This window comes from Notamacropus eugenii, chromosome 1 (assembly GCF_028372415.1).
Source record: "Notamacropus eugenii isolate mMacEug1 chromosome 1, mMacEug1.pri_v2, whole genome shotgun sequence".
NCBI classification, from domain to species: Eukaryota; Metazoa; Chordata; class Mammalia; order Diprotodontia; family Macropodidae; genus Notamacropus; species Notamacropus eugenii.
In genome coordinates, this window is record NC_092872.1 from 103,759,728 (window position 1) to 103,890,185 (window position 130,458).

At 37.4% G+C, this 130,458-nt stretch overlaps 1 protein-coding gene and 1 long non-coding RNA gene across 2 annotated transcripts; both read left to right on the plus strand.

Moving 5' to 3' along the window:
• The first annotated feature begins 8,159 nt into the window (after positions 1-8,159).
• Positions 8,160-88,139, plus strand: SMC5 (structural maintenance of chromosomes 5). The gene is made up of 24 exons (XM_072611378.1): positions 8,160-10,326; positions 30,415-30,556; positions 34,646-34,698; positions 37,005-37,167; positions 40,370-40,504; positions 44,521-44,661; positions 46,036-46,197; positions 47,759-47,830; positions 52,026-52,281; positions 53,334-53,488; positions 55,448-55,561; positions 61,842-61,936; positions 62,098-62,230; positions 64,979-65,152; positions 66,226-66,395; positions 67,302-67,425; positions 67,907-68,029; positions 71,092-71,217; positions 74,672-74,767; positions 75,171-75,275; positions 75,517-75,636; positions 77,436-77,615; positions 77,695-77,790; positions 85,667-88,139. Exons 1-24 carry the CDS (start codon positions 10,148-10,150, stop codon positions 85,808-85,810), a joined length of 3,258 nt encoding a protein of 1,085 aa, XP_072467479.1. The 5' UTR covers positions 8,160-10,147; the 3' UTR covers positions 85,811-88,139.
• A 7,432-nt stretch (positions 88,140-95,571) lies between these two features.
• On the plus strand, positions 95,572-120,162 carry LOC140505429 (uncharacterized). The gene is made up of 3 exons (XR_011967496.1): positions 95,572-98,621; positions 104,133-104,157; positions 104,375-120,162. It is a non-coding gene; the product is annotated as an uncharacterized lncRNA (long non-coding RNA).
• Positions 120,163-130,458: the final 10,296 nt, after the last annotated feature.

A 130,458-nucleotide genomic window follows, 5' to 3' on the forward strand; every position in this document is an offset into this window, starting at 1 on the left:
CTTAAAATATTGCTGTTATTTTATACACAGAATGTTTCACTTTGCAACAGCCCATGCAAGTTTTTACAGATTGTTCTTGGAACATTTTGTTCATCATTTCTTACAGTACAAAAGTATTCCATCATAATCACATACCACAATTTGTTCATCCATTCCCCAATTGATGGGTATCTCCTCAATGTCTAATTCTTTGCCCCCAGAAATGAACAGCTATAAATATTTTTTACATATAGGTCCTTTTTATTTTTGTTTTTTATCTCTTTTAGGGCACAGACCTAGTAGTGGTATTGCTATATCAAAGCGTATGCATGGTTTTATAGCACTCTGGGCATAGTTCCAAATTGCGCTACAGAATGCTACAGAATTGCATCAGTTCACAATTCCACCAAAAACGCATAAATGTCTCATTTTTCCCACATCCACTCCAACATTTGTCATTTACCTTTTTTTTTTATTTTTTATTTTTTTTATTTAACTTTTAACATTTATTTTCACAACATTTTGGGTTACAAATTTTCTCCCCTTTCATCCCCTCCCCCCCCCCCAAACCCAAGCATTCTAATTGCCCCTGTGACCAATCTGCTCTCTCTTCTATCCTCCCTCTCTGCCCTTGTCCCCGTCTTCTCTTTTGTCCTGTAGGGCCAGATAGCTTTCTTGACCCCTTAACCTGTATTTCTTATTTCCCAGTGGTAAGAACATTACATTTGATCCTAACACTTTGAGTTCCAACTTCTTTAGCTCCCTCCCTCCCCACCCCTTCCCTTTGGAAGGCAAGCAATTCAATATAGGCCAAATCTGTGTAGTTTTGCAAAAGATTTCCATACTAGTTGTGTTGTATAGGACTAATTATATTTCCCTCCATCCTATCCTGTCCCCCATTACTTCTATTCTCTTATGATCCTTTCCCTCCCCATGAGTGTCGACCTCGGGTTGCATTCTCCTCCCCATGCCCTCCCCTCCATCCTCCCCCCCACCCTGCTTGTCCATGAGATGTGATTCATTTCTATTTGTGTTACTCCTGTCTATTATAATAGTTTTATATATAATTGGACTAAGATTAGAAATCACTTGTATGGGATATAGGGAATAGCAGTCTTGCTTTGGATATTGAAGTAGATTGCTAATAATATAGATCGGGCCTCCAAGGAAAATCTTGACCCCAATGAAGCTGCAAGTGTGATTTTGGATTATTCAGCTAATACAAATCCCTTTGCTTGTGCCCCTGTCCCCCACTCTCCTGTATTATGAGATAGGTTTTCCTATCAAAATGAGTGTGCATTTTATTCTTTCCTTTAGTGGAATGTGATGAAAGTAGACCTCATGTTTTTCTCTTGCCTCCCCTCTTTATCCCTCCACTAATAAGTCTTTTGCTTGCCTCTTTTATGAGAGATAATTTGCCCCATTCAACTTCTCCCTTTCTCCTCTCAATATTTCTCTCTCACTGCTTGATTTCATTTTTTTTTTTAAGATATGATCCCATCCTCTTCAATTCACTCTGTGCACTCTGTCTCTATGTATGTGTGCGTGTGTGCATGTGTGTGTGTGTACTCCCACCCAGTACCCAGATACTGAAATGTTTCAAGAGTTACAAATATTGTCTTTCCATGTAGGAATGTAAACAGTTCAACTTTAGTAAGTCCCTTATGACTTCGCTTTGCTGTTCACCTTTTCATGGTTCTCTTCATTCTTGTGTTAGAAAGTCAAATTTTCTTTTCAGCTCTGGTCTTTTCATCAAGAAAATTTGAAAATCCTTTATTTCATTGAAAGACCATTTTTTCTCCTGAAGTATTATACTCAGTTTTGCTGGGTAGGTGATTCTTGGTTTTAGTCCTAGTTCCTTTGACTTCTGGAATATCCTATTCCATTCCCTTCGATCCCTTAATGTAGAGGGTGCTAGATCTTGTGTTATCCTGATTGTATTTCCACAATACTTGAATTGTTTCTTTCTAGCTGCTTGCAATATTTTCTCTTTCACCTGGGAACTCTGGAATTTGGCCACAATGTTCCTAGGAGTTTCTCTTTTTGGATCTCTTTCATGCGGTGTTCTGCGGATTCCTTGAATATTTATTTTGCCCTCTGGTTCTAGAATCTCAGGGCAGTTTTCCTTGATAATTTCATGGAAGATGATGTCTAGGCTCTTCTCTTGATCATGGTTTTCAGGTAGTCCCAGAATTTTTACATTGTCTCTCCTGATTCTATTTTCCAGGTCAGTTGCTTTTCCAATAAGATATTTCACATTATCTTCCATTTTTCGAATCTTCACTCTATGTTCTGTGATATCTGTCTTTCTCATAAAGTCCTTAGCGTCCATCTGTAACGTTCCAGTTTTGAAAGATCTATTTTCTTCAGTGAGCTTTTGAATCTCCTTTTCCATTTGGCTAATTCTGCTTTTGAAAGCATTCTTCTCCTCACTGGCCTTTTGAGCCTCTTTTGCCAATTGAGTTAGGCTAGTTTTCAAGGTGTTAATTTCTTCAACATTTTTTTGGTTCTCCTTTAGCAGGGAGCTGATCTGCTTTTCATGCTTCTCTTTCATCCCTCTCATTTCTCTTCCCAGTTTTTCCTCCACCTCTCTAACTTGATTTTCAAAATTCTTTTTGAGCTCTTCCATGGCCTGAGCCCATTGGGTGGGCTGGGACACAGAATCCTTGATTTTTGTGTCTTTGCCTGATGGTAAGCATTGTTCTTCCTCGTCAGAAAGGAAGGGAGGAGGTGTCTTTTCTCCGAGAAAGTACCCTTCAATAGTTTTATTTCTTTTCCCTTTTCTGGGCATTCTCCCCAGCCAGTGGCTTGTCCTCTGAATATTCTCCTCACACCCACCTCGCCTCCTGGTCCTCCCAGGCAGCATTTGGGGACTGAGATTCAAATGCTGCTTCCCGCCTTAGGGCTTTTGGCGGGGGCAGGGCTGCTATTCAGTGTGAGAATTAAGTTCAGATGGTCAAGTCGGGGCAGGGCCGCCTCTCAGGCCCAGTTCCCTCAGGGGGTTTATGCACAGACCTTCCACAATGGATCCAGGCTCCCGCCCGCTTGGGGAGCCCCTGTCTGCAGCCGCCTCTCAGCTTCTATCTCCCGGGGGGGGCCGAGCCATGGGGGCACCCCACTCCCCTCTCGACCCGCCAAAGAGACTCTCTCACCGACCCTCGTCACCTGTGGGTGGGGGGGCTTGTGCCGCCGCTGGAGATCCCGTCCCTAAAGCCTGCTCGGATCTGTACCTCTTGGAGCCGTGGCCGCCGCAGGTCCGTGCTGGGCTCCGCGTCTGCAGCGCAACGGACCTTTTGCGAGAGGTTTGCAGGTCCCTCTGTGGGTGGAGGGACCCTCGTGGCCGCAGGATATCTCGTCCCCATAGCCTGTTCGGATCTTTTCCTCACGGTGTCGCGGCCGCTGCAGGGCTGCACTCAGCTCCCAGTCCTGGCGCCCAGTCCACAGCGCGAAGGACCCCCCGCGAGAGGTTTGCAGGTCTCTCCGGAACAAAAATCTCCCTTGCTCCAATATTCCGTGGCATCTGGGTGCAGAATTCACCGTGAGTTGTTCCCCTCTAGCCGTTCTGTGGGTTGTGGGTTCGGAGCTATGTTTATGTGCGTCTTTCTACTCCGCCATCTTGGCCGTCATTTACCTTTTCTGTCCTATCAGCCAACCTAATGGGCTCAGAGTGGAGCTCAGCCCAGCCTTGGCTGTACAGCATGGCAAGTATAGGAATGGAGCAGGCTGTGGGGTGCAGGATCACAGGCAGCAACTGTAGTTTCCAGATTTCTCAACCCACAAAAGCCAAAGACAGCTTCAAAGGTCAGTCAGAAAGCTCTTTCACCTGGGTGAGAGGAGACCATGGGTCTGGTTCAAGCTCTGACCCCAGGGCGGTGGCAGACACTGTGGCAGCAGCATTTATTTTTGGAGCCCTCCACCTAAAGACCCTGGGGGAATCAAGGGGCTGATCTGGATCTCAGTCCTGAGCGGTGGTCCTAGGGTGAGGAAGAGCATGGTGGAGCTGGTGGAATCTCTGGAGGGGAAATCCTACTCACAGATCCTGGGCAAAAAGGAGTACCTGTGGTTGCTCATAGAAAGAAAGCTCACAGACCAGGAGAGGAGTAAACTCCTCTCCCTTGATTGTGCCACCTTGGAGGAACTGAGACCTTACAGGTCCCTAGAGTATACCCTCCAGTTGACAAAGGACTCAAAAGTCAAGTAACTGGATGGGAAAATGCCCCAAAATGGAAAAAATAATAAGACTATAAAAGGTTAATTTCCTGGTGAACAGGTACTTTCTTCCATCCTTTCAGATGAAGAAGAACAAAGCATACCATCAGAGGAAGACATAAAAGTCAAGACTTCTACATTCAAAACCTCCAAAAAAATATGCAATAATCATAGGCCATGGAAGAGCTCAAAAAGGATTTTGAAAATCAAGTAAGAGAGGTGGAGGAAAAATTAGGAATTTAAATGAGAGTGATGCAAGAAAATCATGAAAAATGAATCAACAGCTTTCTAAAAGAGACCCTAAAAAATGCTGAAGAAAATAACACCTTTAAAAATACTTACCCAAATGGCAAAAGAGGTCCAAAAACTCAATGAGGAGAATGCTTTAAAAAGCAGAATCAGTCAAATGGAAAAGGAGGTTCGAAAGCTCACTGAAGAAAATAATTCTTTAAAAAGTAGAATGGAGCAGATGGAAGCTAATGACTTTATGAGAAACCAAGAAATTATCAAACAAAATCAAAAGAATGAAAAAATAGAAGATAATGTGAAATATTTCATTGGAAAAACAACTGACCTGGAAAATAGATACAGAAGAAACAATTTAAAAATTCTGGGACTACCTGAAAGCCATGATCAAAAAAACAGCCTAGACAATATTTTTCATGAAATTACCAAGGAAAACTGCCCTGGTATTCTAGAACCAGAGGGTAAAATAAATATTGAAAGAATCCACCAATCGTCCCTTGAAAGAGATCGCAAAAGGAAAACTTCTAGGAATTTTGTACCCAAATTCCAGAGTTCCCAGGTCAAGGAGAAAATATTGCAAGCATCCAGAAGGAAACAATTTGAGTATTGTGGAAATACAATCAGGATAACACAAGATGTAGCAGCTTCTATATTAAGGGATCGAAGGACATGGAGTATGATATTCCAGAAGTCAAAGGAAGTAGGATTAAAACCAAGAATCACTCACTTAGCAAAACTGAGTATAATACTTCAAGGAGAAAATCGTCATTCAATGAAATAGAAGACTTTCAAGTACTCATGATGAAAAGACCAGAGCTGAATAGAAAATTTGACTTGCAAACACAAGAATCAAGAGAAGCATGAAAAGGTAAACAAGAAAGAGAAATCAAAAGGGACTTACTAAAGTTGAGCGGTTACATTCCTACATGGAAAGATAATATTTGTAACTCTTGAGACTTTTCTCAGTATTTGGGTAGTTGGAGGGTTGAGTTGAATAGGAAGGAATGATATCTAGAAAAATAAAATTAAGGGGTGAGAGAGGAATGTATTGGGAGGAGAAAGGGAGAAATGGAATGGGACAAATTATCTCTCCTAAAAAAGGCAAGAAAAAGCTTTTTCAGTGGATAAAAGGAGGGAGGTGAGAGGGAAAAAGTGAAGCTTATTCTTACCACATCTGGCTTAATACTCAAGTTGGTATGAAAATCTATCTTACATGACAAGAAAGTAGGGGAGAAGGGGAGAAGTGGGGTTTGTGTGGGTGATGATAGAAGGGAGGGCAAAAGGGAGGAGGGGGTAATTAGAAGTAAACACTTGGGGAGGGAAGGTAAAAAGAGAGAATAGAATAAATGGGGGGCAGGATAGGATGGAGGGAAATATAGCCTTTCATAGCATGACTATTATGGAAGTCTTTTGCATAACTATACAAGTGTAGCCTATGTGGAATTGCTTGACTTCTCAGTGAGGATGGGTGGGGAGCGAGGAAGGGAGAGAAGTTGAAACTCACAGTTTTAGGCACGAATGTTGAAAACTGTTTTTGCATGCAACTGGGAAATAAGAAATACAGGTAATGGGGTACAGAAATCTATCTTGTCCTACAAGAAAATAGAGAAGATGAGGATAAGGGAAGGGAGGGGTGTTTTGGAAGGGAGAGTAGATTAGGGGGAGGGGTAATCAGAATGTATGGTGTTTTGGGGTGGGGGGAGGGGAGAGATGGTGAGAAAATTTGGAACTGAAAATCTTGTGGAAATGAACGTTGAAAATTAAAAATAAATAAATTTTTAAAAAAAGAATGCTTGAAAGTCCTCTGTCTCATTGAAAATCCTCTATGTCAATGAAGGATTATACTCGTTTTGCTAGATAGGTGATTTAGTTGTAATTCAACCTCCTTTGCCCCTTGGAATATCATATTTCAAGGTTTCTAATCTTTTAATGAAAAAGCTGCTAAATCTTGTGTTATCTTGACTGTGGTACCACAATACTTGAATTCCTTCTTTGTGGCTGCTTACAACATTTTCTCCTTGAACTCTCGAATCTGGCTATAATACTCATAGCAGTTTTCATTTGGGAATCTCAGGAAGTAATCAGTGAATTCTGTCAATTTCTATTTTGGTCTCTGGTTCTGGAACATCAGGGCAGATTTCCTTAACAATTTCTTGAGAGATGATGCCTATACGGTTTTTTTGATCATGGCTTTCAAGTAATTCAATAATTTAAAAATTATCTCTCCTGCATCTATTTTCCATGTCAGTTGTTTTTCTAATGTGATATTTTGCATTTTCTTCTATTTTTTCATTCTTTTGGTTTTGTTTGTTTCTTGATTTCTCATAAAGTTATTAGCTTCCATTTGTTCCATTCCATTTTTTTAAGGAATTATTTTCTTCAGTGAGCTTTTGGACCTCCTTTTCCATTTGGCCAGTTCTCCTTTTTCAGGCATTCTTCTCCTTACTGGCTTTTGTACCTCTTTTATCATTTGGCCTAGTCAGTTTTTTAAGGTGTTATTTTCTTCAGGACTTTTTTGCATCTCCTTTACCAAGCTACTGACTTGTTTCTCATGATTTTCCTTTATCACCCTCTTTTCTCTTCCCAATTTTTCCTCTTCTTCTCTTACTTGATTTTCAAAATCCTTTTTGAGCTCTTCCATGGCCTGAGATCAATTTATATTTTTCTTGGAGGTTTTGGATGGAGGAGGTTTGACTTTGTTGTCTTCTTCTGTCTTGATCTTCCTTGTCACCATAGTAACTTTCTACAGTCAGAGGTTTTTTCCATTCTTTGCTCCTATTCTCAGCCTATTACTTGACTTTTAACTCTCTGTTAAGGTAGGGCTCTGGTTCCCAGGGTGCAGGGTGCATTGTCCCAAGCTTCAGGGTTTTTTCCAGCTATTTTCAGAGATACTTCTAGGGACCTGTAAGTTGTCAGTTCTTCCAAGGTGCTATAATCTAAGGAGAGATGTTTACTACTCTCTTGGCCTGTGCTCTTATCTGTGAGTAACCACAAGCACTCTTTTCTGCCCTAGAACTGTGAGGAGTTTCCCCTCCACTGTAGCTGCAAGCTCTGCTATGTTAATGCTCCTCACTTTGGGACTCCCACATAAGACTTCAATCTGGATCTGAATATGGGTAAAGCAATGAGCTCTGCTGCCTTAGTGCTTGCAAAAAGACCCCTATAACCTCCTTCTGATCAGTTCTTTGATCTCCCTTACCTTATTTGGACTGAGAGCTCTGGAAGCAGCTGCTGCTGATTCAGTCATTCCCAAGGCCTGTTCCTGGTTTTCTGGGGCCTATCCTGTGCTGGCACAGCCTGCACTGGACTGCACTCATCTGTTACCCTGGTGCAATAGATCTTTCCTGCTGACTTTCCAAGTTGTTGCGTGCTGAAAATTTCTTTCATCTTTTTGCTGGTTGTGCTGCTCTAGAATTTGTCTAGAGACATTGTTTAAAGGTATTTGGAGGGGTTTGGGAGAGAGCTCAGGTGAATCCCTGACTTTTCTCCTCCATCTTGGCTCTGGTTCCAGGTAGTACTTTTCTTTGACACAACCTCCGCTACTAAGGATACACTGGACATCCAAGACCTGCTGCTTTTACATGTCCTTAAGGATAGGGTGCAGCTTGTGGCCTCCAGGAGGGGTCACAGCACATACTGAGCCCAAATACATTTAGTATAGTTCTACTTCAAAATGTGTAACATATATTCATACCAGAAACACAATGAGACTGGTAAAATAAAATAAAAATGATTATAATTTACCCTAAAGAGCAAGCAAAAGGAATTAGTACAGTTTTTCTTAATGTATAAGTTAAAGATTGTAATCAAAATGGAGAAGCATGATAGCATGTGGCATGATACAGAACTCTTTCATTTGTCTTTTGCTTGATCTTCCCACTAACTGAAGGTGTCCCCAAGGGTCTGTTCTAGGCCTTCTCTTTTCTCTCTGCATTTAAGCTTGGTGAAACTCATCAGCTCTCATGGGTTCAATTTTCATCTCCATGCAGATGATTCTCGGATCAATGCACCTAGCTCTGGTCTCTCTCTTGGCTCTATGCCCACATCACTAATTGCCTATTACACATTTTGAACTGAATGTACTACAGGGATCTCAAACTCAGTATGTCCCGAACTCATTACCTTTCTCCACAAGTGCACCCCTCTTCTAAACTTTCCTATCATTGTTGAGGGCACTATGCTCCTTTCAGTCACCCAAGACTACAATGTCAGCGTAAACACTTTTAACAAACATCTGCTTGGGTTTATTTTTTTTTTTATTGACAAGCTGTTCTTTAAAATTAGGTCATGATTTTTTTAAACTGACTTGTGATTCTCCTAAGAAACTACTGCCAATCTAGATGTGCACTTACTAAGTATGTTTCATGTCTGGGAGTTGGTAGGGGGCACTGGGAGGTTTTATGGCTTTGGGGGGCTGGGGGAAGTCCCATAGTCCATGTGCCACTGTTGCCAATCTGGACTAGTTTTTGTGACTCTGTTTATCACTGTATCAGGCTGTCTCACCAATTTATTTATTTTGTTACTAATGTCTCCAATGTGAAGAGAATTACGATTTTCATATTAACCAATGTGACGTGTGTAATGAATATACTAATAATGTGGATTTTCCAGAATGGCCTCTTCTGACTTGCAAGTGAGAAGCTCACAGGGCAGCTTGGTTCTCACAATCGATCCACTCTCGTGCCTATGTCCCTCCAGTGAACAGGCTGGTGCCCCACACCCGCCCTGCCTCACTCATAACAAAGCCGCTTGGCCAGTCTGTCATCACTTCCCTGATGGCAGCGAGGGGAGGACACACGCAATCAGCGCTTCATCCCAGTCGTTCAGAAACATTTAGCCATGTAGATGACGTATGTGATGGGCTCCTTTCTGAGCGAGTCCAAGCGTTGGCTTCTGAAGGTCTCCGCTGGAACCTGACGTCATCATCTTCTCCACAATCTGCGGTTCCCTGGGGTCTGACCCTTGACGGTTCCCTTTGGGCTTTTCTGGGCCCACATTTCGGACGTTTCCGTTTCCTTCTCCAACTCATCTTAACTGATGAAGACCCGAGGCCACCAGGCCCAGTGACTTTGCCCAGGGCCCCCCCGCTAAGGACGTCCGACTCCAGGTCCAGCGGCCGCTTCAGCACCCTCACCACGGCCAGAACACACGATGACCTTCGGGGTGCCTCGGGACGCGGCGTAATGGGAAAAAAGGCGAAGGGCAGGAGGCAAGGCTGGGCCCAGGCCCTCCCCCCCCCATGGCACGGCCTCTCTTCCCTCCTGTCAGTCACAAGAAAAGGGGCGGGAAGAAATGCTGGAAGCCCCGCCTCTGCGCGCGAAAAACCCACGCCCCCAAACACACACGGACACACTCGGCCCACCCCCAGTTCCTTTTACCCCTTCTCCTTCCTCTCCGCATTCTCTCCGTCGCCGCCGCCTCTATTCGTCCTCTGAGTGTGACGTAAGCGACGAGCGGATCCATTTCCGTTGAAACTGAAAGTTTGCCTCCCGAGGGCGGGGCCGGGGACCGGAAGCGGCGAAGGGAGAAAAGGCCTGGGCCGGAGAGCCGCGCAGGCGCAGGCGCGGGAGCCCGAACCCCGGCGCGCGCTTTTTCTGCGCGGGAGTCGCGACCCAAATTTTCCTCTTTTCTTCTCCTTTTTCTCCGTCGGTTCCTCCTTCCCTTCGTCCTGGAGGGGGCGGAGGCTGGGGCCGGGGCGGTCGAGCCTGCGGCGATGGCGACCACGGGCAAGAGGAAGGCGGACTCGGACTTGGGTCGCCCCAAGAAGACGGCTCCGGATCGCGAGGAGGCTCGATGGGGGCCGAGGGGCAGCTTCCTGCCCCCGCCTTCGCGGGCGATGCTGTCGGGGTTCGTGGAGGGCTCCATCGTCCGCATCACCATGGAGAACTTCCTGTGAGTGAGGCCGGGTGGGATCGCGAGGCCGGGGCCTGCCCTCCCCTTCTCCCGGCCCATCCCCGTCCTCTCTTTCCTCCTTCCCCTACCGTCCCCTCCTACCTCCCCACCCCCCAGCCTCCCGATCGATCCCCATCCCCGTCTTGGGGCCGATCGTGGGTCACGGACCCAAGCCCTTTGACAGTCTGAGTAACGTCCTTAGATAATGGGGGCAAATGCTCCGTTTCATTCCGTAAAAATACAGATTTCCCCCAAGCCCTGAAGCACCTCCGTAGACCCCTCCAGGTTAAGAAGCCTTGATTTCACACGATGCCCCCTTTTTACAGGGAGCCGGGAGGGCAGTAGTTCTGTCCCAGGCCCTTTGTCAGGAGTCCCGTTTATTACGTGTTCTGTATCTTCGGGCATAAGCTTTGTTTGCCTTGGACCCCCTTCAGCTCCAAAGTTGAAAATCGCACCTCTTAAACCTGCCCGCCGCTTCCAGGGTTTCTCTCGATCCCACTTTGGGGGGGCCTCTGGACTCGTTTTACTTTGGTTTGGGAAAGGTCCTTGTTTTTATACCTGAAGCGCAGACTCTGGAGGGTCTTTTCTTTGAGTTCCTCCTTGATAGCTTTTTCCTACCTGTAACGCCGAATGGGTCTGGGATGACAGGCCGGATTTTTTTCATGTTTGCCTCCTGAAGGAGTCGAGCTTTTGGGAGGACACAGGCTGCCTACGTTTACCCAGCGCTTGGAGTCTTTTGCTGATTTTATATGACAAGATATTTCAGTTAAATTCAACAGAAGTCAGTTCCCAAGTTTATTTTCCAGGCTAGGAAGTGTCTACATTTGCTAGGATTCGTACTAGCTTCCGACATTTGCGTGGGACTGTTTCACAAAATGCCTTAGAGATATATGTGTGTGTGGTTTTTTTATATGGGTGTGTATGTTTATGTATTTATATGTGTGTATATTCACATGTATGTATATAAATGTGTAGTGTGTGTACATAGACATGTACGTGTATATCACACACAGACGTCTCATTTGATCCAACGTTATTGTGAAGATATGTCTCTTAACAAAAAATATAGTAATGGATTAAACCTTTTTTTCCTTTTAGTTGAATTTTTATTTGCACATGAATTGTTTTAGGCCCTGTCTTTTGCATTTGGACTTCATTTGTGTGGTAATTATAGTTTTTTTTTCTACTTCATAGATCATTTGGATTGTAAGATGGAACTTCTCATTTTATGGATGAGAAAACTGAGGTAGATTGAGAAAAAGTGGCTTGTCTAGGATCACGCAGGACAAGAGCTCAGGTTTTCTCATCCCAGTCCAATATTTGGTCAGTCAGTAAACTTTTTTTAAGGACCTATTATGTAGCAGGCACTGTACCAAGTGCTGAGGATACAAAGAAAGGTAAAAGACCACACTTGCTCTCAAGAAGCTTACAATCTGATGGGGGAAGACAACGTGCAAACAGCTGTACAAACAGGCTACATGAAGGATGAACTGGAAATAATCAGCAGGGATTAGGAAAGGCTTCTTATAAAAGATGGGGCTCAAACTGGGGCTTGAAGGGAGCTAAGAGGAAAAAATGTGGAGAGAACATCCAGACATGGGGACAGCCCTGGAGTCAGGAAATGGCCTGTCATATTCTAGGAAGGTCAAGGTGTCCATTGTGTGGATTTCAGTGTGTGTGGCAGGTGAAAGGAGTGTAAGGTATAAAAGAAAACTGGAAAGGAAAGTGGGGCAGGTTTTGGATGGCATTGAACACAAAATAGAGGCTTTTACATTTGACCCCAGGTGTGACAAGGAACCACTAGAGCTTAGTGAGAAGGGTATGAAGTGGTCTGCCCTTCACTTGAGGAAGATTACTTTGGCAGTTGAGTCGAGGATGGACTAGAGTGGAAAGAGACTTGTGGAAGGAAAATTGACCAGCAGGCTAGTAGTGCAACAGTACAGATGGACCTCCACCAAGGTGGTGGCAGTGTTGGAGGAAACAAGCAAATATATGTACACACAAGAGTAAAATCAGCAGATATTAGCAATAGATTGGATGTGGGGAAACGAGAGAAGTCTAAGATCACACCTCAGTTTTGAACAGGTGGATGAATAGGAGAAAAACCAGAGAGAGTCTTGTCACAAATAGAAGAGAGTGCCAAAGAGAAGAGAAGGATGAAAGGTGAAGAAAAATAAGGAGCAAGAAGAGGCCATTAGGTATGGCAGTTAAGAGATCATTGGTAACTTTGGAGAAAGGTTTTGGTTGAATGATGACATGGGAAGCCAGACTGTAGATTATTTAATGGAATGAAGTGAGAAGCATCAAATATTGGAAATTCAGGGAAGATTTGTATGAAATGCAGGTGAAATAAGTAGAAACAACCATTTACAGAATAACAACTGTAATTTTTTTATTAGTATTTTTTAGCATTCATTTTTACAAAATTTTGAGTTCCTAATTTTGTCCTTCCCTTCTTCCTAAAACAGTAATTTGATATAGGTTATATATGTGCAGTCATGTAAAATTAATTCCATATTAATCACATTTGTGAAAGAAGAAACAGATCAAAAGTGGTTATACTACACCCACTTACCCACCAGAAAGATCCAGTTGGGGATAGTAGCCTCAGGTGCAACTGGGGATGTGGAAGGCTGTGGAAGCATAAGGAAAGAAGAGAAGAAAATTTTGAAAAACCATTTGTACATGTTCCATCTATTGTATAACAGAGTTACAATCATAGTGATTACATTATTTTCCAAAAATACACACAAAATTTAAGTTATAACTGGTCTTGTCCACAGACAAGTCTTAACAAGCAAGTGTTGGCAGACTAGCATGTGCCAGGAAGTCTGGCATGCAAAGGCAGGAATATATGTATGCAATGACTGTCATTTTTATGTGTCATTTTAAAAAAAATTATATATTTTTTAAATGATACAAATTTCCAAAAAAACATTAAAGGGTTTTAAGAAAGTAGATTTTGGCAAGGAGGTGGCACAGAATTTTTTTTAAAGGGGGCAGTAGGCTAAATAAGTTTGGGAATCTCAGGTTTAAGGAAAAAAATCTAGCATGTAAACCCCAAGATATCTTGCAAAGTTTCAGCTATCAAAATTTACATTCCTTTGGGGCAGAGCCACCTGCAAGTAAAAGCTTTTTTCTTTTCCTTTTCTAGCTTTCTCTCCCTTCCTTCCTTTGTTCCTTCCCTTCCCTCTGTCCACATAGGATATCATATCCTTACCTTCAGGAACTGCTAATGGAATATGTAAATAAGTATCGTACTCCTTACCCTTAAGGGGCTTAGAATCTAGTAGGGAAGATAACATATGTAGTCATAACTATAATACAAAATAAAATTTGAGAATGAATGAGAGGTACAAAAAATGTGACATGAACTCAAAAGATCATTTCTACATGAAGGAGTCGGGAGAGATTATATAAAGGAGATAGCATTTGAGCTAATCAAAAGCAGGACTTCGGAAGGTTTCTTCCCAGGCCCTCCGTAGTCTGATATCTCCTGATTGCCTCCAGCTGTTTCCAGTCCTTGACCAGTCACCCCAGTCCCATTGAGGTCCTCGTTGGACTTCTCAAGACCCTCCCTAAACTACCAGACCACCCCCAGATCCCTCCTATAGTCTTTTCTGTATTTAAGGTCCATCTTGCCTCCATGAAGGCGCTCAGATTTAATCCAGCTCAGACTCTTTCTAGCCGAGACTCCATCTGGCCCACTTGTGAATACAAGCACCACAAATGCTTGCGTTCCCCAAGAGTCAACCCAGCATGACAAATCTTCAGTAAACTTTGGCTTTAAGAAGACTTGAGTCGGATTCATTCGAGGACCCAGACTGTTGGTATGTTGGGGTCCCCAGCACCCCTGAACCTCATCAATCTCAAATTTGATTGAGCTATTAGCTATATTAAATGAAGTAACATGATTTTTTTTTTCCTCTTCTTAAAATACTTCCTCACACCCTCACTACTTACTGAAACCATCTGCAATCAAAACTCTTATTTTTCCAAGACTCTCAATCCCATTACTCAAGACTATCCAGGCTTCCTCTGCATTTTAACTATAACTGTCTGCTCTGGAATCCCCCTTCCAGCTTAAATCTACCATTATATGGCAAACATCAGCATATTCACTGCTTGTTTATAACCAAATATTAAGTTTCAAATTATCAGATTTCTATCACATCCTTTTAAAACCCCAATCTATAAATAACAAACACTAAATTTAAAAATCATGTAACAACTACATTAGATTAATGTTGCATCTAACATATACCCATCCTTATGTTAAGCACTGTACAATCATAAATGCCAAATAACAATATCTTTCTGCTTAATCCTGATAGGAAGAGCATTCTCAGATGCTGCTTTGTATTTCCTTTTTTTCCTTAAGTAAAAGAAAACTTCCCTAGAAGGACCACATGGCTGGCCATTTTCAGCTTTGAATAGCCTTTTCCCTTTTACTCTACTTCCTTAAAGAGCTGAAACGCCATCCTCTGACTCCCCTTTCCACCAGACAAGGAGCTTTCCCAATTAACTCAGACTGGGAGGGAGTTAACCCTAACCCTGGAGCACATGGTCTGAGCACATGGACAGAGTTGATGCTTCTAAAAGAAATCACTGAAATTCTAAAGTGAATTTGCAATTTTACACACATTGTCTGGTATCAGATATATTTACTTAATTTAATCATAAGGTATAGATTTTAGCTTTGAGATCTTATTAAATCAAAACTCAGCTTTTCACTTCAGACTGCCTTCTCTTTTACTCTGCTAATTTCCGTTACAAAAGAGATCCTCCTTTAGGTAAGGTAGGGAATGGTCTGTCACTTCCATGTCTGAGGAGAAAAAACTTTCCTAGATTCAAAAAAAGATTTTGAATCATATTAAAGAGCCTCCTTGCCCAGGCAAAAGGGCCTAAATAATTTAATACTGACAAAGTGTGACTTCCAAGCACGTGGCTTGGGAGCTTAATAACTAATAGTAATAATTACAAATCACGGTAAATAACTTTAAAATTTTTAAATGCAGTAACCTTCCATAACTTTGTCTATTGGTTTCCCAATCAAGCTAAACATTTTCTGAATTGGAATAGGGGAGAGAGTACAAGGTCCAAGCACATCCCACTCATATTCCTCCCTTTTATATTTCAAAGGAACCAAATACTCACCACCTCTTCCAGCTTCTTCGTTCCTTAAAAAGAAATCTTAGAGGTTAAGAGCCTAACAATTTCATTTAACAATTTAACTAATAGAGACACAATTTTTTTTTGTTGAATACTTTGCAAAGAGCCAAAATCTTTCTTTTCACATTCACAACCTGGCCAGTGTTCTAGCATGCAGAAAGAACAATTTTTTTTTAAGCAACTTCTTAAAAGTTTTCAAACTTTCTATTAACACCATTTTCAAGCCAAACAGTAAAGCCTTTTTTTTCCTTTTTCTCTCTCCCCAGCCCACTCACTCCTGAGCTGCATTTACAGTTTAACAAAACACTTCACAAACACACAGACAAACACAGGATAGAGCAATACAGATCCTCTCTTTTTAGGAAATAAACTAATTTTAGATTAGACTGGTCAAAATCCAATTATTCATCTCAATTTACTCTGACTGACTCCAAACCAATTCTAAGGATTAAATTCCTTCTTAATAAACTCACTCCAGCTTCTGGAACAACCACCTAGAGGTCCCAACACCAGATGGCTTAGGAAAATGCTGGTTGGTGGCTGTTGGGACTTCTACTTGGGCCCTAGTGACCACCATAGTTCTTTTGACCTGGGAGCAGATCGAATACTCCCAATATCCCCAGGTGCTCTCCTTCCCACCATGGCTCAAATTTCCAGGATTCTGTCCAAGTTATCTCTATTTGCTTAGTGCCAATAAAAAAACTTCCAGACAGGAAAAAGGGGCCAACAAAGAGTTTGCCACTCTGAACTCCCCTTCCTCAGTAAAAGACTGATCCAGAGTGGAAGTTCCTGGGTGACATTGTCTTTGCCTAGTATACTGACTTACGTGGTCCGCCAGCAAAGTTTTCTTGCTTCCTTCCTTCCTCTGAACTCCTGCCCGTGGTCTGAGGTTGCATACTTGGACTGGAGGAGATATAACTTACAGGGACTGTAAAAAAAAGCTTTTTACAGGAGCACTCATCCCGTAAATTTAATCTCACTTCCTCCAAGGCAGCAAGTTGAGTGCCCCTTGTTTGGGGGAGCTCCATGTTCGGAGCCATGTTTGTTAGAGACAAACTTGACACACAAAAAAAAGGTGTCAAGAAAACTTTATTTAAAATGGAGTTCAGAGTAGGGAAGGCCTACGTCCCTTCCCCTGAAGGAACGGGTAGCTTCCAGCATGGCCACCAGAAGGACTTCAACCAGGTCAGGATGAGGCAGGACTGTTATAGAATTCTGAACTTTGGATTTCCGGAGTTGCCATCCCCTGGCCATGTGACTTCATGTGTTCCTCTGATAGGATCTACCTCACACAACTCCTTGGGCCTGCACATTAGTTTCTACCTCTAACCTGTCCATGCTAGGTCACAACCCCCCATCAAAGTGTGGAAATAAAACTTGCTTCTTGTTTTCCCACAATTCCAGGCATTGGTTGGTTGTTGTCCTTCATCTTCAAAGAGGACCAAAATGACATCACCATGATAAAATGAAGTTTCAGTGTGTCCAGCTGTGGCTGATCAGACCACTACGAGCTTGGAATGCTCTGCCACAGGTTGGACACAGATAGTCCATGTGAATATTTGGGGTGGATATCCCAAATTTGCTCATCCTGCATTTACTTTTGTGCTGTCTCAATTCTGCTTTGATCATAGAGCACAGCACCCTTTCTGATGTGGGCACATCATGCTGGGCGGTCCTGTGCCAGTGTCTCCCATGTTGCACAGTCAAATCCACAGTTCTTGAGAGTGTTCTTGTATCGCTTCTTCTGTGATCACCTGACTCATGTGAATTCTCCATAAAATAGTCTTTTTGGCAAGCATACATTTTGCATTTAAACAATGTGGCCAGCCCATTGGAATTGCACCCTCTGAAGCATAGTTTGAATGCTTGGCAGTTCAGCTTGAGCAAGGCCTTCAGTGTCTGTTACCTTATCCTGCCACGTGATCCTCAGAATCTTCCTAAGACAGTTCAAATGGAAGCAATTCAGTTTCTTGGCATGACACTGGTAGACTGTCCATATTTCACAAGCATAACAATGAGGTCAGCACAACGGCTCTGTAGACCTTCAGTTTGGTAGTCAGACTCCCAAACTTTTCTTTGGAGCCTCCTAAACGTTGAGGTAGCTCTGGCAGTGCGTGCATCAACCTCATTGTCAATGTGTACATCCCTGGAAAGTACACTACCAAGGTAAGTGAGCTTATCCACAGCATTCAAAACTTCTCCATTTGTTGTAACCAATGGTTCCATGTACAGATGGTGTAGTGGTGGCTGATGGAGCACCTGTGTTTTCTTGGTGTTAATTATTAGGCCAAAATTAGCACAGGAAGCAGATAATTGATCCATACTTTGTTACATCTCAGCTTCAGAGGCTGCATTGAGTGCACAATCATCTGCAAATAGAAAATCATGTACCAACACTCCCTCCACTTTGGTCTTGGCTTGTAGCTTTTTCACATTGAAGAACTTGCCATCAGTACAATAGTTGACCTTGATGCCATGTTCATCCTCATTGAAAGCATTTGTCAGGATGGCTGAAAACATCATACCAAAAAGCATGGAAGCAAGCACACAGCACTGTTTTACTACATTGGTGACTAGGAAGGCATGAGAGCATTGTCCATTATCCAGAACCTGGGCAAATGTGCCAACATGAAATTGATGTACAATATTGATGAACTTCTCTGGGCAACCAAATTTTGACATAATTTTCCATAAGCCCTCACAACTAACAGTGTCAAAGGCCTTGGTCAGATCTACAAACATGTACAGACCTCTGTTCTGCTCCTGACATTTCTCCTGGAGTTGTCAAGCAGCAAACACCATATCGATAACCCCCCCAACTCACCAATGGGTTTGAGAATCCTTGGTTACCCTCAATATGGTTTGGCCTATCTGCTGAAATGGTTTACCAGGGTGTGGCTACTGCACATGCTGCAGCTTCTTGGAACCACAGGTGAGAGTTAGGTGGAACAGGTGGACACCAAAGGTGGAGAGAGCCCCAAAAAGGACTTGGTAGTTCATCACACCCAAGGTACTGGTCCTCCCTGAACACAGCCTATACCCCATTCTAGGCATTAGGATTGGTGCAAATAAAGGAATGGAAGGAAGAGAGTGGCATATATTGGAAAGTGTCAGCTGTTACAGTTTAGCTAGAGTGTTAGGTTTTAAGAAAAAGGTATAGTGTAAAGTAAATCAAAAAGATTGAATGAGGCCCAAATGTAGGGGACGCTGAATAACCAATTTAGTAGCCTGGATTTTATTCAAGTTGGATTTCATTCAGGAACAAGGACCATCAAAGTTTTTTTTTTTGTTTGTGTTTATTTGTAGCAGGAGAGTGGCATGACCAGAAAAATTAATTTCTTGGTAGTATTTAAAATGAATTATAGGAGATAACTCCTGCCTGGACAGGAATTGTTTCTACATCAATGGCAAGTAGTCATCCAACCTTTGCTTGAAAATCTCTTAACTCAGGAGCCCAACTCTCTGTCTATAAAGCCAACAATCTAAATGAAATGGATGAGAATTACAAAAATTTAAATTGACCAGAATAACAGAAGGGGAATTAAAATAACCCTATCTTAGAAAAAAAAAATGAAGAAACAAACCTATCACTTTGGAGATGATATGGTATATTCAGGTTGAGAACCCTAGAACATCAACTAAAAAGAACAGTTAACTTTAGCAAAGGGGCAGGGTATAAAGTAAAACCACATAAATCATTAGTATTTTTACATAGTACCAGCAAAATGCAGCAGTAAGAAATAGAGAAATTCTATTTGAAATAATCGTAGGCAGTATAAAATATTTGGGAGTGTACCTATCAAGACCCACACAGGAACTGTACAAACCCAATTATAAAGCAATCTTTACACAAATACAAATCTAAAGTATTGGAGAAATATTGATTGCTCATGAGTATATTGAGGCAATATTATAAAATTTACAGTAGTGCCTAAATTGATTTATTCAATACCATAGCATTGGATTGAAAAATTACTTTATAGAGCTAGAAAAAGTAATGACAGAAGGGTCAAGAATATAAAGGTAGTCAATGGGGAAAATGTGTAGGAAAAGGGTCTAGCAATGCCAGATCTCTAACTACATTACAAAGCAATAATCATCAATCAGTATCATTTGATACTAGATTAGAAATAGAGTGGTTGGTCAATGGAAATAAATTAGGTATGCAATCTACAGAAGCAAATGAGCACAGTGACCAATTTTTTGATAAGCTCAAGAATCTCAATTATTGGGGCAAGAACTCACTATCTGACAAAAACTGCTAGGAAAACTGGAAAGTTGTTTGGCAGAAACTGGACATAGAACATCTCATACCATATGCCAGGCTAAGGTCAAAATGAGTATGTGATTTAGACATAAAGGAAGGTATCCTAAGCAAATTAGGGGAGCATAGAAAAAATTACCCATCAGATCTGTGGTTAGAGGAAGAGTTTGTGACCAAGCAAGAGCAAGAGAGGTTCATGGGAGGTAAAATGGATCATTTTAATTACATAAAATTTAAAAGGCTTTGCACAAATAAAACCAGTACAGACAAAATTAGAAGAAAGGCAGGAAATGGAGGTGGGGAGGGGGAGGCTATAGCAAGTTTCTGTGATAAAGGTATCATTTCTCAAATAATAGTTGATAACTATTCAAAGAATATGAATAGGCAGTTTTCACAGGAAGAAAAGCTATCAATAATCATAGAAAAAATGCTCTAAATCATTAATAATTAGAGAAATATAAATTAAAACAACTCTTAGGTACCACTTCATACCCATCACATTGTCTAAAATGACAGAAAAGAAAAATGACAAATGCTAGAGGGAATGAGGAAAAATAGTTAAACTAAAGCACTATTGGCAGAGCTGCTACCCTTCTGGAGAACAGTTTGGAGCTATGCTGAAAGAGCTATGAAGCTGCACATACCCTTTGAACCAGCAGTACCACTAAGTTTTTCTGAATCTGTCACCTTCGACCTTTCTTACTGCACAATAATATTCCATCACTTTCGTACCTCTTAACTTGTTCAGCCATTCCCCACATAAAGCGCATCCTCTCAGTTTCTGATTCTTGGCCACCACACAAAGAGCTGCTTTAAATATTTTTGTACATGTAGGTCCTTTTCCATTTTTCTTTGATCTCCTTGGGGTATAGGCTTAGTCATGGTTCAAAGGGTATGTACTTATTCATGGACTCAGAGTACAAATTGAAACTTGTTTTTTTTTTCATTTATTTTTCTGCTTCCCCCACCTCCCCAGAACATGACTAATGCAGAAATATGTTTTTCCAGAAGAGAAAAAAAGGTCTCCAATGAGAGGAAAAACCCACCACCTTCAGAGAAAATGCATTCTACTTTTGAACAACTCTTATTATTAGGAAGTTTTTCCCTACCACTTTAACCCATTACCCATTGCTCTTAGTTCTGCTTTTTAAGGGCTAAGCAGAGTAAATCTTTATTTTATGTGACAGGCTTTTCAAATATTTGAAGACAACTGTCTTAAATCCCTCTAAGTCTTAAACATTTCCTTCACTTGATCCTTGTGTTACATGCCTTAAGTCTCTTTACCATTGTGTTCACTATTCTTCAAGGTTTCTGAACCAAACACAATACTATAGACATAGTCTGACCACAATACGGTAAAACAGGACTGTGAGTGGATGCATTTATTATGCACCTATTTTGTGCCAGGCACTATGTATTACAAATATAAAAAGTGAGACAATCCCTACTTTCTGGGAGCTTGATTTCTCATAGAAGAAGATGGTATGTGTGGGTATGTTAGAAGAATATTGTCCAGGAAGGGAGTTTTGGTCTTGAAAGTCAAAAGGAGGATGAGTTGTTTCATAAGGTTCAGCTGAACCATATTTCAAAATACTGGTTTCCTTTGTAATTGTGTATCATTTGTTTGGGACTTTTAAAAACATTATTCTGAAAAGGGATCCATAGGCTTCATCAAACTGTCAAAGGAATCCTTGACTTGAAAAAAGTTAAGAATCCCTGACATAGATAGTGCAAGATGTGGAAAACAGAATTGGAAGAAGGGTTTGGGTAAGGTGGAAGGTGAGTGTGATGTGTGCACTGTCAAGATGGCCTAGGTGGACTTCTAGGTGGGATATGAACATGAAGCATGCTTGGGATCGGAGGCCAGCCAAATATAATTGGTTAGGTAAATTTGAATTCTCAGTCATCATTCCAGATGATTGCTCAGAGATCACTGTAGATGGCAACTACAGCCGTGAAATTAAAGAGCTCTTGCTCTTTGGACCAAAAGCTGTGGCAGATCCGGACAGCATGCTAGAAAGTTGTTGTTTGATTTTTGTTCTCAAAGAGGACCATAATATTACAGAGGTGATGCCATGACATGCAGGTGAATTGGATTTAAGTGAAGGGACAGCTATACCAAGGCCTCCAGAGCCATTTAGGTCCCGTGGCCAGAGGTAGATCAGGACTTCTGGAGATAGCCCAAGGTTCAGTAGGGGACTTTGGCCTGTTCAAACTAAGGTCTTTAGCAGGTCTCATTTCTGTTCAAACTAAGGTCTTTAGCAGGTCTCAGTTTGACTGAGGCAACGCCCATTGGTGATTAAGTCTTAATAAGAAATGAGGCAGAGAATGTTTTCTTTACCTAATTTTTAAAAAACCAATTTGGGAGGGGAAGTTCCTCAGGGTTGCTGGCCAAAACAGAAACAGGTCAGAAACAATTGTTATTGTATTCACTCTGAGCCAGTCAGGGCCCAAACTCCAATCAAGTGGGGTTTGACCTGCGGACCTATTGTTGGCCATTCAGTGAAAGCCAGAGTGATTTGGGGTTTCAAAAACAAGTTTTCTGAGATTAAAATAAAATTTACATTCCCTTTGGGCAGAAAATCCACTGGTAGGGTGTGATACCTAAAAGTAGAGACTTCACCTTGCCCACAATGGTCCATATATAGTCTGTAGATTCCCAAAGTAGGCGATCCCACCCCTTTTGGGGGGAGGAGGGAGTAGTAATAGCCTTGAGTGCAACTGGGGGGCATTGAATAGAAATAAGGAGGTGGTGGAAGCATAAGGAAAGAAGAGAAGAAAATTTTGAAAAAATCATTTGTTCAAGATTCATCTGTTGTATAACATAGTTAAAGTAGCAGTGATTACATTATTTTCCAAATAAACACACAGAATGCAAGGTATAATTAATCAGTGGGCAAGTATGCCAACGGATCTTAAGCAGCTGTTGACAGGCAAGCATGTCAAGTGTGTCACAAATTGTCGGGAAGTCCAGCATGCAAAGGGCAGAATATATATGTGTAATGTAGTATTGCATCATCAAAATTTCAATGCAGGGAAGAAACCGCAAATTTGCAACAAATTATTAAATTTAAGATGCATCAACCATTGTGTTAAAGAAAGTAGATTTTCAGAGAGGCACTGAGTAATTTTTGTTTTGAAAAGGGGGTGATAGGCCAAATAAGTCTGGTAATCTCTGATATAGTCACATATGAGTATGAAAGTTGGATTGTAAGGAAAGCTGAGCCCCAAAGAATCTGACATTTTTGAACTGTGGTGCTGGAGAAGACTTTTAAGAGTCCCTTGGACTGCAAGGGGAGCAAATCAGTAAAAACTTAAGGAAATTCAGACTAATTCATTGGAAGATCAAATGCTGAAGCCAAAGCTTAAATACTTTGACCTCATAATGAGAAGACAGGCCTCACTGGAAAAGATTCTGATGTAGGGAAAGATTGAAGGCAAAAGGAAAAGGGGGTGACAGAGGACAGAGGATAGATAGTGACATAGCAACAAACATGAGTTTGAACAGACTTCAGGAAATAGTGGAGGATGGAAGGACCTGACTTGTTTGTGATCCATAGGGTTGATGCAGTTAAGGGTGCTAGGAACCCTGAAATGTCAGAGTACAGGACAGTGTTGCCTAGAACAAATTTATACACTCTTGCTGTCTCTTTAATCAAGTGGCAAAATTTATTGTATCTCTTAGATAAGCAGGCAAAGTTCCTAGGGAACCTGCAAGCTAAGAGTGATAGATATAAGCTAGGGCTTATATGGAAAAGGAACTGGGGAAAAAATGTCAAGGATGCTAACTGAATCTAGGGTCTTTAAAGGAATATGCAAAGGATTCAGGTGCCTTCAAAGAAGGCACCAGTGATCTCTGGATGGGAAAATTCAGGGAATCCACAGAGGTAGTTGTTGATACCAAACACTGAGGGAGAAGACAAGATGGTTTTGTTCACTTGTCAGTGACATGGTCCTTGGACATTTACCAGGCGGTCCTTGGACATTTACCAGGCGGTCCTTGGACATTTACCAGGCAGTCCTTGGGCCTGTTCTGATAGCAAAGGAATTACAGGGTTAGGCCCTGCATGTAGTTGCAGCAAAAAACGATTTTCTCACAGGGACTTTCAGAGAAGACTGAGTGGCTTCCAGAGACATGATCATAGGATTGGGGCTGGAGCACAAGCACCCCATCAGGGTCACGAAGAGTCAGACATAACTAAACAGCTGACAATAACAAGGGTTCCAGGGAGTGTGGGCATAGATTTGGAGGTCTGGTACAGAGAAAAGCAGGGCAGGGAAGTCAGGCAAATGTTGTAAAGTTGAAGATTTGGTCTGGAGTAAGCTAGATATAATGTGGACTGGGCTTCTCTTAATGAAACCTAAGTTAACATTAATCATACTATGAACTCTTGTTGTCCACCCCCCCATTTTTTCCCCACATTAACTTGTTTAGATATGTATCCAACATGTATGTACAAGATCTATACAATATAAATGGAATGTAATCTCAGAAGGAAAGCACCAGCAGTAGAGGCTAGAGCAAGAAAGGCCTCCTAAAGAAGATGGGATTTGAACTGAGTTTTAATGGAAGCCAAGAAGATTGGTCCCAAGGGTCACAGGTTGTTGGCTTTCTGTTTATTGATTGGGTTGGTATTCCCTTAATTCAGAACTCTGATCTCCCTATAAGTAAATCAATTAATCAAAACACATTAAGGATGCAAATACAAATGTTATAGGTCAAGGTACTAGTAAACTGGGGAGACCTGAGTTAACACCCCACCCTCCTATAGCATTGGCTGGTACTGTTGTGAGAAAGGAAGCAGTAGTGAAGCCCTGGGACACTTGGGGTTAACTTTATTTCCAGATAGATTGATCTGGGACCCAGTTCTAGGCCTTTTGAATAAAAATAAAAAAGGACACTTTTTAGGACTTTGGTGAGGAACCTGGAAAACCCAGGGAACCTCCATGTTAATTTCTTTTAACTTCCTTTTGAGAGATCTTTATGGGCTTTTTTTTCCTTTTCCTGAATTTCTTTTTAACCACTTTGAGAACTTCTTTGACTAGATCAAAGGTAATTGAGTATATTTTTACTAAATGTATTATTTGAACCCTTGGACTTTAATTGTTCTAGAGAACAATGTAACTACCAGGATGACCAAGAATGAAACAATCCCAGATCTCAGGAGAAAATAAGTATATCTGTACAGAGTAAACAAAGAGTTACTCCAAGTAATTAGGGAGCAAGGTCCCTAGTAGTTGATTGGATCTCAGAGGAGGTGGTGGTCCAGAACCTCTTAAGAAAGTTATTCTGAAAGACAGGGTGAAGGGGGAGTATATTGTAAGAATAGGCTGTGGACCTAGAAGGCTAGTTTGGACTGTGGGACATGGGAGGAATAAAGCACAATGAGGCTAGATTAAAAGGATTTAAAAACAAAACAAGTGAGCTTATATATTTTATCCTAGAGGCAATAGGGAGCCATTGAAGCTGTTTATTTGAGTAGTAGAATAGTAGAATGACATGAACTGTCTCATAGACTAGATTAAAAGGTGCCATTCTGTTCATTGAAGGCTTATGATCCTCTTAATTCAAAACAGATCCCTTGGAAAGGGATTCATTTAGCAAAGCTTAGAATGTAGGAGATATCATACTGTTTCACCCTTAGGAGGTATGAGACTGATTTTCCTAACGGACAGGTCTGACCATTTCATTACACAGAGCAATAAACGCAAGTGTTTTCCTATTACCTCTGGAATCAATTGTAACTCCTCTGTTTGGCATATAAAGCCCTTTCCAACCTGGCCTCAGCCTTTCTTCCCAGTTTATTTCATAGTACTACTCTCACATTGTGGCCCACCCAAACTGACCTTTCCGTTCCTTGTACATATGTGGCCATCCATCTTCCCCTGCTGTTCCTTTGCCCCAGCTGTCCCTCTATTTTGGATTGCACTTTTTTCTCACTGTTCTCAGCGTTGTCCTCACAAAGTTAGGCACCTACTACATACTTGTTGATGGATTGATTGAGCAACCTGGGATAACTCTAAGCTTGTAAACAGACTTGACCACTAATAGCAAGGGCTTTAAGATAAGGTTTTCTAGGTCATTCTCACTTGATGTTGTTGATCAGGAAAACAGGTAGCAAAGTGGCACAGTGGATAGAGTGCGAGGCCTGGAGTCAGAAAGACCTGAGTTCAAATTTGGCCACAGACACCCATTAGCTGTGTGACCCCTAGACAAGGCACTTAACCTCTGCCTGCCTCAGTTTTCTCCCCCAGAAAACAGGGTAGCACCCATCTCCCAGGGCTATTGTGAGAATCAAATCAGGTAATATTTGCAAATTGCTTAGCCCAGTGGCTGGCACATTAATAAGTGCTTAATAAATTGTTCCCTTCTGTTCTTCTCTCTCCTTCTCTTTGGCCTGGCTCTTTTTCTGGAGGAAAATGACTATACTTATTCTCCCATCCTGAAGTTTCCCCATGCCCCAGCCCTACAATCCACACATAGAAAGTACCCTTTAGCTCCACAACCTCCCTCTGATTGAATGATGACTCCATGTTTAGAGCCTCCATTTAGACTGATTCTTTTACCAACGCCCCTCGATGAATACACCTTTGTGTCTCTTCTCTATTTCAGTTTCCTTTTTATCTGTTGTCTTCTCCCATTTGGATATAAACTGTTTGAAGGCAAGAACTATCTTTCTACTTGTATGTATATTCCCAGTACTTAGCTCATAGTAAGTCTTTTAAAAATGCTGGTTGACTACCCTTAGATACATTTTTTATTTACATTAGAAGGTATGGAGGGCTGTACAGCTACTCTGTATAGAAGGTTGACTGCTCTTCTGGTAGACACAAAGATAGACTTTATCTTTCTTTTTCTGTTTTACCCACTCTCTCTACTGGGAGTTGAGAAATTAGTACGGCCTAGTGTTAAGGTAGATCCAACTAAGCTCCAAAGAGATACATTTCCACCCTTCCTCCCTTCCCCCACTCCAGAAATTAGTGTGTCGTGCTTTTAGGATTATTGTTAAGAATTGCATTAAGAAATAATTTTTTATTTATAGCAGCACTTTTTGTAGTGGCCAAAAACTGGAAATCAAGGGGATGCCCATCAATTGGGGAATGGCTGAATAAATTATGGTATATGAATATAGTGGAATACTATTGCGCCATAAGAAATGATGAACAAGAAGACTTCAGAGAGGCCTGGAAGGACTTATATGATCTGATGCTGAGTGAAAGGAGCAGAAGCAGGAGAACTTTGTGCACAGCAACAACCACAGTGTGCGAGAGTTTTTTCTGGTAGACTTGGAACTTCGTAACAACGCAAGAACTTAAAAAAAAAAAATTTCCCAATGGTCTTCTAAGGCAAAATGCCTTCCACACTCAGAGAAAGAACTGTTGAATTCATTCCCAGAATGTAGCAGATCATTTGTGTGCATGTGTGTGTATTATGTTTTGATTTGTTATTTGATTTCTTCCATTTATTTTAGTTCGTCTACACAGCATGACTATAGTGAAAATGTATTCAAGAGGAAAGTATGTGTAGATCCTATAGAGAATTGTATGCCGTCTTGGAGAGGGAGGGGAGTAGTGGGGGGATAGGTAGGGGGGGGAAAATCTAAGTTTTATGGTAGTGATTGTAGAACATTAAAAATTAAAAAAAATAAAAAATAAATTAAAAAATTTGTTATGAAAAAATAATTTTTAATAGATTTTGATCTTTATACTAAGCTAGGAATTTCCCCTAGTAGTCTCTCTGCTTGATAGATCTCAAACTGTACTGCATTTGCTTGTTTCTTATTGCTCTAAGATTTTATCCCTTATAATCCGTGTGCCTGATAGTTCACATTAAATATTTCTTTATCATAGAATTTCATCTTAGCCTTCATCTTAATGCAATCCATACTTGAAAAAGAATATTTGCTACAACATACCCAACAAGTGATTAGCCATTATTTGCTTAACTACTTCCAGTGAGGGGAAGACCAACTACCTCCCAGAACAGTCCATTTCACTTTTGGATAGTTCTCATTGTTAGTAAGTTTCCCTTACATCAAGCCTAAGATTTTCTTTATGCAGGTTCCACACTTTACTCCTAGTTCTGCCCACTTGCTTGCTAGTAAAATTATATCTTTCTATGTGGAGTTAAGTCTCTAGACATTCTGCTGACTAGTGCCTAGGAAATCCCAAGAGTACTAGCCCCTGACAGATTTGGGGTACAAAACAAAACTTCCAACTATGCTTCTCTATTCTGTTATCTAGGTCACATAAGCATGTCTTATTAATACTATATAATGCTATTCTGTATCCCACTCCCTAGACTCTTACCTAATTTCTTTTGAAAAAAAAAATCCAAATTCTTTTTTGGATTCCAAGAGAAAAGTTCCAAAGAACTGTTAAGCTTTTTTGTCTTTGTACCTTTGTACAGACTATTGTTAGAGACACACAACACTAATAAGGTATCAAGGAAAATATTTTGCAGCTGAGTTCAGAGGAATTGAACACCTTTGGCCAAAAGTGGGCTCAAATCCCTCCCCCCCTTCCCCCGCCAGGAAGGAAGAGCACTGAATACAGAAGCGAAATGAGCTATCAACTGTTAGTTCAAGTCATATCCTCTTACCAGGAGACAGATTGATCCATTCTCCATTAGGTCACCATCTTCTCTGCATGCCTATTACATAACCATCTTTGGTGTGATCCCACCTCTCAAACAAGCTTTAACATAGGACCCATGATCAGAAAATGGAGGGATAATTTTATGTGGGGTGGTGCTTCTTATATGCATAAGGTTTATTAAGCAAGTACAGTGAAGAAAAGCTTTCTCCAGGTTATTCTAGGTCATTTTTCCTGACTGGCTCAGGCTGGTTTCAGGCCTGGACCTTCTTATCAAAAATTTTGTGACTTTCTGAAGGCCGTCATCTGTCTCCTGATTGGTTGAGTCTACCTGCAGCCTGCTGGCTTTCTTAATACTCAGTGACTTCATCAACTAATAACTTCTGTGGAAACTTAACTTTTTGCTGTCTATCACACTATTTCTTAGGCTTTTACCTCTTCTGTTGGAGCCTCATGGAATCTCTAGCTCAACTTTAAAACCATCTCCCATTTGAAGTTTTCCTGATTCTTCATTAGCTACTAGTGCCTCTCATTTCCTACCCTGCCTCCATTGCCTGTTTATACTTATATGTGTACATATTCAATAGAATATAATCTCCTTGAGGTGAGACTGGTTTGAGTTTTTTTATTCATCTTTGTATTCCCATTGATCAAAACGGTAGCTGACATAGTCACTTAATAAATGGTAATTGATTAATTGGTTTATTCCAATCATGGGACTCATCTCACCAAGTCTTATTGATAACTAAGCATTTAAATTAATTTCCCTCTATGTTATCTGACTTAGTGTATATAAAACACCACTACTAGTGGGTGAAAACACTACCTATTGGTGGATGAAAATACTACCTACTGGCACCCCTAAGGTCTCCACTTCCTGACTAAGACTTTGTGGTTTTTAACAATCATCATTTGTGTTTGTCCTACCTAATGGGTAGGAATCATGAGTGTGGAAGCATATTAAAAATTTTCTTTTTAGTTTTTCTAACAATATTAAGAAATAGTTCTCTAAGACTTTCCAAAATCCTTGTGGAATGTTGGGTGAGAGGTAAAGGACGTGTTTTTAGGGAAATGGATGAAGGTGATAAATAGTAATTAACTGAGGTTATATCATTGCCTTTCTCTTCTAACTGTGGTGATTGGTACTGGGAACAACCTTCTCTATTTACAGAGAATTAAGATATCAGTGGAAATGGAGGAATTTCCTTTGTTTAACTCCTGGACTGAGAGGAATGGGCCTGGAGAAATCCAACTGTGGCTTGATTTAATGCATTTTAGGGCATTATTGTGTTCGTCCTTCGTTGACGAAGAAGATCATGCCATCAGAGAAGTGACATGGCTTGCACTTGACTTTGTTTTGAGTGAGGGAAGGCTATGCAGGTCACCAGCCTCACTTCTCCTCCAGAACCATCTGAATCCAGTGACCTGATATTCCTCAGGATGATTGGAGATGACCCAGGATGCACTGGGAGACCTTGGACCTTTTAGGCCAAGGTCTTTGCAGGTATTCACTTAGGGTAAAGCAATGCCCATTCATTGAATAGGCCTGTTTAAGAACCCGGTGAGTAGATGCAGCTGGCTGAATGGTGACCCAGCTAGCTGGGTAACTCACCTCCTCCTCTCCTGTCTGCCTCCCCCTCACCTTCCTTCTTTTCTCCAAAGGAAGGTAAATTTGGACGGCCAAAAGATGCTTAGTTGACTTGGGTTTTACTGACTCCTTTCCTTTCCTATTCCGTCCTAAATCCTTAAACCTACTGCACTCAGAAACTGGGACTCCAATGGGCCTGTACCTAAGGGCTCCTCTGGACCCTCCTAGCTTTAGAGTGATTATCAATAGTAACTGTTGCTGTTTACTACCCAGCCTGATGTCTTTCTTTTTCTTGACCTCATTAAAGGGGCCATGCCCTCGATACTTCTTCAATAGCAATGAAGTCAAGTGCAAGTCATGTCATCATTTCTCTGATGGCCTGGTCTTCTTCAGCAATGAAGGACGAATACAATTAGGGCATTATCCCCTGGTTTATCTGTTTTGTAATTTTACCTACATTTTCTTTCAGAGCCTATGATACCTGTGAAGTAATCCCAGGACCCAACCTGAATATGATAGTTGGAGCTAATGGAACAGGGAAATCCGCTATAGTTTGTGCCATTTGTCTTGGATTGGCAGGTAAACCATCTTTTATAGGCCGAGGAGATAAGGTAAGTAAAATTCCTTATTCAGTGTCATTTGCTTGAACAGATTCTGAGTTGTTTGATGCCATGTCTGAATTCCTTGATTCCACAAGCCCATTTTTATTTGAGTACAGAGGTCAAGGAAGAAAAGAAGTTGGAGGAAAGGGAATGTGAGGCGAAATGTTTTGCTTACTTTTTTTAAAAAGAAAGTCAGGAGACCTTCCCACTGCTTTTTGGTAGACCTAATTTAAAAACTTTCATACTTCATTTTTCTAAATTAAATGATTTAGGAAAAACTTTAAAGTACTGAATGTTTTACATGTAGTTATAAAGGACTGATACTTCCAAAATTATAATAACAACATTATCAAAGCTATGTTACATTGTATTTGTTGAGGCTTAGCATCAGGTGAAGATTTATAAGATTTAAAAGCAATGTCTCTAATGTTTGTGTGTGATAGATGGATTATTAATACTTCATGCTGTAAATTTTCCTGTTTAGCCTCTAACTCTGTTCCTACAACAGTGTAGTCTCTCCCACAGGAAGCTTAAAAACTTATCATTTAGATATGAATGAATGAAAAAACATTGATTTAGCAATACTGTGTACCAAGAACTATGCTAAATTCTAGGGTTACAAATACAAAAACAAAATGCACATTGGGAAGTGGTGGCCAGGACGGGGAAAGGTACAGGATGGTGAGTGATGCCTTAGAGGGGTAGATTGACATATTCAATCCAACAGTAATGGCACAATTGATTCGCTCATAGTTTGTGGTTTCTGAACTAGAGGGAGGTGCAGGGAGTTGTCCAGGCTGTGAAGGACTTGACCTGGGAGGAGTGTGAAGGGAAGCATGGCTTTGACTTTCCTAAAGACACTTGTGGGAGCCCAGGGCATGGTCTGGGGTGAGTCCAAGGGAGTTGGGCAGAAGGTTATAGAGGGAAGGTGGAGTGCTTTTCAATATGGAATATCTGACTAGGCTGTCAAAATTCCCTAGCACTGATATAATTGCATAAAGGAGGCACTGCAACAGAATATAGCATTTCCACTGCACATGCTATTACACTGGATTCTTGTGTGCCCTTTGGGGCTGCAAACTGTAGTCCTCATATACACAGAGGTTTGCAAATATTCTATTTCTCTTTAAAATCACTTTTACTCTCAAATAATCCTTCTGGGGCTCCAAGCCTCTGATCATGGTATTTCATGCACCATGATTTTCATAACACATTTTGTTTGTTTTTTCTGACACATGGAGTGTTTGCACTGAATCTTAGCACTTACTCCTATCTACAACTTATATTTTATATCTCCTTATACACACATGAAAACTTGTGTCAGCAATTTATCTTAAGAAAAATAGATCCATAGGTAGGGTGCATAGGGGGCGGGGTCGAGTCTGAAAATGTATTTGTTCAAATAGCTGTCCTGGGTTACACCTGCTTGAGATTTGCAGATTTATTAAGAGGCATTGAGATGTATTCTTGATGCATGTGTCTGGAACTAATGGGAGAAACTAAGCCTAGAGTGCATGTAAAGTTGTTTATAGAAGAGTTAGTGCTGGGATTCAATGCAAAGTCAATGTATTTATAAAGAACATTACCTCCTAACTGCAAAATCTGTTGACATATTCTCTCCCCATTCTTTTTTTCAACCTTTCTTCAGCATTTAACATGATTTACCAACCTTCTCTGGATACTCTTTTTTTTCCCAACTGGGTTTTCATGACACTGTTGTCCCTTGGGTTTTTTTTCTGTCTGTTTGCTCAGTCTCCTTTGTGAATCATCATCCATATCACACCTACAAAGTGAATGTACACCAAGACTGTCCTGGGCCCCTCTTCTCTTTTCTTACTACATTTTCTCAAAGAGCTCATCAGATGCTGCCAAGTTTAATTATCTCTATGAAGTCGATTCTTAGATCTATATATCCTTGTCTCCTAAGCTCCAGTTTTACGTCATCAACTGCCCATTGGACATTTCCAACTTGATGTTTAATAAAACATCTCAGACTCAATATTGCCAAAACAGAACTCATGGTTTTTTCCCCAAATCCACCCTACCTTCTGAACATCCCTATTTTTGTAGAGAGCACCTCCATCCTTGGCAGGTACTTAGGTTCACAATCTCTGTTGTCATCCTTTATTCCTCACTCCTCATTCTCCCTCACTTCATATATCTAATTAGTTGTCAGGACTAATTGTTTTTATCTCCACAATATCTCTTGAATTCATTCCTCACACATGCATTTTCATCATCTCCTGCCTGGACTATTGTAGCAGTCTTCTAATTGCTCTCTCTGCCTCAAATCTCTCCTTTCCAACCTGTTCACACAGCTGCCAAAGTGAATTCTTAAAGCACAGGTCTTCATGTCATCCCTCTGCTTAATGCCAATGGTTCCCTGTTACCTATAGGAAAGATACAATTTCTTCTCTGTGGTATTTAAAGCCCTTTACAACCTGACCCCAACCTACATTTCTAACTTCATGCTTTATTCCCTTCTGGCGCTTTGCTGTCTAGTCAGACTAACCTTCTTGCTGCTTCTGATCCCACACTCTCATTTCCCATTCACCTGCTTTTGTTTTGACTGTGGCCTCCTCTGCATTCTCTTCTTACCTCTGTCACTTAAATCTATACCTTCCTTCAAGGTTCACCTAAATTGCCGTGTTCTCCATGAAGCCTTTCTTGATCCCCTCAGCTGTTAATGCCTTCCCTATTAAAGTTACATTTGTATTTATTTTGTAAATATGTACAAATGTACAAGTTATTCCAGAGAATAAGTTCCTTAAGAACAGAAATTGTTTCATTTTTGTTTCTATCCCTGTTCCTAGCACAATGATAAGCACTTAATAAATGTTTGTTGATTCTATAGAAGAATCATTTTTGTGAAGGAATTTCAAAAACATGGAGTCCTACTGGAATTATTCAAGCAACAAAAAAGGACATTTGAAAGAAACAGTTCTTTAATGTTACTGTGCTGACACACAGTTAAGTAACTAAAATGTATCTACTTGCCATAATGAGATATAAAACTAGCACTTGTTTATTTAAAGGATGAAGGGCTACATATTTATCAGTAGATAGCTAAACTGCTCAATGGTAGGCAATTATGATTTATATAGAGATAGCTTACAGACAATTAGTGGAGGGAGGGTTGCATAGTGATAGTTTATTATAGCTTTTTTTGGTCATAACATAGAACGTATGCTTTTCAGTAGCTTTTTCTCATGTGTTTTCCCTCTACAGTATACCTGGTGTGCGCATGCATGTGTGTGTGTGTACACACCTCATGTGCCTCTCTATTACAATTGCACCCAGCCTCTTGGACTTTTGCAATAGCCTGCTAACAAGGCAACCAGTGTCTACTCAGTTTTGCCCCAGTCAGTCAGTTTGTGCTATAGTTTGAGACTGAGAAACCTAGCATATAAAGCTCTACAATCAGGTGTCATTCTCCCTTTCTGGCTTTGTCCTCTAATAATCCTCTTCCTCTAGAGTCTCTAATCCCACCTCATTTGACCATTTAAAGGTTAGTTGCTTCCCCATCTCCTTACCTTTTCTTGTGCTGTTGTCTGCCTGAATTGCTTTCCCTACTCTTTCTGCCTGTTGAATTTTTACCTTGTTCATTAAAACCCCAATCAAATCCCATCTCCTTTAGGAAACTTTCCCTGCCTCTCTTATTCCCCTCTCCCTCAAGTCAATAATAATCTCCTCTTCCCCCTTAGTTCTCATTTAGCACCTGCTTGTACCTCTCTTAATCGTTTATTTTGTACAGTACTATTTATGTATATGTGATAGGTCCCTTTTCTAGACTGTAAGCACCACAGTGTTGTCCTATTTAAATTACTTCCAAACTATGTGTTTTGTGCACTCTACCATTATAATGAACTAAAGGTATCATTTGGGAAAAAGTAGTGGTAGTACCTAGAATTTTAGTATTATAATTTTACACAGTTAAGGGAGTGTGTATGTATGTGTTGTGTACAATAAAGGATCAAATATGGTTACCTGATAAACATAGATATTTAGTAATGCCTATACTGAATGTCTGCTATCTAGCAAGTTAAATAATTTTCCAAAAATGCACTCACTGATTTTGCTTTTTCTTGTGTTCTGTAGGTTGGCTTTTATGTGAAGCAAGGGTGTGCCAAAGGCTCAGTTGAAATTGAACTGTGAGTGTTGAAAATGCTCAAGCTAAACAATATTTAGCCTCTTTATTTTATATTCATTTAATATATATTACTCGGCTATGTATTGACCGTAGGAAGTGGTAATAATGAAATAATATCAGTTATATCTTGGCAATGTTATCTGAACTGTTTTATTCAAACAAGTGAATGTGCTGCTTAACTCTGCTTTTTGCTTATTCTTTTAAAAATGCAATTATTTTCTTTGAAAAATAATTTCCTTTGGGGGCATTGACATTCTCCATTGAAATTATTTTAAATATTTCTGGTTTTAAAATTGTTTTAGATAATGAATTGTAAAGTCAGGTGTAGAAGAATTTAACACCATGCAGTGTTGTATTATTGCAGTAATATAATAATATAATATAATATTATATGCGATACAGATTATTCAGTGGTCATAAATGTAAACTCAGAGCAAAGTGAAGCTATATGTTAATGAACATTTAGAGTCTAAATAAATTATTTCATTCTTGTGAGTAGTCATCTTTGGGCTTTGTAATGATGACCAGAGAGAGTATGTTAAGTGAAATGAAGTTAAGAAGGTTCTATTGGGGGGGAGGGGGGGCAGTGGCATTATAGAAGGAAATAGGAATGATACAAATACAAAGTAAAAAGGTCTTAATACAAACTGGCTTTTTCAGGTGGTTTAGATGGAAATTTACCCTCTGCTTTGTACATATGCAAGAACCTCAGAGGACTGTTAATGTTAGAAGTAGCTATAGTAGTAGAGAAATTATGTAAAAAAGAATAGGAGAGGAGAGAATAATAACAAATCACAGAATATTAGACTTGGAAGAGACTTTAAAGATCTAGTCTAATTCTTCATTTTATAGATGAGGATACTGAGATTGAGAAATTAAGTAAATTTTGTGTTCAAAAATTGCACTGTAGTATCAGACCCAGACACTCAAGTCTTCTGATCCCAGGTCCATCATTCTTTACACAATACCATACTTCTTCCTAGCTTATAGTTTTAGAGCAAAAGAAAATTATTTCCTTTGAAAATTTTTAAGTGTGCAAGAAGAGAAAGTAAAAATGAGGAATTGAACTTGAAAAATTTATAGCTAAATTGATTAAGTTTCACTCAACAGAATTGAAACCATTACTTGGAGTAGCTTCAGTAGTCTTAGGAGAAAGATAAATAAATCTTAGCTCTGTTTTCTGTACTATTAAAATAGAAGAAATGGTGCCAATAATTAAGAAATCATTTAGATTTGGATTTGCATGATTTAATTTGTATTGAACTTGATTGCATCTTATCTGTACTTTAAAGGCTGAATGTTCAGCTTTCCGCCATCCAGCCTCCATATTCTTTTTCTTATTTGTTCTCCACTCCAACCTCAGAATGGAATGACTTCCCCATTTCTCAGACTGATTCAGAAGACCACTTGGTGGGGGATTAGGTCATTGGGTAAAGCTTATCACATTTGATAATTCACACCTTTCCTAGGACAGGGTTTTAAACAGTTTGTCTTGTAAGTATTTTTTTGTGTGTAATTTTAGAATGAGGAAACTTATTCTTCCTTCAACCTTTCCTTATTTCTATGGACAATTCCATAGTTCTTCTTCGCAGTCACTCACAGTTCAAAAATTTTAGGTCATCTTTGATATTTCTCCTTCCCTTATACACCATATCCAGTCATTTGACAAGTTTTGCCAAGTAAATGTTTGTGGGTTCAATAAGTAAATGCCACTGTAGGTAGTTTTGCTTTGAGTGTTTATGGTATTTCACCCTTTAAATAATTTAAACTGAAAAATAAGTATCTAACATTTATAAACAGGGACTCTTCCTGACTCTTTGTGACCCCAAGTGAGGTTTTCTTGGCAAAGATACTGGAGTGGTTTGCCATTTCCTTTTCCAGCTCATTTTATGGATGATTAAAGATTACTCATTTTACAGAAACTGAGACAAACAGGGTTAAGTGACTTGACAGGGTCACACAGCTAGTAAGTGTCTGAGGCCAGACTTGAGGAAGATGAGTTAGGGAGGTGAATCTTCCTGACTCTAGACCTGGTACCCTATCCCCTGTGCCACCTAGCTGCCCCTAGTTACTACTTGGGCTATATCATCTTTAAAGTTCCTTCTACTTTTAAGACTTTGTGGATGAAGTACCAGGAGAAGATAAACCCTATAGGATTTCAAATGGAACAAAGATTGAAGCATATTAGTTTTTTTTGTTTATGGTCCTTAAAACTGTGACAAATTAATTTTGATGCCAGTGAATTTAGGCAAGTTTCAAACTATATGTTGTGAAAATAAAATATTTTAAAATATGTTTGTTAACCAGGTTCAAGACTTCTGGAAATGTCATAATTACTCGAGAGATTGATGGGTTTAAAAATCAATCATCTTGGTTCATTGATAAAAAATCTACAACTCAGAAAGCAGTAGAAGAACAGGTAGCAGCCTTGAATATTCAAGTAGGCAATCTTTGCCAGTTTCTTCCTCAGGTATGAAGAAGTTGTAAAGACTAGAAAATTTTTGTTTGCATGATTTAAAGAGCTTTTGGTTCCTGAAGGGGAAAATAATTGAAATGTTTTGGGATATGTTTTGTAGAGATTGTAAATTTAGTGATAATTGGGTAAGTTATATTCTTCATGAACAGTAAACTGGTATTTGTAAGAAGCAATACTTAACAACTTATAGCATAATCTTAGCTTTCCAATTTCAATGATTAAATCTGAATTAGTTAAGATTCTATTACATTAATACTTCTTTCAGTGGATCTGTAATCTCTTCAGTGTGGTTTCTCCTTCTAAAGATTGTAACCTGCCCAAGCTTTCCCCATCCTATGTAGCTTTTAATTATGTCCTCGTGTAAATCTTCCCCCAGGGTTCTACAGCGTTCTAGGATTTTTTCCTCTAGATCTCTTGAGTTTGTATAGAGGCCAATGGAACATACAGACTGCCCATTGGTTATCTCTCATTTTTGCTACATGAATGGGCCTTCTCTTTCAGATAATACATCTTACTATTCTTTATTGCATTTCTTCTAGGCTATTATTCATTGATGATATGCTGCAGTCTGTTTGTGTTTGCTATTTATGTACCTGTCCGTTGCCTTTCGGGTGGCCATAACATTTAATTAACAATTAATTATTATTAATTATATTACATATCATTTTATATTCTATATCATATAAATATATTATAATTAATTAATACTGTTCTAGTATTTACAGCTATATAGTATTATTGGAAGAATATGTTAAAAAGATAGCTCTTGTTTCAGTGGAAGTTTTGGGACATTGAATACATTGTGCATTTTCCCAGCTAGAAACCAACTTACTCTTTTTTTTTCCTTCAATGTTGGGCAGTTTATTGTCATTCAGAGTGTCTGTCCAGAATGTTGTACTGATAGGTCAGCTTTATAGGCTGACTCTTCATCTGCATATACAATAGACATTCCTTATCCACTTGGTTTTTCTTGTTAATAATTAAGCTGAACTCTTTTGAGTGATTATAAATATCATTTAGGAGATTGTACAGTGTTCTAGGGCCTGATGCAATCCACATAGTAATATTGGCAAATAACCAGGAGACCTCACCATCTGTATGGTATCCTCCTTGTCTGTTGGGTATCCTGGTTCTATTCCAGATAACCTTCATAATGCTGGCATATTTGGCAAACATACATCTCTTTTTTTTTTTTAATCTCAAAAATCAGAGGATTATTAAATAATTTTCTTTGTTATATCTTTCAATGAGCCTTGCATTATTTTAATATATACACAACAAAAACCTTGTTGGAAAACATTTTACTCTGCCAGATCAAATGTTTATTTAGTCAGTGAGTACAGTGGAATGTTACATTCTCTGTATCAGTGGATATCAGAGAGTATGTTATAAGTTTCACTAGGTATGCCACAAAATGCTTCTCTCTGCCCCAAGACTTCCATAGTTTCCTCCCTATTCCCCCACTGCGGTTAGCTGCCTTTTTTTCCTAGCTTGGTATTGGGAATTTCACAATAGCAATTTAATCCACAGAGGCCCAAAGCTGCCTCCTCTGTTGTGAGTCTTTGTAAGTAAAGAAGGGAATTATTGGATGGGGATCGGGAAGGGGCAGGAGAGTCAGAGGAGTCTCAGAGCCTGGTAATAGATCTGAAAATCCAACTGCCTGTGAACTCTTTTTTGTTGCCAACCTAAATGTACCTTTATTGTGATTCCTCTGGATAGACTACTGAACTATGAGGACAAAAAAACTTTCTGAGCCCCTCTTCTGTATATTTCAGCAAGTTGGATAATCTTGGCAAAGAATCTCTTTTTCCCTCTTCATCTCCTTTATTAAGAGTACCCTGCACATAAATAGATAGTTCTCAGGAAGGTATTATAAAAATGGGAAAGTAGGCATTTAAGTTAGTAGTTAATGTTTTCATGTTCACATTTTTTGACAATAATAGGATCTGTGATTCTTTTTTCTCCCAAGTATATGGGGGATATTGCATGTTATTTATCCTTTTCCAGATACATACATTTAACATCCTCAAAAATGTAACACCTGCAGTGGAGACCTCTCCACTGAGGAGGTCCAGCTGATCCAACTGCTGTTCTGTTCTCTATTTTTGTTTTTCACTAGTGCCATTTCTACTTCTTCTATAAGCCTATCAAAGACTATTTTATTAGAGTCACCAAACATGAGTCCTCCATTGTGAGTGATGGGGAAAAAGAATTTATTACAGAAACCTTGTCAGACATGTAACATTTTTCATCTTTTTTACCTATTCTTCAACTTTCATGCTTAAATGTTCTCACTATGATGTGGTATAGTTAGATTTCTCACCAAATTTGCTATAAATTGTTTTTCTATCCATTCTTGCAGTTTATGAGATAATACTGCCTAAAATCTTCAATCTCTCTACATAACATTATACAGTATTCTAAACCAGTGTTGCTTTTGGCTGGTATATCCCATATGCTTGGCAAGTAGATCAAGCTTTTTCTGGCTGAGTCAATCTCTAGATACTTGGTTTTCCTCATTGTGGCTATTAGTTTACATCAATGAAATTTCTTTAGAAAATGGTGAGAGTCTCTCTTGGTGTCTGTTGCTGTTGTCTTAGTGTCAGTAGCTTTTTGAAATAGGTCAGTTGCTTGCTATGCTGTTTCATTTTTATTCTTGTAATTTGTTATTGACTTCATCTCTTAGTTCTGCTTCATATTAGTGCTATTTTCGTTTTTAGATAAATATCAAATTTTGGGAATTTTTTTCTATAAAGATCTCAGAAAACATAAGAATAACATTCACAGTATTTTATCGTGGTCAGAGTTATTATTTTTTGTCTAGAGTCAAAAGTTTCTTACCTTTTTTTTGTATCATGAACTCCTTTGGCAGTCTACTTAAACCTGTGAACCCTGTCTTATAATAAATGATATTTTTAAGTGTATGAAATAAAATAAGCAAGATTATGAAGAAAATCAATTGTGTTAAAATACAACTGTCAAGATTTTTTTAAGAAAAAGAAGTTCGTGGATCACAGGTTAAGTCTAGACAATTGTTCTTTGATTGATTGTAACTGACAAAAGGCCTGTAGCATTTCTTTACCAATACTTAAAATAGCTCTTTGCTGTTCTTAGAAAACATCAGTAAATTACAAATGACTCATGTCTTACGTAATGTCATTTTTATAACTAATTACTGATGCTTCTGATACTCTAGGATAAAGTTGGGGAATTTGCAAAACTCAGCAGAATTGAACTTCTTGAAGCTACTGAGAAGTCAGTTGGTCCTCCAGAAATGCACAAGTTTCACTGTGAACTCAAAAACTTCAGAGAGAAAGAAAAACACCTCCAGGTATTTCATGGTATATTGAACCAAATTAAAAGGATCCTTCTTAGACTGGAGTTGTCGTCTGTGTTACTGATATAAAAGTTAACTTTTAGACTGTCATTACCTTATCTTTAATTTGTTTATATTGGACTTTTACAGTCGTGCTTAAAGATGATGTTTAAATATTTAAATAATTAAATTAAGTAAAAGTTTTATGGTGGCATTTTTTTTTAAATCCAGTAGTAATGGAGTTTGAGTGAAAATATGAACAACAAATTATTCTCTCTTAACTTCTCAAAATAATGAAATATCTGTACTTTACCCCAGGTTTTTCTTATGTTTAAAAACTTCACCGTGTTACTCTTCAGTTCAATTCAGTAAACATTTAAGTGCCTGTTTTTTGCCAGGCATTATATTTAGCACTGGGGATATCAAAAGGGGCAGAAGACAGTCTCTGCTGTCAAGGAGCTTACATTTTTCCTCTATTTCCCCTCCCTTTCAGAGTGAAGTTGCTAGAAAAAATAGACATTCCTTTTTTTACTTCCTTTCTCGACCCCCTACAATCTGGCTTCTGACCATTTGACTGAAATTACTCTCCAGAGTTAGCAAAGAATGCTTTAATTGCTAAATTCAGTTGTCTTTTCTTAATCCTCACCTCTCTTTACCTCTCTTTGGCATTTGGAAATGTTGACTCCTTCCTTCTGAATATCCTTTCTTTCACCTTAGCCGTTCCTTCTCCTTGTTCCGCTGTCTGTCTGACCACTCTCACTGGATCATCATCCACAACCATGGGTCTTTCTCAAGGATCCGTCCTTTGTTCTCTCTTTGCCCTCTCTTTTGATGGCTTCATCATTTTGTCTTATCAGGCCCTGAAGTTCATGTATCATGTCCATCCTGATGACTGAAGTCCCAACCCCTCACCCCCTTAGCTGCCATCTGTCATCACAAGTTGTATCCCTTTTCAGGCGTCGCTGTGTCAACTGAAGGTACTTCCACTATGTTCTAGCTACTCCGGTTTCCTTAAAGTCATCCTCTACTCATCCCTTCCACTTACGTACCCATCAGTTCTACCTCTACCACATGTCTCTCCTACATCCCTTTCTTCTCATTTATGTGGCCACTCCCCAGTTTAAACTGTCATCACTTCTCACCTAGACTTTAGCAATAGACTCCTGATTGGAGTCTTCCCCTCTCTCCCTTCCTCAGTTCATTCTCCACATACCTCTGCCATGGGTACAAGCCCTCTCATCTCCCCAGGACCATCCTTCAAGATACCTCAGCATCATTCATCATCCTAGTCCTTTGCTTCAGTCACAGGAAAAGAGGTAACCCTTCTCCTTGCCAAGACTAGCTCCTTCTGTTTATGACTTTGATCCCCTTCTGTCTCATTCCAAAATAGGCTTCTTTACTCATGTTCCCACCTCTTAATCTCCTTTGTAGGTTTATCACTCATGTCTTAGACCTTTGTTTTGATCTATACTAGGGCTCTGTCCTGTTCTCTCTATATACTTTCTCTTTATACTTTCTCTCTTGGTGACATGTTCTCTTTCTATACTTTCTCTCTTGGGGACCTCATCAGCTCCCATAGGTTCAATTGTAATTTCTATGCTGGTAATTCTCAGATTTATGTATCTAGCCCTAATCACCCAAATTCTAGTCCTCCAATTACATGTTGGGTAGGCATCTCAAACTCACCATAGACAAAACAATTCATCATCTTTCCCCCTAAACTGACCTTCCTCATTTTAATTTACCACTTTATCTCAGAAGCACTCCTATTCTGTCACTTGTCCACCTTCACTTCAACTTTTCTCACGCACAACACCTACTCTGTCCCTATATGTAATCATTTGCTGAATCTTGCCAATTCTGCCTCTTTAGTATTCCTAATATCTATCTCCTTTTCCTGTCCCATCGCAGTCATACTAGTCTAGGCCTTCATCATCTCCTACTTCAACTGTTACCATCACTTCCTAATTGATCTCTCTGTTTCTCCTTCTTCTGCACAGCCATATGTTTAAATCCATCTTTCCTGTGTGCAGATCTGACCATATCACTCTCCTGCTTCAGAGGCTTCAGTAGCTTCCCATTATCTTTAGGTTTTAAGTACGAACTCCTTTTGATATTTAAAGTCCTTCCCAGTCTGCCTCCAGACTAGTTTTCCAGGATGTTTACATATTACTTCTCTGCACATACACACATGTTTAATTCTCTAGCCAATCTGGCCTACCCACTTTTCAGTATATGCAAGAATCCCTTTCCTGCCTCCATGCATTTGATAGTCCACAGGTTATTCTCCATCCTGGGAAATTTCTCTCTCTTCAGCTTAGTCTCTTGGAACTTTTCTTTCAAAGCTTAATTCAAGGACTACTTTCTTCAAAACACCTTTTCTGATTCCCCCAGTTGTTCCCATCTCACCTTGTGTTTCCTTATTTGTGAGTACTTTGTGTCCCCCTAGTGGACTTTAAGCTCCTTGAGGGCATAAGCTTTTCTCACTTTTCTATTTGTAGCCCCAGCATCTGGCATATAGTAGGCATTTAGTAGATTCTTATTAATAGATTGGTTACTAAAATAAAGTACAGATCTTACCATGTTACTTCCCTACTCCAGACTCTTAAGTGGTTCTCTATTGCCTCTTGAATAAAGCCGTTTTCTCAGCTTGGCAATTAAAGTCCTTCACAATACATTCTCAGCCTGCCTTGCATCCATTACTCCTCTTCACAGTCTACCTTTGAACCAGACTGTGCTCTTGCTTTTCTCCTTTCATCCCTGCATTCTTTTCCATACCTGTCATGTTCTCCTTCCTCTTTCATAGCTTCCTTCAAGGCTGAGGCCACTTTCTTGGAGAAGTCTTTGTTCATTTTCCAGTTGTTTGTCTCTTCTTGTAATTATCTTTCATTTACTTTTCTTGGTAAGAGTGTTTCTTAGATAGAGACCAAAAAATGTTTTTTGGAAACAAAAAATGTTTCCATATGAGGAAACTGAGACTTGGAGAGGTTAAGGGAATTCCACTAGGTCACACAAGTAATATAAGTAGCTAAGTTGAGATTTGAATCCAGGGTCCTCTGACTCTAAATCCGATGCTATTTCCACTGAACTATGCTGACTCTCATCAATCTACTTGATGGTAATGGGTCAATCAGCATACATTTATTAAGCTCTTATTATGTTCCAGGGACTATGCTCAGCTGTGGGTACACCTCCTCCCGAAATTATCTAGTACTATGACTTTTAAGTCTCAGCTTTAATGATAGAAAGAGTGGTATAATCCTGTTATGATGAATACCATTCACAGAAGAATTCTAAAACAGGATTCAGTCCATTTCTTAGTAGATAGTTGGTAGTAAAGTGTGAAAAACTGATGACAGTGTGTTTTCTGAGTGGTGCATAATATTGGGGGGGAGTATATTTTCCTTCAGAAGTTGAAGAGAATAATAAGCTAAAAGAGCTCTTAGATATTAATGAGTCTGATACTGTATTTTAATATGTGATAACTGGAACCTCAATGAGTTAAATTACATGGTCAGAGTCATACAGCTAGTAAGTTCCAGATCCAGAATTTGATACTTGGACCTTTTGACTCCAAATCCAGTATTCCTTCCCCATATCAGTCATTTCCACCTGAAAACATTCTCATCTGAAAATCTTACATTAGCTTTCAACTACAAAACAAAAACAAAACCAGCACGTAACTCATAGTGATTTAGTAGCTTTGAAAAGCAAGTGGGTCGAGAGTCACTTGTTTATGACTCTTTGATTTTGTGTTTAGAAGAAATTCACAATGTTGAAATTGTACTTTAACCATAGAGGTTGAGCAAATTTTTTTTAATTAAATTGAGTTTCATTTCTAGAATCTGAAGACTGAGAATACTAATAATAACAATAAAATTCCTTATTTAAATTTTATTACTGTAATGTAACTTAAAGGTCCTATGGAACTCACCATAGTGGAATTTTTACATGTATTAGATGTTTTTATTTTAACAGATTTTTACCTACAAGTATTTTTAGTCTGCTTTGTGTAATATATACCTGTTTAGATCGCATGCAAAGAGAAAAGTGACTACCTGGAAAAATTGAAACAGACTAATGAAAGACATAAGCAGGATGTGGAGAGATATTATGAGTGCAAACGTCATTTGGATTTAATTGAGATGCTTGAAGCAAAAAGACCATGGGTGGTAAGTCTTAATTTGGGGAGATAATTTCCTCTTCAAGTGAAAAAGATGGGCAGTTTAAGTGGATAAGCAGAAATAAAGAATGCGCTCTTGTTCTACATTCATTTTGCAATCTTTTGCCTCATTTATTACATATGCTACAGTATATTTTCGTGTTCCATTTTGTGAAATTGTTATTTGTTCACTTGTTATTAATTACTGTTTTATTACAGATAGTTAATCTTGTTTAATCTGTATCTGAGAATTGTCTGTAGACTTCAACTAAAAATTTCCCTCATTTGATAGTCATATATGCACACTATAAATTGTATCTCCTGCTAGAAAGGTAAGCTCCTTGGGGGCAGAAGGATGGATATATTTCTTTTCGTCCTTGTAACCTTAGACTGTACATGCCTTTGCATATACTAGATGCTTAATGAATACTCACTGAACTGGGAATAGATTTCATCAGTTTTTTTTTAATCTTACTCATCTAGGGTTTCTAATCAAGTTTTACTCTGCTTCTTCATTTTGGTGTGGATTAGGTCAAGTCAGAAAGACTGCTAGGCTGGCAATGAATGTAGTCTAGGAATATTAGCCTACCTAGCCAAGGGTAGAAGAACTCACCACCAGAAGGCTGACCATCCAGTAAAAATACTTTTGATCGTGGCAGTTCTTAAAACTAGGAGTGTTTGATTTGCATTTGTGTCTAAAAATCTGTGTTTTTTGTGTGTTCAGAAAGAGAGAGAGAAAAATAGAGTGTATGTGTGTGTGCACGCATGTGTGAGCATGTTTGTGAGAATTTAGTCTCTTGAGATGATGATCAGGTCATTGAGATATCACTTGGAAGACACAGTAAGTATAAATTTACCTTCTGATTCCCCTAAAATATTTTTGCCAGAATCTCATTCTTTGTGACTGTGATGCTGCTTCTAATTGCTCCTTAAAGTATTTGCTTTGACCTTTAGCACTCTTAAATTATTTAATCCTTGTGAATTAACATCTCTTAAGATAACCTTCAGTAAGAATACTATGGGTTTTCACTTTTAGGTTTTGGGCTATAATTTCAGTTCCTTGCTCTTGACTTCATTAATGTATCTAATCACTGTCACTGAGGATGCATTATGAAATTTCATTTTCTTTACCGTTTTTCTACTTAAGCAGAATAGGAATGATTGTTTTTGGATACCAGGAAGACCTCTGGACAAATTCTGTTTGTCCCCTTTTTTCTCTTTCCTTGTCTTTTTCTCAAATATTTCTTTATTTTTCTGCCTAATTTATATCTTTTTATCTTTCCATCTCCTATTTTTCTTCCTACTCTCACTCTTCAGTCCATGTACTATTTGTGTACCAGTCTAGAAGAGCAGATTAAATTCTATCATCTCACTTTTTCCCAAGGAATATGAACATGTTCGCCAACAGTATGAAGAAGTAAAACAGAATCGTGATCAGATGAAAGAAGAGCTCAGAAAACTCAAAGAGACACAGGGCCCTCTAACACAAAGAATTCAAGAGTATGAAAGGCAGCGCCGACTATTGGATAATCAGGTCAAAGCGAAGGTACTGTATCTGCGTTGAATTTCAGTTTGTTTATCATATAGAAAAGCTGAGCAAAAATGTGTGACGTAGAGCCTAAGTCGGTGCTACCAAATCTGCCCTTGTAGGAACTAAGGAATTGGGAAGAGATTCTGCCTGGAGAGCATTCTCTCTGCCAAAACTTTCTAATAGGAATAACATCCATATAAGCTCTTTAAAGTTTGCGGAGTACTATACATATAATCTTAAAGGCATCAAACTTTGGCTTTAAAAGGGACATTTTAAGGATTAACAGTCTAACAGATGAGACTTAGAACATTTAAGAAAACAAAATTAGACTTTGGCTCTTTGGATTCCTAATCAATTCTGCTCTTTATCCATTATACTGTTGAAATAACTGCAGACATGAATCACTATAAACTAACTCAATGTCACAGGTATGATCTCTGTGCTGAATGTTAGGCTTTACACGAAAAAACTGCTCAACACATTGCAATCTTGATCCCAGCCAGCCCTCTCAGACTTGTTTGGACCAAAATGTAGATGTCTCAGCACAACGATATTCCACATAATTGTTCGAAAAACCTTGCAAATGCAAATTCCTCTTGATGAGTTCCTCATGTTGAACATTTGAAACCTGGTATATTATTATTATAGTATTATATATATTTATAGTATTATAGTTACTATTTGGATTTCAAATAGCATTTCTTTTGAAATACTTTATATTCATATGCATATGTGATCTCATCAGTCTGCTAGATAGATGTTCCCTCCTACATTAATCCATCCTTTGGGAGTCTTCCTATAAACTTGCTATAGGGGATCCACCTAATGGCATTCCTTACTTTCACTTGATAAGAGGATATTGGCAGGACCATTTGGGCTATCTACCTGCTGTCTGTCACCTGCTATTGCCACAGCACCAGCCTATCTACTTTTCCTATTTTCCTAATGAATTTTTCTCCTATTTGAATTTCTTCCTTAGGTATATGTTGCAGCCAGCTCATACCCATCATGTGCCTCTTAACTGCTGTGTAAGCCTAACCTTTGTTTTGGGAAAAAGTTTCATTTTTTTCTGGAAAAAGTTTCAGTTTCCTAAAGAAAATCCAGTCTGTTCCCTCCTTATTAATTCTGTTATGAAAATTATATTGTGATATAGTTGGTCATTTCTATTCCAGTCTTTTAAAAAGCAGTTTCATTTTACTTTTTAAAAGCATTTTTGCTAATAATGAGTGGTAGGTAACTGCTAAAAAAAATCTGAAATATTAGGCATTAGTGTGCCAGAAATTGTGCCCTTCAGAGGGTAGAATGCTAAAGAACAGGTAGTCAAGTGAAGAAAACTTTGTTTTTGGTTTAAAAAAAAAAAAAAAGACAGTCATAGGCATGCAGTAGAAAATTAATGCTTGGGCATTTGTTTATAAACATGATGAGTTGAACTTATGGTGTCATGGGAAGGATCCTGCTGTACTACTGTGTACGGTTTGCCTGGCTTCCTTGCCTCCTTGAAATTTGGAAAATTGGGGACAGATAAATGACACACTCACTTAAATTTTAACTTGCATGTATTTTTATTTCCTTACAGAATAATGATATTAGAAATACCGCTTGTAAATGCAAAGAAAAGCAAGATGCATTAGAAAAAAGTGATAAACAAGTAAGACCGCATAATGAGATATTAACCACATGAATTAGTGATGCATGTTCTGATCTTGCCCTCGAGCACTGGTTCTTAATGTGGGGCTCGTAAACTTATTTTTGCAAATATTTTTATAACTATACTAAAGTATAATTGATTTGCTTTGTAATCCTATTTTTTTTGTTTATTTGCATTTAAAAAACATCATTCTGAGAAAAGGTCCATAGGCTTCACCATACTGCGAAAGGGATCCATGATTTAAAAAAGATTAAGAACACCTGTCCTAGAGCATAGAAACCGGGAACAATTATAAAAGTGAAATGGTAAATTTCTGAGGAGTTGCAGCTTTGTTAAAGCTCTCCCTACATTATCATGTAATAGGAAGGCTTATTCAAAATTGTACTGATTGAGTAGGGAATCTTGTGAGGGTTAATATTTGCCACTCATGGGAATAGTGGACCCACATGGTTGGGATCTCTTAAGTTAAATAAGATATAAATGATATAGAACTATATAATATATATAAATATATAAGATATAAATGATAAAAACATACCCAGTAACCTCACTGTAATTTGGCCCATGACAGCTTGCTTGTGCCAGTAGAATAGATTTGCTTTTACATAGAAGTTAACTGTTACCATTTCTTCCAAGAAAAATTTAGATATAAATATAATATAGATAAATAAATAGATTGCTACTTTCGAAGGAAATATTTTATTTGCATATTCATAGTTGAAAGTATGTCATGCAATTGCTTTGTTCTCTTCCAAAAAGTATAGATTGCCAGGGAAATTTCTATTTGGGGAGACATAATTATACAGACTTCATGCTGGAACTTATATCAATGTCATGTTCCCATTCTTCTGCTTCATAGTTGAAAAGACAGGAAAGCAGGAGCAAAGTAGTGCTCTTTTACTTCCTCTTCTGCCTGTTCTTTCCCAGAGTTCTGGAAGTTTTTCTCCTAGTAGCTGATAAAAAGTGTAATTGAGGTAGAACATGGAACAGCTAGCTTTTAGGAAGCTTTGAGAATTTTGAGTCTAAGAAAAGCAACAAAGTTAGAAGAGGGTGTATATCCAGTTTCAGCACCAAAAGCTAAGTGTCTTTGAAGGTGGAAGGGAAAAATGAGACAATTATTAAACCTGAAGTTTATAAATAGCAAGAAAATTTCTAAATTGTGCTTGGATGGATTCTTAGAAAAACTTCAGGTTGGGTTATGCAAACCTAAACTTGGGAATCTGCCTGTCAAGATACACACAAGAACTATATGGACACAATTGTACTCTTTACACAAATAAAGGCAGATCTAAATAACTGAAGAAATGTTAATTGTAATATTAATTATAATAAAAATGAGAAAATAAATTAATTTCCTTATTCAATGTGATACCAATAAAACTACAACAGAATTGCTTTATAGAGCTAGAAAAGTTTATAACAGAATGTATCTGGAAGTACAAAAGGTCAGGAATATCAAGATAATACATGAAAAACAATAGGAAGGAAAGAAACCTTAGCAGTCCATGGTCATAAACTATATATACTACAAAGATGATGTAATTGTCAAAACAGTTTGGTTGTAGATAAGAAATAAAGGTTGATCAGTAGAACAGATTAAGGATGCAATATACAGAAACAAATTAACAGTAACCTAGTATTTGATAAGTCCAAAGATCTCAGCTCTTGGGATAAGAACTCATTATTTCAGCAAAAACTTGGAAAAACTGGAAAACATCCTGGCAGAAACTCCATATGAATCAGCATCTCATCCCATATAATCAATCAGTAGTCATTTATTAAGCCCTCGTTTTGTGCCAGACATTGGGCTAAATGCTGAGAATATAAAAAGAGGCAAAAGACAGTGACTGCCCTCAAGGAACTTACAGTCTAATGGGTGAGACACTATGCAAATAAATGTATACAAAGCAAATTATATATAAGTAGGAAACAATTAACAGAAGAAAGGCAATAGACTTAAGAGGTGTTGGAGAAAGCTTTCTGTCAAAGGTAGGGTTTTAGTTGGGACTTAAAAGAAGCCAAGGATTTCAGTAGTTGGAGAAGAAGTAGGGAGAGAATTCCAGGGAGTAGGAATGTCAGCCAAGAGAAAAGCTCCAGATGGGTAAATGATTTAGATATAAAGGGTGATGTAATAAAAAAATAAAGAGAGGACCATATCATATCTATAGATAGGGGGAAAATTCTTGACCAAACAAGAGATAACAAGGTTAACCAGATGTGAAATTGATCATTTTGATTCCATAAATTAGATGCTGCTTTGCACAAGCAAAACCAATGTGGCTAAAATTAGAAGAGAAGCAAAAAGCTGGGGGGAAATATTTGCAGCATATTGCTTTGATAAAGATCTTATTTCTAAGATTCATAAGGAACTGAGTAAAACTTATAAGAATAAGAACCATTCTCCTATTGGTAAGTGGTCAAAGGATGTATACAGGCAGTTTTCAGAAGAAGTCATCTAAGCCATCAATAACCATATGAAAAAAAATCACTAATAGAGAAACACAAATTAAAGCTTTTCTGAGGTACCACCTCACACCCTTCAAATTCATTAAAATGACAGAAGAGACAAATGACAGATGTTAGAGGGCATGTGGAAAATAGGTACACTAAATGCACCCTTGGTAGAGCTATAAATTAGTCAAACCATTTTGGAGAACAATTTGGAACTGTGTCCAAATAGTTCTTCTTTCTAGTGAAAAGAAACTGCTATTGGATCTCTACACTCCAAAAGATCAAAGAAAGAGGAAAAGGACCCATTTGTACAAAATTATTTCTAATACAGTTCTTTCTGTTGTAACAAAGAATTGGAAACCAAGGGGATGCCTATCAGTTCAGAAATAACTTTCTTCTACAAAAAAGATTCGATGGAATGCTATTGTGTTATAAGAAAGGGTTAGTTTTAGAAAAAGCTAGGAAGATTTGTATGAACTAATACAGAGTGAAATTAGCAGAATCATAGAGAACAATTTATTCAATGACAATGTTGTAAGAACAATCTACTCTGAAAGATCTAGCAATTCCGATCAATACAGTGACTAGCCATAGTTCCAAAGAACTCATGATGAAGCATGCTATCAATGAGCTCAGAAGGCAGATCTGAAGCCTGTGTTCTTTTCCTTCTTTTTGAGTGTGAGGAACACAGCTAACGCAGGAATTTGTTTTGCATGCCTGTACATATTTGTCAAAACCTTTGGGTTTTGGGGGTGGTTTTGCCTTCTCAATGAGTAAGAAATGAGGAGGGAGAGGATTTAGAACTCAAAATAAAGGTGAAGGAGGAAAATTTTTTAAATTAAAAAACAAAAACCAAAAAAAAAGATGATTATACTGATTTGTAGCCCCATCAACAATGGACCAGTGTGCCTATCTTCTCCCAACCCCCAACCTTAATTCTCTTCTCTTGTCACCTTTCCAATTTGCTGGGTGTGAGGTAGAACTTTAGGTGAAGCCTTTTTGGTTTACATTTCTCTTATTATTAGGGCCTTAGAGCATTCTTTCATGTGGTTGTTAATATAGTTTGCGCTTCTTTTTGCAAACTCTTTATTTCTGTCTTTTGACCTCTTATTGGGACTGTTTTTTGGTCTTACATGTATATTAGTTGTCTTGGATACTAAACCCTCATCAGAGAAACTTGATAGAAAGTTTCCCATTCAAACATTTCCCTTATCCTAAGTGCATTAGTTTTTTTTTATACAGAAGCTTTTCAGTTTCATATAATCAATATGATCTTTAATATTAAGGTTATGTATCCTCTTAAAATGTATAATGGAATATAGCATAAGTGTTGATATAAGCCTAATTTCTGCCAGTTCTCTAAGCATTTTTTATCAGAGTTCCTTAGTAATTTATGTTTTTCAATTCATTGGACGTTAAGGTTTTGAATTTTTCTGATACAAAATGGTTTCTTTTTCCACATAAAAATTTGAATGTTCGTCAAGTTGCATTAGTTTCTATGCATTTGCCACATCATATTTCTGAATTTTGCTTGGATTTACTTAATATGCCTAAGAATGACTCTTGTTTACATATACTTTGAAATATCTAGTTGGGCTTGAAATAAGTTTTGTCACCTTTAGTAAGGCATAAATATTTGTATACTTAAAATGCTGATTTTAAATTTAAAAAAAAATAAGTAATAGAGCCTTGTAAGACAACAGAAAAATTCCCAAGTAGTAACTTACTCTTGTACTCTTGTTAGATTGAAGAAGCAAAGCATGCATTCAGAGTGAAGCGAGATGAAGAGGATAATAGACTGCAAAGAATAAGTAACACTCGTAAGATGATCGATGATTGGCAGAGTGAAATTGAGTCCATAGGAAGCTGTGAGAATCTGCAGCCCCAAATTGATTCCCTTAATGAGGATCTAAAACAAGTAGAAGAGGAAAAGTCGGCAATTGATGTAGAGATAAATGAGAGGGTAAAAGAGATAGAAAATCTAAAGAAAGATCAAAAAAGTAAGTTTTCTTAAAACTACCACAGTATGTGTATACTTGAATACTATACTGGTTCAAATAAAAGCTATATTATTTTCCCACATTTGGTTTATATAAAACCTGAGGCTGTCCTGCAATTCTCTGTTGTTTTCATGTATTAGATCCTGTCAGTTAACAAGCATTTTTAAGCATATACTATGAGTCAGGCACTGTGCTAAGCGCTGGGGTTACAGATAAAGGCAAAAAACAGTTCCAGTCCTCAAGGAGCTCACAATCTAAACGGGGAGGCCAACATGCAAACAAATCTATTCAAAAAATACATGTACAGAGGCAGGGCATCAGCACTTAGATGGTTTAAAAAAGACTTCTTGTAGAAGGTGAGATTCTAGGTGGGACTTGAGGGATTCTAGGGGACAGGGATGAGAAGGAAGATAATTCCAAGCATAGCGGACAGCCACTAAAAATGTATGTGATTCTAGAGAGGTAGTATTGTGTGTGAGGATCAATAATCCAGCATTACTGCATCACAGAATATGTTGGGAGTTGTAAGAAGATTGTAGGAGGGGACCAGGTTATGAAGGGCTTTAAAAATCAAACAATTTTATATTTGATTCTTGAGGTGACAAGAGTTTATTGAGTGATATGGGAGTGAAAAATGATGTGATCAGACATCTGCTTTAAGGTCACTTTGACAGCTTAGTGCAGGGATGGACTAGACTGAGGAGAGACTTGTGACAGAGAAACCAACCTAAAGGCTATTGCACTATTCTGGGAACAATGTGTTGAGGGCTTGCACCAGGGTGATGGCGGTATCAGAAAAGGAGGATACATATGAGAAATGTTTCTGAGGTTGGACCTGGCAACAGATTGGATATAAGTTGTTAAACAGAATGAGGAAATGAAGATGACTTGTGGCTTAGGAGGGTGGCGATGATATTTGCTATTTCTTAAAATTACCTGTGAAACAATTACAGTGATAGATATATTGTATTTAACAAACGTTTGCTAAATGGTTGAATTAACTCACTGTGCTTTTCAGAGACATAATGCTTTATTTTTTTTTTCAAAAATAGCTGTAATTCTTCGTATTAAATGCCTTGATAACATACTGAATCAAAGGGAAGAGAAATTGAGAATGAGATATCGTGATACACATGATGCTGTTATGTGGCTAAGAAAAAATAAACATAGATTTAAGAAAACAGTTTTTGAACCCATAGTACTCATGGTAAGAAATTCTGTTTACTTTAAGAATATTTTATGTTGTCACTGTTGTGATTTATGTTTTTGTTGTAATGAGAAGTTAGCACCTCATCACTTGTAACAGATTTAATCCTGAATTAAACTTAAATGCACAGTCTTGTCAAGATCAGATTTTGTTTATGTTGTGTTTAATAAGGGAAGTATATGGTATGTTTGCCTACTTTAAATGTAACTTAAATGAAAATCTAGTAATTATAGTGTATGTTTTTTTGATATCTCAAATTCACTTGTGTGGAGTAACTCATTCTGTGACAGTTTTAGATAAACAGGATATTTGTGGATAATAGAACATAAAATAGATCAGAGAATTATGATCTACATAACAAAAAGATATTTTACTTACATAAGAATTTACTAGTTCCTTTAAATCAGTGATTCTTCGCATGGGGTTCATGAACTTTAAAAAATATATATCTTGATAACTGTGTTTTATTAGAATTGGTTTCCTTTGTGATATGTATTTTCTTTTATGTATTTAAAAAAACATTATTATGAAAAGGGATCCAAAGACTTTACCAGACTGCCAGAGTGGTCCATGACGTAAAAAAGGGTAAAAGCTCCTGTTTTAAATAGACCACTAGTTTTTCTTCAATATTGGATATGTGAAACATGATTGTATTTTATATTGATCACATATTTATTTACAGCAAATATTCAAAGCATTTTCTTCCTCAAAAATAACTGTATAACTATTTGTATTAAATGCCTTAATAATTAATTTATATTAATAATTGTGTGCATAAAACTATTCTCATAATGCCCCTCTTCTTTCTCTCTGTCTCTTTCTCTCTGTCTCTCCATATATATATATATATATATATATATATATATATATATATATATATATATTTATGTCTATATCGATATAGACATAAATATATATATACTCATATGTATAAATTTCTAATACTTACAATTTGAGGCACATCTGCCATAAATTTAAATATTACTGGAAAGAATATGTTATTTCAAAGGCTTTGAGACATTTTAGAAGTACCCTAAATATTAAATATATCTTGGAAAGTGATTCTCATTAAGTCTCCATAACAACATAGAATCAAGTAGAAATTATTAACTGTAAAAATGGTTCTTAACTTCATTATAATTCAGCATCCTGTTTTCATCTTTTTTTCCTAACAGTCTGCTCTCATCAACATAGTGTGACACATTTATCATTTAAATAAAATTTAAATTTATTTTGGGGAGAATTTCATGATCTAGCTTGTTCTTTTTTTAAACCCACTAGATTGATTATGAACTCCTTGCCCTCTTTGTTCCCCTGTCCCAGTACCTAACATCGGACTTGGCCAAAGAGCAAGTGTACAGTAAATATTGAATAAATTTAATAGAGTATTAAATGCCACGTTAAAAATTGTTCTTCTGAAAATGTTTAGCTTCATACTGAAGTCGTCATATGAATTTTTAGTCCTAAAGAGATTTTATTTCATTCTTTGTATTTAGTTTTCCAGCTTCCCATTTCAATTTCCTTATGTTCTTATATATTGTAAAGATAGGTGTCAAGTTTGGGGCCTTCTAGGAAATTTTTCAGCAGCAGGATTTATTTATTAAAAGCTTTTAATTTTAATGAAGTATTGCATGCATTTATATTTTTTTAATGCATCAAGAATATATACAGAATAGAAACTTAAATGTCATGAAGTTAAAACATTGGTCAGCAACCAGCTCCAGTAATCAGTTGCTAATTGAGCCTTGGATTTTTTTTCATAAATGTATTTAACTATATGCAAGACTAGACTTGAATTAAATTGTAACTTCCAACTTAAACAAGAATTACTTTTAAAATATTGAGCCTTAAAACAATATTTCTTCTAGGACTTTTGACTGTCTTTGATAGTTCATTTATAGAGACTATTTTTAAAGGGTTTCAGTAGTCATAAATATGCCATTTCTTTTCTTGATTTAGATCCATGTGAAAGACTATAAGAATGCCAAGTATATTGAAAATCATATTCCATCAAATGATCTGAGATCTTTTGTGTTTGAAAGTCAAGAAGACATGGAGTATTTCCTCAAAGAGGCAAGTCTTTAGTGCTGTAATCCTCTGAGCATCTGAGGGAGCTCAGAGAATGCCCAATGACCAGAACTGTATTTTTCTTACCAGTGTAGCATGGTGTAATTAACTCTGTTAACAGCTAACAGTTTATAGAGTCTCTTGGTTTTATCATAAATTCATTCTTTTAAGTATCTGTGATGATTTTATTTTTATGAGGGTTTCCTCAGTTTATGCAGATTGCAGCAAATTGCAATTTGTAACATTATTATAGAATATTACTTGCGGAAATGTCAGTTGGTCAACAGATATTTATTAATTGCCTGCTATATGCCAGGTACTATGCTAGGGATCCAAAGAAAGGTGAAAGACAGTCCCTGTTCTCACAAAGTCTTATGGTCTGATTGGGATGATGACATGCAAACCACTATGTATCGATAAGCTTCTGCTCTCCTGCTTCTCTTTTCTTCTCTTTACCCTGCCGCTAATTACAGATGTTTACCCTTTTTTGTCTTTATCTCTCTTTGATTATTTTTCCAGGTCAAGTTTCTAGTAGTACATACTTTAGATTTCCTTATATCTTTTGATTTGTTTTATATTTGTTGTGTATTGTGGAGTCATTGCTTTATGTTTAGTTCATTCTGAGTTTCAAGGAATCCAGTTCTTGGGTAAGGTTTACTTTTTTCTGTTCTGTTCATTTAACTTCATTCTTTTTTCATGAACTCTCATTTCATTGAACGTATTTATTATCTTTTGCTTAAATTCTTCCAGGTATCTTTATATATTTGCTGGGAAGTTCCTCTCCTGGTTTTACTTCTTGGTCTTTTCTTACTTTATAGTATTTCTTCCTTGTGTTTAGCATTTTGTGATATTTACTCATATTTCCAGCTTGTTTCTAGTTTGGAGCTTTTAGATTCTGCTCTTTCCTGTATTCTTGGATGGTGTGAATAGGTCTCTCTTGGTTTTATATATAGAGGCCAAGAGTAGTCCTCACTCTCTGCAGAAATTCCTGAGTTTTGACTCAGTCTCCTTATAGCTAGACTTAAATTTCTCAGTTCTTTCTCTGTCACCTCCTAGGATAGTCCCAAACCCAGACTTGGCTACATTTTACATCACATTCTGTGACCCTGATAGGCTGCAACAAAATACTGCACATGTGGTGGTAGACCTCTTGCAAAATCTCAGGTTTTGTCCTGGCTTTTTTTCTCCTATGGCTTAGGCTTGAGTTTCTTGGGCCCTGGGGTTCCCTAAGTGTTATTCTGGCCTGCCTCCTGCAGTAGTTCAGGTGTAGGCTGTATGAGCTACCTAGGCTTCTGTAGTCTGACTGTATCTTCCACTGTGAATCAAGGTTAGGCTGACTGAGTGCTGGTCTGGGTAGTCTGCTTCCTTATTAAACTGATTCTGTCTCTTGGAGTAGTTCAAAGCAGGAGTTGCCTAGACGTTCCATTGCCCAAGTGCTGGTCTGACCTTGTCTCCTGTTGGGGTTCAAAAATAGGCTGCCCAAGCATTGTGCTTCCTGCCCCCTTGCTAGACCGTGTCTCCCTTTGTGACTTGGGTGGACTTGCTGGGCAGTGGGTCTGGGCCAGTTTCATGTGGGTTGAGACTGCTTGTATACTGTACCTTCTACCTACACTGGATTGTCTCTGCTCAGGTCTAATTCTGGTTTCTGGCAGTCTTTTCCTACAGTCCCAGAGCCTGGACAATCTCTGGACAATTTTTTTTCACCAGTATTCCTTCTGGTGTAGTTTTAGAGCTTTAGTGGTATGTTTGTGGAGGACCCTTCAACATCCTAACATTGTGGTATTAGTTGGAAGATGTCTTTGTATTTTATAAAGCATTGCTCCTGGTTCTGCTTTCTGGAACCAAATAAAACAAGTCTAATCCTTCTCCCAGGTGACAGCCCTTTATATATTTGAAGACTTCTAGTATATCCTCCCGATTCATTTTTTTCTCCAGTCTCAATATCCCCAGATCCTTCAACTAGTCCTCATATATTATGAACTCCAAACTTTGCACCTTCCTGATTCTCTGCCCTGGATCTTTTCCAGCTTATTATCTTTCTTCCTAAAATGTGATGGCCAGAACTGATCACGTTATTCTAGATGTGACCTGCCCAGAGCGGTGGTGAAGTGGTGCCTCTTGAAGCGAAGATTGCATTTGCATTCTTGTTCATTTATAACATTCCTGATAACTCCAGGGTGGGTGGGAGGGGAAGTGTCTACCTCCTGCCTCTGGTTCCTCTCCTTCCACTTCTCAATCCTTTGTAATTTGTCTTAAGACCTTATCATTCAACTGAGACTTGAAATTGTTTTCTCCATTTACCAATAATCTCTAAATTAGTAAATCTTTCTTGACTTCTCATCCTCTCCTGGATACCATCGCTCCTCTGGGTTTTCACAACACTCTTTTCTCTTGATTCTCTTCCTAACTTTCTGACCATTCCTCCATTTCCTGTATAGGTTTTATCTTCTATTACATGCCCCCCATGAACTTACATACATATGACTCTATCTTGATCTGTCTTCTGTACTCTTACTTGATGACCTCATTAGCTTCCATGAGCTTAATTATCACTTCTGTAATGAAAAAGCATATAAATGTTGCTAAGGTCTGAGAATACAAATAGAAAAGGAAGACAGCCAGTGTTCTTTAGAAACTAATATTCTAATAAGAAAACAGTCCATACTGGAGAATTCAGCTGCAGGGTAAGTGAAATGCCCAGTAGGCCTTAGGATACATTAGGTAAGTCAGATGATTGCATCATTTCTAACAACAGAGCCATGTCTATTTCTGATGTTGAACCATTTGACAGTGCCAAAGACTTTGTTGTCAAGATATTTCTTTTCTGGATAAATGATTTGAGAACTGAATTTTCTAAGTAGCTTTGACTGTGTAGAAGGAGTGAGCTATTGACACCCATTGCAGAGGTACTTGACCTGCTCATTTTAATCTTTGCAACACTTCTTATATGCCCCTTTTTCTCTTTTGATATTACTGCCACTCCAGTATAGGCTCTCATCACACTTCAGCTATTGCAATAACCTGCTGGTGGGTCTGCGTGCCCACTAATGCCTTCAACTACTCTAAACTGTCCTTCATTCAGCTGCCAAACTTACTAAAACACCAAATCCAACCATGTCATATACGTTCACACCCACTCTATAAGCTCCAGTGGCTCTATGTGGTCTCCACAATCAAATATAAAATCCTCTATTTGGTACTTAAATCTCTTTGTAAGCTAGCATTCCTCCACACACACACACACACACTTTTCTTTTACCAGTAGTGTCAGACTCACATAGAAATAGATCCCTGTAAGACATGTATTAACTTAAAGAACCACAAATTAACATTATCTATGTTTTATTTTTATTAATTTTGTTAAACATTTATCACTTAAAATCTACCTGGTTTGGGCTCTCACAAGTTTTGCCAGCAATGAATTTGACACCTGTGTCTTCCACCTTACTCCCCGCAGCCACATATTCTAGATCCAGTGACTCTGGCCTCCTTGCTGTTCCATAAACAAGACACTCTGTCTCTTAGCCCCTGGCATTTTCTCTGGCTGCTTCCATGTTTGGAAATGCTCTCACTTTTCATCTCTGCCTACTGACTTCCCTGCCTTCCTTTAAGTCTCAACTAAAAATCCTTTCTACATTCTCCCTTGATTCTAGTGACTTCCTCTGTTGATTTTTTTCCACTTTGTCCCATTTATAGGTTGATTATCCATACGTGTTTGTTTTCTGTCTCTCCCTTTGGATTGTGAGCTGTTTGAGATCAGGGAGTGTCTTTTGCCTTTTTTTTGTATCTCCATCACTTAACACAGTATCTGCACACAGTAGGAGCTTAATAAATACTTATTGACTGATGTGTATCTAGTAGAAAGCTAAGATATGCTTCAGCTCTTTCATGGAGCCATAATGTCATTGCTAAGAATACATACTTAAGCCATTCATGTAGTAACTCATCAGTCAGTCCCATCTGTGGAATTCTTGTTCTTGTCCTCCATGGAACATCATATACAGTGAGGAAACACTAGGAGTTTTCCCAGAACATAGAGTAAAGCAAAGATGGCATTTTCCCCATTATTATCTGATATAGTTCTAGTAATGCTATCAATAGCACTAAACAAGAGAAAGAAATTAAAGGTATAAAAATAATCAAAGAGGAGATAAAGTTACTGATAACATGATGGTTTATTTAAAAAAGCTGAAGTAGTCAGCAAATAAGTTGCTGAGAAAATTAATAATATCAGCAAAGTTGCAGGCTACAAAATAAACTCACAGAAATCAATAGCATTTCTATATAATAATAATACCCAAGAAACAATAAGAGAAAGGGAAATCCCATTCAAAATAAATGCACAAAATATTTGGGAATCAGTCTGCCAACTTAACACAAAAGACTTGTGTAGCTACAATTACCAATTGTTCCTTAAAGAAATATAGGACAACGTAAATAGCTGGTAGAATATTTAGTACTTATGGGTAGGCCAGGCCAATGTAATAAACATACCAATACAGCCAGTTAATTTGTTTATAATGTTATACCAATCAACTACCAAAAAGACATTTTATAGAGCTCAATAAAATCATTTTGAGGAACAAAAGATCCATAATAGTAAAGGATGTAATGAAAAAAGGTAGGAAGAAGGAATATCACTTCCAGACCTCAGGGTATATTATAAAAGTAACAATTATCAAAATCATTTGTTATGGTTTTAGAAAAAGAAAAGTAGATCAGCGAAACAGAGTAGAAAAGAATCAGACATGGTGAAAGTCAATAATCCACTGTTTGATAAACCTGAAAACATAAATTACTTAGGAAAGAATTCTCTGTCTGATCAGAAATACAGGAAGACTGGAAGGCATTCTGGCAGAAATTAGGCTTAGACCAATACCTTACACCATATTTCATAGTAAATTCAAAATGGATCTATAACTTTAGATTACAGCATAAAAGTTTAGAAGAGAGACAGATCTCATGCTCCTCACAGCTAAGGGACAGACTTTTAACCAAACAAGAGTTATGGTGAGGCAGTTAGATAACTTTGAATTCATGAAATCAAAAAACTTCTCCATAAAATTAATGTACTTAAGATAAAAGAGGAAGTGGTTGAATAGTAAGAAATCTGTATCAAATTTCTCTGATAACAGTTTAATGCCAAAGATATATATATTCAACATGAATATGTTACTAAAAGCCATTCTCCAATAGATGAATGGTCAAAGGATATGAACAATTCCACAAAAAACTTGTAAACAGCCATATGAAAATGTTCCAGATCACTAATAAGAAGAAAATTACAGCCCTGAGGTTTCACTTCACATGCAGCAAATTGACAAAGATGACAAAAGATGAGACCAACCAATAGTAGAAAGATTATGGGAAGATAGAAATTCTGGCCCCCTTTGTTGATGGAGTTGTCAATCTGTGCATGCATATTGGAAAGCAATTTGAAATTATGCAAATAAAGCAACTAAAACTTAGAGATCCTATTATTAGGCATATACCCCAAGGAAATCATTGAGGAAAAAAACCCCATGTACCTCAGAATATTTATAACAGCACTCCTTTGTGATAGAAAAGAATTATAAACAGTTAACAAATTGTGGTATATGGATGTAATGCAATGTTACTGTGCTATAAGAAATGACAAATATGGCTATAGAGAAGCATAGCAAAATCCATATGAACTGATAGAAAATGAATTTAAAAGAACCAAGAAAACAATATACATGATGATTAAAGCATAAATAGAAAGAACAGCCGCAAAAAAATCGAAAGTAAATGTTGCAGAATTACATAGAAAAAGCCTGCAGAGGTGCAAGGTCCACAAGTGTGGGACATTTGTCTATATGTTCAGATTTTTTTATAGCATAGATTGGCGTTGCTGGGTTTTTATTTTATTTTCCTCTTTTTTTCTTCAAAAAATGTTATTTGTTATAAAATATGGCTCTTTCACCTTACTGGTGAAATTTATTTATTATGAAAAAATTTTTTTTTACAAATCTTTGCCATCTTTCATCTGTTGTCCTTCTAATATCCTCATTCCTAAATATTCTCAGGAAGATTTTGTTTAATTTGGTCTCTCACCTTAAACTTGTTTTGCTATTGACTGCTTTTCTCCATTTTATGAGATGAGACTGCTCATAATATTCCATAATCATCTCTTAAGACTTTACAAATAAATTTATATTCCAGCCCTTAATTCATAAGCTGTTTTTGTTAAAGAGCTTTATTTTGTCATTTTAATAATTGTTTTGAAATTGTCTATTAAGAATGCTTTTGTTTTCCTACAATCTAGATGCATGACAATCACAAATTAAAAGTAAATGCTGTTTGTATTCCCAGTATTACATATGCAACTAGAGTACCCACAAGGTCTCTGAATGATCTAAAGTAAGTATTTGAAATTATTTCTAATTTTGAACCTTACTTACCTCTTAAATGTTTTAAGTATTATTTAAAAGAAAAAATACTTGGAAAAATATGTTTTATAATATTCACTGTTCAACCTAAAAAACTAAGAACATTCTGTTGGTGATGTTTGTATTCATTAGGAAATATGGACTTTTTTCTTATCTGCGAGAGTTATTTGATGCACCTCAATTTGTGATGAGTTACCTTTGCTACCAGCATCATGTTCATGATGTCCCTGTAGGAACAGAAAAGACTCGAGCAATAATTGAACAGGTGAGGTAGTCATAACTAACACTGTAGTTATATTGTGGCACTTTAAAAGTTAAAATCCATGTAGAAAGTGGAAGAAGTACTGGGAGTAGCATTCAGAACAGTAAGATAAGGGGACAGTATGAATTGCCTTGGCATGTATCATTTTTAGTATATCAAAAACAAAGACTAATGACTCAAATTGACAGCAAGAAGTAAAGGAGTGATTTACCTGGGTTAAATAATAGCTAGTACTTTCAGGTTAACAGATTGAATGTAAAACCTCACCTGGAACACTTCTGCTTTTATTCCTTCTTGGTGATTATCTCTAGATTATCTTGATGGTATAATTAGAAATCATACATTACTAAATTGTCAAAGTCTATATTGTCTTTTAAGGAATATGTAAATTTGAAATGATGGATGTCATAAAAATGTACAGGCAGTACCATTCTTTTACAGATGAATGTCCACCACAACTGTGAAAACATATCCCACTTGGATCAGCTATTCAGACTCCCTTCTTTTCTGCCACCAATACCCTGACTCTTAAATAGGTACCCACATGCATACACACATACCTACACACACATGTGCGTGCACACACACACACACACACACACACACACACACATACAGACTTTGTCTCATTGGTACTTCCTCCCATCTTTTACTGATTATAGTAGTATAATAAATACTTCTATCTTGCCCACAGAACCATCTCTTCCAGAACCCTTGCACAAATCATGACAAAATTACAAAGGAGAAACCATTAAATTGTTAATCTCCCACACCCCTTGAACAACAGTTATTAACCTTTTCTTTTTCAGATTAACATTTTTAAATGCATAAATTTTATAGGATTACAAAAGAAACCAATTATCCATTAGCAAAATATTTTTTAAAAAACAAAATAACTTTTACCCCATCCAAGTTTATGAGTTCCCAGAAATCTATTCATGAATTCCAAATTAAGAACTTCACCCCTAGCAGCGCTACTTGAATAGGCCTTCCCCTTAGAAGTCATTTCCCCAGTACATTACCACTGACTCATTTTTTTTTACTGACTCATTTTTTGTCATTAAGACTTTTCAGTGGACAGCATTATCATTCTCGTATTTCAAGTGAAGAAACTGAGGCTTGGGGTGTTGGTCATGTGGCTTCAAGTCATCAGAATCAGGACTTCCACGTGTTTTTACCTGACTCTGTTTTCCATCCATTTTGCCATGCTAGCTCCTTACCTATTTTCCTGTAAAAGTAGTATAAAACCCGCACTACTCTTAATATTTTCAGATAACACACTGAAGTAAATTTTCCTCTCTTACATAATCATGGTTTGGGAGTCAACTATCTTTTTGAAGATTTTTCTAGGAGAGAAAATACCAGTTGTGATTAGAAAGGCTTTGAGACTAGGCCCATCAATGAGCCTGGTAGTTACGGTGTGAGGACCAGCCATGTTCACTTAAATGCTCTAAGTTTCACAGCTGGGTGAAGCTATACCTATATCAGTAGGTTAGCATCCCTCACCTACTGATATAAACCACTGGGCGATCGGTTTTGATTTTTATTTCCATCTTCAGCAGTTCTTGAAACCTCTCATGTAAAACATAGAAGGGTTAGTAGGCTTGTCAATGAAGCAAATACCCACACCAGTGAAATCGTGGCTCTTTTGAATTATTAAAGAATTTTTTTTAAGGAAAAACTAATGCTTTTCCTTTGAGTAAGGAATGTGTTTTTTTCTTTTGAGCAAGAGGCAGTATACTGTAATGGAAGGAAGTCTCCATGAAGTCATCACTAAAGTCCTTTCCAGTTCTAAAATGTTATGAATCTAAGTTAGAAAGTTTAGCAAAATATGGATAGAGGTCCCCAGTAGCATTTGTACCTGATTTATTAGAATTAAATTAACCAGCATTTATATGGTGCCTACCATGTGCCACACCCAATACTGAGCACTTGGAAAATATTATGTCTTTATCCTTATAATAACCCTGAAAAGTAGGTACTATTGTTATCTTCATTTTACAGATGAGGAAACTGAGGTAAACAAGTTAAGTTACTTGCCCATGGTCACGTGGTTAATAATTATGTGCGGCTGGATTTGAACTAAAATGTTCCTGATTCTAGGCCCAGCACTTTATCCACTTCCTGAAAATACCATAACTCCTTGTTTTTAGACCCCAGACCTTTAGGGAATTATCAGATGGAATTTTAAGAATCGTTGTGGTTTTAGAAAAGGAGAATCTTCAGCAAGGAGTTGTAGATTACAGGGACTTTGAGTACCACAAAACAATTGTGTCTGATAACTTTACTGACTGAGCTGTAAAGTTGCAGGACCAAGCTACAATGACTTTTTTTAAATGGAGCGAATTAGGGTATGATTTACTTAAGGTGACAGTAAATATTTGAAAGCACAGAGGTGTTAAAAACTCTGTGTTTGTGTGTGTGTGTGTGTGTGTGTGTGTGTGTGTGTGTGTGTGTGTGTGTGTGTCTATACTTTGAAGTAAAGGAAATTTCAAGGAATGTTTTCATTTGTTGAGTTCATTAGAATTAAGTTTGGTAAATCACAGTTTCTAGGTCTTTTGGTCTCAGAGTTTGTTAGGCATTTAGTACTTTTCAAAATTAGCAAAAACGTATCAATCATTTTTTCAAAGATGTAGATGTCCCATTTTAACCCTTCAGAACTCAACTGTATTCTTTGGTGTTTTGATCCTTTAAAAAAGAAAGAGTGGGAATAAGCAATGCCCAGATGAGTGATCATATTTTTCATTTTAGGTTATACATGAAACCAGACTGAAACAAATTTACACAGCTCAGGAAAAGTATGTGGTAAAAACTTCAATTTATTCAAATGACATTATTTCCAGTAATACACACCTGAAAACAGCCCAGTTTCTTACATTTACTGTAAATGTACAAGAAAGAAGACAATTGGAATTGCAGGACAAGGTTGGTATCTGTCCAAAGGATGTATCACTACTTTTTCCTCTTCTGTTCCCACCCCAGCCCGCCCCTTCCCCCTCAGAAAAACTGACCTGTATAAAACTTGAGACTGTAAAAACTTAGTATTGATTATTCCTGGGCATACTCACTGTAGCACAAATAGCTTCATGGAACTCCATGAAACAGAATGAGAAGTGGGCAAGAGAGGGAGGTGAGAACTAAATAGATCCCATGGAGTAATGGTATTGCTAGGATATATGTAACTGACAAGCAGTTGTCCTAGTAGAAAAAGGAGGAAAAATATTAAGGAACAAGGGAGAACAAATAACCTATCTGTATCAGCTTTCTCGCCAGTATTAAAAAGCTAGGTAGAGTTTACAAGTTGCTATTGTCCCCAAAATGATTAATAACTGAGAGCTTTTAATTAGTTCAGGATAAAATTGACATCTTTAACTTAGAGTCCTAAGAAGCTGGCATGGCAGGAACAGAGAATTTTACACTTGTCAAAGGACCAGAATGTCTGCCAAGCTTGTGGCCATACCTTACATTTATGAAACATATAAGATGTGTAGAAGTTGTTTGCCAATGTAGCAGAAGATGGTATGGTAGGAGAGTGCTGTGGGACTATGGAAAGATTTGGAGGCGGGAAAGAGGGTGGGGGGCACAAAGGGACAAGGGAAGGATGAGCAAGAATGACTTATTTCACCACAGTCGTGTTCAGAAAAAGGGGAAATTTCTTAACCAAAAGCTATTTCCTTAGCATCCCTCACCTACTGATATAAAATAGTTTTTGTACTTAATTTGAATGGAATATTTCTGGCTCAAAGATATCAAGATTTGGTGTACAAAGCCAGAAAATATGAATTCAAGAGTAATGCTAGATAAAGGTTCTCATCTCTACAAACAGGTTTCTCCCAAATGAGTAATTTTATATGATTCTTTTTATATGCACTTTTCCTTTAAATTACTATTTTATGCGTTAGAGGCTATATTGGGGTAGCCTTTATTTAAACCATTATTGGAGTTGAAACAGATTTGTGTAAATGTGTATTTACAATTTGAATCTATATCTTCCATAGGAAATAAATGAAAGATGTGAGACACTAAAAGGAGAGTTAACAACTTTTCATGAAAAAATCAAACATCTTGAATATAAAGACAATGAATTCAGAAATAAAAAGAAGGATCTTCAAGACAGGAAAACCAAAAAGAATCAACTGGAACAGAAAATTGGTGCCAAATTAGATAGGTATTATATTTTCACCCTAGACTATTCTTGTTACTTTTGATTTTTTTTCTTCTTTCTTTAATAACAATACTAATGGCTTGAATCTGTATCATACTTTAAAGTTAATAAAGCACAACAGTTATAATGAGGCAGATGATAGAAAATATTGTCCCCATTTTACAGATGAGAAAATGATCTCAGAAATTGTGATTTGCCAAGGGTTGCTCAGCCAACAAGTGGCGGAGGCAAGATTTGAACTCAGGTTTCCTGGCTCCAAGTCTTGTACTTTTTCTAATATATCACACCGTATATATCTATATCTATATATCTATAGATATATAGATAGATATCTATATACGGTATGATATATATCTGTATGTACATGCATGCATACATGCATGCATACATATATATGTGACATTTTTTGTGCAAGTCCAGTTTTTACTCTTTAAGTATGAATTCCTAAAAAATTACCTAAGTTCAGTCATTTTACATTGATTTGAACTCAGTCTGTGAAAGAATTCTATTTGTAATTCTTTTGTTAAGGGAACACGTTGCCCTCTTGCCTGTAGCTGATATTAATTCTTGCTGGCTTCTGAGACTTTCTGTAGTCAAACTCCAGCCTACTAACCTTTGCAGCATGTTCCCATCAAGTGAATGTTCTCCCTACTTTCTGCATCTTTCAGTTTATTTTTCACCTCTTGAACCTTTAGAATCATGAAATGTAAGAACTAGAAGGACTTTAAAGTCATCTGACCCAGCTTTCTCGTTTTTTGAGAGAGAAGCTGAGCTCCCTTTCAGGTTAAGTGACCAACTAAGGCTACATGGCCATTGAATGCCAGAGGGAAGACTTAAGTGTCAGGGTGGAAGGCTTCTCCGCGTATTTTAGGACACGCTTCTCAGGGTATCATTTTATTTCTTGTACAGTTTAAAGCGAATGGAGCATCGTACTTATGATCTTGAAGAAGAGGAACAGAAGACAAATGCCATAATCAGAGAAATTAATTCCCAAAAAGCAAAGCTGGTTTCTGAATTACTGAAGCTAATTAAGGTAAGGTTTTGAAATTTTCAGTAAGTCTGTCAAAAGATTTTAAAACTTTTTTAAAAGCATGATGTTGCCATTCTGAAATGTTTTACTTTTTACTTTAAAATTTTTACATACTCAAAAACATATTTCATTAGTAATCATAAATTCTACCCTTCTGCCATTGTAAGTCGTTACATAGAGTGCCCCTATTGAAGCTTGCAACTGAACTAAGCTTTTTTACTATTATTTAACATGAAATGTACTTAGTATTGTAATATGTATGACAATAATCACATTTCACATAATTTATTCTGCAGGAAACTTGTAAATAGGAATTGACACAAACAATTTAAGAGAGGGTGATCAATTAAGTTGGGTTTTTTAAATGGTGTTTTGGTGTTTGGTTGCTATTCAGTCTTGAATAAAATGTTCTTATTAAATCTAAGATGTGAAATGTGGAAGAGCTCTTAAAATCTAAACAAGCTTTTATGGGTTTTGTTCCCAGACTTGCACCGTGTTGAATGTACAAAAAGTAGACTTAGTCCTTGAGCTAGCTACTGAAGGCTATCAGAAGAACAAACTAGAAAGAGAATATAAAACCACAGTATCAGCCCTACGGCAGCTGGAGGTAAGGTTTTACCATTTACTGTTTTTGAATAACAAATTTTGTTCATTATAAAAACCTGTTCCTCTGTGCAATTTCACATTTGCATCATAGCTTTTTTTTTAGTTCTGGAAGGGCCCTGAGAAGCCATTTTTATTCAACCCCTTCACTTTACATGTGAAGGTGTCCAGAGATAATGAGTGGCCTTGTCCGAGGTCATATAGGTAGTAATTAGCCAAGCTGAGATTTGAATCCCTGTCCTTTGAATACATGTTTGCCATAACCTTTACTGTCATTATAAACCTACTGTTCAAAAACTGTATTCAAAACATGGGCTTGGTTTTGTTTCTTGAAAATGTCTTTTTAATTTTTTTTCAAAGAGAATTTAGATTGCCTTAGTTGGTTATTTAGTACAATTGCCTGGTTTTTTCTCTGATAGTTTCTGGACCTTGGGGTCTTTACTATCAGTCGATAATAGCTGTTGGCTTTGATTGCTGTTTTTGAGTAAAATAGGATTTTGTCTATTTTAATATCTGCCTGTAAAGATTTGCATAAAGTCAAGAAAGCCTTTAGTATGTTGAAATAGTCTAATCTCTTTAAAAATATTATCTTAATATATTTTATATTCTTTAAAATTGTATTTTAAATGATGGCACAAGAATTGAGGACAGATGTGTTATACTTAAGTTAAAATCCACCAAAACTCTGAGGTCATCATGAGAGTGTCTTCAGAGAATAAAAGAATCCAAACACCAGGATTGTATTATATACTTGTATTAATATTTTTCCCATTATGTTATAAAGTATTTAATTCAAAATCTCAGACCAACAATATACTGGTTCAGTCCAGGGAGGGCACAGATAGAGGCAATGCTGGCCTTGGGCTCAGGCAGACAAGGATTCCAGGCAAGGTCCACATGCAAGTCACGCTCTGTTTCCTTCTCTATAAAAAGGAGATAATAATACCTATAGTATCAAGCCCATGGAGCAATCTGTGCCAAGCACTTTGCCAACCTTAAAGGACTGAATAAGTTCCTGTAATAGACTATGGAACAGACACTTGGCTAAGTCTAGATCCTCTTGACAGTACTATTGATTCTGGAACAAAAGAAACATGTTCATTTCTTGATGCTTTATCCATTGCCATGTTCTTAAGTATCTTTGTAAAGATTATAATGGAGTCATAAACTCTGGGTTAAATGCCTGCTCTGCCCCATGACCTTGGGCAAATCATATCACCTCTCGGATTTCCAGTGGTGTCAGTGTGCCATGCTGAGGGCACACCAGCCAAAGGACAGCTGTTTGTCGTTGGCTTATATCTTCACTGAGCAGAAGAAGCCAGTGAGGGAGTGTGTGGAGAGTGCTCTTCCCACTCCCGCTTGCCATTCATTTTGCATTTCTCTTGCCATCCCCTCTTTAGCAGAACCAAGGGAAAATTACCTTAATAGGTTGAAAATCAATAAATTATTTCCGTATATAATGCTGATTTTTAAAATGATGCTTGCTGTCATAGATAAGCTAGTTTTCATATTCTGGACTCCATTTGTCCTGCATTGTAAATGTATCTGTAATCTGATTTGAAATGGGAGAGACATTTGTTATAGTTATGGCTATACTTGACAGAAAGAAGGAAATGCAGAACAGCACTGATTAAAAGGGAAATACTAGATAACATGGTAAAAGTTCAAGCTATCTAGAATGGCTTAATTCCTTTCATATGAAATGTTTTCCTACATATTTGACTTGTATTTCAGTGTTATTAAGTAATATATTTTGATACATCTGCAGTGTCATTAATGTAGGCATTCTTGAAACTTATGTAAATAGTAACCAATTCCTGCCTCTTTCCTTAAGCTTTTATTTTTGACCATGTTCCTCTGTTCTTATCCAATATAATGATTATGTGCATATACATAGATTGGGTTTATAATAGAGAACAGCTCTTCAACGGGCGACTTCTAGTGGAAAATAGTAAAATAGTTCTTCTGAGAATTTATTCTTATATAAATATATGTGTGTGTGCGCGCATATATACATGTCTGCATATACATTGTAATAATTCTAATACATAAAATAATTATAATACATTCAAATACATAATATGATTTTATGTAATACATATTCATGTGTGTATTCCTCTGAAGAACTATTCTAATATCTTCCACTAGGGGTCATCCATAGAAAAGCTGTTCCCTATTTTAAAGCCAGAGAATTTGTTCTCAAAAAATTTTTATGTATACACGTGTACTATTATATATGCTATATACCTATAATTATATGTGTGTTTCATATATAATGCGTACACTAGAAGGATTACGTAGCTCAGAGGATAGAGTATTGGGCTTGGAATCAGGAAGACCTGAGTTCAAATCCAATTAAGGTTTCAATACTCCAATGAAAACCTATCTTAGAGAACCAGGGAAAGAAAAGGTGGCCACATTGTCTCCGTCCATGAACCCTAGTTTTCAATGGTGCATGATCCCTGAAGGGGACAGTATTGTGTGGGTTATGCGGTTTCACCAAAGCTGATAACAATGCTAGTGAATTTGTTCATACTGCCCTGCTGCATCAACACCATCTAGGGTAGCAGGCTATATGGTTATATAGTGGTTGCAACTCAGATTTAAGGAATTGGCTTAGGGCACAAGAAACTTTAGTCTTACACAAGTGCTTTTCAGCTGGGTGCTTCTTCCTGTACCAGTAGCAGTTGTCATGTTATGTATGTCAATGAAAGCAGTTGTCATATTTCACCCCATAACGTTCCCATTGAGGGGAATGAGAAAATCACATGGATACCTATGGCTCTTGGTGGAAGACTAGTGCTGTTTTTCCTTTTATGACATGTTTACACTTTGTATTTAAATTCTTCTTACCTAGATATATATAGGTAAGTTTACCCTGATTCTCAGAATGAAATTTGAATTTCCTTGTCACTAAGTTAACCATTATTTTCAGTTGCATTTGATTTACTCATGATTGCAAAGTACCTGGATAAATTTGCTGGGGTGATTTAAAGAAATAGATCTTTATTTGCAGTAACTATAATCCAAATCTTTAAAAACCCCTTTCTCATTTTATTATAATAGCAACAATACAGTGCTTTTGGTGAAAAAAAACGTAGACTTCTAGAGAAGTGCAAAGAACTTATGAAGAAAGCTCGGCACGTGTGTAACCTTGGCCCAGATCAGAGCATCCCCCAAGAGTACCAGACAGTAAGTACGCGAGTACATGACGATGTACCGTCAGTGTGGTTATTTTAACTTTTGTTAGCATTTAACTCTTCTTCACACTCCTACCCCATACTGCTGAGAGAAAATATGGCCCAAAGGAAAGAGCATTGGTTAAGAGTCAGATGACTTAAGTTCTAGACTAGCTTTTTAATGAAGTTCGATGTTGCAGAAGACTCTGAATTTCTCTGTGCCTGTTTTCTTATCTCTATAATGGGTATAATAAGACTTGTAAAAACTACTTGTACAGAAATTGCTTTTTAAACTGTTAAGTGCTGTAGAAAGATAGGTTATTACCATTACTGATCATTTCAGAAAGGGATATTTTTGTGTTTGTAGTACCAGAATTCTCAAATCTTGGGTTAGTGATCACCAAGAAATCATTCCGCTCTGAGCGCTTACATTGGTCCTCTCTTCTTACCCTGTTTCTGCCTTTAAAAATATATAAGAGCAAGAGTTAGATGGAGGGGACTGCAATGGAAGGGTCAGAGAAGTACTAATGAGAAATAACATTTAATAGAACAAAGAGAAGAAAAAGTAAGAAAAGCTTACCCCGGGGGTTGGAGTATTAGTTGAGTAGGAGATTATCAAAGGACCCAAATATGTTAATAAGGAAGAGAACAGTAGCATCATGTTGTCCATTTAAATGTTCAATTCTGCAAATCATTGATGTACTAGATAACAGGAAGGGCTCAGTTTAGTCCAGTTTTTCCTACTGAGTAGAGAACTTTGTGACTGTGAAAGTTTTTCATGTACTCTTTTGCTTCAGCTTCCCTGGAAGGGAAGTGGAAAAAAGCATTGGATTTAGAGTTGGAGGATCCGCTTACAAACTCTGACTTGCTCCTTATTGTGGGCATATTCTTAAACAAGCTTCTCAACCTTATTGGGCTTCTGATTTTTTTAGCTATGTGAGGGATTTTGATTGGATGATTTCTAAAGTCTCTTCTAGCTTTAAATCTACTCTCCTAGAAACTAGGACTCAGGACGCCATGGGGTCTAGCCATTTCTTCACTTCATATTAGCCAGACCTTTGGCAAGTAATTTAAGGTCTGCAAATCTAGTTTCTCTGGGAGACAGTTTAGTATCACATTGGAAAGAGCACTGGATTTGGAGGATTGGATTCAAATCCTAGCTCTGCCACTTCCTACATGTATGATATTGGCAAGTCATTTAACCTCACTCTTCCTCAATTTCCTCACCCATAAAGTAAAGGAGTTGGCCTAGATGACCTCTGAAGTCTGTTCTAGCTCTAACTTTATGGTTAGTCTGTGTGAGATGAAGAGGTTGGACTAGATGGTCTCTAAGGCTTTCCTTCTAGCTCTGACATTTTAATACTTCACAGGAATTGAGTAAATAGGTGGTAGGTTCTTTGAAAAATAACGTCTAGTATTTATATGGAATTTTCACTTTTTAAAATATTTTTATATTTTGACGTATCTATGATTTAATAAGTGTAAGTATTCTTTCTTTGAGATTCACCTACAGTTCACAGTCCTTTCTCATTCTACTTGCTTCTTGCCCATTTTCCCCCATAATTTATTGTTAGTTATTTAAAATGTTAACTACTTCACACAGATAATTATGGGGCAAATGAAGTGTAGACAACTGAGACATGCATCTAATTGGGATTAAAATTATCCTTATATGATACGATAATATCACTCACTAAGTGGACAGAGAATGAGTTTGATCATTATAGAATTTAATCTAGATTTATACTAAGTTACCTCAATGCTTAGAAATGTACTAATGTTTCATATACAGTAGTTTGGACTTTTTAGTAAGTCCCTACTAAAACTAACCTCCTACCCTTAAATCTTTTCTATCTTAAAAAAACAACGTGATCTTGCCCAAGAGAGTTATGCTACTCTCTGAGGAATATAAAATGGAGGAGGTACAGTATGGATCTTTCTCCTACCCCACCTGCACTATACCAGATTTCGAAAGAAAAGGAAGTTAAATTGCTTTCTAGAGGATGAAAGTGAGAAGAGATGGGCCTTGGTGGAGTAAATAGTAGGGAATGGATAGTTAAGATCTTAAAATTACTCTAAATTTCAGCTTGAAGGTAACTCTCAGGTATTGTTGTCCTAAAAGACTTCGGAACTAAAGTTCCCTCAAAGAGTCATTGAGCATCTGTCTACTGGAAGACTTCCAGGTTTAGGGGATGCATGTCTTATTTAGGTAGATTTCCCTCAAGTACAGCTTCAACCCTTGCTCCTAGTTCTTCCACCTAATCTTTTTCATCTTGTATTTTTTCAACTGATTTCTTTGAGGCTAAGTGTAGGAGTTTATATTTATCTCTATTAAATGCCTCATGAGTATATGTAGCCCATCCAAATCCTTTTGGAGCCAGTCATCCAACATGTTAGCTATCCCTATCAGATTGTGCTATGTGCAGATGTCAGAAGCAGGTCAACAACTACTTTATTCAAGTTATGGATATGAATATAGCACAATACAGCCAAAGGCAGATCTTTAGGCATTGCTGTGAAGTCCCTCTAGAGTTAAAGGGGCCTTTAGAGATCTAGTCCCATTCTTTCATTTTGTATGCTGAATCCCCTGAAAGATTCAGTGACTCACCTAAGAGAATAAATGTGAGGACCAAGATTCAGTTCAAGTGATTTGACTCTGTATCCTTCCATTACACAGTATTAAAAGGGTAGAGTGAAATTCTATTGGGTGTTAGAAAGCAGACTAAGGAGTTTGTATTTCATCTTGTAGATTGTTCTGTTTTAAAATGCTGCTAAGTCTTTCCTGCCTTTTCACCTACCCAAACCTCAACTCAGGACCCCATGTCAGTCTACAGACATTGATTAAACACTTGGAATGTGCCAGGTGCTGTACTGTGTAGTGAAAATATAAGCCAAAAGAAAGGCCCTGTCCTCAAGTAGCTTACATTCTAATGGAGAAGATAACAAACAAAAAGAAGCTAGAAAAAAGGGTTTTGGGTGGGGCAGGAATGGAGAAAGGAAAGTCCAGAGAAGTGTGGCCTTGTAGGAAATAGAGATGGCTCCCCTGGGCTCTCGCCTTAAGTAGAGCCCTCCATGCACCAGCCATCAAGGAGGGACTCCAGGGTCAGAGGGTCCTTCCAAAGTGTGAGTTCCAGGATGGAGAATAATGGAAAAGTCCAGTGGGATGTGGTTTGATGGGAAATGAAGAGGTAAAGACTTCCTGACCGCCCTGGTCTGCCAGATTTCTCATTTTATATTTTAAGTCCAAATAACAGTTCATTTTTATACCTTATGTCTGCTTATGCTGTATTCCTTACCTTCACAATACTCATCTATGAGGTTTGTTTCTCCAAGAAAATTGTAAGGACTGTGTAATTCTTTTGTATCCCTCTGTGGTGCCAGCCCAAGGAAATACTAATTGAATTGTGTTGTTTCTTAGTATTCTTACTATCTAATACTAATGGACAGATTTTTTTTTTCTCCTTTAGGCTTTCCAAGATCTCCCAAACACGGTGGAGTTAATTGATCTGAAACTTGCTAATGAGAAGACGAAAGCTTCTTGCTTCACGGGCCTGAATGCTTCAGTAGGCTTTCCCACCCCCAGTCTCCTTAGTGCTTGCCTCCCACTCTGTACTAGAGCTCTTGGTAATAATAAGCTAGACAGCAGGAACAATGTGCTGTAAATGCCAGATTCTGAATCTATTAGAATTTTAAATAGACTTTTCCTAAGGAACAGGGTGTTCTTGCCTTTTCTTTATAAAAAAGAATAGTTGGGCTAACCTATAATGCAGCCATGTCTAACATTTTTCGAAAGATAGAAATGTCATATTTTCAGTGCATAAGGAGTGCATAAGTTACTTGCATGCAAACAAAGCAACAAAGCCGCACAGCTGGCATTTTTAAGTTAAGACTTTAATTGATGCACATTTCAATGTTATTTTATCTTCTGAAAGATTTGTCCTAAAGTAAAGTGCTTTCTGCTGCCAGGTTGTGGAAGACTACAAAAAAAGAACACAGGAAATAAAACAGTTAACGGAGGAACTCGAGCAGAAGACAAACGAGCTGAACACCTACAGACAGACCATTTCCAAGGTGATGTTTTAGATTCCGGTGTTTGCCATTTGTTACTCACTAGTCATAACATGAAGAGAGGCAAGGGTACAAAAGGTCATTGTTTTTCAAGGAAAACAATTTTTAGGGAAAATGCAATATTCAAAGTTTATTTGGTGTGTAATAAAGACTAATTTGATGTTATGCTCTGGTCTTTCTGTGATGTAATAGTAGTAGTTTTCCTAATTTTTATGTTACTGTACATTTGTCTCTTTATTTTTAGGTTAAAGAAAGGTGGCTCAATCCTTTGAAATGTCTGGTAGACCAAATAAATGAAAAATTTAGCAATTTTTTTAGTTCCATGGATTGTGCTGGTGAAGTGGATCTCCATACAGAAAATGAGGTATAAGTGTCTTTCCTGAACAAATTTTAAGTACTACAAAAGAATTAAAAAATATAATTAAAATTTATTCTTCTCCTATAGAAATACCCTTAAAGTTTATTTAGTTTGAGACCTTAGAATTCTTCTGTAAAAAATCATTGATCACTAAAAAAAAATTTGGAAGAAAAGAAAAATAGCTGTTCAGTCAGACTGTGTCTTTGGTGACTAATTTTAAAGATTAGTGCATTAATAATTTCATTATTGACCTTCTGTTACTATCTAATAAAAGTGAGCAATGGTAAATCAGAAATGATGAGTATTCTTTCTGAGACTTCCAGCTTGGTGACCAATAATGAAAAAACTTCCTTTTTTTCCTCCTGAGTTAGAATTTAACCAGAGAATTTCAGTAGTGTGAAAATTTCTGAAAAGGAATTAGTAATATTGTAATAGCTGGAGGCTCATTAATTTTAATATTGAATATTAAGTAGAATAATTAAATCCATAATGAGGAGTAAAGCAGAATGTTAATATAGTAAAATATTGAGGGAAAGGGAATTTTTTAATATGTAAGTATTGCTTACCATTTTGGAATGGAAGTAGAACCAACCATTAATGATAAAGTTTATCAAAATTTTACCCCCAAGAAAAAAATTTCTCTTTCTTGATGTTGACCGATTTCTAAAGTCCCTTTCTTCTTCACCTGTGTATTGGAATTGTTGATAGCCAACTTAGGCAAAGCCATGTCCTGGAATTTAATTGAATATGCCATATTTATGAGTTCCAGTGAACTAGCGCACCTTTCTCCAGTAATGTTCAGTTGTAGTGTGTCTGATGGGAACTAAGGCCATCACTCTAAGACTGTCTCTTAGCTTAAATATTTTTTATCATTCAATAATATGTCCTGAGGTCATTTGTAAAATTTTAGATTGGTTTGTTTCACAAGATAGTTTTTCTTATCTAGTTGCATGAGTAGTGAATGATTAGAAAAGCATCTGTTAAGCACTTCATTGTGTACAAAGCACTGTACTAAGTGGTGGGAATACAGACAGAAAAGCAATCCAGTCCTTGCCCTCAAGTAGTTCACATTCCCATGAGAGAAGGCAGGCATAGGAGATTTTAGATAGAATTCTCATGGAAAGACCCAGTGGTCTTTTAGGATAATACAGAGGCAAAATGAATGGTAATGTTACATTGACAAAGCCATCTGTAGCAACCCTTTTGATGATGTCAGGGAATTTGGAAATAAGAACTTTCTGGTCTCCTGAAACTGGGACTGCCTTAGAGGTAGTTGCTGCAGCACCTGCAGAGGCACTTGAACAGAGGCCATGGGGACTGGGCTGGACAGAGGGTTAGACATAGGGGGTGGTCAGAGAATGACATGTAATCAGTAGTTGGCAGTAATGGTGGTAGGCATGGTTGCCCCTCACTAAGGAATATTCTCCTTGATGATGGCTGTGGAGGTTGGATGGGTAGTCTGGGAAATGCTATTCCTGGGGCTCTTAGGTATAGTAACCTGAGCTGTCTGCACTGGGGTTTGAGTGGTAGCATTTGTTTGACTCTCCTGGTACGTACTGCCTTCTGTCTTTCAGGGCACCTGCTGTACCCCATCCAGAAACATTCTAACCATTCAGGAGAGCCAAGTCATGCATTTTAACAGTTTCATTTCAGACAAACAATAGTTCTGCTAAAAAATTTTGGTCACTTTGTCTTCTAATTGATATTTTTATTTTAAGAACTTATTTTGCCCCATTGTCAAGTTACCGCATGAAATACTAGAGAAAAAAGTATATGTTTTTTCATAAAACTTATCTAATTTACAGGAAGACTACGATAAATATGGAATTCGAATTAGAGTCAAATTTCGCAATAGCACACAACTGCACGAACTGACTTCCAGTCATCAGAGTGGAGGTGAAAGAAGTGTTTCCACAATGTTGTACTTGATGGCACTCCAGGAGCTTAACAGGTGTCCATTCAGGGTGGTAGATGAAATCAATCAGGTACGAACATTACTTTGTGAAGTTAGGTTTTATTCATTTTCTAATCAATATGAATTTAATTATTATTATTATTATCAAGGGAATGGACCCAGTCAATGAAAGAAGAGTATTTGAAATGGTTGTAAACACTGCCTGTAAAGAAACCACGTCTCAGTATTTCTTAATTACGCCAAAGGTAGGTAATCTGAAAACACTAACATACTTCAAAGTACCCAGATGATACCCATTTATTAGCTTGTTACTTAAGAGGATATTGCCCAATGGTAAAAAGAATTGCACACTTTCTAGTAGTAGCAATGGCAAAGGAAGAATGGAAAGGCTTAAAATATTTCTTCTTTTATTGAAGAGAAATAGGCTCATAGCTCTAGAGCTGGGAGAAAACTAGGGCCCAGGGCGCTTATCATTCCCCTGAGGTTATGCCAGATAGGCAGCCTGTGGCAGGATTCGAAGCAAGGTCTTCTTTACCCCAGAGCCAGTGCTCTGGGCCCTAGAGACAAGTACTTTCTACACCATTTGAGATTAAATTTTGTTCTCTGTGGTTTGTGATCTTTGTATTTTATTTTCATTCTCTGAAATAGAATTAACTAACATTCATCTTCATTACCATTCCTCATGGAGTGCTATATGACAGAATATGCTACAGAATACAGCCACAATTTCTTACGACTATAAAATGTTAGAAAACTTGAAGAATCTGTGAAACAAAAAGGGTGTTGTCTTTCCATGTTTACACACTCTAGTTTGTTTCCTGTTTATATTACTTAATGTTTCAATTTGTAAGGGCACAAAATGATGGAAGACTTTTATCAGATTAGTTTCATTAAAGTTCTTCTTCAGCTTCATGAAAATTTAGCCCTTCTGTTCCAGTGACACACTTTGCTATTGGAAGCTTCATTATTACAGGTAGAAGTAGTATAGGAGATGGCGCAACGTGCCCTGGAATATTGGGCTCCTTTTCTGTTGTTCCTTAGTCCGTTACCTCCTCCCATTTCTCCTGCCTTGGCAGAGTGAATTGCATCTTCCCAGCCCTTTCATGCTACGTAAGGGCTATTCCTACAAATCCCCATGGCCATATGGCCGTGATAAAGACTTATGTGAGACCCAAGATGGTTCTCTCTTTACTTAGCCTAAAAAAATCTGTACCTGAAATAGTGTCATCACTTTCTTCACAGTGACCTAGTACTAAAGAGTCTGTGGCTTCCGCTAACTTCTGTTTGTCAAAAGAAGGCTTGTTCTTAAAAAATTTGGTATCTATCACTGTTTGTTCCTCTGCTGTATTTAGTGCTGTGACTAAATCCCAATGCTAACATTCAGACAAGTAAAGAGATTTATTAAGAGAAATCCATCAAAACTCTGGCTTTACTCTATACTTAGCTGTTTAACAAGGCACTATCCTCCTTCCATAATCACTTTGTCCCTTCTTCTTTAACTTGTCACTTCCTTACAGAGCTGTAACCTTGGGTGATACCTTCTTATTCCATCTGCAGAATGAGGGTGTCTTCATCTGTTATATCTACTTTGGGGTTCCTTTGAGGACCAAATGAAATACCATGTAAAGCAGTTTTAAAACTTAAAGCCCTACACAAACGCCAGCTATTACTGTTTTCCATTATTATTTCTTTTCCAATTGGTCCAAATAGAAATTCATGCTCTAATCTGATATGGTTCCTCACTGCTGCAAGCACAACCCTTTTACTCATCTCTTAATGACTACCCAGGGTTAGGGAACCTGCAGCCTCAAGAACACAGGGGACCACATGTGCTTTTGAATCCAAACTTAATAGAACAAATCCACATAATAAAAGGATTTGTTCTGTAAAACTTGGACTCAGTCAAAAGTCTGCACCCAAGGAACCAGAAGGCCCCATGTGGCCCCTTGAGGCCACACGTTCCCCACTCCTGGAGTACCCATTTTCACTCTTTACTTTGTCTATTTCAAGCTCCAATCCTAACCCCAGACCTCTCAGAGGATAACTTCATCTCCTCCTTTACTGATTCTATTGAGGCCACTCCATCTCCCTTTCACTATGCTTCAAAATCTCTGTCATCATTCATCCTCGTCTCCTTTGCTGCAGTTTCAGAGAATGAGCCAATCTTCTACCTTTCCATGGTGAATTCTACCATTTATACCCTTGATCTAACACTTTGTGTTTCTTGGGATTTTGTTCCATGAATCATTCCATTCCCAGCTCCCACCCCCATCTTAAATTTTTTCCTTTCTGCTGACTCCTTTTCCTACCTACAAACATGTTCAGTTTTTATTCATATGGAAGGAAAAAAGGGGAGAAGGCAAATCAATCTGCATATAACTCCCAAGGTTGAAAAAACTTTCCCTTAATCCTGCTATCTCCTCAAATTATTGTCTTATATTTCAGTGTTTCAGTTCTCTACCTTGACATGTCTATACCATTTGCCCTTTTCCTTCTGGAGGCAGCATGATGTAGTAGAAAGGGAATTGGATTTAGAATAGGGTCCCTGAGTTCGAATCCCAGTTCTCTCAATTTATATGCTATTTAACCTTGGACAGATCACTTAATCTCTGTTTCAGCTTCCTCACCTGTAAGCTATATTACTCGGACAAGCCACTCATAGGATTGTTGTGGAGAAAGGGTATTGCTAGCCTTTAAGTACCACATGAGTTATTATAATTTTTGTCCTCTTTTGCTGCCCATCGCTCATACTGTTTCTTTCCTGGTTCTCAAACTGTGTAGTCACAAGAGTTCTCTAATTTCTGGCCTTGACCCTCTTCTTTCTGTGCTTTATTCTTTAACAATCTCGTCTTCCATTACCATGAGTTTAAACTATCATCTTTGCATATAATTCCCAAGTTCACGTGTCTTCCCTGGGTTCTAGTCTGCCTCTGCCTTCTGGATCTCCATGTCATGACCTGGATATCCTGAGAGAACCACAAACTAAGCGTGCCTTGGAGGCTTGTCCCCCATTCTCTTCTTCTTTTTTTTTTTTTTACAAATTAATTTATTTATTTTTAGTTTTCAGTATTCACTTCCATAAGTTTTAAATTTTCTCCCCTCCCCTCTCCTCAAGACAGCATGCAATCTGATATAGGCTCTGCATATACCTTCTTACAAAAGATATTTTCACATTAGTCATGTTGCATGGAAGCATTAGAATGAATAGGAATATCCATGAGAAAGGAAAAACCAAACAAAAGGAGAGCGTATAGTTTGCTCTGGTCTGCATTCAGATTCTGTATTTCTTTCTCCGATCTTGAGTCTTTTGGGGTTATTTTCAGTCCTCACATTGCTGAGAAGAGCTAAGTCTATCAAGGTCAGTCATCACACAGTGTGGCTGTTACTATGGCTCTGCTCCCCTCACTCAGCATCAGTAAATAGAAGTCTTTCCAGGTTTTTCTGAAGTCCACCTGCTCATCGTTTCTTATAGCACAATAGTATTCCATTACATTGATATACACAGTTTGCTCAGCCATTCCCCAAATGATGGGCATCCCCTCAGTTTCCAGTTCTTGGCCACTACTAAAAGAGCTGCTATGAATATTTTTGTACATGTGGCTCCTTTTCCCGTTTGTATGATCTCTTTGGGATATGGCCCTAGAAAAGGGGTATTGCTGGGTCACAGAGTATGCACATTTTTGTGGCCCTTTGGGCATAGTTGCAAATTGCCCTCTAGAATGGGTGAATCAGTTCACAACTCCACCAACAGTGAATCAGTGTTCCAATTTTCCCACATCTTCAGCATTTATCATTTCCCTGTTTTGTCATGTTAGCCAATATGTTAGGTGTGATGTGGCACCCATTCCTTCTTTACTCCAATCGTTTCCACAAGACAATCCCCTCCTGTTTCAGGGGACTTTAATTCCATTCTCTCCTGTCTTCCTCAGCAGATTACCCCTAAAATCATCTTCTGTAATCCTCAGTCTTTCCCTGTTTTTTTCTTTCCTCAGTACCTAAAAATATGCCCAGATCTCTCCATTTCTTAAAAAACCTTCACAAGACACTTGTGTTCCTAGCCATAATATCCCATCTCTCCTCCCTTTTTCAGGCAAACTTCTAGATAAAGCCATCTGCAATCATTGTCTCTACTTCCCCTCTTCTTAACCTATTGCAGTCTGACTTCCAACCTCATCACTCAACTGAAACTTCTCTATCCAAAGTTATTAATGATGATCATTAGCTTTTATACTTTAAAAGACCATCATTAGAACCAGAGCTGGCCTTTTATTCTTTGGTAAGGGATTGATTGCTCTCTGGGGACAAGAGGGAAATGTATTAGAACATGTAAATTGTGAAAACAAAAGACATCAATAAAAATTTATTCTCAAAAATGCTTATAAAAAAGGGAATCCCGTACCTGAATAAAATTTCTGTCTGCAAGTGTTCATCCAACCTTTGCTAGAAGACTTCCAGTGTGCCATTACACATTCAGACAACTGTAATTGTCGGGAAGAATTGACACAATCAAGCACGGGAGGCATTAGATGAAGGAAAAACAATTTTAATCTTTCATATAGCAAAGTACTTCTATCTAGAAAATGGGAAGAAAAGAAGCCAAGTTGGAATTAGGAGTCTTAAGTACTCAAGTGGCCATAGGACCCAGTTCCCTCCCTGTGCCTCAGTTTATTCCTCTGTAAAGTGGACATAATTTCATCTTTTCCCTATCTAAAAGTTGTTCATATAAAATAAATAGAATAGTGTATTATGTTAGGAGCTCTTAGAAGGCAAGGATGGAGTAATTTTCAGTGTTGGTAGCCTTAGTAACTAGTAGAGAAAGAGAGACAAAGTGTTTATTAAGCACTTAACTATGTGCCATGCAGTGGGGATATAAATATAAGTAAGCAAGCCAATTCCTGCCCTTGAGGAAATTAACATTTTTTAAAGATTTATTGATGTTTTTTATTTTTATGTTAAAAACATGTACAGATTATTCCCCCTTCATAAGAAAACTCGTAACAACGTAAAACAGTTAAGTAAAACTAAAAATACAGTGGCCTCCTCTGAAAATTCCTGCAACATTTCCCATCTGCAGCATCCCACCACCTATTTTTTTTAAATGAAGAGAAATAAAATTTTTCTTTCCTACGAAATTGGACAAGGGAAGGGGAGGACACATTTCTTGTAACAAATATGCATAATCAAGCAAAACGAATTCTTTCAATGTCTGTATATTAAAATATATGTCTCATTCTGCACCCCTAAGTCCATCTCTGTAATAAATAGATAAGATGTTTCATCACTGGTTCTCTGGAATTATGAGTGGTCCTTGTATTGATCATAGGTCTTATAGCTTTCAAAGTTGTTTGTTTTTACAGGGTTGTTATTGTAAAAATTATTCTCTTAGTTCTGTTCATTTCATTCTTTATCCATTTGTAAACAGTCATCAAAATTACTCATTTTATACTATTGGTGTTACAATATAAGTTGTTTTTCTGATTCTTCCTACTTCACTGTGCATTGTCATGTAACTCTTTCCATGTCTTTTCAAAACATCCATTTCCTTATTTCTTACAGGAAAAGTTGGTGCTTGCAACACGTTCATATACTACAATTTACTTAGCCATTTCTTAGTTGATAGACATCCCTTTAGTTTCATTCTTTCCTTTTTTTTTTTTTTGCCATTACAGAAAAAGTTGCTCTCCCTCTCCTCTCTCCCTGCACACACTCCTTCCCTCCCTCTCTCTCTCTGTATATATATGTGTGTGTGTGTACATCCATACATATATGTGTATACAGACACAGATACCTTTTTTTTACACAAAAGACCTTTTCCTCTTTTTTTGATCTAAAGGCTAAAGGCTTAGCAGTGGTAAAGTCAAGTTAGAGTAATGACAGACCAGCATTAAGATAAAAAAACAAAACCTACACACTAAGGGCAAAAAGCCAAGCATCTCAGCGTAAAGAGGGAAAAAAGCATCTGTTCAAGCTAAAAGTTAATTTTTTTTAAAGACTGTGGAAGAAAAAGACCTTAATCTCTCTCCTCTTCCCCCTCAAGGAAGAGGCTTCAAGCAGATCTCTCCCAATAGAGGACAGGATCCTCAGATTTAACTATGGATTAAAGGAAAGACTTCTCCTTTCTGTTATCAAAAGCATAGAGCTTTAAGTTTAGTTACAGGAGAAGAGAGCTTGGGTGGTAGTGGTGAAGGACAAGGCCTAAAGAGACCACTGGGTTGCAGCAAAGGTCCTCAGTTTGTCTTAAAACTTCTTAACTGACTTTCAGTCTTCCCTCCTTTTCATCCCCTACATCTAGATGCTTTTTATATAGAGACCCTTCCACACTGTCATCCTACCTTCAACAATAGCTTTCTATCCAATTTTCTGTTTCTAGTCAGTCTTTTTCTTCTTCGATTCATCCTTCATATGGCTATCAAAATAATCTTCCTTATTCTGGTCTGATCATGCCTGACTCGTATTCATTGGTTCCCTTTTGATTGTAGGATAAAATGAAAACTTCTTTGCCTGGCATTTTAATTATAGAATGGAAGTTCCTTGAGGTCAGGGACTATTTTTATCTTTCTGTCCCCAGTGCCTAGACTTTGTGACATCAGTGTTAATAAGTACTGATGATGGTTTTTGGGATTAAATGTTAAAATTTCACATCCTCCATAATTTGTTACCAACTTACCTTTCCAGTTTTATTTTATATTACTCGCCATCAAGCACTCTATTCCAGCCAAACTGGACACTTTTCCCTCTTACTTCCGTGCATTCATGCACATCAACCCTCATATGCAAAAATGTGTTCTGTTTTCATCTTTGCCTGATGAAATGCCTTTTTTTCATTAAATCTTAGCTTAGTTCTACTTCTTCCATGAATCCTTTCCTGATTCTCTAGCTGAAAGTGAACTCTCCCCCTTCAGGTTTTCCTAAAGCACTTTAGCTTTCCCCTTTGTTTCTGACACATTTTACCCTGTATAATATTTCTCAATGGCATCTTCCCTCCTTAAGGACAGAAGTAATGTCTTTTTTAATTGTATCTTCAGTGCCTAGGACAATGTTTTGCATATAATAGATAATTCATGAATGTTTGTCAAGTTAAATTAAATAAAAAGAATATGACAGAAAAGTTCAAATGACTTGCTGTCTTTTGTATGTAACTTCGCATAGTGAGTAGGTTAAATGATACAACCACATGATTGTTTTCAATTAAAATACTAAAAAGTGCCAGCTATATTCAGAGAACAGTGTTCAGCATTAAGGAAGGTCTCAGTCCCTTATGCTCATGTTGCTTTTGGGAGGATGTGTGTCATTTGCAGAGAATTAATGGACATACGCTCCCAAAACAATGCATGATAAGTAGATTAGAGAGTTGTAAAATAAGTATTTTGTCCATCCTTAAATAATGCCAGAAAAATATGGTAGTACCAAATTATCTAGTGTCTTGAATGCCATATTTTGCCATTAATTACCATTTAAGAGAATATGAATAGTATTTCCTTTTACATTGGAATTGCTGTATAAAAGATGCCCTTTTCTATACCTTCCACCTTTAATATGTCTAGATAAATGGCAGGCATTCGGATGGGAAATGTGTGCTGTACCCACCATATATTGTAAGTGCTAGTAGCTACTCAAACATACTTTAATTAATAGAAGATGAATGTCATTTTGCCACATACCAGAGAGAACAAAAAGGCTGTTCTTGTTCTTTTTTTTTTTTTACTTACGTTCTAATGTAATTCTTTATTGCTTACTATGCATCTTAAGCACTGGGCCCTGACTGATTCTGTGGAAACATGGGGTTCAGGTTTAAACTGGAACAAGACTGGAGAGTCCACTGTGGTCCAGAGTCTCACCAGAAATTTTGGTTGTGTTCCTCTAGCCCCCAGAACATAGAGGTTGGTCCTTGAACCCTTTTCAAGGATGTTCAGCTCAGTGAGGATCCCAGACTGAACTGGACAGGCACTCTGAGATATTTACTCAGCCCTACCTACGAGTCTCAGTTATGTGCTTGTAATCACTGATTACTGGTCTTTTAGTGTTTTGGAGTTCCTGGAATACTATAGTATTGTATAATAGAATAATTTTAGGAAAAGAATGTACTTTAACCTATATTTTTATGTGTTTTAATATTTACAGCTTCTTCAAAATCTCACTTATTCTGAAAAGATGACAGTGCTGTTTGTCTACAATGGCCCTTACATGCTAGAGTCAAAGAAATACAATTTAAAGGCTTACCTTAGGAGACGAAGACGTATTGGAGTTAGCCGCATGGATCAGTAAAGAAAGAAAAAGAGTCTTTGGAATTTTGCCTTAAAACTATGTTTATAATTACAGAGATGTTGAGTAAAACTGAAGAAATTTGCTGAAACTACAAAGAACAAGATTTATTTTTGGAAGCTTGCTTTCAAATATAAGTAGCGTGATAAGGTTGATACCGTGTAGTTAATATTTCTTCGTGCTTCTTTGGAAAATTGGCTGGTTGTTCCCCTATTTATATAACCTTTGTCACTTTGGGGTCCATAGTGCCCTGGTGTTGGTTCATTCAGGTTTTATGTAAAACTTCTGGTATGGAATCAAACTGTGTCGTGCAATATGTGAAAGTGCAGGTTACAGAGTCCAGTGGTTCCTGCTCACGTGTCTGTTGACAACAGAACAACCATAAGTTAGATGTAGAGAGACCTGAGTAACCTAAGAAACCTAAAGAGGGTTCTGTAAGCTTAGGACATGATTTTTCTTCTAAGGTCCTTATATTTAACTGATAAAAATGGTTTGAATATTTCTAGTTTGAAGTGTTTGTCAGTGCTCATTTCTACTATGAAGTATACCTTTGTTCTTTTGGAAAATCTGGGAAAAACTTTTATGAAATTTGAAGTTTTTGTCCTATTTGTATTTCATACTCCCTTCCTCCTCCTTCACCCCAATTAAGCATGTAGGTTTAAAAAGTGGTAGTAGGACTTCTTTGAAGTGCCACAAGGTGGACCTTGGAAGTAGTACAAAAAAACCCAGGAAACTTCCAAAGAAGAAAATCAGGTGTCAGGGTTACTGGGGAGGTAAAATAATAATACTATAAGGTTTTTGTATTAAAAGTAAATTTTATTTTCCATTTTAAATCTTGAGGAATTTCATAATTTGGGAGGAATTGGTATGGGATTCATATGTATTGGGATTTATTTGTATCTAAGATTCTTAAATATTTTCCATAGAGGAAAAGTACATTCACTTATTCAGAACGTAAAGAGTTCTTAAAACTTAATATTTGTTGCACTTCTATAATTATATTGGTCTTATCCATTTTCTCAAATCTAATTGAAATTCTTTTTTTTATCAGTGAAAAACCTGTTAAATACTTTTTTAATTTAAGATTTCCTCCTCAGCAATGCAAAGCAAATTCTGTACCTTTCTGAAATATATATTTTAGGAACAAAGACATGCTCTAAGAACACATCCATTTACTTAAATGGACAAATTGTCCATTTGTTTAAGTCTGTATTATTGACTATAATGTCCACTCAGTTTGTCTGTTCACACAGAGTGGGGAATTGAACTCAGTGCAACTTATATGTATATATTTTAAACAGCCTTCAGAATTGATATTTTTCTTAGGTCAAGAAATAATGGTCTGGTAGCTTATACTCTTTCAGCCTAGAGATTCTCTCAGTGAGAAAGAGTCAGATTGCATTTTCCTGTATAAAAAGTTTAAAAGAAAATCTTTGCTTATTAAGTATAATGAATGAAATATGTAAATAATAATTCTACCTGTGAGTTTATGAAATTGATTTAACATTTTGTTCCTTAGGGAAATTCAGAAACTTAGTAGTATTTTGGTTTTATTCTTAAAAATATTAATTTTTACCAGTTTTTTCTTATTTATATGGTTATTGTAATATAGATTTAATTTTTTATTCTGGGTTCTGTCATTGCTTTTTAGCAGGATAAAGATTTATGGAAACAAGCTCAAATATGCCATTATATAGTTAAGATGGTTAGTGACATTTCAATTTATATATAATAATCATTTCTTTATAAGCATTCAGATTTTTGTACTGAAAAAAGTTAATGTGTGGTTCCCCTTTGAAATACTGAAATATCTTTGAAAAGATAAATTCTGTAGCATTCTGATACAAAAAGTAAAAGAAATGCAAAGAAGGAAAAGTCTACCACAGTCAGTGTATTCTCAACCACTTGTAATTTCAGCTATCACTTTGAAAAGGGAAAAAGTGAATTCTTTTTGCACACAATTCATAAAAACATCAAATGAGAGCAAGATTTGATTTTAAGTACCATGATATCCAAAACTTTTAATGGCATTGATGTTAAAGGGTAAAGATTTTCAGTAATTCAAAGTAAACAAAATATTTTGCTATTTTCTAATTGATTTTAATATTTAAGTTTTCTTTTGTATATTTCCTTGAAGATTATGCCATTTTCATAAGTCCATCCTTCTGATATATTTTTATCCAAAAATGTGAGTAAATAAAGAAATGATGAACAAAAAAAACCTTATCTTACAGAAATTGATGGTGGGTGAAAAAGGGATGAGGCTGGGGTGAGAGGACAGCCTACCACCTTACTGTTGAGAAATTTGGAAATAAATCTATATTTTCATATACTTTTGGTGAAAATTATTTTAAATTTAAAAAATGTCATACTTTTGACAAACTAACAAATCATATTTGGGGTTCAGATTCAATTAAAAATAATTCTGAGGCTTTACTATTTACAGAAAATGCTTGGGCATTCTGTAATATAATATGGGATTATATTAGAATAGGAAGTGAGGTCCAGGCTTATCTTCAAGAAGCTTACAATCTAGTTGAGAAAACAAAGTATTTATCTAAGAGATTTCCTCTTCAGAGCAACAGATGCTTTGTGTACCAGAAGTAACAGAAGTATGTGAATTAAAGCCAAACGTTTAGGGAAAAGCTATAAGATTTACACTTTTGTTGTTCGGTCACTTAAATCGTGTTCAACTCTTTGTGATCTCATTTGGTGTTTTCTTGGCAAAGACACTGGAGTGGTTTGCCATTTTCTTCTCCAGGTCATTTTACAGATAAGGAAACTGAGGCATATAAGGTTAAGCAACTTGCCCAGGATCACACAGCTAGTAAGTATCTGAGGCCAGATTTGAACTCAAATCTTCCTGAATCCAGGCCCAGCACTCTTTTCACTACCCCCCCCCCCCAGCTGTCTCCTCTTTTAATTTCTAGCCTAACTGCATTTTTAAAAATTTAAATATTAAAAATGTTTGTAGTGTTTATGAAACATTTTGTTAGCAGTATGTCCAAGTGCTCCTTTCTGTATAAAAATGTATGACTTAATTTCAAGAGGTAGTGAGTAGATTTTCATCCTTTGCTGTCCAGTGAATTTAGTAGCATTTGTTGTTGAGAATATTTGAGAGATATTTGGTCTTGAACCAGTTGACTTCAGACATTCTTTTTTAAAAGATTTCCCAATCTTGCTTTATACCCATAAGGACCTGTAAATTAATAATGCTGGTTTCAATAGGTCATATAAGGAAATAGGTCAATATTTTTATAGTCCTACCTTGTATTATGTCACTTTCTAATTATAGTGTGTGTGTATTCTGGAGATGAGCCCATGTCCCCCACTAAATTTTCTGTATTGTGGGCATATAGTGGTCATTGTCATAATAGGTTACCTGGTTGTCCAAAAGTAGATTCTTGGGGGGAGGAGGGTGGCGTCTGTGTCTGTGTGTGTGTTGGCACCAGGGTGGCTAACTGGAGGGAAAAAACAACTCTTTGTGCAACGCTAACGGCACTTGAAACTGAGAAATGCATTCTCAGGTATTTCCCTGAGCCCTGCCTAAAAATAGTCTGGTCTCGCTCTTCTATAGCACTGGCTCCATCTGAGCTTCTGCAGTAAGGAGAGGTTAGTTATTTTTAGGCAGGCCTCAGAAAAACACCTGAAAGGTATTCTGATTCAGCAAATGCCACAACTGTGCCTGTTTGACCTCCCTGAAGCTAATGAACTTACTTGAAATCTTATCAAACCATTTTTCTAGCTTTTGGTTGGAGTTGTGTGCTGATGGCGCTCTAGTTCATCCTTCAGATAAGAAACAGTTCATGAGGAAAATACAAGGGAGGATTTGTCAGGAAGGGGGACTGCTGCTGAATTTTAGTGCCATTTTAAAGAACTTCATTGTAGTTTTTTAATCTGATATTTACCTATCACTTCATTTGTAGGCATATTTAAAACTTGAACAGACTCAATAGAAGGACAGTCATTCTTATTTTCTTTATCTTCTTCAGACACAGTTAAGTTGAAGTAATCATTTAAAATATGAACCTTTGCAGACATGAGGCTACTTCAGAAATTCTTTCCACAATCCTGTATCTCACATCTATAGGCTTACTGCATCTTAGATGATAGGAGCTACTAATGGCCTGGCTGGTATGTGGAGAATGGAATGCAAAGAGGAGATGCTGAAAGTAGAAAGCCTAGTTAATTCCAGACAGAGGCCAAACAGAAGAGCTCTCTGTAGGAGAGAGGCTGATGTTAGGGAGGGAGAATTAAATACTGGGCAACTGAGTAGATGTAGAATGTGAGGGAGAAGGAAGAATCGGGGATGAGGCTGAGGTTGCAAACCTGGGTGAGTTCTAGGATGGTAACAGAAATTTGGAGGCATGAAGGTTGGAGGGTGAGCAGGTGCAGATGATCAGCTCTGATTTGGGTATGTTGAGTTTGACATGCTAATGGAACATCTACGTAGAAATGTCTAGCAGTTAATGGGTGATGTGGAAACATGTAAATTTGGTAGTCATCTGCATAAAAAACTGAACCCTTGCAGCAGAAAAGGTTGCCATGGGAGGGAGCAGAGAACCCAATTCTTGGAGTCTTAAAGGACAAGTACTCAACGGACAGAATGATGAGCTATCAAAGGAGACAGAAATGAACAGGCAGGAAGAGAGAGCATTGCCACGGATAAGAGGAATAAGAGAAAATTCAAGAGGAGGGGCTAGTCAACAGTCAGAAGCTTTAGAGTTGAGGAACATGGAGATGGAGAAAAGGCCAATGAAACTTAGCAATTCCAGGATCATTAGTAATGAAGAGAACAGGAAGCTGGTGAGTACAGAGTTTCATGCCTGCATATACTTGTATAGATGTACATAAATTTGGCTAAGAAATGAAGAGATAAAAGGTGGTTGATTAGAAGGATTTTAGGGATCTAAGGGAGGTTTCATAAGGATAGAGGAGATGGGTATATTATATGTATATAATCAGGGATGGACACAGGAAAGAGATCAAAGATAAGCAGAAGATTAATAGGGCAATTACTTGAAGGTTATGGGAAGAAATGAATTGAAAACACGAGGAGATGCCTCTTGGCAAGGAGGACCACCGTTCCACAAAGAGTAGAGGTCCTGTGCTTCAGTAGATTAGAAGTTGTTGGAAGCAAGTGACTGAATTTTGTCATGTCTCCTGTATCTTGCATATAGAATTGAGAGGAATAGTTTGGTGATTTCCTGTCCTACCTTGAGGCAGAATATAACCTGACCTCCCCTCTAAAAGATGTTGACCATGCTGGAAAAGATCTATTTCTGGCCTGTTACAATGTTCTTAGTCAATTTTTTGAAAAAATAATTTAACCCAGTCTTGCAGTTTGTTTGTTTCCTCTCATTCTTTCAGCAGTTAAGGTGTCAAACCTGGTTGGCATCATTGATGTCAAGGTGAGAAATGATGAATTTTATTCATAGTATAGTATAGCTATATAGGCCGTTCATAAATAACTTTGGCTTTTTGAATTAAGGAATACTTCAGTATAACATTCTATAGGGCCAATACCTTTTTATTAGGTAATACGTTCTGAAAATCAACATAGTCTGGAAAACAAATAAAATCCAGACCTGAAAGAGCTTTAGAAAATTTGTTTTTCACAAGAGTTTAAGAGGTAATAAAGTGGTCATTATTCTTCTGAGGAAGATCTCGGGCGATCAGAACATTGGACTTGAGATTTTTTTGATTAAGTGTAGCCTTTAAAGTTGTCTAGGTAACCTTGATTCCCCAAATCTGGCAAATAATGGTTAAATGTATCTTCTGAGGAAATATATTCTTTGTAAGTGGAATTATAACTTAGAGAAGAATTTATTATAGTTTATGGTTCTCAGGTGAAGCATTACCTTGCCAGCTACATAAGCTCAAGCTTCCACATACAGAGAAATCTGAAGTAGAACGATTTGCCAAGAGAAGAGCTCCTGGGGACCATTCGTCTGTGAAACTTTTTACAATGAGAATTTGGCTTTCCTAACAAGGAAAAGGGAGAATTTGTAAGAGCCAAGTTCCTCACATATCAAAAAAATAATGATAATTGAAACATCAAAAAGAAAACTAAGTGAAATAGAGCACCTGTGTAATATTTTAACTGTCAGAAGCAATGCAAATGGATGCTGTTTTAAAAATTGAAGCAAAAATTTATATATATATATATATATGCAAATCACAAGAACAAATAAAGGAAAGGTTTGCAAAGTTATGTCAGCGATCTGAACATAGAGTTTAGAAATGTTTTTAAAGAAGTTATGAAAATGCTAATATGAATAATATGAAAAACTAGAAAAATTAATATATGAGCAACCTGCAACAAGCTTACTACAGAAGGAGAGCAAACTCAGAAAATATTGAATTCAAGATACACCCCTCTCCCCCCTTCCCCAAATGACATCTATCCAAGAAAATTTAAGGGAGAAAAAACTTACAAATTGAAATCAAATGTATAGAGAAAATAATTTTTTATTGAACCTGAAAGGAAATCATACAAATTATCAGAAAAAAAGAATGATCCCCTGATAAAATGTCCTTAGCATTGCTATTTTAAACCTAAATAGTGCAGTACCAATATATCCTTGAAACCTCTGAATCCCCATGTTAATGTGATAAGGCACAGTAGATAAGAGTGTCAGGTCTAAAGTCAGTAAGACTCATTTTCCTGAGTTCAAATCTAACCTCAGATAAGACACTAGCTATGTGATGCTGGGTGAATCATTTTACCCTGTTTGCCTTGGTTCTCATCTATCAAATAAACTGGAGAAGATAATGGTAAAAACTATTCTAATACCTTTGCCAGAAAAACCTCAGATGGGGTCATGAAGACTCAAACACAAAAGAAACAAAAACAACTGAACTATCTAATTTCACTGAAAGATCTCTAAGGATCATCTACCAGAGGTTCCCAAACTTATTTGGCCTACTGCCCTCTTTAGAAAAAAAATTCTTCAATGCCCTCTCCCCCTCATTGTACCTGAAGCTACTACTGCCCCACCCCTGGACCATCCCAGCATCCCTCAGGGTACAGTATGTCCCACTTTGGGAACCTGACCCAATCCAACCTTTATCTTCTATTTTCGTCATCTTCACCGTATCTTTTTTGTATTTTGTCAGTGTGTTTTTGAAGATCATTTCTATAAAGCCTTACCTTCTCATCATGTAACAAGGGAAAGTGGAATTTTTTCAAATCTGATTTTGTAAACAAGTTCATGTTCTCTATCAAAATGGAAACTAGTATTGATTACTAAAAATCGGTAAACAATTAAAAAATCTGGTGAAGTTACCTACTAAATCCTCTCAAATGAGGTAATACTTATAGAAGTACTTAGTCATAGGTACTTAATTAATGCTTATTTCCTTCCATCTGTCTCAAGTGTTCATCCAATAGAAAAAGAGCCTACATAATTTATGTAATAAAACTGCACATTCTTTCCTTCCAAAAATTGCTGCAAGTAAATTCCATTGGGGGGAGGAATTGTGTAAATCTAGCTTCAAGATATTTAATACTGAATAATTTTTAACCATCCATGAAAGTATTTCACAAACAAAATTCTAAACTGTTAAAAGAGTAGTACATCAACTGTTTTTTTAAGTACATAGTTTAGAATTTGATATGGGTAAACTTAAAGATTTATAAAACTTTTACCTTTTTATTTTTTTCTTACTTTGGGAAGATCACCTTGATTTTTGGGTTTTTTACCAATCACATGTGAAAACAATTTTTAACATTCACTTCTTAAAATTTACAGTTCCAAATTCTCTCCTTTCCCTTCCTTCCCCCTCCTTGAGAAGGTAAACAATTTGATACAGATTATACATGAGCAGTCACACAAAACGTTTCCATATTAGTCGTGTTGTAAAAGAAAAATACACATATACCACACACACACACAAACCCACTAAAAAAATAAAGTGAAAAATAGCATGCTTCAAGCTGTATTCAGACTCCATTAGTTCTTTTTCTGGAGATGGATAATGGCATTTTTCATTATGAATCCTTTGAAATAGTCTTAGATCATTATATTGCAGAGAATAGCTAAGTCCTTCACAGTTGATCATTGTACAATATTTTTTTTCTTTTTAAAATTATTAACTTTTAGTTCTCACCATTCACTTCCACAAGACAGCATGCATTCTGATTACCCTTTTCCCCAATCTGTCCTCCCTTCTATCACACCCTTCTCTTATCCCCTTCCCCTCTATTTTCTTGTAGGGCAAGATAGATTTCTATACCCCATTACCTGTATGTTTATCTGTATGTCTTTATTTCCCAGTTGCATGTAAAAACACTTTTTGGCATTTGTTTTTAAAACTTTGAGTTCCAACTTTCCCATCCTCCCTCCCCACCCACCCCCACTGAAAAGGCGAAGAGTTCAATATAGGTTATACATATGTAGTCATGCAAAACTCTTCCATAACAGTCATGTTGTGAAAGACTATATTTCCCTTCATCCTATCCTGCCCCCCCATTTATTCTGTTCTCTCTTTTGACCCTATCCCTCCTCAAAAGTGTTTACTTCTAATTACTCTCTCCTCCCATTTGCCCTCCCTTCTATCATTCCCCCAGCCCCCACCTTATCCCCTTCCCCCTACCTTGCTGTAGTGTAAAATAGGTTTTCATATCAAATTGAACATGCACTTTATTCCCTCAAGCTAAATCCAATGATAGTAAGGTTCACTCTTTCTTCTCACCTCCCCCCTCTTCCTCTCTGTTGAAAAATCTTTTTCTTGCCTCTTTTATGTGAGATAATTTCTATTCTATTTCTGCCTTTCTCCTTCCAGTATATTCCTCTCTCATCCCTTAATTTTGTTTTTTTAGATATCATCCTTTCATATTCAACTCACCCTGTGCCCTCTGTCTATAATCCCTCCAACTGCCCTAATCCTGAGAAAAGTCTCAAGAGTTATAGATATTACCTTTCCATGTAGTTCAAATTTAGTAAGTCCCTTATGATTTCTCTTTCCTGTTTACCTTTTCATGTTTCTCTTAACTCTTGTGTTTGAAAGTCAAATTTTCTGTTCATCAAGAATGCTTAAAAGTTCTGTATTTCATTGAATGACCATTTTTTTTCCCCTGAGGTATTATACTCAGTTTTGCTGGGTAGGCGATTCTTCGTTTAATCCTCACTCCTTTGACTACTGGAATATCTTTCCAAGCCCTCCAATCCCTTAATGTAGAAGCTGCCAGAGATCTTGTGTTATCCAGATTGTGTTTCCACAATTCTTGAATTGTTTCTTTCTAGCTGCTTGCAATATTTTCTCCTTGACTTGGGAGCTCTGAAATTTGGCTACAATATTCCTAGGAGGTTTTTTTTCACATCTTTTTCAGGAGAAGATTGGTGGATCCTTTCAATATCTATTTTACTGTCTGGTTCTAGAATATGAGGGCAATTTTCCTTGATAATTTCTTTCTTTTTTTTATTAATTTATTTAACTTTTAACGATCATTTTCACAAAATTTTGGGTTCCACATTTTCTCCCCTTTTGTCCCCTCCCCCCACCCCAAAACACCGAGCATTCTAATGGCCCCTGTCTGCCAATCTGCTCTCCCTCCCTCCCCACCCCTTCCCTTTGGAAGGTAAGCAATTCAGTATAGGCCAGATCCATGTAGTTTTGCAAATGACTTCCACAATAGTAGTGTTGTGTAAGAACTAATTATATTTCCCTCCATCCTATCCTGTCCCCCATTACTTCTGTTCTCTCTTTTGATCCTGTCCCTCCCCATGAATGTTGACCTCAAATTGCTCCCTCCTCCCCGTGCCCTCCCTTCCATCATCCCCCCCACCCTGCCTATCCCCTTATCTCCCACTTTCCTGTATTGTAAGATAGGTTTTCATACCAAAATGACTGTGCATTTTATTCCTTCCTTTAGTGGAATGTGATGAGAGTAGACTTCATGTTTTTCTCTCACCTCCCCTCTTTTTCCCTTCACTAAAAAGTCTTTTGCTTGCCTCTTTTATGAGCGATAATTTGCCCCATTCCATTTCTCCCTTTCTCCTCCCAATATATTTCTCTCTCACTGCTTGATTTCATTTTTTTTTTAAGATATGATCCCCTCCTCTTCAGTTCACTCTGTGCACTCTGTCTCTATGTGTGTGTGCGTGTGCGTGTGCATGTGTATGTGTGTTATCCCACCCTGTACCCAGATGCTGAATAGTTTCAAGAGTTACAAATATTGTCTTTCCATGTAGGAATGTAAACAGTTCAACTTTTGTAAAGTCCCTTATGACTTCTCTTTGCTATTTACTTTTTCATGCTTCTCTTCATTCTTGTGTTTGAAAGTCAAATTTTCTTTTCAGCTCTGGTCTTTTCATCAAGAATGCTTGAAAGTCCTCTATTTCATTGAAAGACCAATTTTTCCCCTGAAGTATTATATTCAGTTTTGCTGGGTAGGTAATTCTTGGTTTTAGTCCTAGTTTCTTTGACTTCTGGAATATCCTATTCCACACCCTTCGATCCCTTAATGTGGAAGCTGCTAGATCTTGTGTTATCCTGATTGTATTTCCACAATACTTGAATTGTTTCTTTCTAGCTGCTTGCAATATTTTTTCCTTGATCTGGGAACTCTGGAATTTGGCCACAATGTTCCTAGGAGTTTCTCTTTTTGGATCTCTTTCAGGCGGTGATCTGTGGATTCCTTGAATACTTATTTTGCCCTCTGGTTCTAGAATCTCAGGGCAGTTTTCCTTGATAATTTCTTGAAAGATGATATCTAGGCTCTTTTTTTTATCATGACTGTCAGGTAGTCCAGTGGTTTTTAAATTGTCTCTCCTGGATCTGTTTTCTAGGTCAATTGTTTTTCCAGTGAGATACTTTACACTGTCTGCTATTTTTTCATTCTTTTGAGTCTTTTTTTATGGTTTCTTGATTTTTCTTTATAGAGTCATTAGTTTCCATGTTCTCCATTCTAATATTTAAGGAATTGTTTTCTTCAGTGAGCTTTTGGACCACCTTTTCCATTTGGCCAATTCTGCTTTTTAAGGCATTCTTCTCATTGGCTTTTTGGATCTCTTTTGCCATTTGGGTAAGTCTATTTTTTAAGGTGTTATTTTCTTAAGCATTTTTGGGACCCCTTTAACAAGCAGTTGACTTGTTTTTTGTGATTTTCCTTCATCACTCTCATTTCTCTTCCCAATTTTTCCTCTTCTCTTATTTGATTTTCAAAATCCTTTTTGAGCTCTTCCATGGCCTGAGACCAATTCGTATTTTTCTTGGAGGCTTTGGATGTAGGAACTTTGACTTGTTGTCTCCTTCTGGTTGTATGTTTTGATCTTCCTTGTCACCAAAGTAAGATTCTATAGTCTGATTTTTTTTCCTGTTTTTGCTCATTTCCCCAACCAACTACTTGACTTTTGAACTCTTTGTCATGGTAGTTCTCTGCTTCCTATGGGCTTAGAGAGGTTGTACTATCAGCCATTCGATTCCCCCCACTATCTGTGGGCCTAGAGCTCCAGAAACAGCCACTGCCGCTGTCCCTGCTACTGCTGCTGCTGCTGAAGGCTCCTCCACCTCCTCCACTATCCTGGGACTGGGGCCAGACCATGCTACTCTCTCACACAGGTCCGACAGGCTTTATTCCTCTGACCTTCCAGTTTGCTCAGCATTTTTGGAGTCGTGAAGTCTGAAAACTGCCACAGGTGCCAGTGATTCAGTTCCACCCAGGTCTACTCGGGTCCTGTCTATGCCAGCATAGCCCATGCTGGACTTTGCTCCCTGCCCAGCAAGAGAGACACTTTCTGTCAACCTTCCAGGCTGTCCTGGGCTGGAGATTTGTTTCACTCTGTCATTCTGTGGGTTCTGCAGCTCTAGAGTTTGTTTAGAATCATTTTTTACACATATTTGACTGGGTTTGGGGGGAGAGCTCTAGCAAGTCCCAGCTTTTCCTCCACCATCTTGGCTCCACCCTGATCATTGTACAGTATTGCTGTTTCTGTGTACAAAGCTCTCCTGGTTCTGCTCACTTCACTCTGTATCAGTTCATGTAAGTCCAGGTTTTTCTGAATCATCCTGCTCATCATTTCTTATAGCACAATAGTATTCCATTACAATCATATACCACAACTTGTTCAGCTATTCCCCAATTGATGACTATCCCTTCAGTTTCCAATTCTTTGACAATACAAAAAGAGTTGCTATAAATATTTTTGTACAAACAAGTCCTCTTCCCTCCACCCTTCTTTTAACACTATCTAGGATGCAGACCTACTAGTGGTATTGCTAGGTCAAAGGGTATGCATATTTTTGTAGCCCTTTCAGCACAGTTCCAAATTACCCTCCAGAATGGTTGGATCAGTTCACAACAGCAGCAGTGCATTTGTGTTCCAGTATTCTCACATTCCCTCCAATATTTGTTGTTTTCCTTCTCTGTCATATTGGCCAGTCTGGTAGGTGTGAGGTGGTACCTTGGAGTTGATTTAGTTTACATTTCTCTAATCTACAGTGATTTGGGGCATTGACTATAGATAGCTTTGATTTCTTCATCTGAAAACTGCTTATTCATATCCTTGTATTCTTGTAAGTTTGACTCAGTTCTCTTTATTTAAGAAATGGGGGCTTTATCGGAGATAAATGTTATTTTAAAAAAATCCCTAGTTTTTTGCTTTCCTTTTGTTTGTTGTTTGTTCTTCATTCTCAACGACAACCATAACATCAGGAAAGTGATGCCATGACTTGCAAGTGAATGAATTTAAGTGAGAGAGGGCTGTACAAAGTGACTTACCTCACTTTCTCCTCCAGAGCCATCTGGGTCCAGTGGCCAGATGTTTATCAGGATATCTGGAGATGACCCCAGCTGCAGTGAGGTCTTAAGGTAAGGTCTTAAATAGGTCTCAATTTGACTGAAGCAATGCCCATTCAGTGATTATGGCTAGATAAGAAATGGCCTCTTCTACCTAGTTTAAAAAGAAACCCTCAATTTGGTAGGTCCAAAACAAACAATTGCTATTTACAAGTCCCAACAATGACCAAATGGGGTTTGAGCTATGACCTATTGTTGGCTGATCAAAGGGAGCCAGAGTGATTTGGGTTTAAGGCTTGGTCCTTAGAAAAGAAATCTAGCCAGTAAACCCCATGATATCTTGCAAGGTTTCAGTGATCCAGATTTATATTCCTTTGGCCAAGCACCAGCAGGTAAGGTGTGATTCCCTACGTGGACAGAGGGAGGGATAGAGGGAAGGAAGTAGGGAGCTGTGTTGCCCAACTGGAGCAGCCACTACGACTACTCAGACTGTTGACTGTTGTTTCTCCATTCATTCTGGAAGAGGACCTTAACATGAAGGTAATGTCATGACTTGCAAATGAATTGGATTTGAGTGAGTCAGGGCTGTGCAAAGTCACCAACCTCAAGCTCTAGAGCCTCCAGAACCATCTTAACAAGGTCATAATATACCAGTTGGTTGAAGAAATCAGTTGTGTTTAACCTGAAGAAAAGACTTAGGTGGGACATGCGTTGAAGTATTTGAGAGACCATCATGTGGAAACTTCATTGGTTTTGTTTGTGCAAAAACTTTTTAATTTAGCACCATCAAAATTATCCATATCTCATAATGCTCTCTTGTTTGGTCATAAATTCTTCCCTTGTCCATAGATCTGACAGGTAAACTATTCCATGCTCCCCTAATCTGTCTATGCTGTTACCCACTATGTCTAAATTATGTACGCATTTTGTGCTTATTTTGGTATGTGAGATGTTAGTCTATACCTACTTTCTTCCAAAGTGATTTCTAGTTTTCCCAGCAGTTCTTGTCAGATTACTGTGGTCATTTACTACTGTGTCTTGTGTACCTTCCTGAACCACCACTCTATTTCTTAGCAAGTACCAGATTGTTTTGATTATTACCACTTTATATTACAGTTTAAGATCTGATATAGCTAGACCACCTTCTTTCACTTTTTTTCCCATTAATTCCCTTGATATTCTTGACCTTTTGTTCTTCCAGATGAATTTTGTTATTATTTTTCCAGCTTTGCAAAATAATTTTTTGGTTAATTTGATTGGTATGGCCCTGAATAAGTAAATTAATTCAGGTAGAATTGTCATTTTATCATATTGGCTCAGCCCACTCACGAACAATTAATATTTTTCCATTTGTTTATATCTGACTTTATTTGTATAAAAAGTGTTTTGTGATTTTGTTTATATAGTTCTTGGCTTTGTTTTGGCAGCAAGACTCAAGTATTTTGTGTTATCAACAGTTATTTTAAGTGGAATTTCATTTTCTGTCTCTACTGGACTCTTTTGGTAGTATATAAAAATATTGATTTATGTGGGCTTTATTTTATACCCTGCAACTTTGCTAAAGTTGTTAATTATTTCAGCTAGTTGTTCAGTTGATTCTGTAAGATTCTCTAAGCATACCCTCATATTGTCTGCAAAGAGTATAGTTTTGTTTCTTCGTTGCCTATTCTAATTCCTTCTATTTTTTTCTTTTCTTATTGCTGTAGCTAGCATCGTTAGTACAATATTGAATAATAGAGGTGATAATGGACATCCTTGCTTCACCCCTGATCTAATTGAGAAGTCTTCTAGCGTATCCCCATTACAGACAATGCTTGCTGATTGTTTTAGATAACTACTACTTAATATTTTGAGAAACGCTCCAATTATTCCTATGTCTCCTAGTGTCTATAACTGAATGAGTGTTGTATTTTGTCAAAAAGCTCTGCATCTATTGAGATATTCATGATTTCTTTTGGTTTTTGTTATGGTCAGTTATGCTGATAGTTTTCCTAATAATATTGAACCATTCCTGCATTCCTGGTATAAATCCCACCTATTCATAGTATATGATCCTTGTGATATATTGCTATAATCTCTTTGGTTGCATTTAATTTAAAATTTTTGCATCAATATTCATTAGGGAAATTGGTCTGTAGTTTTCTTTACCTGTTTTAGCTCTTCTTGGTTTAGGTATCAATACCATATTTATGTTGTAAAATGAATTTGGTAGAACTCCTTTGCCTATCTTTCCAGACGTTTTATATAGTATTAGAATTAATTGTTCTTTAAATGTTTGGTAGAATTTACTTGTGAATCCATCTAATCCTGGGGATTTTTTCTTAGGGAGTTTATTTATGTCTTGTTCAATTTCTTTTTCTAAAATGGGATTATCTAAGTATTCTATTTCCTCTTCTGTTAATCTAGGCAATTAATATATTTTTAAATAATCATCAGTTTTGCTTAAATTGTCAGATTTATTGGCATATAATTGGGCAAAATAGCTCCCAATAATTCTCCATTTGTCATCAATTCACCCTTTTCATTTTTGATACTGGTCATTTGGGTTTCTTCTTTCTTTTCCTTAATCAAGTTGGCCAATGGTTTATTTCATTGGTTTTTTTTTTTATAAAACCAGCTCCTAGTTTTATTCATTTTCAATGATTCTAACTTTCAGTTTTACTAATCTCTCCTTTGATTCAGGATTTCCATTTTAATTGGGGCATAGAACTTTTTTAACCAGGATATATACTTAACAGAACTTCAGAATTGAAATGCAATCTAAAAGAAGACTACACAAAAAAAATTCCCACCATAATGGACCTGAAAACTAGTTATTCAGCCTTTGTATGAAGACCTCCAGTAACGAGAAATCTACCACCTCCTGAGAATGTACATTCTGCTTTTAATAACTTTAATTCTTTTCATCAAGCTTAAATTTGCCTCTTTGAAATTCCCACCCCATGTGTCTTGTGCCTTCTCAAGCCAAACAGAACAAATCTAAGCACATAAAAGTTGTGTGTGTGTTTGTGAGATATAACTAATATCCCCTCTGAGCTTATTTTTCTCCATACTCTTCTCATATAGCATGACTTTGAGGTTCTTCACTTTTCTGGTTCCCCTGTTTCTTCTCTAGCTTAACAATCACAATACTCCAGATGTGGTATGACCAGAATAGAGTATAATATAATACATCTATCAACTTCTTCCTGGAAGCTTGCAGTGCAGCCCATTATAACATTCACTGTTTTGGCCTCCACGACACTGTTGATTTCATTTTAAGTTTGTAGTTGACTAAAACACCCAGTTGTTTTTTCATACATAATGTGTATGTCTTTCCCATCTTATGAAGGTTTGTATGTGTGTGTGTTGGGGGGGAGGGGGCAGGTTTAACCCAAGTGTAACATTTGAAATACATGTAATCTTGTTAACCTCAGCCCAATGTTAAGTGTTGAAATCTTTCAGAATTCCAATTCTGCTATCTGTTGTGTTATCACTCTTACTTGTATGGCATCTGTAAATTTAACAGTGATGCTCACTATGCTTTATATGTGCTCAGGACCAAGTACATATCACTGGGGTACTACACTCTGTTCAAATAACTTGAATACTACTATTAATGACCTGTTGAAGGGCAGTACTTTTCAGTTTAATTACAAAATGCCAATATTGACTTTGAACCACAATTTTTGTGTATTCTACCATACAGATACACATCACACTACAAAAAAGTATAGTTTATGTGAACATCATAATTCACCTCTTTTACTAAAAAAGATGGAAGTTTTGGCACTTCACTTTGCCAAAAACAAAGCAAAAAACTTTCATAAAATCCTGAGCTAAAAGATGATGTAGTTAATGCACCTGTTAACATTTTTTTATTTCCATAAATAAAATAAAATAACAAAATCTAGCTCATCACAACAGTTTTTCAAAGAAGACATTTACCCAGAGGGCCCATATTTTTAAAAATTCATTTTAATATTTATTAATGCTAAGATGGGCACTAGTTTTCATTTATATTGCTGTCTCTTCTGTTAATTAGAGTATCAAGAATCTTATCTTCATAAAAACTGTGCTTTCTTTATGATAATGGTTATTACATGATCTCCATATCACTCTTTCCTATCTATAATGCCTTCCTGATAGAGTTGGCAGTTCTTTGTTTTGTTTTGTCTTATTTTGTTTTTAATGACATTGGTACTACTGAGAGCTTGAGATTTAGTTAAAACAATTGGTTATATCATTTCACACTGCTTGTGCTAATTTTGGCCTAACAACTCCAAGAAAACACAGGTGCTCCATCAGTTACCACCACACCTTTCATACATGGACCCATAGATTACAGCAAATGGAGAAGTTCTGAATGCTGTGAAGTTCACTTACATTGTGCTTTCCAGGGATGTACACATCGATAATGAAGTTGACGCACGCATTGCCACAGCTAGCTCAGTGTTTGGGAGGCTCAGAAGGAAAGTATGAGAGAGAAGAGGTATTACCTCTACCAAACTGAAGGTCTACAGAGCTGTTGCGCTGACCTCTTTGCTGTATGCCTGTGAAACTTGGACAGTCTACCAGTGCCATGCCAGGAAACTGAATCACTTCCATTTGAGCTACCTTAGGAAGAGTCTGAGGATCACCTGGCAGGATAAGGTATCACACACTGAGCTCCTTCCTCAAACTAAACTGCTAAACATTCAAACTATGCTTCAGAGAATGCAACTCCAACAGCCTGGCCACATTGTTTGAATTCAAAATGTACACTTGACAAAAAGACTATATAGAGAGCTTACACAGGGTAAGTGATCACATGGTGGTCAGAAAAAGCAAAACAAGGACACTCAACCTTTCTCTCACGAACTTTGGGATTGATTGTGTGACATGGGAGACACTGACACAAGACCACGCAGCATGGCATGTCTGTGTGGTCTATGAGCAAATCAGAATTGAATCAACTCAAAGGAAACACAGGATGCACAAATGTAGAGTATCCACCCCAAGTGTTCACATGGACTCTTTGTGCTCAATTCATGATAGAGCATTCTGATCTTATATTGGTCTGATCAGCAACAGTCGGATACACTGAAACTTGACTTTATCACAGTGATGTCATTTTGTTCCTTTTCGAAAATGAAGGACAACAACCACCCAACCATTTCACAACCTGATGAGATAAAATCAGCTGATCCAAGTGAGGAGATCTCAAAAAATTTATATGTATATATATATATATATATATATGTATGTGTATATATATATATATATATATATATGTATATATGAATGGTCCCCTCTACTGCCTCTCTACAGAGTGTTCTTCATCACAGCTTGTCTTTGAAAATTATCTGGATATGAGAGACTTCCATATCACATATAAAAAATTATATCCAGGTGCCACATTATCCATATTCTTTTCATACGTGTTAAAGGTTACAAGTAGACTGGTTATTATGGAGAGGTTTATATTCCCAAAATTATTTTGTGAATGCAGATAAACTGACTTCCTGTGAGATAGTACTACTTTCAGCTAACTGAATTTTGATGAATCTTCCCAGAAGTCTTTATTCCTTTATGTTAGTTATGTTAATTTTTTTTTTTTTTTAGGATCATGGACCCCTTTGGCAATCAGGTGAAACCACGGGACCCTTTAAAAAATAATCATCATTGAAGAAAATGTTAAATTTAAATTAGAGATTAATGTTAATAAGGATGTATTTTTCCCATCCAAGTTCATGAACCCCAAATTAAGAACCACTGCCTTAAGTAGATTTATTTCATAAGGGACAGATCCTTTATTTGAAATTAGTAAATATAAACTAATTTGGTTTATCATCTTCATCCCTTAGGATTTTTACTTTCATCACAGGACTTACACAGGAAACCTACCTTCACCAACAAGTGATTAATGCCAACGATAGACAAATCCTAAAGCCCCATGAATGGCAGTTCCCTCAGGTCATTGGCCCTGCTTCCAATCCAGCCCTTACTTCTACCATCTTAAGATACAACCCCTATGGAAATAAAACATTCCAACTTCTCCAGTGGCTTAAGTTCTCACTTCAGCTACCACAGGGAATAAAAACCCCCAAAAGAGAGTTTTCAGCATTAAATTCTTTGGAATTGTCAAAATGGTTCAAAATAAGCGATCTGATTTCATCAGTAGAAAAGACATTAAAGAAGATGCTTTTTCATCTGCTTTGCCACTGCATTCTAAGGACTACTGGACTTTTCCATTTGACTTGGAGCTGAAAGCTATACATATTGTCTTTCCCTCTTAAAATGTGAAATCCTTGAGAAGAGGGACTGTTTATCTCCCCTGCAGTTCACACATTGTAAGCACTTAATAAATCCTTTTTCATTCAAAACAATCCCAGATTTAGGGCTGGAAAGGACTTTTGAGGCTATGAGGTTCAACCTCCTCATTCTACAGATGAAGTTATTACAGAAAAGTTGAGTTATACAGAGTCACACAGTAATCTAGGGCAAGATTCAAAATCTAGTTGTCTTCCACTATCCACTATACCTATCCTGATACATGGGAGCTCCTGGTGGTTGTTGTCCTTCATTTTCGAAAAGGATCAAATGACGTCACCATGATAAAATGAAGTTTCAGTGTGTCTGACTGGCTGATCAGACCAATACAACCTCGGAATGCTCTACCACAGGTTGGGCACAGATAGTTTGTAACAATGTTTGGGTTGGATACTTCAAATCTGCGCATCCTACGTTTACTTTGTGCTGTCTCAATTCTGTTTTGCTCATAGATCACAGCACTCTTTGATGTGGGCACATCATGCTGAGGAGGCAGTCCTGTGCCAGTGTCTCCCCATGTTGCACAGTCAAATCCAAAGTTCTTGAGAGAGACCTTGAGAGTGTCCTTGTATCGTTTCTTCTGGCCACCCTGTGATCACTTGCCCCATGTGAATTCTTCATAAAATAGTCTTTTTGGCAAGTGTATATCTTGCATTCAAACATCGTGGCCAGTCCATCAGAGTTGTGCTCTCTGAAGCACTTGGCAGTTCAGCTCTAGCAAGGACTTCAGTGTCTAGTACCTTATCCAGCCAGGTGATCTTCAGAATCTTCCTAAGACAGTTCAAATGGAAGTGATTCAGTTTCCTGGCATGGCGCTGGTAGACTGTCCATGTTTCACAGGCATACAGCAATGAGGTCAGCACAATGGCTCTATAGACCTTCAGTTTGGTAGTCAGTCTAATACTTCTTCTCTCCCCAACTTTACTTCAGAGCCTCCCAGACACTGAGCTAACTCTGGCAATGTGTACATCAATCTCATTGTCAATGTGTACATCCCTGGAAAGTACAATATCAAGGTAAGTAAACTTAAAATCCACAGCATTCAAAACTTCTCCATTTGTTGTAATTGGTGGCTCCACCTATGGATGGTGTGGTGGTGGCTGATGGAGCACCTGTGTTGTCTTGGTATTAACTGTTAGGCCAAAATTAGCACAGGCAGTAGAGAATTGATCCATACTTTGTTGCATCTCAGCTTCAGAAGCTGCATTGAGTACACAACCATCTGCAAACAGAAAATCATGCACCAACATTCTCTCCACTTTGGTCCTGGCTTTTAACCCTTTCAAATCGAAGAATTTACCATCAGTATGGTAGTTGACCTTGATGCTGTGTTCATAATCTTTGAAAGCATTTGACAACATGACTGAAAGCATCATGCTAAAAAGCATGGGAGCAAGCACACAGCCCTGTTTCACTCCATTGGTGACTGGGAAGGCATGAGAGCATTGTCCATTATCCAGAACCCAGGCAAACATGCCATCATGAAGATGATGTACAATATTGATGAACTTCTCCAGGCAACCAGATTTTGACATAATTTTCCATAAGCCGTCATGACTAACAGTGTCAAAGGCCTTGGTCAAACATGCTCCTGGCATTTCTCCTGGAGTTGTTGGGCAGCAAACACCATATCGACTATTCTTCGGCCCTTTCTGAAGCCACTGTTAACTGATAGTGGAAACCATGTACAAAGCAGAAGAAAATTAGCACCAAAAATCATGTGAGTAGATTAACCTTTTGCTTCCTTCTAAGTTCCCCACCCGTTCACCTTTCTCCCTCCTCTTTGCTTTCTTATTTCAGATTATTTGTTTTAAATTGTCTTTGCTTCTGACTGGTTAGAAGGTTCGCCATGACCCATTTTAGACTTTTAAACCTTGGGATAGTATCAGTTTTCCTTTGCCTCCCTTTTTTATGACTTGGCATATTTTTGTTAAATTTGTTCTATTAGCTACAGCAACTCACACACCGCTTTTGTGCCAGCTAACCTAATACTCAGCTGGCTAGCTCCACCTGCTGGTTTACAGCACCATCACTTTCAGCTATTCCCAGGACCTGTGAAACGAGAAGGCTAAAGGTTTCATCCCTCTCCCCTGTACTTTCCCTGAAGCCCTTAAAAAGGGCATAACTTCATCTTTGGTGTGTTAAAAAAAAAGTATTACAGAGGAAACAATATTGACACAAGTTATACAGCTTCTCATAGCTAAAATCTGATCCTCAGCAAGGAAACCAACTGTAAGTCCACAGTTCTAGTAGTAGCCTTTAGTTGTATTTGTGGGACTTTAGGCTTTAGGTAGGTCCTGACAAACCTTTAATCCAGTTTGGTTGCGCTCAGAATACTTCACCTTGACCCTTGCTGTGGTCTATGATGCCATTTTCCCTTGCCTCCACCTGTATTCTTGGTTTTGTGCCACTTCATTCATCTAGAAGTCCCTACACTCTAGTCCCTGGGAAGCTCTTATGCATACATACTTGTGCCTTGCCCTGCCCTGTCTCTTCTGGTTGGTCCCAGAAGCAGATACTTCTAATTGGCTCAAAGCAACTATTTAGGTCTTTAATATCAGCTTGCTGCAGACACAAAAGAGTTCAGACATGGGTTCTTATTCCTACTCTATCACTTCCTTGCTGAGTGACCTTTGCCCAACTAACAACCTCCCTGACAACCTCACCTATAGAATGAAAAGGCTTGTAATACATTATCTTTAGGTCCTTTCCAGTTATCACCACTTCCATTTACCCTTATGCAGGGTATGCACCACAGGGACCAGTCCTCTAGGAGCCTTGTGACTACTCAGACTGCTTATGTCCAACAAACTGGATTTCTAGCTTGGAATTTGTGCTCCCAGGTGGGTTTTCTCTTAGTTCACTATTGTGACCTAAACTGAAGTGATAATACAAGAGACTGAACATTTTGTCCTCAGGTCAACAGTTTTATTAACATTCTGTACCCTTGGCCCAGGTTTTTGCTTCCACCACTACACTTCCTCAGAATACTCCAGTAAATAAAAAATGACAAAACTGTTAAGCGTACAGCAGTATAAACATATTCTCATTCAGGGAGGCGGGAGGGGGTGGGGCTCAAGTTGACTGTTAAATTTTCAACATGGAACATTTTTAGAAATCAGGAAGATGCTACAAATCAAGGCTTGACTTATGTTTTGTTGATTGTCTAAATTTAAAGTAATGGAGAAAATGTTAATAATGCACATTAAACTTAAAAGTATTTCATGAATACCTGTCTGTTCCCCTTGATGCCCCACCCCCAGCCAGTTGTTAAATATTTACTAGCATACTCAATCCTCAGAAATCAAGCAGGATCATTTCATCACACATTTTTATACTCTTATTTTTCTTATGTCTGACATGTATTTTCTTATTAACAGATCTGCAGACCATACTGCAATTGTTGCCAAAACAATCCTGTGAGGTAAGGTCAGAGGATCATAAATGAGGACCTAGAAGAGACCTTAGGGAATATTCCAAGCTCATTTTTCAGATGAGGAAACTGAGACTCAGTGAAGTGGAGTGACTTGCCCAAGTTCACACAGGTGGTAAAGTAGTAGAACCCAGATCCAGCTCTTTTGACTATGTTGTATAAGTTCTAGTCACACAAAAGAGATAAGAAAATTGCCCCCTTGACATACAGATAAATAGAAGCAGAGACAGAACCTAGTCAAAATCCTAGCCCAGGTTATTTTCCAGTAAGCCCCACTGATCGTGCTGCACTTGGTACTTACTTCCTGAAGCGACCAAGCACCTCCTTTTAGCCTTTCAGCAGGTTTTGTTGGAGTCCATTATGCCACAATTGTTATTTTTTTTTGAAGTATTTGAAAAAAATATTCTACAATGTCTCTCCTGGAGGTGTCCAGACTCCCCTGCCTTGCTTTTTATTTGCTTCACAAAGTTTTCCCATCTCACCAACTTCATCAGACAAATTTGTTATTCCCTGATACCCAGTTTTTTTCCATCTCTATTCCTTTTTTGCCAATCATTCCCCTGGAATTTCTTTCTTTCCTTTATGAAAGCATATTTTACTTATAACATTAACAAAAATTCAGTATTCATAAAGTATCATTGGCTTAAATTGATTTTGACATTTGTATACATGTACTATGATGGGGAATGTTTTGTACTCTAAAAAAAAAATGTGAAGATTAGACTGAGGCATAGACATACTGAAGATCTTTTAAGTATATCCTATTTCCTAATGTAAATTTTGATAATTTTATGACTGTACTACCTTCTGAACTAGTATAATTACCCTCATTGTCTGTAGATATTTTAAGACAGGGCAAAGGAAAATGGCATAATAACTGAGAGAAGTAAAATGAACTCTCCTCTCAGCAGATCTAAAAAATACACCAGACTAAATCCTGTTCAGAAAATTCAAAAAAAATCACTATCATTTTTCCAGCCAAGATATTCGTATGAAGTCAGAAGGATCTGTGGATTTGCAGGTGCTAGGGTTAGAGTGTGGCTGGGGGCATGCCAAACAGATCACTCCAGTTCAGGGAGAGGCTATACACCAAGGCAAGATGAGGTTCTGGATCCAGCACTGAGGAGCCTAAATTTATGCATGGTCAGGAAACAGGTGCCAACTGACAGTCCTTTCACTTAGTGCCCAGTTCTGGATCACAGATCCTGAGCAGACTGAGGAGAGAACCTGCAGAAGAGTGACATTTCAGAATGAAGAGCAACTTTAGGCTCTAGGTTGTGTACTGATTGAGATGAACAACTTCAGAAGCAAGTAGCAGCTGTCTGTCTTGGTCCCAAGAGAATGGAGAGTCTCCTGCCCAGCATAAAATTTGCCACCAAATAACTAGGACAGCAATCTCAGACTAAAAGAGAGCATTGAGTTCTCTTACTTTCAAACAGCAGAGCTTTCTAGCTGGCCAATATTGGCTGAGTCCAGCAGGAGTCTACTGAAACTCCATATTGGGCAAACCCAAAGGTGTGTTGTTGAGATTCAAACTAAGGTTAGGAACTTGGCAGAGCTCACCCTATAATTATCAGACCTTGCCCTGGATCAGACCATTTTGGGAGCAATGAAAGCTTACAGGTTCCCAATCTGAAATGTCCCTGAAATTCTGGAATGCCATAACATTCAGTATCCCCAAGAAAGCAACAGCAGGACTAGTCAGATATTCCCTGGAGAAGTACAAAGAGTCAGAGTCTGGTTCTAATATAAAGTCCAAAGACAGGAAGTAGGCTGGAAAAATAAGTGAGCAAAACCAAAAAATAAAATTTAAAAGAGCATTTCTCTATGAAATGCTATCATGATGACAAATACTCAAAATATAAACCTAGAAGAAGGGAATGATTCCAAAACATCTGCCAGCACAATCAAAATAAAACACAACTTGGATACAGATTAAACTAGAATTTCTGGAAGAAATTAATCAAGAGCTGTTTTTTAAGAGATGAGGAGAGAAACATATATATATACACACATATGTGTGTATACATATATATGAAATACATGTGCTCGAAGAGAAAATTAGAAAAGAAATGAGAGCTATGGAAGAAAAAAGTGCAAAAGGAATTAACAGCCTGGCCCAAGTGATACAAAAGCTTGCCCAAGCAAAAAAATGCTGAAAATTAAAATGGACCAAATAGAAGCTAATGATTCCATGAGATAAGAGATATTAAAAACAAAGTCAAAAGACTGAAAAATATGGAAGAAAATATTTCAAAGGTTTCTCATAGGAAAAACAATTGACCTGGAAAACAGATCAAGGAAAGATAATTCAAGAATCACTGGACTACCTGAAGGCTATGACCAAAAAGAAAAGAGGAAGAAGATGGCTACTTATATTTCAAGAAATCATACAGGAAGGCTGCCCAGATCTCTTAGACCCAGAGAGAAATGTGAAATTAGAAAGAATCTACCTGTCACCACCTGAAAAAAACAAAAACCCAAATGAAAACTCCAAGAAGCATTATAGCCAAAATCCAGAGCTTCTAGGTCAAACAAAAAATACTGCAAGCAATCAGAATTCAAGTACTGAGAAATCACAATCATGATCACACAAGATTTAGCAACCAAAAAGTAGAGGAGTGTTTAGAATGACATTCCAGAAGTCAAAGGATATAGACTTATACCCAAGAATAACTTACCCAGCAAATGTGAGAATGATCCTACAGGAGAAAATATGACCCTTTGATGAAATTAAAGGCATTCCTAAGGGCAAGGGGAAACCAGAAAGGGAATAAACATTTATATAACACCTACTATGTGCCAAACCCTTTACAACTATTTCATTTGAGCTTTACAACAACGCTGGAAGGTTGGTGCTGTTATTTATTTTACAGTTGAGGAAAGGGAAGCAAACAGAGGTTAAGTAATTTTGCCCATGGTCATATAGCTAGTAAGTGTCTGAAGATGAATTTGAACTCATTTCTTCCTAACTGTGCGTCCAGCACTCTTATCTACTCTACCACCTGATGAAAAGATCAGAACCATGTACTAATTTTCAAGTAAGTTTTCAATTTAGCCAAGGAATCAAGAGAAACATTAAAAGATAAACATGAACAGACAATCAGAAGGGACTAAGGAAGGATAAACTGCTTAGGTTCTAATGTGGGGGGATAATGAATGTGTGTCTTCTGAATCCTATCATCATCAAGGGTCATATAGGGAGTCTAATTGAACAGAAGACTTGGGAGTGGTTCTATCATATCTTGATATTCTTAAAAGAAGAATGGAAATGGAGAGAAGAGAAATAATCTTAAGGGAAAAAAGGGAGAAGAAGGTTGAAGAAAATTATCTTACATAATCAAGATGCACAAATAGGTGTCTATACAAAAGAGGAAAGGATAGAGGAAGAAACTGACACTTGAACCTCATTCTGAACTGAACAGTCTGTTCAAAGGATGGAGGAATATGTACATGGAGTCAGGCACAAAAATACATTCTAGTGATCCAATAAGAAGGAAAGGGAAAATTGGAGGGAGGGCTCATTAAGGGAAACATTGGTCTAAGCAAAACAAATTCTAAAGATATACAAAAATATAAATCTTTTTGAAGTGGCAAAATAATTGAAAGGATGTTGATCAACTGGGATGTGACTGAACAAGTTACAGTATATACAGATAATAGAATACTATTGTGCAGTGAGAATGATGAAGGGGATGATTTCAGAGAAGCCTGGTAAGATTTTTATGAACTGATGCAGAATAAAATGAGCAGACATAAGGGAACAATGAATAGACTGTAATATTTAAAAATTTTGAAAGACTTAGGAATTCTAATCAGCATCATGACCAATCATGACTCAAGAGCACCAATAATGAAACTTGCTCCTCCCACTTATTGATAGAAAGCTAAGTGACTCAGAGTGCAAATTGAGCAGGGAGAGATGGGCAGGAGACATGGTCAGTGTGGAAATTTGTTTAGCTTGGCTATCCATATTTCAATCAACATTTATTAAGTGCCTATAATGTGCCAGGCACTGTTCTAAGCAACCGGGGGTACAGAAAGAGACAAAAGACAGACCCTTCCCTCGAGGATCTTACACTCTAATAGGAGAAACAACAATATAAAAAATACATACACAAAGCAAGCAATATACAGGATAAAGATACTGTTAAAAGAGAGGAAGCACTAAAATTAAGAGGAGTTGGGGAAAACTTCCTGTAGAAGGTAGGATTTAAGTTGGGACTTAAAAGAAGCCAAAGGGGTTAGAGGTTTTATTTTTCTTTCTTTTTTCAATTGGGTAAGGGAAGAGAAAAGATGGATTTTTGCTGATTGAAAAAATATATAATTTAATCTTAAAAAATTAATTCATAAAAATGAATGTAGGCCCAGTTTAAGTGTCTTTTGCTGCTTCAGGAAGCATTCCCTAGCCAGCACTCTTATCTCTAAGTAATTGGATCAATTATTGAATTTTTTTAATTTCTCATGTATTTATTATATTCTATTTTGTATTATAATTATTTATACACTTCTTCCCTACTAGACTCTGGTATCCATATCTTACTATCTTTTTACACAACACACACACACACGCACACACACACACACACACACACACTCTCTCTCAGATCTATCACAGTGCTTTGCATATAGGTTTTTAATAAATGTTCATTTAATTGAATTGCTTTATTGAAGATGATCCCTACATGCTTGATAATCCTACAAGAATTTTCCCTTTGGTGGTTACTGTGACCTCCAGAAATGTCCGTCCCTCTTGGTTGACAAAGTTGAGAAAAGAAAAAAGTGACAAATGTTGGAGGATCTAGAGGGAAAACTGACACACTATTGTGGAACTGTGAATTGATTTAACCATTCTGCAAGGCAATTTGGAACCTTGCCCCAGAAGTCACTGAACTGTGCATATACACTTTGACCAACAACACCACTACTAGGAATGTACTGAAAAAAATCAAAGAAAAAGGAAAAAGACCCATATATACAAAAACATTGCAGCTCCTTATTTCCCAGTTATATGCAAAAGCAATTTGCAACATTCATTCCTAATACTTTGAATTCCAACTTCTCTCCCTTCCTCCCTCTCCACCCATCCCCGCTGAGAAGGCAGGCAATTCAGTATAGGCTGTATAAGTGTAGTTTTGCAAAAGCCTTCCATAATAGTCATGTTGTATAAGACTAACTATATTTCCCTCCATCCTATCCTGCCCCCCATTTATTGTATTCTCTCTTTTGACCTTGTCCCTCCCCAAAAGTGTTTACTTCTGATTACTCGCTTCTCCCATTTGCCCTCCCTTCTATCATCCCCCTCACCCCACTTGTCCCCTTCTCCCCTACCCTTCTGTAGTGCAAGATATACTTTCATACCAAACTGAGTGAGCATGTCATTTCTTCAAGCTGAATGTGAAGAGAGTAAGCTTCCCTTTTTCCCGCTCACATCCTCCCTTTTCTCCTCCACTGAAGAAGCTTTTTCTTGCCGCCTTGATGAGTGATAATTTATCCCATTCCATTTCTTTCTTTCTCCTTCCAATATATTCCTCTCTCACCCCTCAATTTTATTTTATTTTTGTAGGTATCATCCTTTCTTATTCAACTCACCCTATGTTCTCTGTCTATATGTGTGTGTCTGTGTGTGTATAATCTCTCTAGCTTCCCAAGTACTGAAAAAAGTCTCAAGAGTTACAAGTATTATCTTTCCATGTAGGAATGTAAACAATTCAACTTTAGAAAGTCCTTTATATTTTTTCTTTCTTGTTTACCTTTTCATGCTTCTCTTGATTCTTGTGTTTGAAAGTCAAGTTTTCTATTCAGTTCTGGTCTTTTCATCATGAATGCTTGAAAGCCCTCTATATCATTGAAAGACCACTTTTCCCCCTTAAGTATTACACTTAATTTTGCTGGGTAGGTGATTCTTGGTTTTAATCGCAGTTCCTTTGACTTCTGGAATATCCTATTCCAAGCCCTTCAGTCCCTTAATGTAGAAGCTGCCAGATCTTGTGTTATCCTAATTGTATTTCCACAATACTCAAACTGTTTCTTTCTGGCTGCTTGCAATATTTTCTCCTTGACCTGGGAACTCTGCAACTTGGCTACAATATTCCTAGGAGTTTCTCTTTTCAGACTTCTTTCAGGAGGTGATCTGTGGATTCTTTCAATATTTATTTTGCCGCCTGGTTCTAGAATATCAGGGCAGCTTTCCTTGATAATTTCATGAAAGATGATGTCTAGGATCTGCTTTTGATCATGTCTTTCAGGTAGTCCCATAATTTTTAAATTGTCTCTCCTGGATCTATTTTCCAGGTCAGTTGTTTTTCCAATGAGATATTTCACATTGACTCCTATTTTTTCATTCTTTTGGTTTTGTTTTGTAATTTCTTGATTTCTCATGAAGTCATTAGCTTCCATCTGTTCCATTCTAATTTTTTAAAGAACTATTTTCTTCGGTGAGCTTTTGAACCTCCTTTTTCATTTGGCTAATTCTGCTTTTTAAAGCATTCTTGTCCTCATTGGCTTTTTGGACCTCTTTTGCCAATTGATTTAGCCTATTTTTAATGATGTTATTTTCCTCAGCTTTTTTTTTTTTTTTTGGTTCTCCTTTAGCAAGCTGTTGACTCGTTTTTCATGATTTTCTTGCATTGCTCTCATTTCTCTTTTTCAATTTTTCATCCACCTCTCTTACTTGATTTTCAAAATCCTTTTTGAGCTCTTCTATGACCTGAGATCATCGCATATTTATTTTGGAGGTTTTGGACGCAGAAGCCTTGACTTCCTCTGATGCTATGCTTTGTTCTTCCTCATCCAAAACGATGGAAGAAAATACCTGTTCACCAAGAAAGTAACCTTCTATCATCTTATTTTTTTTCTCCCTTTTTTGGGCATTTCCCCAGTCAGTTACTTGACTTTGAGACCTTTGTCGAGAGGAGGGTATATTCCAGGAACCTGTAAGTTCTCAATTCCTCCAAGGTGGCACAATTAAGGGAGAGGAGTTTATTCCTCTCCTGACCTGCACACTGGTCTGGGAGCAACCAAAAACTTTTCTGCCCAGAATCTGGAATTGAATTTCCTCACCACACACCTCCAGCTCTACCACCAGTGCTCCTCCTTACCCCTGGGTGGAGCGCAGGGCTGAGAATGAGATCAGTGGCTCAATTCCCCCAGGGGCTTTAGGGGGAGGTCTCCCAGGACTGCCACTCAGGGCTGAGATTAGATCAACCTTTCAATTCCTCAGAGGGCTCTAGGTGGAGGGTTCCAAAAATGGCAGCTGCTGGAGCCCTCCCATTGACCTTTGAAGCTGTCTGTGGGGTTTGCGGGTTGGGGAATCTGGGAATTGCTGCCAGTGATGCCCTGAATCCTGTTCTGGGTCCTGTCCCTGCTGCTCTGAGCTGGTGTGCACTCTGCGCTGGTCTAGTCTGCTCTTGTGCTGATCTCAGCTCTTTTTCTAGTAGAAAAACATTAAACTAAGAATATCCATCTAATGGAAAGTGGCTAAACAAATTATGGTATAAAATGTAATGTAATTACATTTATTGCATAATGCTGTATTATTATATGCCATAAGGAATGATAAAACATACAGTTCCTGAAGAAACTGGGAAGACCTTTATGAATTGATGCAAAGTTAAGTGAGTACAAGTAGATAAATTTGCACAGTAAAAACAAGAATAAATATGATTTTGAAAGACTTTTGATAAATGCAATCTTATAAAAAGATTTTAGAGGACCAAGGATGAAGCATTCTACCCAACTTCTGACAGACGTTGCATTTGAAAAGTAAAATAAGATATACATTTTTAGCACAAGGCTAATAAAAGAAGTTTTGCTTGACTATGCATATTTGTTACAAGGATTTTCTACTTCATTTTTTATTCAATTAAAAGGGAGAATGGAAATGAAATTGTTCACTGGGAAAAATAGTAAAACATTTAAAAACTAAAAATCTAAAAGGCTTAAAAAGAGGAATTGAAGGGTATATTTAATGGTTAAATGATTGAGTTCCTTTTTCCCTATAGGATTCCCTTTCCCCAACTTCTCAATTTTTGCAGTTTTTCCTCAGTATGTGTGTGTACAAATATATGTGCATATATGTGTACATACATATGTAAAGAGATGTATGTGTGTGTGGATAGATATAGATAGATGGATAGATAGATAGATAGATAGATAGATAGATAGATAGATAGATAGATAGATAGATAGATAGACAGACAGACAGATCACTAAGACTCCCCAACAGGGTTTTATTTGGGAAGAAAAAGATTCTAAAAAGTGAAATTGTTTCTAAATAATAACAATGCAATTTTGCAAGGCAACTTCAAGTTTGCAAAAATTTTTCACGTACATTATGTTATTTGATTCTCATAAACCCCTAAGTTAGAAGCTATTATTATCTCCATTTTACAAATAAGTAAACTGAGGCTCAGAAAGTTTAATGAATTACTCAGGGTCAGACATAGCTAAAATCTGAAACTGTATTCAGAGATCTTCCTGATTCCAATTGCAGATCTCCAGAAGACCCACTGTGCCACGATATTGGTTGAGACAGCCATTCTCCCTTAAAAACAACAACAAATAAGAACCTATAATAATTTATAAGCCCATAGATGTCCCTTTTAAAAAGCTGTGAGAACCAGAAGTTCCTTTATATATAAAATGTTAATCCTAAATCCTTAGGCAAACCTTTAGAAGTTTGCCAAAAAAAAAAAAAAAATTCAGAATTTCATGGTGAAACAAAATTTCAAATAGACACTTGGAAGTTTGAAAATAAAAGTGTATATACTGCTGCTAAGTAAACTTTGGAAGAACTAATTAGCATTTCAAAGGGTAGTGATAATAGTTGGCAATTTACTCTGCTGGCCCACAGGCCCTAGGTGACAAGAGCAGTTTTCTCTCCACTTGCAGACACTAGTTAATGGCTATTGTAAAGTGTTTTTATTTCTTTCTTTTTTTAAGGAAAGTTATTTTTGGGTATTCACCTGGGAACATCATGCTGAGCTGCCATGTTGATGTAGCCTCCCAAAGGAACAAAAGAATCCCCTTTTGTTTCTACTCTTTTCCTTGTTGCTGCTAACAACCAGCCACCTCTTTAAATTTGGAGGAGAAAGGGTAGTGAGTGGAAAGAGGTAGGAATGGATGAGGAAGAAGATATTCAAATAAATACAGTGTGAGGGAATAAAATGAGTGAAATCTTCCTAGAAAGAAATTAAATCTTGGAAAGGTTCCAAAAATCTAGCACTTCTAGTTTATAGCAAGGTGTACCTCTCATACTAAACCCAGTGCATTCCTAGTGCTATGCTAACTGCAAAAACTCAGCTCAGAGACCTTGGGTGGCTTACTCTCCTGATCTTTCAAAACTCACAATATTGTAACTTCCAATTTCATTCCTCTAAAATGAAAGAACACATCCCAAGGCAAAGAACCGAGGACTGCATTCATGGATTGCCTATCAGCTGTGGAGAAAAAAACATCCAAAATCTTTCTCCTCAGAGCATTGTCTATCAGGGGGATGCTGTCACTCAGGAAGAAGTCACACAAACATCCTCTCCAGTCAATATAATCTCTTCTGAAGGGTTCTTGGAGGAGGGGGTCATTGTTTTGCCAATGACTCCTCCAGTGTTCCACCCCAAAAGCTGCCTTTTTTCCTCTGGGTTTACTGGCTACTTTTCTTGCTCAAAGATCATATCTCAAACCCAATTCACTCTGAAGCTCATAGACTGGACAAGTCCCCACCCACCTAGCACATAGTGGATTTAAATACTGAATGGTAGTTGTTTCTCTTTTACTCAGGAACCTGAGGGTCTTCTCCCAGTTTGATTTTTTTTTTTTTATTAAAGGGGTCATCCCTTGAGCAACTACTTAAAGAAGCCTATTCATTGAATTGGTGTATCTCACTTAAAGTGAGAATGCTATAAGACCATAGCCTGAAAGGGCCAAGGTCTCACATTGCATCCTGGGCCATCTCCAGTCATCCTGAGAAGAAAGTGAGACTGGTGAACTTGCACAGCCCTCCTTCACTCAAATCCAAGTCAACTGCAGGTCATGTCATCTTCTTGATGTCATGGTCCTCTTCGAGAATGAAGGGCAAACAACAACAACAAACACAACACAAAGACGAGTACAAAGAGAGGTCAAAGGCAGAATGTCTAGGCGTGCTCCCAAATCTCTCCTAGGCAGCTCTATTTACACACCATTTTCACTCTTCCAGAAATAGGCTCTCTATCCTCTTGCACATGTGGCCCTTTACACCTCCTCATAAGGACTGGGCTCAGTAGTCAGTCCCTTTTCCCATCAAGGAAATTTTTCTAGCAATGAGAGTCATCTAAAAAGTTGAATGGGTTGCCACAGGTGGTAGTGGGTTACCCTTCCTGAAGGTCTTCAAGAGAAAACTGGAAGATCACTTGCTGAATATGTTTTGTGAAAGGATGCCTTTTTAGGGATTGTTTGACCACACTGGCTGCTTTGGAGATCAATTCCAACTCAGAGATTTTGTGATTTTTTTCAGGAAATCTCTTCAATGTCTACTGCTCACCAAAGGAAATCTGAACCTGTAATTTTGGTATTCAAGATTTTCTACCTTTCCTGTCTTACATTCTATGTTCCAACCAGACATATTAATAATAATCTTGTGCATGTCTCATGCTTTCTAGATTTCATTTCATTGCTTATTATGTGCCCTGCTTGTGGAAATTTCTTCCCACTCACACCACTAATTTTTTCCTGTAAGGATAACTGTCTGGGAAAATGCCTAAAGGAAAAAATGTCATCACTTAAAGAAAATAAGTTTTTGTTGATGTCTTCAGTCTGTTAAATCATCATTGTTATCCCTGGTATCACTTCTCCTCCCCCCAAGAAAGTCATCCTATAGAACAGACCTGCACAAGTTGTAAACCTCTTTGGGACACAGAGAGGTTAAATTAGAGACAGACTGATGACACTTGGTTGCCATTGATCAGGTGACAAACAGGAGAGTGTGCCATGGCAAACCTACACTTTTTGCAGGCCACCTGAAATTCTTTGACAAACCATAAGTGGGCCATATGTTGTGCAGGTTTGCTATAGAACAAAAAGTACTTTTCAAAGAAAAAAAGACAGCACAGTAAATGCATTCACTGAAAAAGTCCCAAAATATCTGTAGACCTCCTACCTCCATTAAGGGGTGGGTTATCAGTGTCCTTTTCTATGTCTTCATTTGAATCATGCTTGATCTTTATAATTTTGTTACATTCATTTTTAATTTTTTGATTTGTGGTTGCTCTTTTCTCATAAGTAGTTACTGTGTATATTGTTTTCTTGGCTGTGCTTACTTCACTTTGTATCAGTTCATGTAGATCTTTTCATGTTTCTCTGGATTCATCACATAACATCATTTCCTAAAACACAACAACATTGCTTTACTTTCATGTACCACAATTTATTTAGCCATTCCCCAGTTGATGTACTTCTATTTTGTTTCCGATTTTTTTCAATTACAAAAAGAGTTGATATAAATATTTCAGTCCATATAGAACTTTTTTTCTCATTGATCTGGTTCAAAGGATATAGATATTATAGGTGTTATTAGCATAATTTATTATTAGCATAATTCCAAATTACTTTCCAGAATGGCTGTACCTTTTTACTGCTCCACTAACAATATATTCATGTTCCTATCATTCCACAATCCCTCCATCATTGTCTTTTGTCATTTTTTGCCATCTTTGCCAGTTTTCAAGGTGTGAGATGAAACCTTAGGGTTGTATTGATTTGCATTTTTCTTATTAATAGTGATTTCATATGTTTTGGTTTTTTTTCATGGTTTCTCTCATTCATTTTAATTCTTCTATGCAACATGACTAAGGTAAAAATGTATTTAATAAGAATGTATGTGTAGAACCTATATAAAATTGCACACCATCTCAGGGAGGGAGGGGAAAAGGTGGGGGAGGGAGGGAGAAAAATGTAAAATATATGGAAGTGATTGTAGAAACCTGAAAATAAATAAATTAATTTTAAAAAATAGTTATTTGATGAATTCTTTCATATAGTTGTGAATGCTTTGCAATTCTTCTTTTGACATTGTTTGATCACTTATTTGTTAGGAAATGGTTATTAGTCACACATACGCACACATATAAATTATTTAGATAGCTTGGATATCAACCTTTCATCAAGGAAATTTGATACAGGGATTTTCCCCATTTTTATCTTAGGTGCATTAATTTTGTGTGTGCAGAGGTTTTCATTTCATGTAATCAAATTATCTATTTTATATTTTGTAATTGCCTTCATTTCTTGTTTGGTTAAGAATATATCTCCTGCCTATAGCTACAAAAGGCATATGATCTAATTCTTTTCTAGTTTTATATAGTTTTGATATTTAATATTAAGGTTATATATTCATTTAGAGTATATTATAAAATACAGTGCGAGATGTTTGTCTAAGCTTAATTTTTACCCAACTTCTTTCTAGTTTTCCTGGTTGCTTTTATCAAATAGAAAGTATTTAAATTAATTTATGTTTTCTACTTTGTCAAACACTGAGTTATTAAGATCCATTATTTCTGATTCTCCCTTGTCTAGTCCATTCCATGGATCTAACTTTCTATTTTTTAAAATCAGTACAGAATAGTTCTGATGACTGCTGCTTTATGATGTAGTCTAAGGTCTAGAAGTTTTGTTTCCCTTTTATTCTTTTCATCATATCTGTTGATATTCTAGATCTTTTGTTTTTTCAAATGAATTTTGCTAGGTAAGTTGCTTGGTATAGCATTAAAAGTGTAAATCAACAAATAGTATTGTCATTTTTATTATATTAGCATGGCCTAGCAATGAGCACCAAGTATTTTTCCAGCTGTTTAAGTTATTCTTTAACTTTTAAGGAGCATTTTGTAATTGAATCTATACAAGACTTTTGTGTGTTATGGTCAGTCAATCTCAATATATTTTATGCATTTTGTAATTATTTGAAATGGTATTTCCTTGTTTATTTTTGCTTCTTTGGTTTTGTTATCATTACGTAGCAATGTTGTTGATTTCTGTGGGTTTATTTTGTTACCTGAAGCTTTGCTGAAGCTTTTGTTTCAATTAGTATTTTTGCTAATTCCCTAGGATTTCCAAGAATGCCATCATATCATCAGTAAATAGGGATAGTTTCATTTCCTCTTTACCTATCTTTCTGCCTTTAATGTCTTTCTCTTGTCTTATTGCTGTTTTTGCATTTCTAGAGCTATATCAAATAATGGTGGAGAGAGTGGGCATACTTGCTTTACTCTCATGTTTATTAGAAAAGGTTGTGGGGGAGGCAGAGCCAGGATGGCAGAGTAGAAGCATGTACCTGCTCAAGCTCTACCCCCAAAGCCCTTAAACTATCTGTAAAAAAATGACTCTAAATAAATTCTAAAGCAGCAGAAGTCACAAAATCACAGGGTGAAACTGATTTCCAGCCCAAGACAACCTGGAAGGGCAAGAAGAAAGGTCTATCACACCAAGTTCAGAATGGAGCAGAGCCAAGAGTGAGCCATGCTGGCACTGCTGAGGCTGGAATCATGTGCAGTTACTGTGGTTTCCAGATTTCTCAACCCACAAATGACAAAGACAGCTTCAAGGGTCAGTGAGAAAGCTCTTTCACCTGGGTAAGAAAGGAGAGTGGTCTGACCCCAGCCCTAGCCCCAGGGCAGTGGCAGCCACTGCTGCAGCAGGAACTGCTTCTGGAGTTCTCAGCCTACAGACCTTGGGGGAATCAAGAAGCTAATCTGGGTTTCAGTCCTGAGTGGTGAAGAGGAATGCTGGCATGGTAGAACTAGTGGTGATTGTCGAGAGAAAATCCTATTCGCAGTTCCAGGGCAGAAAAGAGTGCTTTTGGCTGCTTACAGATCAAAGTGCAGGCCAGGAGAGGAGTAAACATCTCTCCTTTGACTATGCCACATTGGAGGAACTGAAAACTTACAGGTCTCTAAAGATATCTCGGAGAACAGCTGCACAGATCCTCTGAAGTCTGGGGTAGGATACCCTGCACTTGACAAAGGACTCAAAAGTCAAGTAATTGGCTAGGGAAATGCCCCAGAAGGGGGAGAAAATAAGACTATATCAGGTTACTTTCTTGGTGAAAAGGTATTTTCTTCCATCCTTGCAGATGAGGAAGAGCAAAGCATACAATCAGAAGAAGACCAAAGCATACAACTGGAGGAAGACAGCAAGGTAAAGACTTCTACATCCAAAGCCTCCAAAAAAAATATGCAATGATCTCAGGCCATGGAAGAGCTCAAAAAGGATTTTGAAAATCAAGTAAGAGAGGTGAAGGAAAAATTAGGAAGAGAAATGAGAGTGATGCAAGAAAATCATAAAACACAAATCAACAGCTTGCTAAAAGAGACACCCAAAAAGTGCTAAAGAAAATAGCACTTTTAAAAATAGACTAACCCAAATAGCAAAAGAGATTCAAACAGCCAGTGAGGAGAAGAATGCCTTGAAAAGCAGAACTGGCCAAATGGAAAAGGAGGTTCAAAAGCTCACTGAAGAAAACAGTTCTTTAAAAATTAGAGTGGAGTAGATGATGACTTTATGAGAAACCAAGAAGTTATAAAACAAAACCAAAAGAAAGAAAAAATAGAAGACAATGTGAAACATCTCATTGGAAAAATAACTGACCTGGAAAATAGATCCAGGAGAGATAAATTAAAAATTATTGATCTACCTGTAATCTGTGATTAAAAAAAGAACCTAGACCTCATCTTCCAAGAAATTATCAAGGAAAATTGCCCCGATATTCTAGAACCAGAGGGTAAAACAGAAATGGAAAGAATTCATTGATCACCTCCTAAAAGAAACCCCAAAAGGAAAACTCCTAGGAATATCATAGCCAAATTCCAGAGTTCCCAGGCCAAAGAATATTACAAGCAGCCAGTAAGAAACAATTCAAGTATTGTAGAAATACAATCAAGATAATACAGAATTTAGCAGCTTCTACACTAAGGGATAAGAGGACTTGGAATATGATATTCCAGAGGCCAAAGGAGCTAGGATTAAAAGCAAGAATCACCTCCCCAGAAAAACTAAGTATAATACTAAGTATAACAATATACTAAATATAAAACTAAGTATAAGTATAAATGGAATTTCAGTGAAATAGAGGACTTTCAAGCATTCTTGTTGAAAAGACCAGAGCTGAATAGAAAATTTGACTTTCAAATACATGAATTAAGAAAAACATGAAAAGGTAAACAGGAAAGAGAAGCCATAAGGGAATTATTAAAGTTGAACTGTTTACATTCCTACATGGAAAGATGATATTTGTAACTCATGAGACTTTTTTCAGTATTAGGATAGAGTGAATATATGTGTGTGTGTGTGTGTGTGTGTGTGTGTGTGTGTGTGTGTATGTAGGCATATATATGTATGTGTGTATATATGTATATATATATGTAAGTGGATATGGGTATGTATGTATATGTATCTGGGTGCATGTGTGTATAGACAGACAGACAGACAGACAGACAGATAGATAGATAGATAGATAGATAGATAGATAGATAGATAGATAGATAGATAGATAGATAGATAGATATAGACAGAGGGCACAGGGTGAAGTGAATATGAAAGGAGAATACCTAAAACATAAAATTTACTGTTGAGTAAGAGAAAGTAAGTAAAGAGTAAAAGAAAGTAAGGGAAAGGGAGAGGTAGAATGTAGCAAATCATCTCTCATAAAAGAAGCAAGAAAGAGCTTTTACCATGGAGGGGAAGAGGGTGGAGATGAAAGGGAATAAATGAGCCTTACTCTCATAGAATTTAGCTTAAGGAAGGAAAAACACACACTCAGTTGGATATGAAAATCTATTTTACCCTGCAGGAAGGAGGTGGGTAAAGGGAGAAGAAAGGGAAGATAATAGAAAGGACAGCAAATTGGGGAAAGGATAATCAGAAGCAAACACTGTTGTGCAAGGACAAGTCAAGGAAGAGAATGGGATTAATGGAGGGCAGTATAGGACAGAAGAAAATGTGGTTAGTTTTTCACAACAGAACTATTATGGAAGTGTTTTGCGTGGCTACACATGTATGACTTATGTTGAATTGCTTGCTTTTTCAATGGGTGAGGAGGGAGGGAGAGAATATGGAACTCAAAGCTTTAATTGTTGCTGTGTTTGTCCTTCATTCTCGAAGAGGACCATGATATCAAGATGATGACATGACTTGCAGTTAACTTTGATTTGAGTGAGGGAGGGCGGTGCAAGTTCACTAACCTCAGTTTCTTCTCCCGAGCCATCTGGATCCAGTGGCCTGATATTCATCAGGACAACTGGAGATTGCCTAGGATACAATGAATGAATATTAAAAATTGCTTTTGCAAGCAACTGCAAAATAAGATGTACAGGCAATGGAGGTGGGGTTGGAAGAAGGGGGGTAATAGAAGGGAGGTCAGACTGCGGGAAACAGTGTATGGGGTGCATGCTGTACTGGGTGAGGGGTAGGAAGAGATAGGGAGAAAATTTTGAATTCAAATTCTTGTGAAAGTGAATGTTGAAAACTGGAAAATAAATATATATACATATATTTTAAAAGGTTCTAGTGTGTCTTTTAAGGTCCATTTATGCTTATACTTTGCAGAGTTTCTAGAATAAGAGAATGCTGTACTTTGCCAAAGACTTTTTCTGCATCTGTTGAGATGATCATGTGCTTTTTGGATGTTTGCTTTTACATTAGTTACATTGATTTCCATAATGTTGAACTACCCTTGCATCATTGGTATAAATTCCACTTAGTCATAATCATTGATTTCTTAGATAAGTCACTGTAGTCTGACAGGATTTTGTTTAAATTTTTTGTGTCAACATTCCTTAATGATACTAGCCTATAATTTTCCTGGTTTGAGTGTTAAGACTGTATTTATCTCATAAAAAAGATTCTATTAGGATACTTTCTTTCTCAGTTTTTGAGAATAATTTGTGAAGTATGGATACTAATTGTTCCTTAAAGTCTGATTGAAATAAATTGTCCTGTGAATACATCAGGACCAGGAGTTTTTGTTTTATTTTTGTAGATTCTTTATAGCTAGATTCATTTCATTTCTGAGATTGGGCCATTTAAAATCTCTGGTCTTTCATAGTTTGGGTATTTTATATCTTTGAAGGTATTCCTCTATTTCTTTTTCCTTCTCAGTTTTGTTAGCAAAAACTGCACATAATATGTTCTGATTATCCTTTTTATGTTTTCTGGTTTTATTGTGATTTCAAATTGCTCATTTTGCTATTTTATTGATTTGATTTTCTGTCCTCTTCTTTTTAATTAAATTAGCTAAAGTTTTATAAATTTTATTAGTCTTTTCAAAGAATGAGTTTTTAATTTATCATTTCTATGGGTTTTTGTTTCCAATTTATTTCTTTTCTAATTTTAACATCTTCTCTTTTGTGCTTATTCTAGCTTTATTTGTTGTCTTTCTAATTCTTGAAATGTATTTTATTAATTTATTTAATTAATTGTTAATTTTATAATTTATTATTAAGTGCAGTTTATTAATCATGTCTTTCAAAAAAAGTGTTCATGTACATTTTGGGGGGTATGATTTTTCCCCTGAGGACTGCTTTAGCTGCATCCCAGAAATTCTGGCATGCTGTTTTATCGTTATCATTTTCTTTTACATAGTTGTTAGTTATTTCTACAATTTGTTCTTTGATCAAATTACTATTTAGGATTTCCTTGTTAACTCTCCATCTGGGTCTGTGTCTTTTGTTTATGATCTTTTAACCAATGACTATTTTTATTGCATTGTGATCTGTAAAAAAACCTTTTAACTATTTCTGCCTTTTTACATGCAACATCTCTGTGCTGTAATACAGAATCAATTATTGTTAAAATTCCATAGGTGCTGAGGAATATGTATATTCTTTTGAAAACCCAGTTAATGTTTGTATGTCTATATGTATAGACAGAGAGAGGTTTGTGTGCGTATGTGTATGTGTATACATATTAATGTGTATCTATGGATGTATTCAGATACATCCATAGATACTCATGCATATATGTGCACATAGACACACACATGCATACATGCTTAATTATACCCTTCTTGGGGGAGGAGTGGAGGAAGGGGGAGAAAAAGAACAAAGTAAAAAGTACACAGCAGAGAAGAAAATAAAATTTACAAGTAAGTAAAGAAAAATGGACAGCTCTGAACACAATTATTTATTATATAGGCTTTCTTGAAGTGGAAATTTATTGCTTGGTATTTTGAATTCTCTCTTATGTTCTGCTGTACACATGGCAGTTTTTTTCTTTTCTTATTTTGTATTTAAGTTTGTTGTTTTTTTCTTTTCTTACTTTGTGCTTAAGTTTAACATTTTTTAAATTTACAAAAAACAAAAAAGAAAATCCACTTAGAAGATGCCATAGTTCTTTTATTCTACTTTCTCCATCATTTTGTTGATTTCTGTATTTTCCATTTTGTTTATCTTTGTTAGACTTGTCCAAAATGGACAGTCTCCTCTCACTATTATGTTACTGTTTGTGTCTTTTTGTAGTTCAATTAATTTTGCCTTTGTGAATTTGAATGCTGAGGCATTTAGTACACATAAATTTATTATTGACATTGGTTTGTTGTCTATGATTCCTTTCAGAATAATGTAGTTTTCTTGTCTGGTCCTTTTTAATTTTTGAAAGTTTGTTTTTGCTTTGTCAGCATAAATTTAACTCTTGCCTTTTTGGATTCACTTAATAGATAGTAAATTTGTCTCCATCTCAGTTTTATTTCATGTGTCTGTTTTTAAAAACTATGTTTCTTGTAAACAATAGATTATAAGGTGGTTTTTTATATACAGTCTGTTGTTCCTTTTTTGCTTATTGGATTGTTTAATCCATTCACATTTTAAGTCATGGGAGTTATATTTGTGTTTTCCTCCATTTCCCCTAATATTAGTAGGGATTTTTAAAAATTATAGTTTTTTTTCACCTTTTCTGGTGTAAACACAGTTGTTTTACTTAGTTACTTTAGTTTAATCTATTGAAAGTGGCCCTATTTCCAGTGACTCTTTCCTTGTTACCCCTATTCTTTCCTTGATTCATTACCCTTTAAAATTTTTCTTATTAGTTCCCTTTTCTTTCCTGATTTTATCTTATTATTTAATTCTTTCCACTGACTTTTTCCATTTTAATCAAGTAGATTTTCTCTTCCTCCCCTTCAGCCAGTTTTATTCATCATTCACTAACTTTTAAACTTTCTTTTTTCCTTTTGTGTCCCTTTCCAGACAGGGTTTCTCTCACTCTCTTCATTGTCCATTCTCTCTTTCTACTCTAGACCCTCATCCTCTGGTTCATGTAATGAGCTAATCTCTCTCTTTTCTGTATTCCTAATGGAATCAGAACTTCCGTGGTGGGTGTTCATTCTGGGCTTTCCCTTTTAGGGAACTTGCCCCTCAGATTTCTCTTTTTCATTCTATCTTTCCTTCAGAATAATGCCAATTCCTGCAGGTGACAGAAAGGACATTGCCGCTACACACACACACACACACACACACACACACACACACACACACACACGCATTTTGATTCACCTTTACACAAGGCATTGTCAGGTTCTGTCCATAATGCCCCCAGGCTGACCTCTTCACTGTAATCTCCAAGAGACTTCCAGCTTCACCCATGTCCTTGTGTAGAAAGAAGTCTCTTACTTGTCTCTCAACTCTCACTCTATTGTTGATGTCCTTGGTTGCTGCATTCATTTGCACCTCCTGCATTTCTGTTATTTGGTGTGTTTGAGAAGCAAATGGTTTTCACACATGGTTTTCAAGAATGATTCTCATACCTTTTTATTACTGAATGTTCATCTTTTTTCATTTATAATTAAACTCACATTTTTAGGGTTGGTCACTCCTGAGGTCATCTTGAATTCTATTGCTCTTCAGAATACATTATTCCATTTCCTCCTGCATTTTCTAGTAGGTGCAGAATAGTTTTGTGTATTTGAATTTCCTTTCCAGGAGTATTTAAAGGTCTTTCCTCTGATTGTTTGCCAAACTTGTTTTAGAATTGAATTATCACATTTAACCATTTTATGTCTTGGAGTTTGCAACTTGCTTTCTTTTTTCTTCCTGGTGGTGATCCATGAATTCTTTCAATTGGTATTTTCATTTTCTGTTTTCAGTCGTTTTAGGCAGTTCTCTTAAATTATCCTACTTTATGGCATTGTAGTTTTTTTGTCCTATTGTGTTGTTTTAGGAGACTTATAAGCCTTAAGTTGTCTCTGCACATCCTGTCTTTGAGATTAGTATGTTTTACTTGGATAGTGAATATATTTTCTTTTAAGGTTATAGTTTTTTGCTTCTTTTCTTCTAGTTTGTCCTTCATTTCTATATATTTGCCCTCCCAATCTATTGTTCTCTCTTTTGTTTCTTTGGTGAGAATTGCCATGCCAGATTCCAGTTTTTCTATTCTGTTATTTTTGCTGCACAGGCCATAAATTTTGCTCCCATAGTTCTCATTTTTCTTTTAAACCACTCAAGAATAGTGTGTTGTGGTTCAGCTTTCTCCTCAAATTCCAAAAGGTCCTCTGTATCATCAAGTATTTGGATCATTTTCCTTTGTTTTGCAGTATTTATTCATGGATGCTTTAACTCCTGGAGGACATATTTGCTTTTGCTGTTTTCCCAGTTGATGTATATGTTTATGTTCAATGCCTTTGAGTTTTCTTCTTCCTGAGATCTTTGGTAATTTCAGTCTTTTTTCCCCTCTTATTTTCCCTTATTGTTCAGTTTTTAACTCCCTCTCCTCTGATTGTCATTTCCCAGGGGGCTGGATCTCAAAATGTCTCAGCCTTCTCTCAAACTGGGAGATTTATGGTTCATCAGCCTCAATTTCTGCCCCAAGTGACTTTTGCAAGGACTGAACTGGCCCCAGTTGGATGTTGAGTTCTTTCTCTTAGGCTAAATGGAATGTTGCACAGTTGGTCTTATTCTACCCAGCCCTTTTGTCCCTCCCTCTCCCTCAGTTTTCTGGTCAGGCACTGGCAGTTCAGAGACCTGCCTGATGCTATAAGATTGATTTCTGTAGTTGCATAGGTTCTGTAGACTCTTCAAGGCTCGGGGAGGAGATTGTGGGGTTGAGCTTTATTCCAAACCCAGATGTGTGTCCTGCCCCTTTTCCTCTGTTCCTCCATTTCTCTGCAGAAGTATTTTGCAGCACAGAATGCTGCTACTATAGCACTGTCTATCCAGCCCAAGCAAACACACTTCTACAACTGGAGCCCAAATCTCCACAGCTCTGGAAAGAGGGAGGGGAGACTGAGGTGTGAGGTTAGGTTTTGCTGCAAGCCATGTGTTAGGTCTCCGGGTTGCCTAGTGCATCCTTACTGCAGTAGTTTGGTGGAGAGTGGGGAAGCAGTGCTGAAATGAGCTCAGAGTAGGTGTCAGTTCCTGGTTTTTTATTTTATTTTATTGGGGGGGGGGGTAATTTTTAAAAAAATTTGTTTTACCTCTTTTAGATTCTGGGTGTCCAAGACCATTGGAAGTTGATTTTGCTTAATCTTTGGCACATAATCTTTATATTGGAAGGATGTAAGAAATGATGATCAGAGTAAATGTCTCCTCCATTTTGTTGATCCAGTAATCCAGAAGCCCAACATTGTTCCATTTTGTAATTATTGTTTTTCTAACTTTTGATTTCTTCAACCAGGAACTCCAGGTATGGAAACTCTCTCGAGTGATACAGAGCAGTAACTCATCCGTAACATTGCTTGGGACACTGAGAGGTTAAGTGATTTGACCATGGTCACAGAGTCAGTATGTATGTATAAGAGATAAGACATGAACCCAGGTCTATGCATTATACTACTTTGCCACACTATCACTTCTTATCTCTCCAAAATTTTTTATTGTTCCAACTGAAACAGCCATTTGGAGGCAAAGATAATGAGTTCCAGGCTGCATGGTATAGTGGGGAAAAATCTGAAATCCTGGGTTTGAATTCTTGCTCTGGTACATAGCTGTGTGGCCATAGGCAATCTATTTAAATTCCCTGAACTTCTGATCTGAGAAATGAGAATAATGATTCTTGTACTATCTTCCTCACCCTAACCCTCGCTTATTGTCATAAAGAGAGTGCCTTGTAAACTTTAAAACTGTGATTTTTCTTGGAAACTGAAAAAAAATTTCTCTTGAAGGCATTTCAGAGGATGAGGCCAGTACTAACTCAGCAAAGCCATGTAGTAAAGTCAACGTGGAAAGTCAACAA

Bases quoted from the DNA above. Each gene is read 5' to 3' on its own strand.
- SMC5 (XM_072611378.1), top strand. From the start codon at position 10,148: ATGGCGACCACGGGCAAGAGGAAGGCGGACTCGGACTTGGGTCGCCCC. The intron at 52,282-53,333 runs GTAAGTTTTCTT...TTTCAAAAATAG, and splicing joins TCTAAAGAAAGATCAAAAAA to CTGTAATTCTTCGTATTAAA. The intron at 55,562-61,841 runs GCAAGTCTTTAG...CCTACAATCTAG, and splicing joins TGGAGTATTTCCTCAAAGAG to ATGCATGACAATCACAAATT.